This window comes from Onychomys torridus, chromosome 4 (assembly GCF_903995425.1).
Source record: "Onychomys torridus chromosome 4, mOncTor1.1, whole genome shotgun sequence".
Classification (NCBI taxonomy): Eukaryota; Metazoa; Chordata; class Mammalia; order Rodentia; family Cricetidae; genus Onychomys; species Onychomys torridus.
Window position 1 is genome coordinate 9,464,182 of NC_050446.1, and position 129,497 is coordinate 9,593,678.

General features: G+C 47.8%; 1 protein-coding gene across 1 annotated transcript; it reads right to left on the reverse strand.

Moving 5' to 3' along the window:
- Positions 1-20,283: 20,283 nt before the first annotated feature.
- LOC118582776 (mediator of RNA polymerase II transcription subunit 27) lies at positions 20,284-108,253 on the reverse strand. Its single transcript, XM_036185874.1, has 6 exons — positions 108,231-108,253; positions 77,011-77,104; positions 47,698-47,805; positions 37,279-37,320; positions 22,224-22,301; positions 20,284-20,713 (listed from the first exon to the last, which is right to left on the reverse strand). The coding sequence occupies exons 2-6, from the start codon at positions 77,068-77,070 to the stop codon at positions 20,579-20,581; spliced, it is 423 nt and encodes a 140-aa protein (XP_036041767.1). The 5' UTR covers positions 77,071-77,104; positions 108,231-108,253; the 3' UTR covers positions 20,284-20,578.
- Between the last annotated feature and the right edge of the window lie 21,244 nt (positions 108,254-129,497).

Consider the following 129,497-nt stretch of genomic DNA (forward strand, 5'->3'; position numbering starts at 1 on the left):
GTCACTCTGGACCCTGAGAAGACCCACCTTCTCTTGGATTTAGGCATCACTTACAAACCCTGTGTGACCGCACTGCTGGCCTGTTCCTTGCTTCCCTCTGCTCGGACACAAAGTGGCAGACCTGGGCTTTACAGGGGGCCGATACTGTTCCAGGGGCACCTCCCTATGTTGTCTCAGCTCTTATGTTCCTAGCTCAGATATTTTGTTCTTTGTCTGTTCTTTGACTTGGCAAGGTTCTTATTACCCAGGGGCTGGAGGGGAGGGGTAGTCCTCTGCCGGATGTCTTTCTGGGGACCCAGCACACAGCCCATGCACGGTGGCACCTCTCAGATGGCCTTCTCTCACTTTATACCTCCTCGTGGCAGAAGGACTGTTTAAACTGAGATACTTGACATGGATTCTGCTGTTTGCTGGCATTGTATAGTGAGCCAGGGCCTGTGGTGAGCTAGTTCTAGTGTAGGCCTGTTTCTCATGAGGGCCATGTTCTGAAGGCGAGAATGCAGATGAGCTGGGGGCACAGGGTTCCGATGGCCAAGGGTGGTGTATGCAGCCAGCAGTGCCACTTGGTCCTTGGGTCAGGGGACAGGAAGTGGTACCCAGAGGATGGAGGCTCTGAAGCGGCTTTGGGAAAGGTCACCATGGCCATAGGAGGCAGGTCAGGGAGCATGGAGAAGGATAGCCACATGGACCAGACAGAGATGAGGTAGACAGGCCAAGGCCTGCACTCTGGGCCTCTCGTGGTCTCCTGTGCCTTCCTTGCCCAGCTGGAGCTGAGTACTAACCTTTGAAGTAACTTGCATATCCTAGCCATCGGCCTGAGCCAAAGCTGTTACCAGAGTCCCAAGTGATCCCTGGACACCCTAGAGGTACGGTTCTCTGTCTACTCCCCAGCTGAACAGTGTCCAGGTGGGAGCAGTGCTCAGCACCGACTATGTCCCGCATGGATTGCTGCCCTCCAGAACTGTCTGAACAGCCCGTGTTGTTTTGCCCGTTGGCATTTGTCCCTGGGCAGCCTGACTTTGGGTGTCCCCCATGCAGCTGTCTCATCTGGAAGGGGAAACATGACAGTTCCAGCCTGAAGGTTTACACACGAGTTAAAGTGAGGATGGCCTCAGTGCCATCTGGGCAATCAGCAGGACCTGAGAGGTGCACAGCACTTTTCTGGTGGCCACCAGAGATGGGCTGGTCTAGTGTATCATGCGGGGTAGTACTTGCTTGGGTACCAGGTGCAAAAGGGCTGGAGGAACCCTTAGGGTGAGACAGGGGCTCCCGGAAGTCAAGCTGTCATGTTAATGACATCACTGAGCAAGCTGGCCTGGGAAGGAGAGAGGAGGGCTTGTAGAACAGCCCCATTGGCCAGGCAGACCCAGGGTTGGAACTGGCTGAGCCCACCTCAGTCCTAGCCCAGTGGGGCCTCCCTGAGGCCCAGGCCCTGTCTCCTGCTTCTTACACCTCGAGATAAAGCCTGGCCAAGAGGGAGATGTAGCCTCTCCCTGTCCGGAGCAGCTGCGGGGTGGAGGTGTTCTCTACACCTTGAAATGGAAAGCAAGCCCCCAACAGCTTCAGGAGCAGAGCTAGCTCTATGACAGCCAATTATCGATGGCTTCTCTCCCCAAAAACAAATGGTCCCTATATTCCAGAAGTGGCTCCTCTGTAGGTGTCTCTGACCCAGTTTCCTTGAACTAGGAGGTACGGCCCCATCACCCCAGAAAACAGTATCTGATTGGGCCAAAATTGAGGGCTCCCTTACTATTTCCCTTAAGGGCACCCCAGCTTCCACCCAGACAACACCTGAGGTGCTGAGCTAACAATGCTTGTGCCTCTTTTTAACCAAGAGTAAAGTATTCCACAGCTCCGAGTCGCTGAGGTGATAGCGGCGGCGGTCCCAGATAATTCTCATGTCTGCTGAACCTGCCACGCCTTCCTGGCAGCTGTCTGGCCCACACTTGTTTGCCTCTCCTGGCGGGGAGCTCATCACACTGAGAAGCTAGTGCCGTGGACACCAGATGTCCCATCTCACCCATCAGCTTGCTCAGGATCCTAGAGTGAAGTTGACAGCAGGGACAGCTGATTGTCTGAACCAGGTACACATCCCATAGGGCTGCTGAGGTTTGAGGCGGTCTGAGATAGGTTAGGAGGGAAAAGAAGAGCTGGGGTCTCTCTGGGTCCCTCAAGCTGGGACACGGCTAAAGCCATTTCTCAGCAGCTGGCTTCCTCCCTGTATCTAGTCCCTCCCATAGCAAGAACATCTCCCACCCCCCAGTGAACAGGGGTCACTGTGCAGGGGTAGAGGACTGCTTTTGGGGCAGTCCCTTGTATCCCTGTTCATGGGTCTGGCATTTTGGAGAGAGGTCTTTGCAAATCAAATGCCCTGGTGTTAACAATGTCTTTCTGGCCCAGGCCTGGCATTTACAGAGAAGACAAGTGTGTGTCTATGGCCCTAAGCACTACTGTGCCGGCTGAGATTCCCAACATCCGTTCTCTCACACCCTCTGCTCAGCCCTGCAGCCTCCCTTCCTCTTTTAGGCAACTCTCCTGTATGGTTTGAGTATATCCCCACCCTATTTATACCCTCTTCTTCTGAATCTGCAAAGAAATCCCGAGTGGGGCTGTTCTCCAGATACCTTGTTGAGCAAAGGCCGGGTCTGGCCCTCTAGTTGTCTCTGGTCTCTGGGATAATGCTGGTTTCCCCCAGGGAATGACTCCACCCTTCCATCCCAGCTTTCCAGCCTCCAGAACCACAAGCCAAATAAACTCCCACCCACGCAAATCTCCTGATGGTGGCCTTGGCACTACTACAGGTATAAATAAAACAAACAACTGCTTCAGGGGAGCCAGCAACAGGGCTTCAGTCTCCTGTTGCTCCGTACTACCCAGCAGTGCCTATCACCACACCATTATTATTTATTCAGCTCATCCTACCCACGGATCAGGCTGGAAGACCAGGAGATGAATTTGAAATGGGGGTGGGGGTGGGTGAGAAACCAGAGAAGTGTGAGATGGCCAAGTCAGGCGTCTATCCCCAGAGCTTTGCTCTAGCAGCCCCTGGGACCCATCCATCCACAGCCTGAGGCAAGACAGACAATGAGGCTGTGGATTAAAGGGGAGGTGACGTCATGGTTGCACGTGTGATTCCTGATGGTCTAACTCACTTTGGAGATATTTCCGGAGCCAGTCGCTCTGAGCTGAAATGCCAGCTTCTTGCCTGGTACTCACGTTGATGTTACCACCCATCCAAGTTCACGGGTGGCAGGGTGATGGATGCCTCACACTCTCCATATGCACACCCACACAAATTGAGGCTCGGAGGAGTCAGGATGAAAATCAGAATATCTTTGGTATTTGATGGCGGGAAGTGAGACTGGGAAAGGGAAAGGCTTGCACTAAGCACCCAGTGTCAAGGGTGAAGAATGTAAACTGAGTCACACTGGTGAGTGAGACTGGGGGATGACGCTGGAGGGATGGGGGGTGACTAGTGAGAATTGAGCCTGTGTCTCATTGGGCCCGTCCTCTCTCGCGTTCACTCGCTTGGGAGGCACGCAAGGCATCCTGCCATGCCAGGCATGGGGACAGTGGGTACTTGCTGCTCTTGTCCAGTGCCTGACCTGTGCTATGAGCTGGTTCTGTGAAGGTTCCAGCACTTGTTTGGCAGATGAAAAGAAACTGAATCCTGGTGGAGAGCCTCCTCCCTCCTGGCAGGCCAGATCCGGGGCTTCCACTGATACTGTCATGCTGTGTAGTTTAGGGGGCTATTGGCAGGAGGGGTGAGTACCTTTTGTGTGGAGAGAGAAGTGCAAACCATTTGAGGAGAAAAGGCCAACCGTGAGGACATGAAATATGTCCATTAATTGGCACGAGGGGTGGTCCTCTGCCCTCCCTTGCCCAGGGGTCAGGAGGAGGGATTCACATCTACTAGAGAGAGAAGGACATTGTGGGAGGGCAAGGTCATTGAAGGCACTAGCTTCCTGCCTGCTCTCTCTCAGTCCTCTGCCTCTGTGGGGAGGTGAAACTAAGCTCTGAGGACAGACGCTCCAGGAGCATGGAGACAGACAGTTCTCCAGTGAAGAGCCCAGGCTTCCTGCCTGTATCATGTAGGCAAGTCATCTTGCAAGGGAGCAGGCTCAGGGTAGCCTGAGTGACTGCTCTGACAAGGGGTAGTGACTTCCGGAGAGACTCAGAGGCAGACCCGGCAGCTAAGATGTCCCCACCTCCAATGGCATAAGAAGATGAGGTAAGCTAGTTAGTGGGTGTCTAGATAGAGTCTGACAGAGGACTAACGGCCAAGCCTGGGTTCACGCTGGCCCCCCAAGAACAAAGATGACAGTGGTTTGAGCAATGTGGGACTGGGGAGATGGTTCAGGCTTGCTGAGGGAGTCTGGTGACCTGAGTTGGTCCCCAGAACTCATGGAAGAAAGATGGATGCAGTAGACCTATCTGTAATGCCAGCACTTCTACAGCGAGATGGGGGAGGTGGGGATGGAGACAGGAGAACCAGCTAGAAGCTTGATTCTGTAGCACAGTGGCAGAAACAAGAGAGACCCTGCCTCAAAACATGGTAGGAGAGACCTAGCTCCTGAACCTCCTGAACTCCTGGAACCTCCAGATGAGCCCATGGCAAATGCCCCCCCTCCATATACATATAAAGATAGCCACATATACACACTACACACATATACACACAAGCACAAACAGTCACAAACCACACACATACATATAAACACATATACACACAGCCACAGCCACACACTCATGCATATGCATATACACACACAGCCACACACACATTACATACACATAGACACACATATATACACAGACAAAGACACACACACAGTCACAAACACACATATGCATGAATACAGCCACACACACACAGCCACAGACAAACACACACACACAAATACACAGACACAAAAATCAATGAATATTTCTTCAAACACGTGTTAAAGTTTTATTTACACAGAGTGGAGGGGCCTTGTGAACAAGACTTGGCTTCCCAGGTTTCTCATCCCTCTATTTCCCAGGCTCAAGCTGCACACAGGGTGGGATGTGGGAAGAGCGCCCATGGTGGCTTGGGGCTAAAAAAATGAAAGTTGTTGCCCTTGGCTTGATGGCTTAATCAGTGATCAATACTTGTTAAGGGGCAGGAGCTACAGGCATGGTGAGGCGAGATGAAAAATGGCACAGCGTGGGAGGGGGAGGCCTGAGGGGAGAAAGCCTGGCTCTGCTGTCCAGCACCAGCCCCGGCACCGACACCAAACGTCAAAGCGGAGATGGGAAGCAGTGGGCTGCCTGCTGGTGGAAGCGGGAGCTCCCCAGCCGCTCTCTCCGCGAGGCAGAACCATGCTAATTAATTGCCTTTCTTGACTAAAGATGGATGCAATAACCTTTAGCTGTGTGAAACAGCATCAGCAACCAAACTACTGTGGTCTGGACATGGGCTGGCGGATTGGAGGTGTTAGTGACCGCGGGAGCCCTGACACAAATCCAGTATCCAAGAACAGAAAGCCACGTGAGCGAGCAGACAAACCGAAACCCAAATTAGCCAGCACTCAGTTCCTCCGAGAGGTGACTTAGAGAAGCAGCAAGTGAGTGTGTAAGGTGGGGCGGTTTAAAGCTAACAGCCATTGCACATCCTGTAGGCTTAGGATCGAGTTGGCTGTGATAGGTAAGAAACCAAAAAAGACACCTCAGATCTGTCCCGAACATGGGACTTTGGCCTCAAGGTCCAGGATGGCTGCCTGAGCACACCAGTCATCACATCCACACTAGCAAAAAAGGGAGGAGGGTGTAGTGGGTAGCCATCCCAGCATTGGCCTGGAAGTTCCACTGAGGCTTCGGTAATGGTCACGCTCACAAGGCGGGGCTGAGGGAGGATGCTGAAGACCCAGGATGGAGAGGAGAGGTCTCTCTTGGTTCTGGGACCCTGGACGCTGGAGGTAGACCGAGCAGAGTTCTCCAGAGAACACCGCTGGACTGCGCCAGACCTTTGCCAGACCCTGCAACCTATCCCTTCTTTACCCCACAAAATAAACCTCCCCTTTTAACTACGTGGAGTGGCCTTAATAATTTCACCAATATCAGGGGACAGAAAAAGCCTCCCTGTTGTAACTGCCCCACTTAGGAGACCTCACAAGTCATACCTCACTCTTTCTTGCCATAAAGGAGCTGCATGAGAAGTCCTTATCCCAGGGGTTCTATGAGAAAGGAAGTGTGGAAGCATGGATCCTGGGAAAGGATGCAGCTGAGCTTGCCTAATCCTATCCTAAGGTTCAAGAACCTTCAGCCCAAAGCTGCTAGTTCAAAACTGGACCCTGGCTGTGGGTGATCCTGGGGAGGGGAGGCTGGACCAGGGAGCACAGGAGGAAATGTAATGACCCAGGATGTTTAAAAAGTGGGGATTAGTCATGTGAACTCCAACAGTTAAGTCGTGAGGCCAAGTGAGCTTCAAAAAGCCACAGAACACAACTTATCAGTGGCTCTGCTGACGTCCAATGCCTGACCCCGGCTGTGGGTTGGTGTGGGATCTTATCTAGAGCCTGGGGTCCTAGGAAGGACCAGCCCCCGGGACAGGCTAGGGTTGGCCAGGCTGTAATGCTAGATGGCACAGGGCAATGGTGCCTTAGATCACGGCTCCTTAGACCCGTGAGTCATGACCTCAGGTTGGAACTTCATGCGGAGCTGTGATAAACTTGGCAACAGGAACAGGTTTCTGAGAGAAAAGGACCAAAGATGAATAAAAAATCAAACCTGTGAGTCTGAGGTTCAGCTGACAGCATTTGCCTGTGTTGTGTCTCCACACCACAGCCTTGGTTCTGAACATGGATGAAACATGAGATCCCTCACCTCAGCTGTCCCCTCACCTCAGCTCAGATGCCAATCTCTTATATTACAAGTTGCATATTTTATTACACATGCAAAGGTTTTTGCTCTTAGAGAAACATAATAGTTTAATTACAAAAACCCAAAGACTGTAATATTTTCCTACCATCATTCCTCAGCATGTAAATACCAAATTACATTTGAATTGTATTTACTAAAGTGTTCAGATTTTAATATTGCTGTTTGAGTTCCTGACTTCAACTCCATTAAAAAAATTACTAAATCGGGGACTTGGAGAGGTGGTCCAGTTGCTGCAGAGGATGAAAGTTCGGATCTCAGCACTCACGTCAGGTAACTCCAGCTCCAGGGAATTTGACCCCTAGCCTCCTTGGGCACCTCTACTCTTGTGCACAAATCCACACACAGACCCACACTCATGCACATAATTAAGACTAAAAGATAATCCTAAAATAGTAAGTCATTAAATGAATCTTGGCTTGGGATCAAGGCAGACTTGTCAATAATTTCTGCAATGGTCCTACACAAACTCTTGCTATTTTGTACTATGTGTTTGTGTGAAGCAGAGTCCTCAGTGCTGACTGGTAGGTAAACCCTGGAGTTTACTTGTTCCCTCCTGCACTGATGGGCATGCACGCAAGTCAGAGGTCGATGCTAGGTGGCTTCCTTGGCTGCGCTCCACCTTATTCTTTGAGATAGGGGCTCTCACTAACACCAGCAAAGCTCAGTGTCTCTACCTCCCTAGTGCTGGGAATATGCACATAGCTGCACCCAGCTTTTTATGTGGGTGCAGAGGATCTGACCTCATGCCCTCACATTGGTGGGATGAACACTTCATCACCCGAGCCACCTCCTGGGTCCCTCCTTCATCTTCCCTACCAATGTCTGTGTTCTGTTTGAAAATCCCACATGGGGCTCAGAGCTTCATCCGACTGTGTCCATGTCCATACCCTTGTCTGCTTCCTGCCCCACCTCCTCCTGCTGAAGAGCACTGCTCAGGAGCTCTGCAGAAGGAGCCCCAGTATGTGTTAGTCAAACGCTTCATCCAGATTTGCCTGTGGTTATGGATTTGGGGGGAAAGAGACCTACTAAGCAAGAGGCCTCCTGGCCCTCAGCAGCAAGACTCACATCACCACTGTGATGACCTGGGCCTCTGGGTGAGGAGGCATTTGCCAGGTGTCTCCACGGTGATGTCATTTCTTCCTGTGTGTCATCATTTATGGGTCACCAAGCGTGGTCCACACTCAGAGAGTGAGGAATTGCCACCAAGCCTTGTGGTTGTAACCTTGTTCTTTGATGACTGAAGCAGGCTGAATTACTTGAAAGCAGGTGTGCTGGGACCAACATGGACCCTGGGGACGGATCCAGGGACTGGAGGGGTCTTTCAGGGGCCACTGGGGAAGGCTCAGAGAAAAGGGGCTTGCCTGTGGTGGTGGGAAGTCTGGCCACGGGGTCACCTAAGGTGGAAAGGGAGATTCACCCAGAGAGCCCCAGGCTGTCCTGAGACTCGAGGTGAAGTCTGAGGAGTCTCTGGCTGTCCACATGCAGCGGCAGGAGGAGCTCTGCCACAAAGAGAGGTCTATGCTTAGAGCCAAGCTGAGGGAGCTGTTCGTACAAAGAAGACATAACTCGCTGGGTTTGAAAACAAACCATTCCTTCCTCCATTCCCAGCCTTTCCAGATGTGCGTGTGTGTGTGTGTGTGTGTGTGTGTGTGTGTGTGTGTGTGTGCGTGTGTGTGGAAATAACTAGGAAGGAAATGACCTGTCTCTGTGTTAGGGACCAAGATGTCAGGAACCAAACATGAACCATGGAAAGTACTAGCTAAGCCAGGGAACAAGTCATAAGCCCACTGCCCTTCACCAGAGCAGTAACACCGGTTTACTAACCAGAGGCTCCCAAAGATAAGAACATTCCACAGTCAGGTGCCATGGCAACCGAATGTAAAGAGCATTCCATGGTCAGGTAGCCTAGCAACAGAACAAATGGCCCCTGACCAGTGACCTTAGCAGACTTCCTGCAGTTGCACGACCTGCACGTCTCCCATGTTCTGCACCCCTTCCATGTCCCTTCCCCTTCCCTCCTTCCTGCCCCTTCCCCTCCTATGCTATATAAGCCATGCGGAGAGAAATAAAGATTGGCGGCTTGATCAGAATCTTGTCTTGCTGTCCGTCTCTTGTGTCCCCTGTCTCTCATTCGCTCCCACAGGTGGGTCGCCCCCGTTGAGGGTTTGAAAACAAACCATTCCTTCCTCCATTCCTAGCCTTTCCAGATGTGTGCGTGTGTGTGTGTGTGTGTGTGTGTGTGTGTGTGTGTGTGTGCGCGTGTGTGTGTGCGTGTGCGTGCGTGTGTGCGTGTGCGCGTGCGCGTGTGCGTGTGCGTGTGCGCGTGTGTGTGTGCGTGTGCGTGTGTGTGTGTGTGTGTGCGTGTGCGTGTAAATAACTAGGAAGGAAATGACCTGTCTCTGGAGTTCGCAGAAGGGCTGACAGCCCTGTTCCTGGTGGTGGCTTACTGACTCCTGACGTCTGGAACTCTGTAATGTTCATGCCTGTGATCTGTGGAGAAAGGGCTTAGAGCAATCTTTATGCCAACTCAAGGCCTTACCACCTGTAGGGGACCCTAATCCCCTTTTTACACCTTGTTGAACTATACTCAGTCCCTTCCAGCCCCCTTCAAGGGCATTTGAGGGGTTTCTGTCTGCTCTGTTCCTTTTGGGGGGTCGCTGGTCCCTCCTTTAGCTGAGAGCAAGCATCTTTGTAGATGCACCCACTTTCACAGAGAGCTGACTGCCTAGAGCACCTCACTCAGACCAGACCAGTACTTTTCCTCAGAGCCACGAAGGGCTCCATGCTCGGCACTGTGCCTGGCAGAAGCATGGAGGGAACATGTGGAATTGTCCAGTGCCTGACTGGCTCCCAGTACACAGGACCAGTGGCCCACCCACAGACATACTAGCAAAGCATGGTGTGCAAACAGGAGTGTGGAAAATTTGAGGTCAGCCTGGTCTAGGTAGAAAGTTTTTGGCTGGTTAGGGCTACAGAAGGAGACCTTGTCCCAAAAAAACCCCCAAAACAAACAAACAAACAAACCAAAAAGCAAAACAATGAAAAGGATGGGGTCTCATGGATCCCAGGCTGGCCTTGAACTGGAAAAGCAATTGAGTTAGGTCTTGGGCTCCTGATCCTCCTGCTTCCAGTCCCAAGTGTTGGGTTTAAAGGCATGTCCACCCCACCCAGTTCCGTGAGGTGCTGGGGATCAAACCCAGGCTTTGTGCATGCTAGGCAGCACTCTCCCAATTGACCTCTACCTCTAGCTGCGTCCTCCATTTTAAAAGACAGGCTGTCATGTATCCCAGGCTGGCCTCAAATTTGCTGTGATCTTCCTGCCTCCACCCCTCCAACTCTCCTCTCTCTCTCTCTCTCTCTCTCTCTCTCTCTCTCTTTTTGGTTTTGGTTTTTCGAGACGGTCTCTCTATGTAGCCCGGGCTATCCTGGGACTCTCTCTGTAAACCAGGCTGTCCTTGAACTCAGATCAGTCTGCCTCTGCCTCCTGAGTGCTGAAATTAAAGGCATGTACCACCACTGCCCGGCTCTGCCTCCACCTCTTAAGTGCTGAGTTCATAGGCACATGGCACCTTGCTGGGCTTAAGAGAGCAATTGTTAGTGAGAAACAAGACTTCATGCTGTAGTTAGAGACTAGCAGCAGTTTTTAATACACGATCCTTCAGAAAGCGACAGAGCATAGAGAAAAGGCAGGGATGTCTGTGTGTTGACAGGGCACAAGGTGGTGGCTTTCAAAGTCCCTACAGTGAAAAGTTCATGTCTGGTTTTCATGTTGGCTAGGACTAAGAGAGTGCCTTAGCACCCTGTGCCTCTTTCTAGAATAGTCTCTTCCCAAACTCCATTTTATTGGTTTAGAACACAAACCTTATCTAATGAATATTCTCGGACTTGAGACTATCCCCTTTTCTGATTGTGGGCTTGGTTACATGACACACTGCCTATACTGGCCCTGCACTGAGTTCTGAGACTTGGAGAGAGGTGCCTGGTACTTCCTGCATCCTTGTGACTCTGACACACTCTAAGAGCATCTCCTCCTGAAAATGGACCTAACAATCTATTACTTCTATTGTTGATACCACCAGGAGATGTCAGGTATTAGCAAGTCTCTGGGGTTAGCAGCAAATGCTGTTTCTCTGCAAGAAGAGGCTGCAGGGTTAAGCTACAATGGTCCAGGCCAATGCCCTAGCTCTCCCTGAAATGGCCTCATAGGGGGCCAGGACAGTGTCACACGCCCACCCCCATACTCACAGGGGGCCAAGGACAATGTTACATACACACCCGACTCACAGGGCCTGAGGACAGTGTCACCCCCCCCCCACACACACACATACACACTCACAGGGGGCTGAGGACAGTGTCACATATACACCCCACTCACAGGGCCTGAGGACAGTGTCACACACACCCCCCCCCCCACATACACACTCACAGGGGGCCAAGGACAGTGTCACCCCCCCCCCCACTCTACTCAGAGGAGGCTGAGGATGGTGACACACACACTCCACTTAGGTTTTTCAGGTCATGACAATCCATGGCCAACAGTTGGCTCCATCTCCTTAGTCAACTGGCTTGTGTTGCACAACCATGTCCTGACAGTGGCTCCAGATTTTTCTAAAGCTGAGAGCGGCTGCAGCCTCCTCGTTAGGCTCCTGTGTGTTTATACTTTTATACTTGGAAGTTTTTTTGAACTTTGCTGATTTGCAAACTAATAGAAACAGGAAAAAGAGCGAATTAACTATGGCCTTTTGGCAATCATTAATTTTACCAAGTACCCTTTGGAAATGAAAGGCTGGTATAGAGTCAAATATCAAAAGGCTATGGCAAAGAAGAGCCACCTCTAATCAAGGCAGGGGGCATGGCACTCGGCTGCATGCCATGCAGGTAGGACCTGGGGGCCATGGTAGTCAGCGCTGATGAGAGCTTTGCCCCAGGGCTGAGGCTGGACCACACACAGCCTTGGGGTCCCTTCCTCTGGATCCTGTTCTCAGGATGGACAAGGAGAGGCAGTGGGCATCACAAGGCCCCCGGGGAAGCTAGGGCAGGTTCTACAAGATCCACCATGTTTCTCAGTTACATGCTTACCACAGGGAAAGGACACTGTGGCTTCACTACCTGCAGAGCCGGGGTGCATATGCCTTCTTTTCCATGATGGACAGAAACCTCAGCAATCATGACAGCAGGCTGGCCCTGAACTCTATTCTTCTGCTCTTACCTTCCAAATCCCAGACATGTGTCACCATATCTGGCCTCCTTCACCTTTTAAAGGTATTTTTATTGGTATTTTGTCAGAGCAACAGGACAATAATATAGAAAATTGCATCAGAGAAGTGAACTGTAGTTGTGCTCAGTCTGGCATGTGGTCCTTAGGCCTTCAGCACTAGCTTGCAGGGGAATGTGGGGGAGTTTGAGGCTGTGGCTAGAGCAGTCTTTTAGTGCTGTAAGCTCAATGGGACAGTACAGTGGTATTTGACCTTGGGCTCCAGGGCCCAAAGGAGGTGGTGCTTCCGGCTACTGTATGTGACCTCTTAAAAGGAGAGGGAGAAAGGTCACATGCCCCTTCTCCCTGCTCCTGCCTGAGAGGTGGATTTGCTCCTGGTCAGATCAGAGGATGGCTTCAGCTGTCTACTCCGTTCTATATTCGTGAGTGTATTTCCTCAATTTACCTTAATAGATTTCCCTAATACTTCTTTATTTGGGGGTGGGGTGGGGTAGGGTGTGTTGGGGCAAGCTGAGGATTGAACCCCCACCTTGTGCTTGCTAGGCAAGCACTCTACCACTGAGCTAAATCCCCAACCCCTCCCAATACTTCTTAAACAGACTCCCATGGATTTATTACTTAACTGGTGCCCAACATTGCAAGACCCAGGTTATTTTGAGACATCTTTTGCACTCTTGCTAGCCATACATTGCCCCCTCTGTACCCCACCTAACATATTTGTGAGCATTACATAAACCCTTTGGAATGTGCAAAAGGTCCCTAGTTTCCAGTTAACAAAGAGGTGAAGATGTTGTAACACCTGAGGCCTGAAGCAGAGGGTCCCCCCTGCCACTTAAAACCTGCCTACCTAACGTTTCTGCCACAGTATTTGGAAGGTGCCTTGATTTGTGACTCCTTGTTCTGTTATAAAATAAAAACTCCATCAAACTTTTGCCACATTGGGACATGGAATTTGAGGCAACCTAAGTCTGTGTTCCTGGGCCATCACCACTGTCTTTGGTTCATAATAAACTGTCCCTTCTCAGCCCTTTGAGGTAAGAGCTGTGATTTTGTTGTTGGCACATTCATGCCAGCTTCTTGGTTTGAATATTGTAGTCATTATGTATATAGGGTCCCCCTGTATATTTCTTTGCAATTTCCTGTGACTTATAAGTTACTACAAAATTAAATATTTTAAAAATGTCATAGGAGATTCATTACATAAATCATGGTTACTAAATGGCAGGGATCCCAAGGAAGAGTGAAGCAAATATGCAGACTCAAAGGGACAGTGTCACTGATGTCCACCCCACAGGGCAGGAGGACCCAGGGCTGCCCAGGCAGAGACTGCTTCTCCCAGAATCCCTTGCAGCTAGACATACTGTGGGACTAACTCCTGCTAAAGGATTATGAGAGGACCCTCGATGTACCAGGCTGGGCCAAGGTTTAGGTGCTAATGTTGAAATAAGATGGTAACAGACTCCAGAGAATAGTGAAAACAAACAACAACAAAACAAAACAAACAAATATACAATTTTGCAGAAAGTGATACAGCATAGTGAAAAGACAGAAGAATGGCTGCACGATGATTTGGGAAAACAGGTGGTTTTGTTTTCTTTTTTTTTCAAGACAGAGTTTATTTATATAGCTAGCCCTGGCTGTCCTGGAACTCACTTTGTAACCTAGGCTGGCCTCGAACTCACAGAGATCTGCTTGCTTCTGCCTCCTGAGTGCTGGGACTAAAGGTGTGTGCCACCACTGCCCTGCAAGATAGTAGTTTTTAAAGTTCTCAGATGTTAAGACACTCCTGTCCTCCCTCTCAAACACCCCATCTCACTGGCCTGGGCCTCAGACGGAGGCTTATCTAATGAATAACTTAGGGCCGAGACTGCCCCCCTTTTCTGATTGTGGGCTCAGTCACATGGCAGGGGCCAGTTCCAGCCAGGGGAGAGCGGGCTGAGTGCTTGCTGCTTCTCTGTGACTCTGATGAAGTCCTGCTGGAAAGGAACTGTGCCGATTGTTTCTCTACACCAGCATAAGCTCTCCAAGTGTTTCTCCCTTCTGCTGCTGAGACGGTGTCCTGACTCAGTTTCCACCATGCCCACCAGGAACTGGGTCCCAGAGGAACAGTCCAGAGTTGCCTGTCCACTGCTGTTGGGGCTTTTTAGGGAGAAGGGTGCATTATCTTGAGACTTCATATTCTGACCCTTGCTGAGAGGGACCAGCAGTTTCATAGCACACAGTGTGACCTCGCTTTCCATGGAAGCCATTCATGTCTCCAAAAGGCTTGCAGAAGTGCACCCCTGGCTCTGGTATTCCCCAGCTAGCAGAAATGCCTGCATTTCCCCTTGCTTTGTTTACTTGAATTACCTAATTCCCTCCAAGGGAACATATGGGCTCCTCTTGTGATTAAGAGCGAGCCTCTGAGACGGTTGCCACAGCCCTGAGTCAGTGTGAGTGCTTAGTGTAGGCTATGGGTGCTGCTGGGCTCACCTTTGTGGGCTGCCTCAATAGCACTGGTCTCCTACACCCTCTCCTGTCCCACTCAGCTGTGCTTGGGGTCTCCTGTGCCCAGAGAAGCAGGCCATTCATGGATGAAGCTGTGGCTGTTGAGGTGCTCCTGTCCCCAAGTGGCACATCTTGTCTCCTGGCTGGAACTCCTCTTTGGCTACTGGTCACCTCAAAGTTGTTGCAAGGAGGGACTCTGGTGTGCCTGTGAACTTGAAGGTTCTTTAAGTAGTGAGCGTGCATAAGAAATGTAATTTAAATTTTTTAAAAAGATTTCTTTATTCATTACATATACAGTGTCCTGTCTGCATCTGCACATATGCCTACATGCCAGAAGAGGGCACCAGATCTCATTATGGATGGCTGTGAGCCACCATGTGGTTACTGGGAATTGAACTCAGGACCTCGGAAAAGAGCAGCCAGTGAGCCATCTCTCCAGTCCTGTAACTTAAAATTTTTTAAACACAATTCTATTTACTTATTTGTGCACATGTAGCGTATGTGTACATGTATGTCCACGTGTGCTCATGCAGCTGTGGAACCAGAGGCTGACACTGGGTGTCTTCTGTCACTATTCTCTTCTCTCTCCATATAGACTTGTACAGTCGTTTTATGTGTTTGTGTGCACACACACTTGTATGTGTGGGCCATAGCATGGGTGCAGACATCAGAGGATAGCTGTGGGTCCTGGGGATTGAACTCAGCTGACAGGTGTCTTTACCAGCTGAGCTATCTCTCCAGTCCTCCACCTTACATTTCTTGAAACTACTTTGGTCAGGCTGGCTGGCCAGTGAGCTCCAGGGACATGCCTGTCTCTGCCATGTTGCTTTGGGGTTATAGATGTGTGTGCTGCTGTGCTGGCTTTCATGTGGGTTCTGGGGATCGAACTCAGGTCCTCATACTTGCATGGCAAGCGCTTTACCCATTGAGCCATCTCCATACCATGTTTTGGTTTTACTGAGACCAAGTCTCAAGCTGTAGTCCAGGCTGGCCTTGAACTCTGGCAATATTCCCGCCTCCCTTTCACCAGTGCTGGGATTACAGGTGTGAGCCAGCATGCCTGGCTGCAATTTAAGATTTGGTTGAGGTTCTCTTACCTTTAGTTTAGGGGCTGGGGAGGTAGGATGGTAGACTCTGGGACAGCCCTCTGAGCTAGGTACTGAGCCTAGTTAGCCACAAGCAGAGAGAGAGCAGCTGGGGTCTGGTCCTGGGGACCTGGCTGCTGTAGCAGTGGACAGGATTGGGTCAGTCTTTCCTGCCAGCATAGGTGAGGTGTGTCAGTGGAGATGTGAGGCCAGGGCACAGTGTAGAAAGGCCAGTTCTCCTTTTCTGTCTCTGACGGACCTGGATGATGCCTCCTGTCAGGTTTGCATGGGGTCCAGATCTTGTGAGGACTCTTCTGGCTGAAGATGGCCCTCCTCCGCCCAACTGGGGTGACCTTAAAAGGCTCTCAATTTAGTATCCGGCCCACTCTCTGACACTCCAAATGTAACGTTGACTTTGCGCATTAACACTGAAAGATCACCGTTTTGTGGTGTCCATGGTGTTAAGTGTGAAAACATCACTCGATACCAAAAGGCCATATCCTGATTTAGTTCAGGGGAAAAAAAACCCTGGACAACCTTCACAGGCCTGCAGCTCCATTCTGTCAGTTGCTAATGGGTGCCACAGCAACTGGCCAGCCAAAGGCTTGGGACAAAGGCCTGGCTACCTGGAGGCAGGAAATTCCAGCAGGTGGGCTGGACCCAGTGGGGAGGGAGCTCAGACATCATCCAGCCTCTCATGTCCCTCATGTGTCAGTGTGGGAGACCCTCCACTAGGTTCCTCATCTGTAAAGTGGGAACTCCACACACCTGCCTGGGATGGAGCCTGCCAACATCTACAAAACACTTGGTGGAGAAGAGATGTGGAACTAGAGGGTCACAGTACAGTTCCATAACATAAATGCCTTGCAGGTCTGGTCAGAGGTCATCCTCAGAGTCCAAATCATGTGAAGAGTCTCAGGTTGCCCAGGCTGACCTTGAACTTGCTATGTAGCTGAGGATGATCTTGAACTTCTGATCCTCCTGCCTTTACTTCTTAAGTATTGGGATTATAGGAGTGAATCAGCACACCCAGGTTTATGAGGTGCTGGGACTTCATGTATGCTAGATAGGCACTCCATCAACTGAGCCACACACAGGCCCAAATCACATGACACTCAAGGTAGCAGTCATCTGTAGCATGAATCTTAAGGAGTCTTATTAATAAAATCAAACCTGAGCCAGGTATTGGGGTGAATGATGGAAGATCAGAGAAGTAGAACAAGCCACAGCTCCCTCACTTCTCCAGTTCCTCAGCTGATCCTGTTTCCTCAGACTGGAAGCCTCTGAGTCCTCATCCAGAATGAATCTCAGCTGAACTGCTGCTCAAAAGCCTGAAAGCTTAACTAGCCAAATGCTTCTAGTTTCTGGTCTTCACACCTTATATATCTTTCTGCTTTCTGCCATCACTCCCTGGGATTAAAGGCTTACTTTCTGGGATTAAAGGCGTGTGTCACCATGCCTGGCTGTTTCTAATGTGGCCTTGAACTCAGAGATCCAGAGGGATTTCTGCCTCTGGAATGCTAGGATTAAAGGTGTGAGTGCCACCATTTTCTGGCTTCTATGTCTATCTAGTGGCTGTTCTGTTCTCTGACCCCAGATAAATTTATTAGGGTGCATAATATTTTGGGAAACACAATACCACCACAGTCATCCATCACCTTTTAGCTCTAGGACCTGGGGACTGCCCACTATCTAACTTGAGATTTTACATCAACTTCAGGTCAATGTCTCCTCTCTATTCCACAGCTGACACCCAGGCCAGGTCATTTCACACTAATCTTCAAGCACCAAACACTCCGGGATTTCCTCAAATTTTATCAAAGGCATTACCACTCAAACTTGCCTTCTCAGAACCGAAGCATGAGACTACTGGAGATGGGAGCAGCTTACAGGTCCACTCTGTAGTCTCCTCTCCTTCTTCCTTAATTAGGGAATGTCAAAAGGCAGAAAAATCAGATTCGAGATGCTTCAGCAGGTAATGGCACCTGCCGCCAAGCCAGACAATCAAATCAGAGTTTGTTCCCAGAACTCACACAGTAGGAGAGAACGGACACCAAGTTTTCTGACCTCATTTATGTAGTAGCACATGTGCACCCTACACACATGTGCACCCTATACACATGCATACCTTACACACACATGTGCACCCTACACACACATGTGTACCCTTTACACATACATACCATACACATACATGTGCCCCCGCCCACATGTGCCCTATACACATGTGCACCCTACACACATGCACACCCTATACACATATGTACACACACACACTAAATGAACAAGTGCAGAAAAAAAGGAGAAAAAGAGAAGAAAGAAAATCAGAATAGCAGCCATGGCCTGGACCTCTGCTGTCTAGGCTCCATTATGGCTGCCTCACAGTGGACATATTTCGTTGGTGAGGCTTCCTTCTTTCACACTGGATCACCAACCTTGCACTTCCAACTAGTACAGAAGCTGCCACTTATCTACTGACACAAAACTAGCAGAAGGCTGGAGCACAGGTCCTGGCCACCTGATCATGATCTGTCACCTGCTGACCCTGTTTCTTGGTCACCTGCAGCCTGTGCTATTGTTTATGGAGTGCTTCTCTTCGATGGCCACGTTTCCTTCTAAGCAAACCTTAGATGGGCTCCTATGATCCCTGGGAGCAGGAAACATTTGTCTAGAGAAGGTGTTTCTGAAGGTGACGGAGGACCTGCTTGTTCTAAGTGGGAACAACAGCCTGCCTAGGGCTGGATAGGGGCCTGCATGTGAAGTCACGGTTGGAAATAGGAAGAAGCAGGCTGGGGAGCTGGAGGATGGATGGGGATGGGGACCAGAGGGAATGGTTCAACCCAAACAGCTTTCTCGCCCTCACTGAAATCTCGGCAGTCCTCTGGGATGTTTCCACATTTGCACATCTCTGAAGGTGCTGCCTGCCAGCTTGCAGGCACGAGGCACTCATCACTCTGCACATGCCCCAACTTGGTCATAGCCAGTGTAGCGCTGCCACCATATCACGTGAGCAGTGCACACCTTGGCACAGCACCGGGTCCACGTGTCACTAAGTGTCTTTGGGAAGTTCTGTAGTCTTGAGGAAGGATCTCAGTGCTAAACCAGGGCCGTTTATTTCCTTTAAAGCAATAACAAGGGTCTTAGGAGACCAAGGAGATGAGGGCAGGGTATATCCAGGAAGCTGGCATGGCCTGTGATGGGGGTGGTCTTTAACATCTCCTACTCCAGGCTGAACAGTCAGATTAAAGGCAGAAGAAATGGCATCTTTGGTCTTGATGAACTATGGATCCCTATGGATCCCAATGGCTCCTCTGGCACACCCTGACTGACACGCACACCTCTCACACCTCCTAAATGGGCAGTAGAGGAAGCAGTGTTCCTGGAGTACAGGCCATCTGAGGCCACATCACTGTCATTGGGGTGGCCGGAGAGCAGAGCACTGCTCATCCTGGGAGCATAGCGGGTAGCAGGGGTGGCCTGAAGGTCTGCACTTCCATAAGCTCCCACCTGGCACTGCTGCTGGGTGGGGGCCCCACGTTGAATGGCACTGTGGTATGCACCCCTCACTCCATGATGGCTCAGAGGTAAGAGTATTGAACTGCTTGTCCTGAGGAGCCAGTTCAGTTCCCAGTAGCCACATGAAGTTCACAACTCTGCAATTCCCATCCCAAGATGCATGTGGTGTACAGACATACATCCAGGCAAATCACTAAATATACGGCACAAAAACATGAAAAAAAAAAATCCTCCTGTTTTGGTTCCTCCTGATCCGATGGACAGGTGGGAAAGAAGGGCTGGGTGGTCCTGGACCAATCAGGATCTGTGCCAATCTACTGTAATCCAAGTCTTAGTTTTCCGTTTGGTGCGGTGGTGCATGCCTGTGAACCTAGCGCCTGGGCCAAACTGCTTAAGTCTAAAGCCAGCCTGGGCTATCTAGCAAGACAGCTCTGCCTCAAAACAAAAACAACAGGGAAGAAAGAAAGGAGGGAGGAAGGAAGGAGGGAGGAAGGAAGGAGGGAGGAAGGGTTCCTGTAGGCTGGGCAGGGTGAGCCCTTCACAGGGAGACCTATTAACTTCCACAACGAGGGGGTGGTGGCTTTGTTAGGAATATAGGGTGCAGAGGTCCCCAGCCTGATGACCATGGCTACACTAGCAGGTGCTCTAGCTGCTACCCGGAAAGGCCCCCTCTCTAGGTACCTGTCGTGCTTGACTCCACAGAACAATCTGCAACTCCTTCCACAGAAGGGGTCCTCCATTTGCCAGGACTGGTGACTGCCACCGCGTCCCTGCCTGAAGGGAGAGGCAATGTAGACAGCCTTACAAAGAACTCTGGTTTGTTTTTTGTTTTTTCTCCCCATTTTGAGACAGGCCCAGGCTGGCCTCTAACTCACAGTGTAGGGAAGATGACTGTAAACTCCTGATCCTCCTGTCTTTACCTCCTGTGGTGCTGGAGACTGAATGAAGGCTTGTGCTTGCTAGGGAAGCAACCAACAGAACAACATGTCCAGCCCAAGGACTCTGCCTAAATACAAACTCCTCTGGCTAAATGGGATGAAAGTCAGACATTGTATATGTAGCAGGAGACGGAGCTTCCACCAGGGTACAAAAGGTTTATTGTTTACAAAAATAAGTTACAAAAACCAACCACGCACACTCCACCCCAAGAATAAAGGGCTCACCCCAGTAACAGCTCATGGAAACAGCAGACCCAGGGGCGACTCACAGGGATTCCAGCACACAGGGCAGGAATAGACCATCCTCCCATGATGGGTGACAGTTCTGCCAGCAGATAGGCCCAGGGAGAATGGCCACAGACACCTGTATGGTTAATGGATCGGGCTGGTCTGGGAAGGTGCTGGTGCTGCAGGGCTGGGTGGCTGGGCTGGGGTCACTGCCGGCAGGTGTCATGGAAGGCTTCCAGGGTTCGGAAGTCCCTCCATGTTGGGGGAAGGCCATCTTGCAGAAACTTCCCGCAGCGCTGGCATGGGGCCTGGAACAACTTTATGTAACTTCTCAACCAGGTCTGAAAAGAAGGCAGAAAGGAGAGAGAAAGGGACCAGGGGACCTCCTCAACTGCCCTCCATGTAGGCCTAGTGGTCTAAGGACAGGACTTTGGAAGGTTTTGATGCTGGAAGACATCCGTGGTTCCATAGAAAAGCTGTCTAACCCACAAGCCCATCTCCCTGTGACTCAGTTTTGATGTCTGTTCCTTCTAAGAACTCAACATAGAAATCCCTCCTTCCAGAGCTGGAATGTTCCCCAAGGCTATCTGGTGTCATTGCTGAGTTCCCTCTTTCCGCAGCTCTGAGCAGCAGGGATGGGCACAGCTGAGGAAGTGCTGTGAGATTCTGTATCAGGGCAATGTGCTCTGGGTTAATCTCATTTCAGAGGTTGTCCCTCTCTGTCATGGTAGGGCCTCACACAGCTGGGGCAGACCCAGTGTCACCAAGTAACACAATAAGTGGCAGTCACCCACCCTGGAGGTGGAGCGCTGAGGGCTCCCAGGCGTCATGCATAAGGATGAGGCTCAGGTAACTCAATTCTCCACCTCAAGGAGACTCACGGGCACAAAGGCCCAGCAAACAGACCCACCATGCCACAGGCAAGCAGTCTTGAGAGCCAGGCATGTCACAGAACTCATTTCTGAAGGTGTCTACAGGGGGACACTGCTTTTTGAAGGGGTTGATACAGGGAGCTCCCGAGGGCAGCTCTGGCCCTTCCACAGGCTGGCTGTGGGGTTTTGGACATAAAAACAGGAGGGTGATGGGTGATGGCCCATTCATTTCTGAATTTCCCACTTCAGTCAAGAGCAAAGGGAAACCCAGGGTCAGGATATGTCAGGTAAAAAGCCAATCTGTAGTCCACTGAAGACCATCACTTGCTCCCTCCTCAACATGGGGAAGGATTCTGGGCCTTTGCGGTTAAACAGCCAGCACTATCCATCCAATACCATGCAGTCAGCCCTCAAGCCAGGCTTGGTCCTGTGAGAAGTGAGCATCATTTCTGTCTAAGAAGCTGAGCTATTGAGCTCATGTGATAGTGAGCTGCCAAGCAACACCCCTCATGTCACTCCTGCTCAGACCAGCAGGCAGGAAGCCCTGCAGCCAGGGCAGTGCAGGACAGAGGAGTTCCCTGGGCAGGGTTTGTGGAGGCTGTAGCTGGCTGTGAGGAGGTTGTGTGGTGGCAGGAGATGGCCTGCTGTACACATGTAAACACTTGTTTTCATCTGTGTCCTTGGTGACTGAAGACCTAGCTTGCCATGCTGCTCTGTGCTCACTCTCACCTTGACCTCCAGCTCTGAGAATCGCATGAAGAGACATGCCTTGGGGAACTGCAAATTCATCCCAGTCACTGCTGCATGCTCAGAGCTAGCCATGAGGCTTGGTGGGTTAGGAGTGGGATGAATCACTACTTGTCAGTGCTGGAAACTTCTGGAAGGCTTGTTCAGCTCTGACAGAAGTCTCAGGGATTACCTGGGTCTGGCTCGTCAGATCTCTCCCTAGCTGGAAAGCCTGATTCCTGAAGCGACTTACCATGAAGGATCTGACCACAACATCTGGCATCTGGGGTAGCTGATAGTGGAGCAGGGCAGTGGTGGCGTGGTCTGTCACCTGGGGATGAAGGACAGTTACCATTAGCCAGAAGTTGCTAGCTTCCTCAGCAACAGTCTTGCTTTGGATCTCCTGTACCCCTCCTACCCACATCTAAAATAAAATCTCAAATAGGAAAGTTAGTGGAGTTGGGACAGGGAGGAGGCATTGTTGGCAAGAGGTCACAGGCCTGGAGACAAGAAGAGTGTGGAACATTCTGGCAACTGAAAATCTGGACAGGAAGGAGCATGGTAGAGGATGGAGCTCAAGGTCATCAGGGAGAGTGACAGGGTGTGACACTTTGTTCCAAAGTGACAGATAGCAAGGATGCAGTGATCTCATCTTGTTTCCATGCTCCTCACCCAGGCTCAGCCCCGCCGGCTCTCCCGTGGGCCTGCCTCTGGGACCAGATGGTCTGAGGTGCTTAGGAGGCCAGAGACACAGGTACTGTCTCCTGGCCTTCATCCTTGGGCATCAATATCTCATCTTCAAAACAAAGAGGCTGACTGAAGACCTCCTGCAGGTCTGAACCATCCCCAAATTAGGAGTTGACTAATTTGAGATTTGTACCGTTTATTTGGTTGTCCTCATTAAAGACTCTTTAAAAAAAGTTAAATACATTTTCTTATTTGTGTGGTGTGTGTGTGCTCATGTGTGTATGCATGTGCATGTGTGTTTAAGAGCATGTACCATAGAGTGGGGGTCAGAGGACAACCTTCAGGAAGCAGATTTTTCCTTCCGCCATATGGGTCCTGGAGATCAAACTCAGGATGTCAGGCTTGGCAGCAGGAGCCTTTACCTGCTGAGCATCTCACTGGCAGTGGAAATTCTTGTCATTACAAATATAGTTAAAAAACAAAAGAGAACATGCCAGATAAGATTATTAATTTAGAGAACAAGAATCAACACAGGCCTAACGTGCACAGACTTGTCGGTTCCAGCCTCAGTGGGACACTTGGAGACACCAGCGGCTGGCAAGCCGACAGTGAAGCAATACCCTGAAGCTGGAGCACAGGTGTGAGGGCCACTCTGCAGCCAGGCAAACTGGCCAGGTCCCCAGCTTCCAGAGGCCAGTTTATGCCCAGATGGGTTTTAACCTGGTGGAGGAGGTGGAGGCATCATGCTTCATATGGCAGGGGAGAGGACAGGCCAATCAAGTTCTTCTCTACCAGGGATCCCCTTAGTTCCCTCTCCTGCTCAACACTCAGCAGCCTCCCTGCTCTTGGCCTCCTGCCCTCCCGCCCCCTCCCCCGCTCAAGGTGCTCCCTGCCCTTGTTCTATCCCTATGGCTTTCCTACAGGATCACTCTTGGTTCATGCTGTGTCCCCAGGCCTAGTACCACAAGGCCTACAGCAGGTGCCCAATGCATATTTTAATTACAGAGAGAAACTTGGAAATGCCTGCTCCTGGGGACAGGGCATTGCTCTCCCACAGAGAAACCCATGGCGCCTTGTGCTGCACAAGCCTGCGCCATTCTTTCCCGGGTGACTTTCAAGATAAACGTACTTTACCCTGGTGCCAGGCCTGCTTTTATTTTAAGCATCTTGACAGACAGCTTTCTAAAATGAGCAGTGCTTTTTCCCAAGCAGTAGTAATAACTGTGACATGACTGTGGTGACTGCTGGGGAGACAAACGGGCTGTCTTTTTTCTTAAAATGCCCACCGAACCAAAAAAAAAAAAAAAAAAAAAAAAAGCAGTGGGAGGCAGAAGCAGGTGGATATCTGTGAGTTCGAGGCCATCCTGGTCTACAGAGCAAGATCCAGGACAGGCTCCAAAGCTACAGAAAAACCCTGTCTCGAAAAACAACAACAAAGCCCACTGAAGCCCCGCTGTCCTACAGTTCCAGGGATGACTACTTCCCTGAGATGGGTGCTGTCCACAGCACTGACCCTAGGAAGCCCCTGGGAGGGATCAGACCCATCTGTTCAGCTGCTGGAGCTAGCCTGACTTGATGCTGCCTCGAACTGGTGACCCAGAGCAACATCCAAGGCAGAATTGCTTTGCTTGGATGTGCAGTTTTTGTTTTCTCTCTTCTCAGTTACTACAAATGACCACCATCTGAAATTCCGGAAGCCTCAGGAGCTGTAGGGGCATCCTCACAGGTAACAAGTTTGTGCAGAGAGGGTCTGCACAACCTTCATTCCTAATCTCCACAAGCGTGTAAGCACTCCTCATCCCCCGCCCCCCAGCCCTGTGGCTACCATCAGTAGGGGCACAGACAGGTGTTTCTGGATGGGCATGACCCTGCAGCTAGCCTGCATGCCCCATGGTTCCATACTACCTGCTTCACTAATGGGACTGCGGGGCTCCTGTAGCCTTCGGAATTTGTCAGACAAATCTGACAAGACTGTCCCCACAAACGCCCCATGCCTTGAATCCAGCCCTGCATCCCCATGGCTTCCCAAGCTTTACTTGAGTTCCTGTGCCTGGCCTGACAGAGGTCCAGGTGAGGGTCTGAGGGCTTGCAAGTGAGGTGCAGGAGAGGCCGGCATACATAGCTGAGGTGTACAGGCTGGCTAAGAGGATGGGCCAAGTTAGTGAGAAATGATCTTCTTCAGCTATGGGGAAGCTGGGCACTCTCTGACTTGGCATCTGACTCACAGGCAGGGTACCTAATTAGTCTGCCTGTTCCTGGCCTGCCATCTGGCCAGCTTCTGCCTTCTTTTCAAAGGGTCCCATGTAAAGTCCTCCCTTTAACTGCCAAGTGGTGGCAGTTTTTGCTCTGGCACTGATGTGATCATTTAGGCTCTCTATATCCCACCAATTTCAGCAGCATTTTAACAGAAGGGAACAAAACCAGCTGACTTCTGATTCTCCCCACTTCCTCCCCAGCCCCATTCCCAGTTTTCTCATTTCCATGGCCGAACCCCCAGCCCAGGCAAAGATGGATGCGGGACACTGGCAAGCCCCACCCTCATGCTCTTCCTAATCCTCAAAGCATTATTCCACCTTCAATGAAGTTTTTGTTTTGTTTTGTACTTCCAACAACGAAGTTGTATTTTGTTCAGCATTGAAGACGTGGAAAAAAACATGTCAGAGCAACAAAAGATTCTATTAACTAATTGGTGAGGGCCAGGGTCGGACCCATTGTGCTGTAAGCTAATGATGTTCCTCGGAGATAAAAGCAGCCCCCTTGGCGAAGGAGGCCAGGGAAGAGCACTAATGCTCCTGGGAGGGGAGGCCAAGGAGGATGCGCTGCCTGCAGGTTGAGTGCTGGGCTGAAACAAAGCTTGTAAAAAGATCAAAGAACCTAGGGAAAGGAGGGAGGGAGGAGAGGATAGGAAGTGACTACCAGACACATAGGGACTAGGTGGGGTACCACGCATGGAGGACAGGGTACCAGAAGGAAGGGGAGAGGACTCATACCAGGCTTGAGATCCAGAGGCCTCGATTCTCCTCACTGCAGGGAACCACAGAGGCCTGGCCTGGCTCAGGGTGGGTCCCCAACTGGAGAGCCAAGGCAGCAGGGTGGGTTGACTGACGTTTCCTTTGCCTCAGCTCAAGGCTGTGAAAGTCTTTGTGCACCCAGATGGAGGAGAACTGAGCGGAGGGAGGGAGGGAGGAGGGACTCTTTCACGAGACCTTGAAACAGCTGCCAGTCAACACTGGAGAGGGATGCCAGTCAAAGCAGTCTCCCCAAGTTCCTCTGCCATGCTGTGGTGCAGAGTGCCCTAAGTCTCCCTTCCACGCTGGAGCTGTTTTAGCCACAAAGAAAGAACGGGGTGCTGTGGCAGGAGCCGTGCCTGTGCGGTGGCCCTCGCTGGGCTGCAGGCTCACTGCTCTATACCTGGGTCCTGCCTTTCCTAGGAGTGGGGTGACCTTGGGCACAGTCTCCATGGGTCAGAAGAAAGGGAGCATCTGACTTCACTCAACCCCCCCAAAAATGGTGGTAGAGGAACTGTTCCAAGTACCACTTGCAAGTCAGGGAACCAAGTTATTGGGAGCTCAAGGGATGTGCTCAGGTTACCTGCCCTACTGGGCAGGGCTTGTCCAGACCACGCTAAGCTGAACTGAGAGTCAGGCTCTGACCTACTCCCATTAGGCTCCCACTGAAGGACTTCTGGGATGGACAAGTGTTCCGAAGGGTGCCAAATCCCAGACCCTCTCCTCTCTGGAGGGAAAGGAGACATCACTCCTAGGGAGGGTCTGAGACAGGCACCCCAATCCCTAGAGGCTCCTTCCATCCTTGCTAGAGCCTTTGTCTACTTTGCTGTTAGGGGAGATGCTTGCTTTCCCTCTGCCCTGGTCTGAGGGCCAGCTGAACTCAGCTCCTATCTGTGCTACAAGGGGGGCAGGGTGAGTAGAGCTGCAGTACCAGTGACTCAGTAGGCTCCTGCGGTGGTGATGCAGAGGCCAACTGTTCAGCTGTCCAGTGATGAATCTGGGACATCCCCTTCCCCCTAGTCCAGGTGTCACAGTGAGTGACCAGAACATACGAAGGCCACAGTGGTGATCAAGGAACGATTCAGAAAAGAGGAGAGGGGAAGCTTTTAGACTATCAACGGCCAGCAAGTTCCCCCGAAAGAGAAGGGTCTAGAAGGTGAGAGGGTGATGGCAATAAGCATGACATGACTTGCATTGCGTCTTCTCAGCTGAAGCATGGCTGTGTACTTTCCACCACACCGACCTCATTTCTACACAGCTTTAACTTGGGGTGGTTGTTTTCTTCTAAAACAAAAGGCCCTGGTATGCCTGTGACCTAGGGATTAGCCCCAGGGGCTCAGTGACCCTCTCAGGTGGAAGGTGTCACTTGCCAGGAACCAGCCCCAGCTTCTAGCAGGTGAGTTGAGGAGTGCTGCTTAAGAGTTCAGGAGGTTAGGGAACCCAGGCCACCGGGGGCAGGATAACGGCCCAAAGTGAGCTGGCCTGAGCCTCCAGCAACCCCCCCTAAATAAAGCAAGGATCACCAAACAGCTTCATTTATCCACAGAGCCAAATGACCAAGGCTTGTCGCAGCCAAGCTAGGGAGCTGGGGCTGCTATTAAAAGTACTCCCCTGTAAGGTGAGTAAACAGGGAAAGTTAATCACTAGTAACCAGCTGCAAACTGTTTAGTTAAGAGAAGCTGGAGCTGGGCGGTGGTGGCGCACGCCTTTAATCCCAGCACTCGGGAGGCGGAGCCAGGCGGATCTCAGTGAGTTTGAGGCTAGCCTGGGCTACAGAGTGAGTTCCAGGAAAGGTGCAAAGCTACACAGAGAAACCCTGTCTCGAAAAACGAGAGAGAGAGAGAGAGAGAGAGAGAGAGAGAGAGAGAGAGAGAGAGAGAGAGAGAGAGAGAGAGAAGCTGGTGGGGACTAGACTCTGGCTTCCTTCCAAGCAGCTGTAAAGGTGTATGTGACTTGGCTAGAGGTGGGGAATCTGGAAAGACCTGGTCGCATCACCCACTTGCTGGACCTCGGTTAGAAAGCATGAGCCTGGGTCAGGGCCAATGGCCTGGTCCTGCAGGTCCTGCGGCTAGGTTTCCAGGCACTCACCATCAGCAGCACTCACACTCCCTGCCCTGAAGAGAACCAGAAGTTCCACCTCTGGCCCTTCCAGGGGTGACTTCAAAGCCTTTTCTTTTTAGAGAGAGTCTTACTATGTAGCTCTGGCTGGCCTGGAACTTACTATGTACACTATACTAGCCTCAAACTTACAGGGATCTACCTGCCTCTGCCTCTTGAGTCCTGGGACTAATGTGTGCACCACTATGTCAGCCACCATGGATTTTTTTTCTTTTTGTAAAGACAGCAGATGCCAGATGGCAAGAGGTGCTAGGTTTCTGCCTCACTCCATGTGCCTACCTGATGTTCTGATGTGATGCCATCTTCACAAGGCCCTGGTTTGCTAACCTGTCCCTAGCTCTAGGTTTTACCTGAGTTGGTCTGGAAGCACCGTTGAGTTGGCAGCAAGCTGAACATGTGTTGCCAATGTGCTCATGCCAATTCCCCCAGTCCGGAGAAGTAAAACTGACCCTTAGGAGGGCCAAGATTCTTTAACATTGTGAATGAGCCAACCAGGTACCTGGGCTCCCCAACAATCCTAACAGCAGTAACCCACCCTTGTGAAGAGGAGCTCCAAGCAATGCTCAGGAGTAAATGATTTGTGGGCTCTGGAGCCAGACATATGGGAGCTTGGCATGTTAAGGGCCTAAAGAAATAGCAGCCCCTGCTAGCAACCTGCACCAGCTTTAGGATGAATCCTGAAGGCAGTGTTAGAAGTCTTCATTCTATGAAAAGAGAAGTCACCATTATCTCAAAATTGGATTGCTCTGAAGTCCTGAAAGTGGTGTTGGGGGCCATGGGAATGCTGCAGACAGAAGCTTCTAAAACACGGCCGGGGGAAGCAGGGGATTTGCCACTTACTATGCAGCCCTAGCCTCTAATCAGAGACAGGATTTGTGTGCCATGGGCTCAGCAGGCCTGGGGCCTGAAGAGGAAGCACAGAGGCCCACAGGGACGGGGATTACTCTGGTGAGATCGATACTCTGTGCTTTGTGTGATGAAGAGGGCCATCTGCATGGCTCTGCAGAGCTTATCACTGTCACTGGGGCCAGGTCATGCTGGTCTGGACAAGATCAGCAGGCTTGCTGGGTCAGAAAGGAGAGGTGGAGACGGACCCAGCAGCCCCTCAGCCCTCAGATGCAATGTGCTTTATACAGTTTCTGGCAGGCACAGACTGGGGTTTCTAAAAATGAGCATCTGGTTAGGGAGGGATGCACTACCCTTTAGAGTTTCCAGACACGATACCACTAACGTCTGGAAGAACCCTCAGCTCCCTGGACCCAGGCACAGACTGGCAGTTGATGGCCTCCATGGTCAGCTGTGTGCTTAAACACCCTAGCATAGAATGCAGGGTCCTGGTCCCAGCCTTGCCTCCTTTTAGCCCACAGCTGACACTGCAGCAGCCATGAGCCTGCCTAACCCACCATGGCTATCTGACCCTGTCTGGAATAATCTTCTCTCACCAAGTCCTTTCAGTATTGACACGCAGCCTGGTAGCTACCTGTCCTGACTGGTCCTGGTGCTGAGGCATAAGCTCCCTTGTGTGTGGGCACTGTCCACGCCTGAGACCCGATGTCCCTGTCTCTAGGCTGCACTCTCTGAGAATGAGGCCACCTGGGCTGCATTTTTGTCCCTGGGCCAGCTTTGGACACTGGAAAACAGCAGGTCTCTGCACTGGGCACCACTGACATAGTAGGACCTGGACTAAAAGAGATTAAGTGGGAAGGCCCCAGGCAGCTGAAGAGGAGGGGAGGAGAGGGGAGGGGAGGGGAGGGGAAGTAGTCTATGGGATGGGAGGAGAGCTGAAGTGCCTGGGAGAACAGGGACACCTCACTCCTCTTGGAGACAAGGAACTCTCCAGGCCCCTGACCACTGTACACTTTCACACAGCAGGGCTGATGTGTTCTTGACATTTTTTAAGGGTTAAGGAATTGAGGCTCTTCATTAGATGAAAAAAGCTGAATGCTTTCCAGATGGTAAAATGCCAGACTGTCAGTGGCTCCGGAAAAGTCTTGGCCTAGAGGCACCTGAGTTGTTCCTCCCTCACTTGGTGCCACGTTATTTCTGCAGTTGACACACAGTCATGCCTACTTCTTCATCATATTTGCAGCAATGAGACAGTGGCCCTTGTGAACTCAGGACTAGTGCATCTACTGCAGGCCACGAAAGTGTGGAGATACTGGTGGCAGGCCCTCTCAGGACAGTAGACATTGTCCCAGGTCCTATCGAGCTCCTCAATGGGTAGAGCTGGGGCTGTAACTCTTGAGTATTTTCATACTGGAGCTGCTCTCTCTTTGGCCAGAAGAAGAGGTAACAGACCCAGAGAAACAGGAAGATGGAGGAAGCTTTGGTGGGAGTGGATGGGGTTGCCATGGTGGCTGGATCTTCAGTTCAGTTTACAAAAATATCTCCCTTAAAATGGAGCCATGCACATAGATAGCTACAGATTCCAGGTTCTGTGGTTCTTAGCCCCTGTGATAGCAGCAGCAGCAGCAGCAGGAGCACATGCCACACACTTGCTAGGAAACTTTAGTGCCATGCACCTCACCACTGGTGATCTTCATAACACATACCCCACAAAGGAGGAATGATCTTTTTTGCCTTTTTGCAGAGGAGCTGAACTTACAGAGGACAAATTCTTGGCCTGAGGTTGCACAGCCCATGCTTTAAACTACAGGGTCTGCTGTGAGGAGGAGCCAGGAGCCCTGAGCAAGGGAAACTGACCAACTGGGAACAGAGGGGATAGAGGGGCCTTTCCTTAGGAGGAAAAGGCCATTGGCAGAGCAGTAGGGACCACATGTACACGGAAGTTACTTTAAATGTCCTTCCTACGACATCTGTTCACCTCACATCATACTTTCTCCAAAACAGATGATGAAAATGGGGAGGCATGGCTAGGATCTGAGCACCTGCACATGGCTCTTGTTGGAACAGTCACCACAGAAAGCATGATGGGAAGTAGCTAGGCTTGGAGTGTATGGACCAGAAGTGCTGTGGACCAGTGGTGCTAGCAGCTTGAGCTGTGGATGGTGACATCTAGGAGTGGGAGGAACCAGTCTTCCCAGAAGTAGCTGTCAGCTCTGATGGCCTGTCCTGTGTCCCTTCCCTGCAGGAAGAAGGGAGCTATCAAGATGATGAATGGCTGTCCTGTGACCCCTCTAATGGCAGAAAACCATACGTTGCTCCTGGGGTATGTTCAAGCCACTCAGTATGTCAAAGAGGCCAGGGAGGCTGGCCAGGCTTTCCTGGGTCTATTTGCTGTACATAGCTGGGTGCATGTGAATACTTGAGCTGTGACTACACTGTGCCCACCAGGGAGCCTGAAGGAAAGGGACTTGGGGCTACAAGAGGAAACCTGTTCTGGGAACAGACACTTGCAGGTATGGACTAATCCTTCAGGGAAGTTGGTGTAGTGGGGGCTCTCTGGCAGCCAGGTCAGCCTAAACACTTCTTCCTCTTTGCCTTGGCTCCCAGGCCTGGGTGAAGTTCCTGTTTAGCTAGCTAGCCCAATCGGTTTAGTGGCTGAGGGCATGGCACCCTCTAGGATGACCATGAGACCACCTGCTTCTCTCTCCCCCAACTCAACAGCCTACTCCTACGCACACACCTTTCTTCTGTTTGGGAGGGGTAACCTACCTGCCTACGCGAAGCTGTTCATCTGTCCTGGTACTTGTGAAAGCTCTCTCTTTCACAATGGACAGACTCAGCTCTGTCCATGTGGGACACACTTGTGAGGATGTAGCAGCAGGGCGCACAGACACAGAAGCAAAGCAGTGCTACATTGTGCTCCTCATTGTGTTGGCTGAGGGTCCCTCCAAGTGTGACAGCCTCACTGGTCCAAGGGCTGGGTAGGGTATGGCCTCAGAGTCTCACTTCAACCTCTACTTCTGCAGGCCTTCAGGTGTGGTGTCCTGACCACGGGGTCTTGGTTATTTATTTATTTTTTCCAAGGAGAAATGTGGAGGAGATTGGCAGTGGGTAGCTCAGACTACTTAGCGAGCCTCCTGGGTGATGTGAGATGCCATAGCAGGGCCAGTGTTCAGGTCACATCTAGTCCGGCCTTACCGGGGGAAGGAGTCCTTCAGAGGACTTGGAGCTAGCATGGACTGGGTATGAGGGTCACTATGGGAAGGTGCAGAGTCATGCAAGGCGCTCAGTGGACACAGCCTCCTGTCTGTCAGAGTCTCCTGAGCTGACTCAGCCCATCCTCCTGTAAAGTGCCTGATGGATGCCCAGTGGCATTTCTGGACAGAATGCCCCCAGGAAAGGCCCTGTCTTTCACATCAAAGAATGGCTGAGTGAAGAGACAGGGGATGAGGGCGATGGCACCCTGCAGGGCAACCCACCTGTCTATGTGGTGTGGGAATTGATAGGCTATGCACCTTCTGCTGACCGTGGAACAATGGCAGTGGCTAAGAGTCTTCTGTGGCCACGTGGCTATGTTTTGTTCCCTACTGCAGGTGACCTTGAGGAGCAGGGTCTGGCCCCTCAGAGACTATCTTTTTCTATCCCCCACCCCTGCCTGCCTGGAGCCTCATGTGCTCTCCACCTTTCTCTAGCCCCTGCAAGGACTTAATGCAGTGAACGGCTGCAGACTGGCCCTCACTCCTCCCAAGCTGCTGGAGGAAAATGCACACTGTTTTGAAATGAGGGGGTTAAAGATCAAAACAGTGAGTGCCCCTGCAGAGTTTAAATGCCAGATAATATGAGCTTGCTTGAAGCCTTGCTGGCTCTGTGATTCTGGCCTTTCAGAGGGTCCCTATTTCTAAGTCTCATTCTCTGAATCCACACTGCTGGAAACTGGCTGGCTATAAAAAGCCGTTTCGCCCTAGGATGAAGTGCAAGGAGCCTCTGGGGTAGTGCAGTAAATGACAGGCACCTGTTGGTAGCCATAGCCTCACAGCAAGCTGTCCCCAAGCAACTACTGCCTTGCACTTGGGTACAGTCTAATGAGTAAGATAGAAAAAGGCTTGCTGACGGTCAGTGTCCACAGACAAAAGGCAGGACACATTTTACTCCTCATGACTGGTGTGTTGATGAGCAGTGCCTGAACCAATACAACCATGCCAGGAAAGGGAGTCCTCGGGTGCCACCAGAGCGTGAGGGGAAGAGAGGCTGGGGGAGGAGCTGCAAGTTGCTTGCAGTGGCCAGGAAATCTCAGCTCAGAAGTGGGTCAACTGATGCAGTATACCCTGAAGTCCAGCTTTTTGGGAAGTGGGTGACTCTCCTGGAGAAGTCCCCTCACTTAAGGCACAGAACCTCCTTGCCACAGTAAGCTGTTCTCCTGACACATGGGACACCATTGCACTGGGCTGGGCTTTTCTCGATAATCTGCCATTGAATGCCGTGTTGGCTGGTCTACTGGAGAGGTATAAGCAGGCTGATGAGGGACAGAAGAGTCATCTCCATGCTCTCAGCTAGCATCCACTACTAGCAGCATCATTAAGCACACCCCACATTTAAGTGGGTGCAGGAAAACGGAAGTGAGAAAGAGTGGATCCTAAAAAGCAGAGTTTAGAAGGCTGCCTGTTCTCTGGTGCTGACCCTTGACACTAGCCATCACTCTGAAGGCTGTGCCAGACAGAACTGGCCTTGCATAAAGTGGCCCCAGATCTGCCTTCAATGTGGGGCCTGGCTGTGGGAAGGGAATGGAAGCGGGACAGATACCAGGTCCATCTTCTTCATGCCACCAGCCTTCTGCAAGCTTAGAGCACAGGCTCCCTGCTGTCACACCATGCCACACTCGTTCCATGGGACCTGACTAGTTGGAGCTTTCCTGAGAGGATTAAGCTGGATTCTGTAGTACATTATTTTCTCAGCTATCCCTGCATCTGACAGTACAGGTGATCTCTGGCAGGCTCTTATTTGCCCTGAGAGGAGAGAGACCTCACCATTACCTGTCTTTACTTCTAACAAGAACAATGCCACCTGCACAGTGCCAGTCTTTAACCCAGGGCAGGTCAACATTGGAGGTTAATCATTTAGACACAACAGCGCAAGGGAGAGAGGACAAAGAAACCCACAGGGTCTGGGCACGTGGACATGTACCACTCTATTTGGGTAAAACACCACCACTTGGGATCAGTCCATTCTCACTACTTCAAACATGCCATGTAAAGTACATGGGGAGACTGGCAAGTGCCCATAAATCTCTCCAACTGCCCTAACAGTCCATTTTAGACAAAGACTGGCAGGTTGTTTCCAGGGAGGGATGGGTAAAAACATAGTAGTACAGTCTAAATCTGTGCTTCAGAAAATCCCCATTTCACACCCTGCCTGAGTTCCTGATAAGCTTCCTATGCATTCAAAAATCAACTCACTCAGGACAGAATAGCCTTTAAGGAAGCAGGGCAAGGGGGCCCCACTCGAAGAGAGGATCACTACCAAAGACCAGGTTCTGGGCTGCAGGCTGCCAGGCTCCAAGGCTTGAGAAGTCCTGAGGGTCATTGTGGAAGAAAAGAAGAAGAAATTCATTGCTATGCCACAGAGGGCACAAAGGTAAGAACCAGGTTAAAAGACAAACCCAGTTTTAATAGTGCTGACTTTTCTGGCAAAACAAGACTACAATCATGAGTGGTTTCCTTTCTTCTCTTTGAAGTCAACAAGGAAGGAAAACTGTCAAGAACAGCACAGAAAATACCAGGGTTTACATTTGAGATGGTGTTTGTGCCACCCATGCCAGCCACACCAACCCTCCTAGCTTGGCAACGTAGCAAGAGTGCAGAGTCTGTCCAGGTCCTCGGCACTGAAGGCTGGCTGGGTATGGCAATCACAGTGCCTGCTGGACTGGGGAGCAAGGCCAGATCTGGTTCTATTTCTAGGGACACTGGGCTGAAGAAATGCCAGCAGGCCAGAACAACGATGTTCTCAGTTAAGTCATGTCCCAGTTCTTGAGCTGTCTTGAGCTCTATACTAGAACTGGAAAGGCAGCCCAGACAGACCTACAGGGACGACCATGGCCTGTTGTACTTTTCCCAGCACTGTGACCAAGAACCCAACAAAGTGGAGAAAGTTCCATAGAGGGCAAGGCATGGCAGCAGGGGGCTCCCTGGCTGCAGGAGTATACAGCTGGGACTCCACACCCCTTCTCATCACCCAGAACGGAATGGAAGCATAAACCCCAAGGTCTGCCTCCCAGCAGCCCACTTCCTCCAGTTAGGCCTGACCTCCCAAGTTTCACAAGTTCCTGAAATGGTGCCACCAGCTGGGGAACATATAACCATATAACATATAACCCTGTGGGGGACAGTTTACATTCAAACTATACTAATTAGTGATCTTACTGAAGCCACCATATTGGGGTACATATTTTGTCAGGTCATCTAATTCTACCTCAAATGCCAACTGCTCCTTTAGACCACTGTTGACAACTTCCAAAGCCCTGGTACCTGTGATGCCTCATCTCTGTCAACTGGATTTAGAGTTACGAGGGAAACACAGCTATGTGGGGGTCTGAGGGTTTTTCCAGAAAGGTTGAACTAAAAAAGGAAGGGTCCGCCCTGGATGTGGACAGTGCCATTCCATCTACTGGGTCCTGTACAGAATAAAAGGAGGAAGAGAGCTGAGCACCAGCATCCATCCCTCTGCTTCCTGAATTCTGTCTCCCAGCTGGATACTGACTGTGACAGCCTTGGCTCTGGTTTAGGCTCTCAGCTTGCCCACGGTAGCCTCCTTGTTTCAGGGAACACACTTCACTCAGGCATGACAAGGTCATGAGACTTCCTAAGATGTGCCGTTCAGCCTCAAGCTGTGCTTATGACCGCAAACTGGACTGTAGTCAGGGTGATGAGAAGGTACCCACCATGCCTTCTGTTGGCTGCATCCTGGGCAGGGGTCATCCCTCATAGAGGTGACATATTAATGAACTAAACAGAGGAGGCTACTGAACATGTGAAGGCACCAAACTCCAAGGAACTGTTTACTTTAAAAGGGCAAATTCCACATTAAGAAAATTAAAAAAAAAAAAAAAAAAAGGCCTATGCCTCCTGGCACACCTTGGGCACAACCTACTCATGGAAAGAATGTGCGAAGGGTCCCAGCTTTGAGTGGTTCCTCAAGTGTTCCTTCCTTCCTCCCTCCCTCCCTCCCTCCCTCCCTCCCTTCCTTTTTTTTGTATGTGGAGCTGAGGATTGAACCCAGGGCCTTGTGCTTGCTAGGCAAGTGCTCTACCACTGAGCTAAATCCCCAACCCCCTCAAGTGTTTCTTACCAGAGAACAGTATCCAAATTCTGTCCCCATCCCCGAGACAGACATTTGCCTACTGGGGCTCTTTGCTTAAGATTCCCCATGAACTCTTCCTGGCCACTCTAGTCTGAAGGCCGCTCCTCCTCTGGTCCTCTGCACAACCCCGACAGCCTGTCTTCTTGTGTTATTTCCCTGGTATTTGGGACCTAGCACAGTGCATGGCAACATGAAAGGGTACCAGAGAGAACCAGTCCTTGTCAAGGGAACAAATGAAATGGCGGCTGTTGGGCCACAGCTGAACTAGAGGCCAGTGCACAGCACAAGGGACAGGACTGCTGCCTGTGGGGAGCTGGGCCAAGTGCTTTAGAGGTGTGCAGTGAACCCACACACCACGGGGACAGGCCACGCCAGGGCCTTTCCCCTCTTGGAGCCGAGGAGCTGAATTTTCACGTCATTTCTCACTTTACTTTTTACGTGTGTGAGTGTTTTGCCTGCGCCATGTACGCGCAGTGCTCCCTGCCCTCAGAGGCCAGAAGAGGATGCCTGATCCCCTGGAGCTGGAGGTACAGACAGGTGTGAGCTGCTATATGGGTGCTGGGAATTGAACCCAGGTCCTCTGGACAAGCAGCAAGCACTCTTTTACCACTGAGCCACCTCTCATTTTTCTCAACAGTTCTTTCTGCATGTTTTAGGAAAAATCCAAACAAGCAGTCGTGAGGGCAGGTGGCCGGTAGAGTGGACTGGTTCTTTGCTGCCTGTTTCTCTCAGCACCTCCATGCACTTGGGCAAGACCACAGGCTCGGAGAAACTGCATTTCATCACTGGGTGGAGCTTGGAACCACCTGGAAGTTTCTGCCTTAATACAGTCTGCATTACACACAGTAAGTCACCCCTGTGAGGAGACAGTCCTCTGGGCTGATACTACATTCACCATTACTATCTCAGAAACAAAGTATGGCCACCACTCCAACCTGCTCTCTGGTATCCCTTTGAGGCTATTCTCCTGCTCTACCAACCTAACTACTTACCCATGTCATGTAAATGGAGCCGTACAGTGGGAAGCTTTGTATGTCAGTTTTTCCCACTCATGTAGCTCAGATAGTAGCCTGTGCAGTAGAGGATAATCCTGACTCCTGATCCTCCTGATTTTGCCTCCTGAGTCCCCAGGACTTTGTGCCTTCTAGGCAAGCCCTCTTCCTAGGCTGAGCCACAGCCCCAACCTTTCATTTTCCCTCTCTTGTTTAAAAGGCCTCTGAGTTGAGAAAGTTTATACCCCAAAGCATTCCTGGCTTCCCTGTGCCTCCTGAGTAAGATACAGAGAGGAAAACTTACCTTCTGGAATACTTGATAGTTGGATTTGGACCATATGTCAAGCTATTGGGAGAGAGAGAACCAACATCAGTTTCAGACAACAAAAGGAAATAAATGTGACAGAGTGGGACCCAAGGGGCAGAGGCCTGCCTCGGCCTGCCTAAGTTTCTTCTTCACCAAGCTTCAGGTGACTTAAGAAATGAAATAAGGAGAGGCTGCGGAGCAAGGGGAACACTCCTCCACTGTTGGTGGGAGTGCCACTTATATAGCCACTGTGGAAATCAGTATGGCGGTTTCTCAGAAAATTGGCAATCAATCTTCTTCAAGACTCAGCCATACCACTCTTGGGCATTTACCCAAGGAGTGCTCACTCATACCACAAAGATACATGCTCAACTATGTTCACAGCAGCACTATTCGTAACAGCCAGAACCTGGAAACAACCTAGATGCCCGTCAACTGAAGAATGGATTAAGAAAATGTGGTTCATATACACAATGGAGTACTACTCAGCAGAGAAAAACAGTGACAGCATGAAATTTGCAGGCAAATGGATGGAACTAGAAAATATCCTGAGTGAGGTAACCCAAACCCAGAAGAACAAACATGGTATTTATCCACTCATAAGTGGATACTAGAAGTAAAGCAAAGGATAACCAGACAACAACCCACAATTCCAAAGAAGCTAGCTAACAAGGATCACCCTGGGAAAGGGAAATAGATGAGATCTCCATGAGTAAACTGGGGATGAGAGGTGGGCAGTGGAGGTTAGGGGATGGGGGATGAGAATATAAGGGAATGGGACGATTAAGCTGGAACAGGGATGGAGTGGGAAAACAAGGAAAGAGATACCATGGTAGAGGGAGACATCATGGGGATAGAGAGAAACCCAGTGCTAGTGAAGCTGCCAGGAATCCCCAAGGATGACCCAGCTTGGACTACTAGAAATAGTGGAGAGGGTGCCTGAACTGAACTGGCTTATCCCACTGATCAGATCGGTAAATACCCTAACTGTCATCACAGAGCTTTTCTCCAGTGACTGGTGGAAGCAGATGCAGAGATCCACAACCAAACACCAGGCCAAGATCCAGGAGTCCAGTCAAAGAGAGAGAGGAGGGATTCTATGAGCAAGTGCATCAGGATCATGATGGGGAAACCTGCAGAGACAACCAAGCCAAACTAGTGGGAACTCATGAAAGTTGGATCAATGGCTGTGGAGCCTGCGTGAGACTGACTAGGCCCTCTGCATGGTGAGACAGCCGTGTAGCTTGAGCTGCTTGGGGGGCCCCCTGGCGGTGGGATTAGAATCCATCCCTGGTGCATGAGGGGGCTTTTTGGAGTCTACTACCTATGATGGGACACCTCGTGCAGCCTAGAGCAGGGGCAAGGGCTTGGACTTGTCTCTACTGTATGGGCCTGGGGAAAGTGGGAGGTTGGTTGGGGGGTGGAGTGGGAGGAGGGATCTTTGATTGGTGTGTAAAATGAATGAAAAAAATTTCCTTAATTAAAAAAAAAATGAAATGAAATACAAGGCTATGGGGTCATCAATCTCCAGGCTCCATGGCCTGAGCTTCCTGCTCACTTTAGAAACTGATTCTTAGCTAGGCGGTGGTGGCGGCACACACCTTTAATCCCAGCACTTGGGAGGCGGAGCCAGGCGGATCTCTGTGAGTTCAAGGCCAGCCTGATCTACAGAGTGAGTTCCAGGACAGGCACCAAAACTACACAGAGAAACCCTGTCTTGAGAAGCAAAAAAACAAAAAACAAAAACAAAAAACAACAAAAACAAAAAAAGAAAGAAAGAAAGAAAGAAAGAAAGAAAGAAAGAAAGAAAAACCGATTCTTCCTGTCACCCTATGCTCTTCGCCTGGATTGTCCTTCCCACAAGCTTGCACATGGCTCCTCTTGGACTTCCTTCAAAGCTCAGTGTCACTATAATCAGAAAGGCTTTCCCAAGTTACTTATCAAAATATTATTCCCAACACCTATTTTCTTTACTCTTTGAAAAATTAAAGTTTTTCTAACACCAAAGACACGATCTGAATTGCTGTTATTTCTGTTGGCTCCTGATTTGGCCCCCACAAAATGTGAGCTCAGTGGGCAGAGGTACTGGGGCCTGGCACGTCACAGGCATCAGTAGGCCTCTGCTGAGTAAAGAAGAACTGGCACCACACCAGACCCTCCAGACATGCTTTCATTTAATCTCCAGAATGGGTTTGGCTTTCCAGATGAGGAGGAAGTTCAGAGCCACCCCTCACCAAGGTCATCTGGAGAGCCTCTCACAGATGGCAGGATGGCATCACCGGGCTGCTCAAATCTGCTGGCATCGGCAGCCCCCGGGAGGGTTGTTTTTCTAATTTGTTCTTCTCTCGTACATTATATCCCTACCGCAGTTTCCCCTCCTTCCACTTGGCCCAGTTCCCTACTCCCGCCTCCTCTCTCCCTCAGATCCACTCCTCCTCTATTTCCCTTCAGGAAAGGGCAGTCCTCTCAGGGATATCAACCAAACATTGCATAACAAGTTACAGTAAGACCAGGCACAAACCCTCATATCAGGCAGGATGAGGCAACCCAGTAGGAGGAAAAGGGTCCCAAGAGCAGGCAAGAGTCACATACCCCCAACTTCACTACCAGGGAGTTTTGTTTTTTCACTTACAAATACCTTGCTCTCCCCTCTGGAGTGGCTGAGTTTAGAGGGCTAGAGCCAGCACCTTGTTGTTTTCTAGCAGCACTCCTGCTGGGCTCTGGTACCGACTTGGTTAGGAGGCCCTGATCTAAGGAGACTCCATTGCACAAACAAGGAAGCACCAGGTCCCAGATGCGATGTAGGCAGAGCTCATGGAAACCAGCCCAGTCCCCCACATACTGGGGTCTCACGTACAGTACTTCAAGGCTTATTCTAACTGAAACTATTTTGGTTTCCCCAGCTTGCACGGTGACCCATGCCTTCTCACTGTTTCAAGACTTCAGAACAAATGATGAATAGCAAACCCAGAATTACCCCAAGACAGAGACTGCAGGAGCTAGGCTGCCACTCATGGCTAATGATAAGTGAGGAAGCCTCTGTGTGTCCCAGAGGTACTAGACAGGTGACTTTAATATAATGAGGTCAGGAGCTGAGCAAATCCAAATGGCCAGTGAATGGTCTCCTGGACCTGCCTCTGGGGTTGACTGCTGGTCACAGCCGAAGTCTGACCCGGGATAGCTCAGGCCTGTGTGCTCTTGCATTGATTTGCAGCACTAAGGCACACAAGAAGTAGCTGCATGGGAACATGCCTCTGAGCCACAGGAAGTGAGTGCTGTACTTGATTGAGCCAGGTACTCCAGAGTCCTTTTTGTTCTGAGGAACTGCACAATGTGGCTTTCTTAAGAGTCCTTGGAAATTAGAAGCTGGGTTGTACCCAGGCACACATTCCTTTCTCCTAGCTCCTTCCCACTGGTTTCTTGTTAAGTCTTGGGTGCTGAAGGGCAAGAGGTGGCCAGCCTAGCTTCAGAGTTGGTACACAAAGTGGATCTTTGGTCACCCATGTATGCATGTCACTGGGAAAATGTACTCCATCACCTAAATCAAATCCCTCCTGGTTCCCCATAACTTCCTCCTAATAGCACATCCCCAATGTCAAATTGCACCCCCCCCCCACCTGCCCCAGAGAGGCAACATCAAATTCTAGTCTCTGTCCCCTTTAAACCAATAGATGGGAAGGATACTTCGAAACATCTCCAGGCATTAGAGATTGACAGTGTATAGGGCAAAGTGACAAGAGTAACTGCCAGAAACCTCAGCTACAAAGGGCTGGTAAGTTGGCTATGGAAAAAGGCACCTGCTGTTAAGCCTGATGACCTGAGTTCAATCCTCAGCACCCACAAAATGGAAGGACAGAACTGACTCCTGCAAGTTGTCCTCTGACCTCTGAATGTGTACTCACATGTATACATACAAAATAAATAAATACAAAAAGAATACACACTGGTAATTCCCCACCCTGTCCGCTGTGTTGGGAGAAGTCAGGTCAGGTGACTTCAGTGCAGTTCAGCCCAGGGTTTAACAGATGCGGCATTTAAAGACTTCCTGGGAACACAGGGCAAACGAGAATGACTTTGCATTTTAGTTCTACCAAACCACAGCGCCAGACTTTCAATCAGTGTTTTAGGAAGAGCAGCACTGGGGTTGGAACTTGGAAGAGACTTCTTTCTCTTTGCCAGCCGGCAGTTCTCACTGTTGACGCCTCCTGCCCGTTCACACCACACACAGCACACTGAGACAAGGATACCAGTCACAAAGACAGAGGTGGAAGTTGCACACACTCAAAGTTGTAGACTTAAACAACTATCTTAGGAGACCTTCAGTATCTACAAAATCTTTAGATTAAAAAAAAAAAAAAACCTTGAGAGAACAGATCAGGCGCTTAATTAAGATGGACTCCGAAGTCTAATTGTGGATTTCCAAAACATGCCTTGCCTATTCACCACACCTCCTTTTAGAAAGGTTTAAATATGCCATTCAGAACACCAGGGGATGATTCCACCATCTGGGACAGCAAGGCCTTGGACAATAAAGTCCATTTACCTGGTGCACATGGCTGAGAAAGGGACCCAGTAACAATGGGCTCTCCTTTTGCTGGGAACCTGAGGCAGGCGGCTTATACTTGATCTTCTGCTAGGTTTATGCCAGAGAAAGCTGTTTAAATGAGCGTTCTGGAGCCGATGCTCTGTCTCTCCTTAGGGCCAGGGAGAGCTCAGAAATTCATTTCAGGAAGCCAAGGCTGAGCCCAGTGAATATTTATTAGCTCTCCCTTATTTGCTGCAAAGGCAGGCATTGTTAACATTTTTTTTTTTGGGGGGGGTGCTAGTTGCAATATTAAAAAAGGGAACATTATGGAAGCTGCAAACCTTCAGCTCAGTGAACAAGACATTATTCTGAATTGGGGTGTCAGGAAGAGAGTGAAACTCCCCTTGGAATACTGGGCAATACTTGAAGGATCTGAAAGGGCCAAGTCAGTCTCATGGAGCCTGGTGGATGAAGCTGTACTCCTGGGGGTAGTCTGGGGATCTGGTACTGAAGTTCAGGTGGGAGCAGGGTCTATTTTCAGGGGAGTGAAATACAACCCTGTAGATGAGTGGGGTGCTCATGTCTGCTCTCAGGATAAACACCAAGATGTCAAAGAACCGCTGGAAGCAAGATCAGATGCCAAAGGCAAGGTCACTCTGTCCTTGCTCATCTCTTACCTCCTCCGCAGTTGGCAGGGGCTCCCCTTCCACTACTGACACATAGGAATCTCTTCCAACTCACAGATGAGGAAGCTGAGGCTCAGACAACATCACAGCTAAGTAGAGGCCCAGGGATTACCCTGGGAGGAGACTGCCTCTCAGCTTGACTTCAGATGGGACATTACTCAGGGGCCCCTCTACCATGTCACTGGCCCAACTCTGGGGGTGCTCCTGTAGAATCAGCCTCACAAATCCATGCCAGGCCTGCTGCTGTGCCAATCATCGCTGCTAACATTCATTTAGCAGTATGTGAAAGCGCTGGCAGCTTATCAGAAAGTTATCAATTCTTTATTTCATTTCAAAAGGCAGCACACACAGAGAATTTTAAATGATCTAAAATGGACACTTCCAAATGAAGCTCCTAAGCCGCAGCGGGGCCTCAACCTTAAAAGAAAACCTTTAAAGGGATGTCTGTCTTCAAGGCCAATGGGTGACAGATGTGTCAGTCTGGGTGAAGGATACAACCAGGCACCAGAGAAGGATTTCTCGGCAGTTGGACAAGTTTTCAGAGTCATGGAAACTTGTGTGTGGTCATCTTCTTAAGTCTGCCCACCTTCCCAGTCGAAGAGAGGAAACAACTCTCACCAGGAACACAATGCTACGGCTCTATTCTTCAACTTTTCACTTTTAATCAGGACATGCATTTGTTACTAAGAAATTGCTCAAAGCACAACTTCGGGGCACCCTCTGCACAGGAACCCAGCTGGATTCATTCCCCTTTCCCGGTGCTCACCCTTCTCCCCAGAAGTAACAAGAGGCCATTTTTCTGAAGGTCGTCTGAACAATTTCAAAGGCTATAACAAATCAAAATGTTCCCTGCATCTAATATCAAACGGGGCTGATGCCAACACTTATTAGAGAAATCAGATTCAAGCTTCCCCCAACCCCCTCGACCCAAACACACACACACATCCAACTTTGAAGTGGGAAGAATGCGGGATCAGAAATTACCCTGGAGACAGCTCTGGCTGTCTTTGAAGGCTCCCTTTGATAACGCCATTTCTTCTCCTCTCTTACACTCCGAGGCTAAAAGCTGCCTTTTTTATTGATATGGGGTAATTAATGAAGCTATAGCATTAACATAACCTAAATCCCCTAATAAGATAAATTCAACCGAGACACTTCTATTTTTTTCCATCCGTTAAGTCTGACTGATATAAAATCAGGACAATGGCCAAGAGTTCCACACCCTGCCTGTTAGCATGCTGAGTCACGGCCCTCACTCCCTGATTACAGTGAATAGTGGTTGGTAAGTCTGAACAGCAGTTTCATTCTTAGAGGAATGTGCCTATTGGTGCTTGGTATCAAAAATATGCATCACAGGGCATCAAGAGACAGGGCATCAAGACACAGGGCATCAAGGAGTGGCTGTTACAGCAAGGGCAAGGTGACAGTGTGCTGGGATGGATGTTGATGGGAAAGGCTGGCTGGGTCTGGAAGCTGGGTGTGTTCCCAGGGAACGCCTGACCACTACCACAGCATTAACAAGAACGTGCTGGACAAGCACGCAGGACGGGAGGGAAGGCCACAAGAGGCTTTCTGAGCCCATCCAGCAGCGTACCTCAGGCTGAGCTCAGTTCAGCAAATGCAGGGATGCATCTTCCCCACAGCAAAGCTGCAAGGGACACTGTGTCCTTGCAGACCAGGCCTTGAGGTCTGTGGTGTTTTCCCAATCTTATGCTTTGTTAAGGAGTGTGACACAAGTGTGTGCACACCAGACTCAGCCCTTAACTGATGCCTGCAGTGTCTTCTCCTCTGTAAAGTGCTTGCAGAACCTGGGACTAACCAGGCGGTGAGGAGCAGTGTCGGGAGAGCAGGCCAGAGGAGGGCTTCTCTACCAACTGAGGCCTGGCCCTGGCAGCCTTGCTTGGTCTCATTTTGAGGTCTCTACCTGCTACATGGGCCCATGTACACAGGTGCAAATGGGATCAAGAAGTTCCCGTCCCACCACACTCTGAGGCTAGCCATCCTCAAGTCCAAATTCCCTCAAAATGCTCACTTTCTGCTGTATAGTGGAGAAACAGCAATCTTTCATGAGCAGGGTGTGATTGTGGGCTCATGTGTACCCCTTTAGTCTGATCATTTATGATTCCAATGCCCACTGCTTCTTGATTCTTCATTTTTCCATTCTGGCTAAGTCTTTTCACCTCAGGAGGGCTATCCCACCAGCCTCTCTCCCATACATAGCAGTGCTTCCAGGCTGTTCCAGGCACTAGGGTCTACCCTTAGCATACAGTCACAGTACTGGTCTGCATAAGCAATTCCCACCCTAAGCTCCAGCTTCCCTCTCTGTAACAAGAGTCTGATAGCAGTGTCTACAGCAAAGCATGGCCAGGAGGACAGGCTGAGAACTGGAAGTACAGGAGTTACACCCACTAGGCCAGCTATGTTGGCAGATGGGGGTTGGCCGGAGGGAGGGAGGGAAGGATGGGGAGTGGGGTGAGAGCTATTGAAGGAGGCATGCCCTGGGGGAAATCTGTAAAGCATTTTTAAAGGTAAAAGTCTGTCAGGTGGACTAGAGGGCAAGCACTGAGGGAAAGGAAGAATGGGCAAATGTGTGTAAGAGCTTGACTGTTCTGGGGGTCACAGTGGGCACCAAGGCGGGGGGTGGGGTGGGCTGGACACATGCAGAGAATGGGGGCAGGTAGGGTCAGACCTTGCAAAGATGTCTGGATCCTGTCTTGTAAGCCAGATCTCAGAAGCATGTTGTACCAACTGCTGATACACATGCTCTGAGGACAAAGTTAGGACCACAAAAGAACTTGGTGACCTCGGGAGAAAAATATGCATCTTTTAGACACTCATAAGGCACATGTATAAACCAACGGGTCTAAGAATGTCTAAAGACACTTAAGTTCTTGGCTGGGATAGAGGTGAGTGGGGGATGGCTCAGAGCTGGAGGGAGCATTTGCCTAACTGTGAGAGGTTCTATCCTTGTGACTGCAAAATAAAGATAGAGGGGGACCTATTTGTAACCCAGGGTTTCTTAAACTTGGGCGCATGGGCTGTCCTGTACCTAACACCCATTAACTTCTACCTCCTACTCTGGGAAGGTTGCTCCGAGTGGTACTGGGATGGTGGGAAGCGTGGGTGTCTATGGGGAGGCTAATCTGCAGGCCAAGGGCAGGACAGACTGTGGGAGGGAAGGAAGACTACAGCCTCGATGGGAGTTGGCAAGAGCAGGTATCAGATAGCAACACTGAGAATGAGGAAAAGACAGTGGGCCTGGGGAGTGAGATCTAAGAGAGGTGACAGCCAGCACCTGCTGACAGCCCAGTCCTCAGCAACGGCAGGCAGGCAGGCAGGCAGGTTAGGCATTTGAGTGGTGGAATGGCCAACTAAAGACAAGGGACAGCAGGAAATCTGAGGTAAGGAGATGAAGAGTTGAGACCCCGACAGGAAGAGTGATTGATCCCTGTGCAGGTAACATGGCTGAGAACAGCTAAGGGGAGTGGGCAGAGGGAGGAGAGAACCCTGGGGAAGCAGGAGTCAGGGAAGGGATGGGCAAGAAGAAAGTGTGGCAGTGTCTGCTGCAGCAGGCCACCAGAGAGGGTGTCAAGAGCGACACAGTAGAGACTACAGCCCAATTTCCTGTTTTGAGTGCAGTATAAAGTACTAACTATTACTTTCTGAGTGTTCCCCAGGGGCAGAGTGCAGGTGTCCCTGTTTGTGACTGTGGACAATCTGGGTTTGGTCAGCAGAACATCACAAGCAGCTCACCAGCAGCACCAACAGCTGGCGGAATCTCCACTCCTGGTCTGAGTTGGGAGGGTTGCTCATTTGTATCCTGACTTGGTAACTGTGCAAGCATGGTGCTAGTTACAGCCCTTCTTTGTTCTCAATCTCCAATCCATGTATGTGTAAGGGAGCAACAGCAGTTTCATACCAGCTGTGACTACTGCATCTTCCAAGCGAAACTTGGAAAGACTCAAGAGATGACCTTCTACGTGCCCACTGTTGGCCAGTCTTCCTGGGAGGCACGCACCAGGCCTGCCTGGTTTCTGCAGCAGACCAGCAATCAGGAACCCTGGCTGCTTGACCCAGCACAATTTTGAATCCCACGCAGGCCATGCCCACCAGACTGTGACCCTCACTCTTCACTCTTGCTCCAAGGACAGTTTGATTTTTCCAGAAAGAAAAGGAAATCTCTCCACAAATGATTTGAAATCAACCAGGAGACCTATATAAACCAGGCAGAGAACTTGGAAGAACAATCACTTTTCTGGTAGCCATGGTCTGTGGCCCGTGCGAATGCTGGGTACTTTCCTCAAATGTAAACCTGAGCACCAGTACACCTGTCACATGCTAAGCCACATCTGCCACCTGCTTTTCAAGAACTGTCTATTCTCATTATCATGTGGCCATTGAGTGTCGATTGCTATTACCAAACACATTTAAATGTTAACATTTAAAATGAGGAAAAGGAAAGGTCCCAAGAGAGGGAGGGGGTTGTCTCAGGCTGGAGAGTGACAGGGGGACCTGGGTGGATCTGTGGGGCAGCTGCTCATCACGCTCGGGAGCAGACACAAATGAAGGCTGTCAGCTCTCATTAGTGTCCTCCACTGCTTCCCACAGAGCCAGATGGAGAGTTCACGCTCAAGAAAGTACAGGTCCATTCGAGTGAAGGCTGCAGGAAACCCATCACCTGGGGAAGCACCTGCCTTCTCATGGGGCCCTCAGCATGTCTGGCTGTGGAGAGGAAGCGTTCTGGGAGACAAATCACCTGTAGGAAGAAGTGGTCTTCCTGCTGAGGTGTTCAGCATGCAGCTGAGATGGGACTTCCCAAGGGCCACGGTGAGCATCAAGGAAAGAGTGTCATTGGGTTGTGGCAAACTAACTTGAGTCTTTCTCATGGCACTTGGAAAAGCAGAATTGCTGAACCCTGGGCTATTGATGTGCTGGTTGACTTGGGAAAAAAAATCTATTTCCTCTGAAGACATGTCTAATGAGGCAACTGGGGTCTAAGGTGATCAATCAGAAATTCAAGTGAGGGCATCGGGCTTGAACTGGCAAGTGGGGGAATGAAACAGTTCTTGTCAAGGGTTCGTCCTCACGCTGACTAGTCTGTTTGTGGATCGCTTCAGTGCTGATTTGCTGGTTTTTTATTATCACTCACTTGGAACTCCATTCTGGGACAGAGAAGACCCCTGCCCAAGACTCCAGGATGCTCACCTTACCATCCTCTGTGTAGACGTTTTCATTATACCCCTTCACAATTGTGCGGTCAATGAACAGGCTCCTCATGACGACAATCACTTTCAAAACCTTTCCCAAGGTCACCTGTCAAAACAGGAGCACATGCATGTGAGGGCTCACACACAACATGCAAACCATACAGAGCCAGGCAGATGGTAGAAACAGAAACCATCCTAATTCTGAGCGAGGCAGTCGAGGACATGGAGGGAAGGCTCAGTGTTTAACGTACTTGACAGATCCAGCCATGGCAAACTCTTCTGTAATATCTATAATGATAGCCTCGCTCACCCCATTGCCACCACAGCTTTGCCTTCTAATCTCTCATCATGTGCTGGATAGAGTACCTGCTCCACCACTTTCCAAGGCCAGGGTCCTCTGATTGGAATACATGGAATACAGTGCAGAGAGCAGAAACAGGTACCCAGCACCCCTTGGTGGAGCTGCCTATTAATGCCTGGTGAAAAGTGGAGAAACAATGTCAAAGGGAAAGGAAAGTGGCCACATGTTATCCGGAAGGGAAACACAGCCCTGACATGCAGGAAGTGCTTTACTCTCTCAGAACCTAAGCACACACCATGGATTAAGACAAGACCTAAAAAGCTGTGTGTGTGTGGCGCACGCCTTTAATCCCAGCTCTTGGGAGGCAGATGCAGGTGGATCTCTGAGTTCGAGGCCAGCCTAGTCTACACAGTGAGTTATAAGATAGCTAGAACTCATATAGTGAGAGCCTGTCTCAATACCCCACCCCCTACCTCCACACACCCACAAAAAAAAAACCCCCAAACAAAAACAAACAAACAAACAAACAAACCTAAAAAGGCTCCCACAATGCCAAGGAAGTGTCAGGCCCTTCAGAGTCATAGCAGTAATGCTGCCTTTCTTTCTGGACTTAGGCAGACCTGGTCCAGAGCCCACCAGAGGCCTATGGTCTTGGATGTTCTGATGGGACCAGAGATCTCAGATTTGCTGGAAGGAAACCCTGCTGGTCTAAGAGAGTCTCAGCCCACACAGCAAGCCTATCCTTCCAGGCCAATTGCTGAGAGTGTCCAGAGACTACTTTCAGGCATCCTTTTCTTGTTTCCCAAAGCTTTCTGCCTGTCTCTGATGACTACTTTCATATTTCCTTGAGCAGTCCTGAGTGCTGGTGAGCATCCTGACACCTAGCTCCCTTTACAGGTGCTGGGATGATGTTTCCTTCCATTTTGGGTACCTTACCTGTACAGAACATAAGCACAGCAAGAAAGAGCTAAGACACACTTGTTTACATTTAAGGATGCTAACAAACACATCTTACTGTGTGCTTTTAATAAGTGACATTCTTTGTGTACCCAAGAATCACTACTTAAGGATGCCAATGGATTACAAATGCAGGATCAGCAGGGGCCTCCTGAAAAGGAAGGAGGGTAGGGCAGAACCCAGGCTACAAGGAATACAGACCTGAAGACCAAGGGCCAGTCCCCCACCACACAGAAGGCCAGCTTAGAAGCTTTAGAAACTGAGAACTGACTTCTAAAAACACCTAAATATAGATGGTTTTAACTAACTGATAAACTGTCTCAGGAATTTGAGTTTCTGGAGACAGATCCTAGAGATGCACACTAAGGGTATCACAAGGAAGACAATGGCTCAAACTTTCCACCTAAAGATGATTACCATTCATGGTTTTGGGAACACTTAAATATTTGTTACATGACTTTCATATTCCTGACATGTACAAATATATGGAACTGCAAACCAAATTCTGACATAATTAATTATGTCATATTACCACGCAGTCTTCAGAAACAGTACCAAGGGCTACCTGGTCTACCTAGGGGCTACCTTCTCTCCTGCTGCCACATGTTTAAGGTGTTTCCAAGTTTCCCTAATATAAACATGGCTACAGTAGTTACTTCTGGTACTGCCACTGCATGTGGGGTCATCATTATTATTTTAAATTAAATTTATTTACTTATGGTGTGCATCGATGTGTGTGGATGCATGTGTGCTACAGTGTGTGTCTACAGGTCAGAGGTAACTTATGGGAGTCTCCTAGCATATGAGATCCAGGGGCTGAACTCAGGTTATTAGGTTTGGAGGCAAGCACCTTTACCTGCTAAGCCCCCTCGTCATCCTAAGGGATGGTAACTGTGCAAGCACGGTGCTAGTTACAGCCCTTCTTTGTTCTCAATCTCCAATCCATGTGCAAGGGAGCAACAGCAGTTTCATACCAGGTGCTTTTGCATCTCCAGTGCTTGGATGACAGATGTGAATCTCCATGCCTGACCTCCAAGTTGTTGTTGTTTTTCAGATTGATTTGTATTTTAAAAAATATGTGTATGTGTGTGGGTTTGTGAGTAGGTGGGGGTCTGTACACATTTGTGCTGGTGCTCTCAGAGGCCAGAGTCAGATGTCCTGAAGCTGGAGTACCAGCAATTTTGTGCTGTCCAACATGAGTGCTGGGAACCAGACCTCAGGTCCTCTTCAAAAGGCATTCTCAGCTGCCGAGCCATCTCTCCAGTCCCACCCCCAACTTGGTTAAATAACAACAAAACATTTAGTGTAGTAAGTAGGGTGTGATAGTGCATGCTCCTCCCCCCCCCCCCCCCAACCAGGGTTTCCCTGTGTAGCTTTGCGCCTTTTTCTGGAACTCACTTGGTAGCCCAGGCTGGCCTTGAACTCACAAAGATCCACCTGGCTCTGCCTCCCGAGTGCTGGGATTAAAGGCGTGTGCCACCACTGCCTGGCATGCATGGTTTTAATCCCAGCACTTGGAGTTGAAGCAGGTGGATCTCTGGTCTATAGAGTTTCAAACTAGCCAAGGCTACCTGGGGAGACTCTATCTAAAACTCAAATCAAAACCAAAACCCCCATGAGCCCAACTCCTGGCCACCTAGTGCCCCCTCTACCCCCTTTCCTCTCCACCGTGAACCAAATAACAAAAATGGCATCAGTTCTCTGTAAAAACTTTAGCACACATCTTTAAGAGACAAGGGCTTTGCAAACAAAAAAGCCAAACTGTGACTGACCTCATGTCTAGAAAACAGCAACTATCTAACACTAGCAAACATCTGGTGTACTAGTTATCAGATCTCCAACAGTCCTCTAAATGCTACTTTGAAAAGATTAAGAACTTGCTCACACCATGATCCAAGTGTGGACCATAAATGATGCTGATGCACTCCACCAGCCAGAGCTGGCCCTTTCTCTCCTGCTTTGCTGGCCGAAGAGGTGGAAACAGTTACTGTCCACGAGGCGCTTCCCCAGGGAGCATGGCTGTGTTTCACCCTGCACTTTCCACAGGCAGCCAGATGAGGCTGGGGTTTAAGCTTTTGGCAAGAGCCCACTGTACTCATATGTGAGGGCTGGCTGGTACTGAGCAGGCTTGTACTAGTTTATTTTACTATCTTCCCATCTCCACAAGGCTCTATGAAGTCTGTGAGAGAGGACTCTGGAGTCCATCTAAGCTGGAGAGGCAGAGTTAGGTAGGACCTTTTGAATTTCAGCTTGCTCTTGGTGACACTGTACCCAAACCGAGTTGGGTCTTAATTCTGCTGTTGGGAGGCTTGGACTCCTTGCACCTCTGAATGAAGCACCTCTGTTGCAGGACTGGGAGGAGCCCAGCAGGTGACGCCGGATGCATGGTACTGTAGAGGCTGGTGTGGGGGAAGGGTTCAGTAGTAGCTATGGCTCCTCAGCCTGAAGCCGTGTTGGGAGTTTGGGAGGTGCAATGGCTTGAGGCCAGTTTGCGGCAAAGATGGAACCAGAACCACTGCCCAGGTCAGTAGACCAGCACTTGGGCTCATCCTCCCTCCTGCTACCACACTCAAGGCTGGAGGGAAGCTGTGGACCGTGATGCCAAACCTCTAGGATGTACAGCATGGTGCATCTCATGAACTGAATTCTAGGCAGAAAGCACCTGCCAGCCTGCAAGTCAGGGAAGATGAAAGCTGCCACAAGGCTGATCAGCCAGATCTCACTGACCCCAGTGATGGCCATTTGCTGTACAGAACAAGGTCAAGGTGCCACATACAGGAAGTATGACATAGGACAAGTCAGTCTCTCACGCCCATCTGCTTAGAAGTGGAATGAAATGGGGAGGAGCTGGCTGAGGAAATTAAAAAAAAAAAAAAAAAAAAAAGAAGGGATGCAGGTTCTAATGCTCCTCACAGGGTGAAGTGCACCACAAAGCATCCTTCCAAGTGTGACATGGTGGAGTGGACCACACTAGCCATCAGTATGGAGCTGGGTGCACATTCCACAACGTGCTCTCTAGCCCTACTGTCACCCAGGGAGCCAGATGCTCCCATGTGGCATGTGGAGTGTACAAGTTTCTAGCATATCTGGATGCACCAGGTTGTAGTGACCTTGGGCTTCTGACGGATGGACACAGTACATTGCAGATAGGCTGTGGACATCTTTTTACATAAAGCCAAGGCTGCCATAGTCAGAAGCAAGATGCTCACTGACAGGGGCTATGGGTTGGTTCTTGGCAAAGGCTATGGGGTGTCACAGATAAAAGCTAATGCCATCTGGTAATGAAGCAGGCTTGCTGTTGCCAAGGTAACACTTTTCTATACTGAACAACACAGCTCTTGAGAGCTCACTCACCACTTTGTGGCAGTTGGTCCAGTGAGTGTAAGTAGCACACTTAAAGACAGTCAAGGAAGCAATGCTTCCTGAGTAGGGACCAGAGGTCACTTGGAAAGGTACCAGGAGGCTTCCCTGCTGGCCGCCTGTTCCCAAGGACAATGTCTGGAAGTGCTGGCACTGCCAGTCTCCAGTGGGTTAGCCATGATCTGGGTGGATGTTGGGTCACTGGCAGCTACCTGTCAAGCTGCATTCTCCTGAGAGGATCCTAGCTCACTGTGGTCAAGGATGTCACAGACAGAAGAGGAAGTGTGAGGAAAGTGGAGAAGGGAAGAGATACTTGCTTCAGCTCTGTCACTGACAAAAACCCAACAGCCTTGGTGGTTGAAGTGTCAGCCTACTGGTGACTACCTCTTGGCAGTGGAGATCTCCAAACACTTATTCCTGCAGTCTGTGCAGTCAAAGCAGTTTGAGATGAGCAGTATCTATGTGTAGCATTTGGGGGAGGTATGCTGACTACATGCTGAGGAACCCAGGCCAGATGGCCCCTGACTCAGCACAGTGCATGTGTGCTGGAGGTAAAGGGGACAACACAGGATTTGCTATTCTGACAGCTGCTGTATTTCTGAGTGAGCCCTGCTTTGGAGAGAGGGTGTCTTATTTTTAAAAAGCCAACCGTTCCTATAAAGCCACCCATGAATGCTTTTTCCATATAAACAAGGTCCAAGTAATCTAAAAAATGCTTTGGGGTATAGAGACAGAAAGGCAGGCACACACACACAACTCTAGGAGTTTAGGAGTAATTTTTTTCCCCCTCTCTACTACAATCCTAAGGAACATCCTCTGCACTAATTCTGAAGGACTAGAACAAAGCAAAGAACATGCACTGGAGTTTATTTATCGTCTGAGATGTGCCCTGCTGGCATCAGACACTGGTGCAGAGAATCAAGTAACTGCAGAGGTTTTATGCCCGACCTTTATCACCACTGGTAAAGATTTATTTTTATTTATGTGTATATGTACCTGTGTGTTTGTATGCCACCTATGTGTGGATGCCTGTGAAGGCCAGAAGAGGGCATCTTTTCCCCTAGAGCTGGAATTATAGGTGGTTGTGAGCTGCCTGATGTGGGTGCTGAGCCAAACTTGGGTCAAGTGCTCTTAACTAAAGAGTCACCTCTCCAAACCCCACCTCTCTCATTGTTAAAGGGATAAACCTGTACAGAACTGGAGGACACCCAGTGAAATCCACACAGAGCACTAGGTGTACGTGCAGAGTATTGAGGGAGGATGGGGCTCTATCACAGAGCCCTATGACACAATTAGAAAGGGTGGAGGGGAGCTGCCTAGGGGTAGTCCCCAGGGGTGTTCCAAGGACAGCTCTCCAAGGTAGTTTCTTAGATGTGGAATGGAAAAAGAGCACCATGACACCCAGGCTTTACACAGCTTCTTGGGGCCTTCTCTTTGAATAACATACTCACCTCTTTCCCTAAGAATGGGGCATGCTTGCAAGGCTGCAGTGTACTCCTCTAAGAACCCAGGAGGCAGCCCAACCAGCTGTCTTATTTCCATTTTTAACAGAAGAAAGCTGGAGATTTGAGTCCAAGGTCGCTGTTTCTCTGTGCAAGGCCAGGAGCTACCTCTTGCTGTTTCCCTGTATCTTGCCTGGCCCAGGAATCCAAATGCCAGCAACAGTGACCATAGAGCCAGGAGTCACCTGACCCTCCAGCCTCCCAGCAATCTTCTCTGGCACTGTGCTAAGTAGCTCTAAATCCCACTCCCTAGGACTCCGGCTTCCCTCACCTATGGCTTTGTGCACACTCCCAACCTGTGATAAGACGCTAATAATGTACCCGCTTCGTCTAATTTTAGTGCATTTTAAAAAGCCAGCCTTCTGGATTCCACACAGCTGCTGGGTATGTGCAGCCCCGCTAGAGTCATGCTGGGCAGAACTGTCCTCCAAACAGCAGCCTCAGAAGCTGCAGCAGTGAGGGGTGTGAGGACGCAGAGTTCTGGTGGCTGCTTCTTTCTAGGAAACAGTGGGGCTGCCTGGAGACACAAACATCTGAGCCAGGCTGACTCTGAGGCCTGCCAAGGATAGGGTCAAGAGCATGGACTGTCTGCTATACTTTGCAAGACGGGTGTGTGGAATCTCTGAGGACAGGGCAGCAAGCTCATCTCCAAGGGAATATGGGGCTATGATTAGGGAACCACCAGGGCACACTGAGGACCAGCACAGAAAAGAACCAGGTCTCTTTATATTCAGGGTATGTGCAAGAGAAAGCCTCAGGTGTGCCTCTGATGGTACAGCACCATGTCATACAGGAAGGGCAACTAAGAAAGGAAAACTCAAACTGGGAGGAGAGTCCCACCCGGAAACTAGGTTTGAGATACAAAGTCAAACAGCTGCAAGGGGTGGTGGTGGTTTCTAGTTCTCCTGTCGACAAGGACCACAAAAACTCGGCAGGTAAAATGAGTCTGCCTAACAAGACAGGGTGGTGTTCCCTTAGACTCTTGTGCAGACCCTGGCTCTGCCCCACTGGCAGCGTGGTTAGGCAAGTTACCCTCCTTGGAAAGTGCCCCAATTCTTTAGCCGGTTGACAGGAGGAGGAACAAGGTGGCTAGGACTGCTAAGCATAAGGCAAGCAGTCAGCTAGACTTTTGTAGGGTCATCCCTGCCAGCCTAAGGCACAGGGTAAAGACACAGGAGCTATGCAGTTCAGATTCTGTTCTGCCACCCACAGAATGGTATGGCCTGGGAGAAGCCACCTGGTGAACCCTGGCCTCCACTTCAAGGTGGGGCCTCTGTGAGAATGCACAGTTGGTGCTACTGTCCCCCAGAGCCACATCCTTAGCTCACTACATGGTGGCAGTTGTGATATTACTGTTGCCATTATTTTGAATAATTACTAAACACCCCACCTAATAAAGTTTATTTCTCACTAGGTGGCTTAGTCCATTGATAGGTAAACTGGAGTCATTTGCTAAGGAACCATCAACATTAGCAGTTTGAGCATTCTAAACTTTCCTTAACTCTTGTCTCTCTAGAAAATCCAAAGCTGCACTGATTGCAGGGAGATTTTATCACAGGAGACCTAGCTTCTTGGCAAATTTCACAGAAAGGCTCATAACAGAGAGTTACAAAATCACTTTCTACTTTGTATTACAGACATAAAATTCCTCACAACCCAATATGTCTTCCTCTCAATGACAGAAATCTAAACAAAGAAGAGGGTGGACCATGTTTCCCATGGGCTCATTCCCCTTCAGGCTTCCTTTGTGCTGTTAGGGGTCATCAAAATCAAATCCAGCCGACTTTAAGTTTTAGATATATACATGTATAGAGAGAGCCCTTTCAGAAGGAGTGAGGATGGACAAGGGCTAGCTGATGAAGAATCTGCCAATGATTGCTAACCATACTAAAAACAATGGGCGCTGCGGACAGCCTTGAAAGCAACCTTCCATGGAACATGCCTGTACCTGAAGCTAGCATAGAGCATGAGGCCCTTTCCCAAGGTACTCTGTGTGGAGAACCTGACTGACTAGATGCAGCAGTGGGATCAAGGGAACACAGTGGCCTGGCAGGGAAGGCTGGGCTGGAGCACATCCTGGTTAGGCCTGATAATTTGCCTCTTTGCAGCAGAAGACAGGAAAACACGGAGTTGAAGGGAGAAAGAACAATACTATGAGGATTGAAAGAGAGGAGAGAGGGATGGATGGGGAAAGGAGGCTGGAGAGACAGGCAGGCAGATGACACAGCCCAGAACTACCTTGGAATGCAAATGTCTTGCCCTTTGCGTTCCTTCCTCCATCTACGTGTTAATATGTATTATGTGAAGGCTAGGCATTAGCACCTAGAGAGGTAAATGAAACAGACAGTTCATGGAGCTAGTGGTCTAGTAGCAGGTGACAGGCAGGGAAGAGATGAAGAGCCACTGCTGTCTTGAAGGAAATGAACAAAACAGCGACAGCTTAAAGGGCATGTTCAGGAAAAGATGACGTGTGGAAAATGACATGCGTGAGATGGTGACGTATTAGCAGCCTGCACTGTACACTCATGTACACCCATGTACACTCATGTACACCCACGTAAACGTGCCAAGATGGAAGGTGAGCAAGAGATGCCTACTCCTATGCTTGGACGTTCCTGGAGGGTGGGGGAGGGTGGGGAAATTCTCTGTTAGAAGACAGGAAGGCTAGGGGAAAGGGTGGGCATCCTAAGACCAAGACAGCCCTCGCCAAGTATGGGGCAGAGCAAGAGGGGAGCAGGTGCAAATATTTGGGGGTGGGGGGCAGCCTGGGTCAGACAGGGTCTTTGAGGCTCTGAAGGGGAACCTGCCTGCCCTCCCCTCCCCCCCCCCCCCCCCCCCCGACCCAGACAGGGTTTTTCTGTGTTAACAGCCCTGGCTGTCCTGGAACTTGCTTTTTAGACCAGGCTGGCCTTGAATTCACAGAGATCTGCCTGCCTAAAGGAGTTGACTTCTGAGTGACAAGGGATGCCTTGCAGGGCTAGGCAAAGGAGTGACATGTTTGATGTGTACTGTTACACAATATCTGCTTCATGGAGGGATCATGGAAGCAAACGAAGAGACCATGAACAGGGAAGAGGGCAGCTTCAAGTAGCACCAATGTAGGGATGGGGCGATGTCATTGACTGACATGATTTGGGGACAGGGCAATGGCTCAGTGGGTAGAGTGCTTGCCATGCAAACACGGGGACTGCAGTCTGGATCTCCAGCACTCACATAAGTGCCAACCTGTAATCCCAGCACAAGAGAGGGGACCCTTGAAACAAGCTGTCTAGTGAGACTAGCTGAATTGAGGAGCTCTGGAGAGACATAAAACACCCTGTTTCAAGATATAAGGCAGAAAGTGTACAAGAAAGACATCTGATGCCAACATTTAACCTCCACATGTATGTATGAAGGCACACACACCCCACCAAATAACTGACATACTTTGCCATTAGACTGAATATGGGGGAAAAAAGAGGAATGTGGGGTTTTCCAAGTCTCCAGGTTGAGCCCCAGACAATTGAATGGTCTTGGGCATTTACTGAGATGGAAAAAACAGGGAAAGGATCACTTCCCTGTACAATGTTTTAGCTACTTTTGAAATGGCAAAGAGAAGCATGTTGAGGGGCAGTTCTGAGATTGGACTCATGACAAAGGGCTAGGGGTACTCCCACACTGCTTAAAAGATCCCAACAGGCCCTCTTTCCCTGGGGGCCTTCCATGGAGCTGAAGGCTCATCTTTTTTTTTTTTTTGAGCTGAGGATTGAACCCAGGGCCTTGTGCTTGCTAGGCAAGCACTCTACCACTGAGCTAAATCCCCAACCCTTGAAGGCTCATCTTAAAGCCATCTGGGTAACAAGGATGCTCTTTCCTTGGTGGTTGTCTCCATGTAGACCTGCCCGTCCACTTAGTATGTTAGTGCCCTCTGGGGTAGACCTGGCTTTGTTAAATTTCCATTTTTTTTCTGTCAATACTGTGTTAGGCAGCACTTGGTGTTTTAATATTTTGTCTGTAGGATGTATGCCAACTTGACCTTGATGTAGAAAATTTTAATTCAAATCAATACATGGACAAGGTCACTTTAAAATCCAATTAATATGAATGTAAAAAATGCTCCACAGTTGTGTGAGCTGAAAATGGGAACAGTTGTAAGTTAACAACTACAAAAGAGACATGGCCACAGCCCAACCTGGGCCCTTTTGGGTTGTATAATGCAGTTATCTGTGCCCTTAAATATATGTGGTAGTTTGAATAAAAACATTTTACTTCTGTTTAGGGTAGCCTAAAATTAAGCTGAGTTTGTTTAAAGATAAACATAAAATGTACCGAAAACTGTGAGTTCTTATAACCCGATTTAAAATAAATTAAACCTTGGACTTCAACTCACCCAGGACTCCCTGGAGAAATCTAAGCTCCACTCTAGTTTCGACACTAACACTTTGCATTTATATAGAACATAGTTCCAGAACTGTGTGCACTAAGCTGGACATGGGGAAACTGAGGCATTGCATTTTAGTTTTTTGTGTATTCCTATAAACATTATGCTACCAGGGATGTCTTTGAGCTGCCATTTCTGTACTGGATTTCGCACATGCTAGGCAAGTATTCTGGAATGAGCAACATTCCCAGTCCTGGAGCCTGAATAATGGGAGATATTTACTTTTTTCTGGTGCAGAGGTTTAAAGCCAGGTCCTAACATGTACCCCACTACTGAGTTATACCCCAAGTCTCAGAATAAAATGGATACCAAGAATTAGAGATGTGATGTAGCTGGTGGATCATCACTGGACTCTGTTGTTCACATCTGTTTCTCTCTTTTCCATTTGGAACCTCACTTTTCTACACTTACGTCAGGTGGAGGTGGGACACGAGTGACTAAGCATCCACCTAAGGGAGACGGAGCCGAGTCTGCCTCCAAGAACAACTAAGTTATGTAAGACTAAGATGTGATATTAGAGGTGCCAAGAAAACACCAGAAGCTTATTTCTCACTTTACTGCACGTCTGAATTTTCTGAAAGGCTGCTAAAGGGCCCAGAGCTGTGTAATGTGAGGAAAGCCCCACACCTTGCTTGGCTTTTCCAGCCCCCAGGTACCTCTGTGCTTGAAGGGCAGATGTCCCACAGTGAAGGCCCAAGGCTGTGTGTGTGTGTGTGTGTGTGTGTGTGTGTGTGTGTGTGTGTGTGTGTGGACAGGGATGCTTCCACCTGGCATGGCTGGCTAAGGTGCAGACGACTGTGTGAGGTGTCTGTTTCCCTCTACAGATTACACTGCTGTAACAAATTAAAAGCAGCCAGCCCGCTGCAGCGAAGGACAAGCTACTGCCTTGCACAATGCCTGCTCTGTCCTCCCCTCCCTGGCCAGCATCACTCTGCATTCTCCTTCATTTGAAAATCATACCCACCAGCAGACTTCCCTCCCCCCACCCCACAATCTGCCGCTAGTATTAATGCTCTTCACACACTCATTACTCTTTAATGATGCCTGTTTGTAAATAGCAAGACGGATGCAATTAAAGCACGAGAGGCTAAATAAACACACACTCTAATTAGGATCTTTACAAGAGATTTTTTTTTTTCACGTATAGACTGGAATTTACCTTTCATTAATCTAACTTAATTGCAATAGTGCACCAATAAAGAGTCAGCCCAAATTAAGTGCTCTAAATGATTTCCCCGTAGTAAGGGTTAGCCAGGGATCCTTCCTTTGGGTAACAAGCCTCAGTTTGTGGGAAGAGGGATTAACTGGGGAATATAGGCACGGTGCACTGGAAGGAGGATTTCAGTAAGAAGATACAGACCTCCTGCAACTACCAGAACTTGCTACTTCAGATGCCTGATGCTAATGAGGTCAAGGACACAGGTTCTAAGGCACCAAGTGGCTTTGCTCACTTCTGTGCAGCCAACCCCACTCCTAACACCTGTCAACTTTCTAAGACATAGAGAGTAAGGGTTTAGAGCCACTGGTTCAAATCCTTTCCTGCTCTTCAACACTAACTCCTAGAACTATTTGCTTTGCAAATAGGGCAGCAGATAGCCATGCATGAGAAGGACATGCAGGGAAAAGAAACATCTCATGTTTAAACCTTGATTCTAGGAGTGAGAGGCTGTATACACTGGGCGGCTGACGAGAATCCCATGGTACACAGGGTTAGAATTGTCCAGCAAAGACCTCAGAGCATCAACAGTTGAATGCAGCAAATGCCAGCTGTACTCTCCTAGGCACAGGCACTGTGGTAGGGGCAGGGAAGTACCACAGGGAAAATGTTAACCACTCTAGAAGGCGTATCTTCCTTTCCATATTTTTCTGCTCCTTCCCTAACCCTGGCCAGTCACTCACTATCTCCCTGACTTTGTCATACAGAGGAGGCATGAAAAGGCTTAGTCCTAGCTTTTCTCCCTAACAGGCAGTTAGAAAACCAAACCAAACCAAACCAAAACCAAAATCAAAACACCCAAACAAAACCAATCAAACAAAAAAATAGTCCAGGGGTTGGGGATTTAGCTCAGTGGTAGAGCGCTTGCCTAGCAAGCACAAGGCCCTGGGTTCGGTCCTCAGCTCCAGAAAAAAAAAAAGTCCAGAAAAACAAGGTGTGTGTGTGTGTGTGTGTGTGTGTGTGTGTGTGTGTGTGTGTGTGTGTGTGTGTGTCTGTGTGTGTGTGTCTGTGCGTGCGCACGCGCGCACAAGTTCTAAGCCATGCACTTTTAGTAATTTTCTGATCCAGGACAATAAAATGCTCTAGTTACTAATGTTAAAGTGAGCAGAGGAGTTCTTCAAGACCACAACGCCCAGAGTATACTCCATAAAGAGGGTCTGTAGTGAGACTGGCCCAGGCAGAGCCCCTGCTGTAAGTCTGGCCTAGGGCAAGTGTCTGCTCTGTAGCTTGAAGTGGTATACAAAACATTCTTCTTATGAAGAGTCCATGTGTGCAGGCCAGTTCTGAAAAGAACTGCAGCTAAGCAAACCGTTGAGCTGTTTAGCTGGTGAGTGCCTCAGGGTACAGTACTGTACACACTGGCTTCCTTAGAGAATGGGCTGAGACCCACTGTGGGCATCACCACTACACTAGTATCAGAAGTAACTTGCCTGTTAAGTGATTTGCCAGTTGCCGGGGTCCCACCAGACCCCATGCAGGTAGAACTGGGCAGTGCGCCCCCATGCTTACTCCAGGGTCAGGGACCCATAACCTTGGCCTCTGAGTACCTGACTAATGGAGGCTCCAAGGACAGAAGACAGCTTCCTAACAGACTGTGGATAAAAACCTATCAACTCTCAGATGTCTAATCGCTCCTGGTTCAAGAACTTTCAGAGCCTCGCTCTTAAATTCATTTCTATGATAGGGTGCATCCCAAGCCTCTGAGCAGCCAGCTTTCTACCAGCACCAGCAGTAGCTCTCCCCAATCACTCTGGTAGATCGGATATAAAAACAAAACAGGGCTTAAAGAAAAAAAAGCCCTCCATGTTAGCAAGCAGATGTCGAGCCCATTTGCAATTAATACGACCCACTTCCATACAATCAGACTGCTTAAAATTCCTGGAACTAGATGTAAAAGCTAAGATGCAAATGTTCTGATTTTAATGAGAATGAATGGAAACTATAAAATCCTCTTTCCCTTTGAGGGTAGGTACAGTCTATATGTAAGTCCCAACTGAACACTAAATTTATCAACAAAACAATCATTTGATAAAGCCTGTGTGCATGGAGAAAATAGAACTGGGAACATCTCAAGTATTTTCAGAAAGCATTTTCTACCAAAATTAAATTTTATCAAAACTATCATTCTTTTAAAGAGCTTTAAAAAACTGAACTCACTTCAACACATTTCCCCTAGTAACCCACACGTTTTAGGAGCTTTTTGTATGTTTTTGAATGCATGTAACCCCCCCCCCCCCCCCCCCCCCCCTCGGGCTGAGCACTGAACCCAGGGCCTTGTGCTTGCTAGGCAAGTGCTCTACCACTGAGCTAAATCCCCAACCCCGAATGTAACTTTTTACAGATAATGTCAGAGGGTAACAGAGGAGCCCAGGGCTCTGACCTTTCAAGGAGCTCACTGCAAGTTTGGTCTGTACCGGACATGACCTTGCATCTGCTGTGGAACTTCTTCACTTGCAGTTTCTCATTTATAAAACGGCGCTGATATCTTCTGTTGAGGGGCTGCTGTTAAAGGGCCAGACGGACTACAGGCTTGTAGTCGGTAGGAACCATCAGAGGATACTCAGGGTAGGACAGTGAGCTCAGTTTGCCCTCCTGTTTGCCCTCCTGTTTCTGCTCCCATGGTCTGTCTACTTACCTCTTCTCAGATGAGCTGGCTATGAGGTGTCTGAGGATCTGTGCTCACTACAGAGCAGTGGGGTGCTTATCCCAGTAGTTCTGGGGTGAAGTTGATACTTTTGACCAGTGGGGGAGTACTTGCCTAGAGTGCCTGAGGTCAGGCTCTATCCTTACACTGCAGAAACTAAAGAAAACACCAAAGTCAAGCCAAGCAGCAACTCAAGGCAATCTGAAGATCTGTGGATGGAGAGTGTGAGGGAGTCAGCCCTGAGTTCCGTCTCTGGGACTACCAAGGACCAAGTAGGGTTCTGTGAATGGGCATGGTGCCCCCATCAGCTGCTGCTGAACTGCACAGTGGCTCGGCTTTATCCCTGGAGCACTGCCTTCCTTTGTCCATTTGGAGACTCTCACTAGCAGCTCCTTCCCAAGCACGCACAGTTCTGAACTTGTAAACACATCGAGAACAAGACAGAACTGGGTGGAAGGGGTGATGAACAGGATCAATGCACACCACACATATGCCTGAAATGTCAGAATAAAATGCATTCCCTTCTACAATTAGTATAGGATAATACAACTGAAAGTAAAAAAGAATTCTCTTCTTGGGGTAGGCTTCCAACTGGGGGTGTTGTGGGAAGCTATACTCAAGGATGGGAGTAGAAAGGCAGACAAAATGCTGGCTCTCCTTGGTCTTTTGTGACCACCATGTGCCCCATGGGAACCGACCACTCAGAGCTATGACAGTGAAGAACAGAACAATATGGTAACACTTCAAAGACGGAGATCCTCGGCTCCTGTCTCAGGAGCATCACAAAGATGAGCACCACATGGCACAGCGGACAGCACACGCTGGCAGTCAGAGTGGCCTAAGCTTGTGTTCTGGGAGGGGCTGAAAGGTGGGAAGTGCACACCTGAGGTCTGGTGTGGGATCCACTGTAAAAGAGCACATTCTTTCACTTCAGATACGCTTGGAGGGTACCCTGCAGGGACAATGGAACCATTGCTACCCTCTCAGACGTCGCATTCAAGTGAGCAGATACTGACAATATGCTGAGGAACTGGCAACATGGGGAGGGACAAATCAGGTGGGTTTGGAAGGAGAGCCTTCCTCCCTACACAGCAGGAAGTCAGTGGTGTCTCTGGACAGAAAAACAACAGTTCACAAGTAGCACTCCATGGGCAGTGCAGAGGACCAACAAGGCAGAGGCGAGAATCCAGAGGGATGAGACTGCAAATGCCAGGGAAGAAAAAAAAAAATGGCAGCTGTCACTGGGCTGCTGTTGGAAGATGAACACGTCCATGCAGCATCTGGGAAGGTGTGCTGTTTACAAAGGAAGTGTCTCTGAATTGTGTGTGGGATCACAGCGATATGGTAAATATGCTCAGAAATGAGAAATATGGAATGCCAAGATCTTCAGTAGGTACCTAGCAGACTCCTGTCACCCCATGCCTATTGCTTCCCACAGCTGGCTCATGTTCTGGGCACACTAGCCTCAATCTCACAGAAGCACTAATGGGAATACTACTGTGGGATGTCTTTCTGTATGCTATGAATATGTGTTGCTCTGATTGGTTGATAAAGCTGTTTGGCCTATGGCAAGGTAGTTTAGAGGCAGGAGGGAAATCTAGGAGAGAGACAGGAAGAAGAAAGGCAGAGGTGGAAGAGTTGCCATCCTGCTGTCCAGGAAGTAGCATGTAATGGCACACAGGTAAAGCCACGGAACATGTGGCGACATACAGATGAATAGAAATGGGCTGAGTTTAGTTATAAGAACTAGCTAGCAAGAAAACTGAGCCATTGGCCATGGCCATGCAATTCATAATTGATACAAGCCTCTGTGTGTAGGGTTGGGGATTTAGCTCAGTGGTAGAGCACTTGCCTAGCAAGCGCAAGGCCCTGGGTTCGATCCTCAGTTCCAAAAAAAAAAAAGCCTCTGTGTGTTTACTTGGATCTGAGCAGCTGTAGGACTGGGTGGGACACAGGAAAACTTCTACTACAGAATACAGTCAGCAAGTAGTCACCAGTGCATGCCTAGAGAGGACCAAGCAAGCACCCAAACCCAGGTGGAGTGGTTTTCCAGAGCTTGTGTGTCCTACAGTTCCCACCATCAGGGCTGTGGGTAGGACTGCTTCTGACTAGACAGCACAATTAGTGCGACTAATTCTAATTAAAGTCCCACATAATACAGTAACAAGGCCACAGGCCATCCTGGTACAGATTCATGCTCATCCTTTAATCCAGCTGTCAACAGCTGGACTATGCACAGCACTAGGGTTGAAACTGAGCAAATGCTATCTCGTTCTGTGGATCCAATGAGATTAATGGGAGGAAAAGCCATATGTGTTGACTGGGATTAAGGAATAAAGTAAACTGCCAAGATGCACTGCTTCAAAATGGGCTGAAGATTTAATACAACCCTGGAAGGTCTCAATTGTTTACATGCTTGGTCTACGCAGTGTGAATTTGGGCTAATGAGATTCAATCGCTGTGTATAAATCTGAATCAAAACAACCCGATCATCTAAAGAACAGTCTGGACTCCCATGCTAACAGCTCTTCCAACAAAGTTGTGTCTCTGGAGGCATGAGGCATTCTTGCAGTGTATTATAGACACAGTGGATGTTGAATGACAAGGCTCCATTGGGCCAAGTACAAATTCTGAGGGTCCAGACTACCTACCGCTCAATACTGCCATTTTCTAACAAGACCAACAACAATAGTTCAGGTTGTTTCTTTGTGCTGTGGAAGGATGTCCCTTGAGAATCCTTCTTTGTAAAGGTCCTGGGATCAGTAGCAAGGGCTATTATGGAAGGCTAACTACAGATAAGGAACACAACAGATGCTCACAGGCAGATCTCAGCCCTTCCTCTGTAGGGTTATCATAAAGGATGTGCACAGTGGTACCTCAGATTGCAGATACTGTCAAATGGTGCTTTAAAGCAGGACAACTCTTTAAGACCAGTTTGTGCCTCTTCTGCACACAGTACATTCTATCAATGCAGGTGTATGAAGGGCTAGAGGAGCACAGAGGAGGGAGGGACTATCCAAGCAAAAGGTAAATGTAAGGTGGTAGATAGCACAGCCCCATCTTAAAGAACACGGAGTGGCTCTGCCAGGGGGCAGGTGGGCAAGGAGGCCACAGGCAGAGGAAACAGCAGGCACAGAGCACAGAAGCAGGCAGGTACGGAGTTCCCAAGCTGCCAGGAGAAGAAGGAATACTGCTTGTTGCAATAAATGCAGGGAGCTCTTGGCATTCAGCAGGTTGGAGTGAAGGATGCTGAATGTCCTGCAAGACACTGGCCGGCTTCAATTCAGGAAGGATTGCTGCATTCAAGATGGCAATGAGCAACATTGGAGAGCTCTGAGCATGGCCAGACAGGAGGGAGAAGGGGAGGAGACGAGCTTGGAAAGGTAAACTGAGGCCAATCTATCCTAACCATACCAGCATCTCTAATGAGGAGGCTTTCTCTTGTATACAACTGGGGCCAGGAGGACAGAGACTGTGGAGTAATCACGAAGATGGAGAGCAGTGTCTAGAGAAAAGGAGACCAGGAGACTAAGGAAAAGCAGAGGCAAGCGTCTGGGGACAGAGGCAAGCAGAGTCAAGGCCGGCAGAATGCTGAGGAGGTGCCTGAGGAGGGGCAGGCAGCCGGTGCAGGTGGTGCCTGGCTGGTATGACTGTGCTGCAGGAGAGGAGGGGCCAGACTGCCTTTCAGAGGCTGATCAATAAACATTTGTTACAGGACAAGTGGACACTCTGGAACAGATAAGGCCAAATTGGGGGCAGAGTGTAAGATAAGTTATCTGGCTTGAAAACCGGCCCAACATTTACTACAGAATAAATCAAACTAGACAGCCTGAGACAAACACACACAGTTAAGGTTGGGAGGGCACTTTTCTGAATGGTGAACACACAGCTTCACCTTGCCTCAAAAAGGCCAACGCTAGCTGTTTCTACCACACATCAATTTCACATAATATACACAAATACTTAGAGAGTAACATCCACCACTATTCCCTTGGTATTGGAATTGCCTTCTCCAACATTTAAATTCACTGCTACACCTTAGTGCATGAGCTGGCTGTTTGGAACCTTGGGCTTACACAGGGACACTTTGCTCAGCTTGGAGGAGATGGGAATGGAGGGGAGGGGATGGGGGGAAGGTGGGGCTAGGGGCGGGAGGGGGGGAGGACAGGGGAATCCATGGCTGATGTGTAAAATTAAAACACAAATATAATAATAATAATAATAATAATAATAATAATAATAATAATAATAAAAGGCAAAAAAATAAAGTAAAAAAAAAATTCACTGCTACAGATGCCAGCCTAGGGAGGCAGACCTGTTGGGGAGATGGAATCAGAGTCCCAGTTCCTCGGGACACAGCAACTGAAACACATAGATGGAGCTGTGGGGTTTAAAGGGCATGACTGGGAACGCTAAGGCTGTTGACTGCTGGCAAAAAGGTCAGTCTTTGGGGCAAAGGAGACAACCCAGGCTGCTTAACTCAGCTGTCATCAATTCAGAGTCAGTATTTTGAGGGGGTTTTAGGATGAACTCAGTTACTGCTAATCTGTAAAAGGTTACAGGTACATACCTTGTCTGTGGAGGGTTGTCCTGTAACTAATTAAAGAAGCTAGAAATACAATGGCTACTTACTGAACAGTTTTTGGGGAACTAAGAAAAAGTATAAAGTACTCAAAGAAATTAGAAAACCAAACCAAACCCAAACAATTTGATCCCTGCCAGAATTTGACTTGGTGTCAGAGCCAGGAGCTCCGATATTCACGATGCTTTCTTTATGCTGTCAACCAGTGATGAGACAGTTGACAGCCTCCACAGTCTTGCCCTCTCCTCCAGAAAGACTCACAGGACATCATCTCACAGTGAAGCTGAGTCCTCAGCCCTTAGGAGCTCATAGCTCAAGGGAGAACTCTGAGGCCAGAATGGCCACTGCAGAGCAGGAGAGGGTAATGCCCATGAAACACCTGCACAGAGCACTGTCATCTCCACAGAGCCCAACGTCACCAGCCTTGAAAACAGTTCACTATGGTGTGAGTGCATATCCCCACAGAAGCATGGAACAGATTTTAGCTCAAAGACTTCAGAAATTACAGGCACCCACAAAGCTTCCTGGGGTCATGGTTCCTTTTTAAGTCCCATTTTCAAAAATTTGCTCGGTCCTCAGTTCCTCTCTGGCTAAAAGCAGTGGAATAGGCAAGGAGCCTTCGCTCAGCAATGACAGATGTCTGAAGACTTACTAAGATGGTAGCCCAACTTCCCATTTAAGCTCTCTTTCCCACCGCTACTGTGAAGTTGCACTGATGCCTCTCAATACTTTATCCATCAGGTAGATTCACAGATGAGGACTGTACTCTGTGGGTTATGATGAATGATGTCATTATTTTGGCAGCCTGCAGTCCCAGGTGTGGCTAGTGAGGGACTCTTCAAAATGATATGTATGGGGTTGGGGATTTAGCTCAGTGGTAGAGCGCTTGCCTAGCAAGTGCAAGGCCCTGGGTTCAACCCTCAGCTCAAAAAAAAAAAAAAAAAGAAAGAAAGAAAATGATATGTATGTCCAGTGACACTCTATGTCCCATCATTCTCTGGGCATTTCCCCTACTTTTTGGTATAGCGAGGCCCCAGGCTCATCTTATACTGTCTTCAGCTGCTTACTCAAGGGATTGCTGCTAGCAAGACCGGCGTTTAGAGACCAAGATGTGGATGAGGGAGGTGGTCATTGTCTTTGGGCTCTCATTTAGACCTTAGCAGGCAGGGTTGGGGCACACCTGCATGCATGCATACATGGACACACCAGCATTTCTGCTCATACTAACATTCCCAGTTGCCATGAGACACCAAACATTTATTGTGGCTTTCTTTCCACATTGGCAGCTTCCCTTCTACAGGAGCTTGGCTCCTATGGTCTCCTGTCTCTGTATGTGCTCCATTCTGCATACACAGAGCTCTACACATACCAACCCCAACTTCTATAAAGCTGTCCACCAACTACACTGTACAATTTAGTTCACAGCTATTATGGCACTCAATGGAAGGCTGGGTCAAAACCCCAAGTTCAAAGGTTCTAAAGTTCCTTCTCTACTTTCTTTTCTGCCCTTCAAAAAGTAAACACATTATTTGACTGAAATATCCTTAGCTTTCTTTAATCCTGTTTTCATTCTTTTTAGTTAAAAACAAAAATAAAAAAGATAAACAGCCTAGTCCGGACTTAATCCCAGAAGCTCCTGAGTCACTCTGCCCAACTCATTGTGTATCTGTCGCACCCATTTCCAGCCCTCATACTTAACACACCTCTCAACTGCCTCCTAAACAGACTGCTCTGTTTCAGGTCTAACTCTCTGTGTGTCTTCCCCTTAAAAATGGATAGGTAATGGATGTCTCCTCTCTGTTACAAAAAAGGGCCGTATTGAAAAAAGCATTTGCTTTTCTCTTTAAATAGCAGTATGCTCTGGAAGTCACTTCACATAGGTCACAGGTCTTTCTCTCATCTTTCAAAGATGAAAACAGAAGTACCGTAGCTCTATTGTGTGGCTGTTTCACAATCTCCTCAGTCGTCCTCCTCTGAGTGTGCGGGTTATCCTAAGATTCTGCAGTCACAAACAAGCCGTAATGAACAGTTGCGTACACATGCTTCCATATTGCTGAAAGGGGTCTTCAGGGCCATCTCCTAGTGTAAGTACTGCTGGTCAAGCAAACACACACAGTTTTGCAGACACTGTAGACACTGGGAAGGTTCATTCTATAGGTGGCCCATGTCACCATCAGCAGTGACAAGAGGCCCGTTCCCTCACCTTTGCAGCAGACCATAGGGTGGCTTTTTCAGTTCTGCTCATCTGGCAGGTAGGAGACAGTCCTCAATGTAGTTTTAATCTGCATCCAGGGATGAGGTTGGACATCTTCTCATCTATTTAAATACCGAGTGTGCTAATGGTTTCTTCATTTCAGATCCCCTTTCTAATACTTTCCACTTGGTTTTTAAAATCAGATCTCAGAGAAATCTCTCTGCACCCAAGGACACTCACCACATATATCCCCAGCTTTCCAGTAGTCTTGGTTTGCTAGGATCTTTTGTTTGTTTGTTTATCTGAAGCTACTTCTCCTTCTGTGACAGTGGCCCACTGACTAGAGCTGTCACATGACCATTGGCTTGGTGTCAATCAGTTCTGTTCCATTTCAGTCTTCCAGTCTGGCTGCCTATCTTCAAACCTAGAGACTTCTAGATGTGTTTTAAGGAACATGGGCCTTACTCTCCAAGCATCTCCCTTCGGAACTGTTCCAATTCTTTGATGCGTACTTCTTTCCCCCTGAGCTTTAGTGGCACCTTTGGAAAAGCCTGTTAGCAAGTGTATTATTAATTCACATTTATTGATATGACTGATACATGTGTTCTCAATTGACTCCGTAGTTAATATATTATGTGTTTAGTGTTTCTGGGTATTCCCTCCCAATTTCCCCTTTTTCTCTCCTTTATTTCTCTCTGTGTATAGATGCTTTGAGACAATGTCTTACAGATAGCTCAGACTGACCTCAAATTTGCAGTCCCCGCCTCATCCTGCAGCTAGGATTGTATGTATGTACCATGCCTACTTTTTTTTTCTTTGATGCCGGTGATGGAACCCAGGACTTCATTCATGCTAGGCAAATGCTCTACCACTAAGCTATACCCCTTTATTTTCTTTAGGTCTACAGTTCTCATGCTTACCTTTGTATCTCTATATGCAAAGCCTTCAGACCCCATTTTCTTATGCATCCCTTTAGCCTTTTCCTCCTTTTCCTCCTATTATTGAAAATAGACTTTTTTCTCACATAATATATCTTGATTATGGTTTCCCCTCCCTCTGTTCCTTCCAGTCCTTGCCCACCTCCCCTCCCATCCAGATCTACTCCCTTTCTATCTCCCATTAGAAAACAAGCAGGCTTCTAAGGGATTATGATATGATAAAACAAAATTATCACATCAAAGTTGGACAAAACAAACAATGTGAGAAAAAGAGTCCAAGAGAAGGTATAAGAAACAGAGGCCCATTCTTTTGCACACACAGGAATCTCATAAAAACACTAAACTGGAAAGCCATAATTTGCTTTTTGTTTCTTAGTATCTAATAGTATCCTTGATTCTCACTGATGGCATACACAAAAATCAGCACTTACTTCATCTGCATCCCTCATCTGTGATTGAACACAATGCTTATAGATTCTCTCTCTACCCTCATGGCTACCTTGCTTGGGACTTGCTCAGTATGCCCTGGGGCTGATCAGCCCACTTTCTCTTGGCTGGGAAAGCTCAACTTCCCACAGATGCTCCAGATAGGCTCACAGGTGCACAATCCTGAAGTGGTCGAATGCTCTCTCTCTATGGCCTTGATGCTTGAGAGGACATACACGTGTCTTTGACTCTTCTTTGAAAATTGTTGTCTTTTTTTTTTTTAATTTTAATGTATGAATGTTTATCTGCACATTTGTATGTGCACCACATGCATACTACAGGGAAGGCCAGAAGACAGCGCTGGAACTGGAACTGGAGTTATGTGTGGTTGTAAGCTGTTTAACATGGGTTCTCAGAACTGAACTCGAGGCCTCTACAAGAGCAGTAAACATTCTTAACTGATGCATCATCCTTTGTTGTTGTTTTTTACAGCTTTTTATTACTTTTGAATTATGTGCATGTGAACCTGCATGAGTACACATATGTGTGTGTGAGCATGCATACATGAGGGCGTGTGTATATGTGTGTGTGCAGGTGCTGCAAAGATTAGAGATGTCAGATCCCCTATAAGAGTAGAAAATGCTCTAACTGCTGAGCTACCTCTCCAGCCATTTGCCGTTTGAGCAGTGTAATGCCAGTCTGTTTTTGGGCTTTTAAGTTATTTGCGTTATTGCTTTGGAAGTTCTGAGATATTGTTTTATCTTTGAAGAAGCATGACGACTCTTAGACTGGAGAGATGGCTCTTAACCTCAGAGGTTAAAAGCACCGACTGCTCTTCCAAAGGTCCCGAGTTCAATTCCCAGCAACCACATGGTGGCTCACAACCATCTATAATGAAATCTGGCAACCTCTTCTGTATACATAATAAATAAATAGATAGCTAAATAAATAAATAAATAAATCTTTTGAAAAAAAAAGCACAGAAGGGAGGGCATTCTGGCTATATCTGTGGTATGGCTTTGTGGCTTTATATGTTCATGGTTTCTATACTGTGTGGAGGATATGCGAAGAGACTTGGGTGTGCATAGTCACCTATAATATTTTTAAGAGCAAAAGAAGAGAGAGTAGGAAAAAATTGATTGTGATTTTGTTCTTTACCCATCTTTCCTTCCTTTTTGGTGGCTGGTGAGGGATATTAAAACAAACTTCATATATCATGACATTTCTGATGTACATATTTCAGAATCTCCTTCTAAAAAATAATCTGGCTCCTTTGTTTCATAGCAATGAGGCCCTGACCCCAGCCAGCCAACCACCAACATTTGAGATGCTGTTTTATCCCTAGGTTTGTGTGTCTCAGTCCAAAAGACAAGGTTGTCCTTTGCCCAGTGCTGTCAGTCCCTAGGCATCCGGCTTTCTCTACTCATCCCTTGACTACAGAATCAACTGGTTGAAGAGACAGGTAACCACCTGGTGGGATGTCCCAAGCTCTTGTGTTTTTATTTTACATCAAGGGTTTTAGTCACTGATAAATTTCCAATCATGAGTACCATTATAACAAACATTTTAGAATGTCTTTTTTAAATTGGTCTGGTACATCATTTGATACTCTTGTCGTTGAAGAAGGCTCTTCTTTTTTTTTCTTATTCTTCCTCCTCCTCTTTAGGTCTTTGTGGTCTTGCCATGTTCTACAGGCTGATCTCAAATTCCTGGGCTCAAGTGATCCTCTGGTTGCAGGCTCCTTAGTAGCACACATACCACAGTACTCAGCGGTTCTGATATTTGTAATACATTTCTTCTCAAAGCATTTTGGTTCTCATCATTTGGGTCTCAGGACCTCTTTCTATTGAAAATGGCTGAGGATATCTAGGAGCTGCTGCATCTATGGGTCAGAGCTATTGGTACTTACTGCAACAGAAATGAGAATGAGTAGAGGCGCGTCTGAAGCACCAGAACGCAGGGCCCGGAGAGCTCAGCATGTCAATGTCCCCCAGCATCAAAGAGCTCGAAGTGAGAATCAGTGAGAAGTGAAAAAGAGAGAGAGAGGCCTCCCATCTGCCTTAAAAGCAGTTTCACCTCACAGGCCCTGGGGAAGATCTCTGCAGCTTCTTGCCCTCAGATCACACTTTGGGAACTGCTGCCTTAAAAGAACAGAGTTGACAAAACTGTCATTTTGTAAAGTGGAAAAACAAGGACTGGGGAGATGGTATACTGTGTACAGCGCTTGCTGTGCAGCCATAAAGACCCTAGTTCAGACCCCAACACCTGTATAGGTGTATCTGCATCTACCATCCCAGCACTGGGAGGTGGGAACAGCTGGATACTGAGGGCTTGTTGGCCAGGAAGTCTAGCTCCAGATTCATTCAGAGAACCGTTTTTGTTTTGTTTTGTTTTTGTTTTTGAAGACAGGGTTTCTCTGTGTAGCTTTGTGCCTTTCCTGGAACTCACTTGGTAGCCCAGGCTGGCCTCGAACTCACAGAGATCCGCCTGGCTCTGCCTCCCAAGTGCTGGGATTAAAGGCGTGAGCCACCACCACCCGGCCTGGTTTTTAAAAAGAAGATAGAAGCTGGGCACAGTACTGTGCACCTTTAATTCCAATCCCCAGGAGGCAGAGGGAGGCAGATCTCTGTGAGCTAGAGGCTAGCCAGGGGTGCATAGTACAATCCTGTCTCAAATAAAGTAGAGAATTGAGAAAAACACTCAGTGTCACCTCTGGTTTCTACAAGTGCACACACGTGCACTTCCCACACATTCCAAATACAGACACACGAGTGGAGAAATGCAAAGACCATTTCCTCTTATAAGGCTTGTAAAATGGGATCTTAGTGATAAAAGCATTAACAAAGAATTTCCATAATATTAAATACGGCATGGGTGGCCTTCAGGAATGTCTGATGGACAGTTAAAGTTAAGGCCTCAGTTTTTAGCGGTCTGGGGAAAATGTGGTATTCAGAGTTGCTGGTGGGTATAAATTAGTGCAACTGTCTGGAAAATACATCAGCAATATGGAAAGGTGAACACCTGTGTGCCTGAGCCAGGCTTCCCAACCTCCACCTTGCAGTTTGGTGGGCTGCGGCTTGCTCACTGCAGGAGAGCCCATGTAGCAGAATCTCTGGTCTCCACCCACTCAGATGCCAGCATAATGAAAGTGCACACCACTCTTTCCCACATTGCCAACCCGCTTCTGCCCGCAACCGTGTCTTTCTAATAGAGGTGAGTCAACAGTGGCTGCTCTCTGCTCCTACTTTCTGCACTGCAGTGTAGAAGCAACCCTGGAAGTGTGGGGACTCCAACATTCAGGTCTGTCCCCTTCTTGCCTGGTGCTTTAGCAAGAATTCACTGAAAGGTAGGATGAGCTTCTCCAGCACAGCTCATGTATCAATCAGCCTGACGCCAGGGCAGGGAAACGCCAAAGGGCTGGGCTTCCAGGGAACTCTGATGGTTGTCTGATTTGTTTCTGGTTTTTTTTTGTTTGTTTGTTTGTTTTTGTTTTTTTCTTTTGAGCTGAGGATTGAACCCAGGGCCTTGCACTTGCTAGGCAAGCGCTCTACCACTGAGCTAAATCTCCAACCCTTGTTTCTGTTTTTTTTTAATCACAGACAATCCTGGACAAGTTTCTCTTTGACCCACTTGTAGGGCAGAACTGCTGAGTGCGGGGCAGTGGTTCTCAAGGTGTATGTGGGCAGGTTGTCATCTCATCAGGAGTTTAACATTTTTCTCAAAATGTACTCAGTGCTTCTTGGTGTACATGGATATGGAGATCGAGGGCTCTGCCTAGAGCTACCAACTCAGGATTTCTGAGTTGAGTGCAAGGAATGTGCATTTGTGAAACTACCCAGTGATTCTGAGGACCACTGAGGTATGAGAGCAAGTGAACTCAGTGAAAAAATCCAAGTGTCCCAAGGCCTCAAACAACTAGGGCAGAGTGAGATGGGACCATGCGTCCAATGGCTTAAGGAAGGCTGTATTATCGAGGCAGGAGGGCTAGACGTGTAGTTTAGAGATGTGGACACAAACCAAAGGTTTTTGTAAATCCAATTAACATCTAAATGAAGATTATAAACTACTAGGGTATATTTCAAACATCACAGTGAAAGCTCCATTTTCTTATACCTAGTTGATCAGTCAAAAACTGGAGATGATAATGTTTTAAGTGATGCAATAAGCCAGCAGCTTGCTCCAGTCTGACTCAGTTAAGTTCTTACAATATTTTGACTGTTGGAGGAAAATTAATAATGGGATGTTAGGCGGTAGATTAGCTGAAACTAAATATCAACACAGCTAGATTTATTTTTGGATGACTGAGCTCATCCCTTCAGAGAACAGAAACAGCCCTCATTATACCACAAGCCACTAATTCACACAGCAGCAGGACAACTCCCAGTGAGCAGAGTGCTGTGTGCTGCACACAGAGGCTGAGAATTTAGCTGGCACATTAGCTATGGTTTAGAATGTACAAGCTGTAGGTGATGACCTAAGGCTCACAGAGACACCAGAGGAGACTTCACCAGCAACTGGCTGGCTGGTCAGGAACAAGCCAGTTCAGTCCCCAAAGAACAGTGGTAGAAGTACAGGGCAAAGCTCCACTCTAGCCAGTAAACCAAGGCACACCACTGAGGTCAACCAAGCTCTCCTATCCTTCCTGTTTCAGCTAGTATTTACTAGGCACTTACTTGCCCTAGCCGTATCCTAGCTTGCACACATGTGCTACCCAGCTTACTACGCACATGGTGAAGAGGGTCCCACTGTGTTTCCCAGGTCAAACGTCCTGGATGGATGGTTATGGCTCCTGTTTCTGAGGTGCCTGAAGCAATGGTGCTTCCAGACAAACAGTGAAGAGCTGCTTTGGCTTTGGATGAGCCAAATAGACCTAACTACCTAAGACAGAAGCCTCACAGTGTCAACTTGCCCTGTTCCTCCCCCTCCCCATTCTGCATAGTGGAGAGGCTGCCATCTAAAGCTGTGGGATCCCAAATTTTGAACAGCCTGGCAGTGATCACCCAGAGAGTGAGAACACAAAAGGGTTCACCCAAACCTGCCTTTTGTCAATCGACTGACTGGGTCAGCAACTCTGTTTCCTATGCAGATGCACAGCCAGCCAAGAACTTTCTCTCTACTCACATGGCAGAAACTGGAGGTTTCAACATCAGTGGAATTGGTGGAACCAGGATTTAGACTGGGGATTAAGACTCATTTTCTTTCTCTCTCTCTCTCTCTCTCTCTCTCTCTCTCTCTCTCTCTCTCTCTCTCCCCCTCCCTCCCTCTCGTTCTCTTGCTCTTGCTCTCTCGCTCTCTATGTATGTGTTATATAAAATACAAAGATGGGAATAATCCCAGCATGTCTCAGAAAACTGCTCAAATGGACTTCAGAAATTATACTTTACAATACACATTACATTTACAAGTGAAATATTATTGCAAACTTATCAAGCTCACATCCTTCCCATTCACTGAGCAAAAATAAGCATGTACACACACCATCAGCTTTTCCAAGATGAAGGGGCTGGGTGAGGAATGGCTCATCTGGGTGGCTGGTGATCTATTAGGTTAGGCACAAGAAAATGCCATAGCAGGGTGAGTTCACACGGGACCCAAGGCAGCAAGATTACGTGCAGAGCCTTGCCTCCCCAGTGCCCACCAAAGCCCATCCTTTGCACAACAAACATACTGCCAAAACCATGTGTCCCAGGATGAATCTATCACACAGACACCAGAAACCTTCTCATGGACACCACAACACAGCCTAGCCCACTGGTCTTCAAAGCACACCATCTTTGGTCAATTTATGAAAATACAAATGTCAGTGGACTGTGAGGTCAGAATGCTCAGTGTAAACCCATAAGAAACAATAGAATCAGAAATCGTTGGTGACAAAGGTCCAGATGTTTTTTCCTAAACTGTGAGGGTGGTAAATGACTTTCATAGTCTATGAAGTCCTGAGGCAACATAATGTTCGTTCTTTTTCACAGGATACCATAGCTGAGAACTGCTCATTCTAATCTCTTAGGGAAAACATAAAATTTACCCCAACACTGATGGGGAGTTTTTCACATGCCCTGACTCAAGATCAAATAGTTTATGGTGCCTTCCCTCTCTTGGTAACTCTCACCCGGGGCTGCAATGTCCTCAAAAGCAAGGTTTCAGAGTGCAGAGTTGTTTATCCTAAAGCGGTGGTTCTCAATCTATGGGTGGGGACCTCTTTAGGGGTCTAATGACTATTTCACAGGGGTCACCGAAGACCACCAGAAAACACAGAATTTACATTATGATTCATAACAAGTAGCAATGAAAATAATTTTATGGTTGGAGTCACCACAACATGAGGAACTGTGTTAAAGGGTTGCAGCATTAGGAAGGTTGAGAACCACTGCTCTAAAGGATGCCAAGAAAGAAAGCATTCTCCTCGCTCCTGAACTGGGATTTCATCTCCAGTGTCTAGAGCTTCTATAACAAAGAATCGTGTACGTGTGTGTGTGTGTGTGTGTGTGTGTGTGTGTGTGTGTGTGTGTGTGTCCCTGTCCATCCATGTGCATTCATGTGTGGAGGTCAGAGCTGGGTGTCAGGGGTCACTGGCCACCTTAGTTTTTTCAGACAAGGTCTGTCAAGGGCTCCGGCCCTCCGGCCTGTGTCCTCCAGCACTAGGCTACGGCATGTCACTGTACCCAGCTCTGGCACCTTCACTCTGAGTCATCTCCTCAGCCTCCACAGGGCACTGGGCTTCCAGACAGGTTCTCCTCCACATGTCCCCACACATAGGCAAGCACATCTTACCAGAAGCATGGCTGAAGTCCCATTGGGTCTGGACAAATGAATGGACATTTCTGGAAACATCCTGTCAATGCGGCTGATCACATCGTCGACGTACCTGGGAGTGGAAGAGGTACATAAGTATGAACTGGAGTCCTGTTGGAGGCTGGGAATCCACAGGCATGAAGACTTCATTTCATACTTAATACCCAACTTCTAGGTGTTGTGATACCTTTTGAAGAAGACAAGATTACAAGGCCTCTATGAAAACATGTCTTTTTTCCTCCCATGACCCTTTGCAAAGGGGCTCTGTTTTAAGGGATTATATTCATATTTGAAATAGAGTGCCCTGAACGCACCTTGACTTTCCACTGGGATATGTATGTCCCTCTACAGGACTCCACTGTGAGCACAGCCCTGTGCTTCAGCCACGTCTTCTCTAGTTGGACCTGATAGCTGTGCCTTCTGTTTTCTTGGATTGCGGTTTGGCTTTTATTTGCCCCGCTTTCTATGTCCCTATTACCACTTTCTTCCTAAACTCCCCGACTCTTAGTAACAGTCAAATATATCAGGCGAGCTAGAAGCTCCATTTTCACCTCTCGGCTGGCCGGCATCTCCCAGGGTTTAATACTCACTGAGACCACTGGTATTAAGCAATTGGCATGGTGCCGGGCACTTATTAAGGACTCACAGATGACAAGTGTGCTGGCAGGTGGTCCCAAGAGTCCTCCTGCCCTGCAGTGGAGGCTCACTGGGAACATGCTGGCCCACAGCACACACAGAGCTGGCTCTGCTCCCTACACAGAAAACCATGCAGCTCACTATCTAGTCACACTGACACAAAGGATGTGTAAATTCACCAGCCAAGACCCAAAACTTCCCATTTAAGGGGTTTTGGGATGGGTTTCACATCCACTGGATGTAGCAAATTAAGTAAATGTAGCCCATTACATCAAGGATACGTTAAGGTATACTTTCAGGGGGGAAGCAGAGCTAAGCTCCTTGGTCACATGACACAAAATTTAGGTTAGAAACCTGGGCTCATGAGAGACAGCACACAGAAGAATGGCATCTGTTAAAGTGCACACCAACATTTCTGCTAATGCAGTCAGGGTTTCACGTGGGAGGCGGACAGGAGAGCTAGTGGGCAGGTGGGAGCAGAGACAACCGAGAAGAGGTGGTGCTGTCTGGGGTGCTCCTGGAGAAGGTGGCAGCAGGGCTTCTAATAATCCTCAAGTAGCTCACAGATTCTGTGGTGCCACACCAGCAGCGACCTTCCCCTCTCAAGAGGATCATCACGTGAGGCTTGCCATTCCAAGCTGAACTTGTTCCAGACATTTCCTGAAGGTGAGGCCCCACCCTACTGAGATGTAGCAGCTTTGAAAATGTCATTCCTGAGTGAGTAAGAGCACTTCTGCGATCCCCTGGACTCACAGCCTCACACAGTACATCCTGAGATCTAAGCACAAGTGCTATTGCAGAGGTGACCAGAAGAGAGGAAGGCATCAGCGTGGCACTGCTCATGTCTACTGGACAAGCAGAAGATGCATGACAAAACCATGCCAACTCGGGTGCTGGCAATGCTCGTCTTCAGATACTTTTCCTAATCTATATGGGTGGTTTCAACCCATTTCTTCAGACTCAGCGGAAGCAAACTGCCTCTGTCCTATGTGAATGGAGGTCACTGCTAAGTATATGCTAATGTGAGGGGCAGGCAGTGTCTTCTACATAGTCCTCAATCAATAGCCATCATAGCTCTGGAAGGGAACTCAATGAATATGCACAAGTTCAGCACAAAGACACATCATAACCTGTTCTGCCCTGTATCTTTCACCTTGAAACCATCAACATACCACTTGGAAAATCAGATTCCTTAGCGGGCTGGCAAGCCTGGAGAGTGGGTTAGGTGATGATCCTGGGCCACACACTAAGTTGGAGCCAACCTCATCTTGCATTTTCCTGGAATTCTAAACCAGCTACCTGGTCCAGATTTCTTTTGTAGCATCCAGAGTTACAGGGATGCAGAGTAAGCATCCCGGGCCATTCTGGACCCTACTGATAATGGGGACCTTTCTTGGAAGGGAAGATGGTGACAGAAGAGAGTTCCTAGGTACAGGAAAGTTAAGCAGCATAGGGTGGGGTTTTCTGTGGTTTCCTTCTGCCCACCCACCTGCCTGTGATCTTAGATAAGGCTCAGCAGACCCATTTGAAAATTCCATTGAGCAGAAATGAATTCTGAGGAGACTGCTTTTCTTCGCAGGCCTAACATAAAGGAGATGCCAATTCTTTTGTTACAGGTGACATTATGCATTTGCCAAAAAGAGACCAAAGAAAGTCAGTTGCACCTTTAGCTGAGGAAAACAGTGTCTAGATTTTAGATGCAGAAATCAAAACACATCATTTTTAAATAGACCCAGCCTTAGAGATACAAATGAGCCACTAGTAACTTGACAGAAGCCAGGGAGGCTTGCCACACCAGATTAAAAGTCTGGAGGCAAAGTGGCTTCCTTCCTGCCGAGGATGGGGCTGGTGTGTGGGGGGCTGGTGTGTGTGGGGGCTGGCGTGGGGGGGCTGGCGTGGGGAGGCTGGTGTATGTGGAGCTGTTGTGGGGGGCTGGTATATGGGGGTGGTATGTGTGTGGGCTGGAATGTGGGGGGTCTTTGGCAGTGCCTCTAGGATGCTGCCTCCCAAGCTGCCGGGAGCTACTTGAGCCTGCATGGAGCTTGCGAGTGTGTCGGCTTCTAGAGCAGGCTAAGGACAGGTAGGAGCGCCTTGCTCTCTTCCCACACTGCCACCATATGCCACACTCCGCTTTGTGGCAGATCAAATTACTTTAATTTTTACCTTTCGAGTGCAGGCAAACAAGCAGCCACACTGCAGTGGTGACGAGTCCACACTTGAGCAGATGAGGCCCGCATGGAAAGACATTAATTTGGAGCCAAATTGAGCAGTGAGTCACAATTTGCACATATCTGTCAACCTGTTAACAGGGTAATAACTTGGAAGGATTGCTGTTCCTATTTACATTACAGCAGCCTTTCAAAAATGGAGAAGCTGCTGGGCTCTCCTTTACTCTAACACTCAGCCAGAAGGCCTAAGAACTTGCCTGGAAACACAAAATTCTAGAAACCATAGGTTCAGAGCAAGGTGTGGATCTTAATTTCAGTATTTTCAGGCAGAAAGTTAACTTTTTTTTTTTTTAGACAGGGTTTCTCTGTAGCTTTGGAGGCTGTCCTGGACTAGCTCTGTAGAGCAGGCTGGCCTGGAACTCACAGAGGTCCGCCTGCCTCTGCCTCCCGAGTGCTGGGATTACAGGTGTGCGCCACCACTGCCCAGCTTTTTTTTTTTTAGACAGGAAAGTTAACTTTTAAGCAACTCGTGTGTCCTGTTTCTCTGCCCTAACGAAGGCCAGGCACTCAGTAGTTTCTGAGCTGAGCTTGTACAGAGCAAAGAGCAACTCCTCCCAAGGATCCCGATGGCTTCCTGAGACTGGATGGCAGACTGCTCAGTGTCTCTAGACAGCAGAGAGCACCCTCTCTACTGCCGACTCCACACTTGCACCTTGGCCCTACGCCTTGTTTTCTTGTTTTTTAAATGGCCTTCACAGGAGAACTAAAGAACACTGGAGCCCCAGAAGTCCTCTCACCCAGCGACCCACTGATTGTATCTCCAAGAGGCAGTCCTGCAGATAATACCACTTCATAAGGCAGTTTAAACGTCCTGTGGGACGCCAGCATCTTCATGGAGCCACACCGCATCAGCTTGGTAGACTGCTACTCAGATACTTCCTCCAAAAGCTAAAGGCCTTTTGTGGATATGTTGGGACTTTCAAATTCCTTCATCATCATTTTTTAGTCTTTTCTTGGGTCACAGATCCCTAGGAGAAGGTACTGAAAACTAAAACTGATGTCTACATGGCATTTTACATACAACTCTCTGCAGTTTACAGTTCTTAGAGTCTATTTGTGGACCCTGATTGAAGTATCCCTGTCTAGACCCATCCAGAATTAAGGCTCTGGTTTCTTTGTTACCTTCTGAATGGGATTTTTTTTTTTTTTTTAAAGGAAAGGGTATTTTCATGGAGCGGGCATTCTGCCTGCCTGTATGTATCATTCATTGTGTCAGTCGCTCACATGACTGAGAAAGAGGCACCGTTTGGAGTGTGTATAACATCACACTTGTGTGGCTCTTAGAGGCACACTTCTGGAATAGAACTGTTAGGTGTGGTAAGTGTCTTTATTTTTTAATTGACAAATTAAATATTGCACATATTTACCCTGTGTGTGTGTTCTGAAATAAGCACACATTATGGAATGGCTAATATCAAGCTAATGAACACATGCTTTACCTCACATACCACTTTTTCTGTCAGCAAAATTTTAAGAATGTGATAAACTATCACTAACTCTAGCTGCTATGCTCTATGATGGATTTTTTGAATTTATTCCTGAGATTGTACCCTTTAGAAAACATCTCTCCTAGTTGCTCTCCCATTCTAAGCCCTTAGTAACCACCATTTTACTGTCTTCTTAAACTCTTTCAGATTTGACAAATGAGTGACACTTTGTAATATTTCATCTGTCTGTGCCTGGCTTATTTCATTTAACATAACAACTTCCATGTTCCTTCAGATTGACAGGGGTTCCTTCTTGTTAAAGTATCCATTGTGCCCACACCATGTTCTTTTTTTTTTTTTTTTTTCTTCGAGACAGGGTTTCTCTGTGTAGCTTTGTGCCTTTCCTGGAACTCACTTGGTAGACCAGGCTGGCCTCGAACTTACAGAGATCCGCCTGGCTCTGCCTCCCGAGTGATGGGACTAAAGGCTTGCGCCACCACCGCCCGGCCCACACCATGTTTTCTTTATCCGTTAATCTGCTGGTAGACTGTCTGATGATCCCAGATCTTGACTACTGTGACTAACACTGCAGTGAGCATGCCAGTGCAGATGCCTGTCAATGTTCTGATCTTACAGTCTGTGAACAGACACCCAGAAGTGGACTGCTAAGTCACATGCGATTCTATTTTTAACCTTCTGAGGCACTTCCATGCTATTTCCTGGCACTCACTTACATTCCCTCCATCAGGATGCAAGCATCTCTTTCCCCATATCCTTTCAGCACCCATCTCTTGTAACAACTCTCTCTGCAAAAAGGGCATGAATCTACTTACAGGACCTCAGAGGTGATCTGACTATGGGTGACCAGCTTTGCAGGGCAAAGCCATACCACCCATGCCTTATAGATGGAAGTATACCCTGCTTTCTGAACTACTTCTAAGGAAAGGCTCAAGAGGGACTTAAGTCTTAAGTCCTTAGAGGCCAAGGAGATCCTTCAAGGCAGCTGTTGTTACCTTCTAGCCTCAGCTGCCACCATCTTCCCCGAACTGAGCAGTTCTCCTGGAACACTCTTTGCTCAGATGAGCCCAACACAAAGCCCTGGTCACTCTTCCTTAGGCTAACTTCCTCAGGAAAGCCTTCCCTGGCCCTGTCCTTGTTTCCATCCATCAATCAATACACCCTACCTCATACAGTACTTTCAAATTCTGTCACCTCTCCACATTTGTAATTACATAATTCCCAAGTCATTATTTCTTTAAAGACTCACTTCCCTACAGGATTCTCTAGAATGACATGACTGCTCTCTTCCTTGCACTATCCCAGCACCTTGCCACATTGCCTGGTTCCTTAAATACTCGTTGAATGGGTAGACAGTACATTAGAGATTGCCACATGGACCCAGGCTAGGTCATTATGCAATGAGATGTACAGTTCTCTACTGCAGATGAAGAGGCGAGGCGTGGCAGAGGTCACTACATTAGCCACAGAAAGTCATGCTCAACGGCAGCCAGAGCTCATTGCAAAACATACCTCAAAGAAAGCAGCAGAGACCCTTTCAAGTCTTGAGGTTTAATGACTGCCCATAGAACCCCTGCATCTGTTCTTGCAGAAACCTAACGCCTTTTAGGAGCAAGAGCCTTCTAAAGAAGCACACTGTACCGACACACCCGTTTTAAATGCCACTTTTAATGAACTAATTAATTCTGCAAAACAGTAGTACAAAGATGTGCACCATCAAATTGAGGCAACAACACCAAAATGATAACAACAGGGAATGGGGAAGACGTTTCTAAAGATAACACTTCTGCAAAATATTCATTTTCTACTCTACATGGTAAGACACATTGCAAATGATCTGTTATTAAAGACTTAACATATTAAACTGGACAGATGGCTTAGCGCTCTAAGTCTGACCCCTCCTTAAAAGGGGGAAAACACAATAAAGAAACCCCAACCCATAAACACAACAAACCTGGCCCCCAGCCAATGATCTCATGTTAGTGTTATGCTTAGCTGCTCCATCCGGATTTAAATAGCATTTATCCCACACAGTGTGTAAGATCCATGCTGTTCATTTTCTCCACCCATACACACCCTCAGAGTTATGGATGCATGTATTAATAATAAACTATTTTTCCAGAGAGGGTAAAGCTAGGAGTGACCATGAACAGAGACATTTGTAAGATCTGGAAGTGAGTGAAGATTTTCCTCCATACCTGTCCATACCCATGAGTCTGTGTGGCCTCTGACAGTGGGCGGAACAGATGGGGGCTTGTCTGACTTCATGGGATCGAGCTGGCTGAAACAACCACTACCCATTACTGCTGAAGGAGGAGACTGGAGGTGCAGGTCAATCTTGCTCACATCCACATTTGTAAAAAATAAAAATAAAAATGTCAGCACTGAGGCTTGCAAGATGTCTGGTTGTTCTCTCAAGAAATGAAAAGTAATTTCTAAACTGTTTGCTGGAGGCAAGAATAGGTATACTGAAGACAGAAACAGGAAGCTTGCTCAGGTCTCTCCATTTCTGAACACTCTCTTCCCATCCCAATAGGAATAGCTACTAGCTGACCCTTCCAAGGAAAGATGCTCACAAGCTTAAAGTCTCCTTGTGAAATTCCACACCTATGTGGGAGCATCTGTAAGTCTGGGGAGAGCGGCTTCCTAGGAATGACAGTGGCCAGGGGAGAGTGACCCTGCTCTCTACTTGGTAGCTCATGAGTGTGTGCACATGTTCCCTGAAGGTGAACACCCAGGCAAGCAAAGAACTCACTACTCCATCTCCAGAAGTTAACCAGTACAGAGTCCCAGCACACACCGAAGCCAAACCTGGCTGCTGTCTGTCCAGTAGCCTTGCAGGTTCCTGGGCATCTTATAAACTAAACCAGGCAAACAGCATTCGGAAAGGAGACCTTTAACAGACTGTGCTGGCTAGTTTTATGTCAACTTGACACAAGCTAGAGTCATCTGGCAAGAGAAACCTCATTGAGCAAATGCCTACTTAAGACTGGCCTACAGGTAAGTCTGTAGGGCATGTTCTTGATTAATGACTAATGTGGGAGGACCCAGCCACTGTGGGTGGTGCTACTCCTAGGCAGGAGGTCCTAAGTTGTATAAGAAAGCAGGCTAAGCAAGCCACAAGGAATGGGACAGTATGCAGTGTTCCTCCATGGCCTCTGCTTCAGTTCCTGATGACATCCCTCAGTGATGGAGTGTGACCTGAGGGTTATAAGATGAAATAAACCCTTTCTTCCTCAAGGTGCTTCTTAACCACAGAAGGAACCTCTAATTTAGACATACACTTCTTGGAGTGACTTAGATGGGGATAGTTTACAGAGTCCCTTCCTTCTCTATCTCTGCATTAACAGTACTTATAGAAGGCCTACAGTTGTCCATATGAACGTGTTCCTGGAGTGATGCTGCACACGGAGGGTGGGAAGCCACCCCGAAGGCTTTGAGGGGACTAGACAACTCAACTGGCTCTTGTAGGTGTCCAAGAACAGCCTGATTCTGCTTTCAAAGTACTCTCTTGTCTTTCACAAACTCACCCTTCCCCAGCTCTGGGAAATAAGCAGGGCAAGGGCAAACTCCCGCTTTACAAGGGAGAAAAAACCAAATTCAGTGGCTTGCCCAAGGTGAGCATGAGGTTAAGGGGTGAGCTGAACCCAGAGTCCATGAGCAGAGATTTCTTACGCACTATTGCCTGTCCCTTAGGTCCGTGAGGACCCTGTGTTTGTAAACCAAGTGAGGAAGTTTTCATATGCATAGTAACAAAATGCGATCACCTGAGAAGTCCACCCTTTTTGTTCCTTCAATAAATGTCCATCCAGTGCCCAGTAAGGGCAGAACTTGACAGTGGCCATGCCAGGAAAGTGGGTTAACAGTGATTTCAACGCCTTCTCTAGAAACCCTTGAATGCTTAGGAGAGGGGGGAAGGCCATTTATACAACAAAACCATGCAGGCTCCACTTCCCCAAACACTAACTAACAGCAGCTACCATGCCACTTGTCACTCACCTCCTCGGGCTCTGGTTAAAAACCACACGGTTCAAATGGGCTCAGCATGGTGAATGGATGTGAGACAAGGGAAGGATGCTCCTGGCAGACCACAAACACCTTCTCAATTCTAGGAGTGTCCCTTCACATCCCCTGTCACAGCTGAAGACTGCTCACATGTACCCACTACCTGCTCATCGCCGGCTCGTTTTTGGCAGTACTGAGAATGGTGACTAGCTGTGGTAGGTTAGTTTGCTGCCTGCATACAGAATAAGACTTCATTCTTGTGGGGATTCTACTGCCCAGAGAATGGAGAGGGTAGTGTTCACAGTGATCACCATCCCTGGTCACACACCTGGTCCTGTCAGAACAAAACCTTAAGCAAATGTGTACTGGCTGTCCCAGTGGGTCAGCACACTCCAGGAAACCACAAAAACAATCCAGGGCACTCGTGCTTCTGTGTGACAGTTGTCTTGTTATGTTTCTTCTCATCAAACAACTCCTTGACGAGAGAGTCCAAAGCTCCATCTCCAGCCCCTGGGATGTCACTACACAAAACACGCTCAATAACCACTTGGTTTTATTTAAACTGGAGAGAATTAATCAGACTGGATCAAAGCAAGAGAGAGAGAGAGAGAGAGAGAGAGAGAGAGAGAGAGAGAGAGAGAGAGATCACAAGAGTGAATCAAACTGTCTCCATGCAACTGTTTCTTCTACAAGTCAAAGCTCTAAAGCAGAAAGTGTCACCCAACAGTGAGTGCGGCCCAGTGAAGCTGGCCCTTCCTGACAGCAGTGACACAGGTAAATGGGTTAGAAGGAGGCAGAAGTGGGATGGAGGTGGGCAGAACTCCCAACTGCTCCTCCTGAGCCAAACTCCACAAGTCTTTGCTGAGTGGAACTTTCTCTGGGTCCCCCCTTCACATCACTTAACACAACCTGTCCCAACAGAACAGAACACACCACCAAGGGCCGCGGCCATCCTGCTGCCGCCTCTGCTATGGTCTCTTCAGGTGCTGACAAGTGGCCCTAGACACCTGACACACAAAAGCTCTGGGAATGAAAGGGGCCCAGGTGCTCAGTCTTCTTCTGCCCTCATCTCTGTCCTCTCTAGCCTTGGCTTTGTAGCTCACAAATAAGAACACCATCTACTTCATCCAGTTGCCAGGACTATGGGAAGAATGTAACATGTAAGCTTTCAGCTTGGAATACGCAGTTAATGACAGCTGCTCCATTTACACAAAAAGTACTGTCTTCCACCCGGACAAAAGGTGAGACCTTGTTTGTGCCTGAGTAGCATGGAATGCAAAGCCTCAGTGAGTGCACTGCAGCCTGAAGACCCCACCCTCAGAGCAGCCTGAGAGCAGGCTTGGGTGCTTCCTCACATCTCACTGCAATCCTTTTAGAAAGGAGACCTCCCCCCAGCATGGTGCTTAGGAGAGAAGGCAGGATGCTTGCTTAGGTAAGATCCTGAAATATGAGTTAGTACGAGGTAGGCTAGAATAAGCAGGCCAGAATTGTGCCAGACATCTTCATTTGACTCCCTCTGTACTGCACTGTGCTGAGGAAGCTGGCCCACACAGACAGAGCATCAACTAGACTATGGTCAACAGCAATTGCTGGCTGGAGAGCACTGAGGTCTGGCTAAAAGGCTGCAGACATACAGGGTTCAGTGTTTGCTAAATCCTACCATCCAGCAGAGGCAAGGTGTTACGTTTTAAACCCCAGACAAAAGGCTGAGGTGCCTATTTAAGCTGAGGTGCCTATTTAACATATCAAAGTGGACCTAGCCACCAGGTTCTCTCAGCATCCTTCAGTCCCTACCTGTTACAGGAATACCTTGCCCTCTACCCTGAACTCTCCAGCTCAGGGGCTGGGCTGCCCTTCCCCCAGAGGCTCTTTCCTATACAATCCAGACATTTTGGTTACCTTCTTTTTTGTACCTTTGGCCTCCTGACTGTGGTACCTAGGCTACCCTTTCTCCCCTCTTCTTTCCCTTCCTTCCCCTCTCCCACGTGGCCCAGCTCAGCCTGGTCATGTCCCCTGTGTATTGTCCCAGATGTCCCTGCATCTACCTGTGCTCTCCCCTTTATCCTCCTCCTCCTCCACAAAACCTAGGAGCAGCCATGCTCTTTCCTTCCTTTTTATTTCTTTTGTTCATTCACAAGGCAGCATGGCAAGGGCACATGGACCGGGTGGCTTTGTCTTCATGGCAGAAAGGTGGCAGGAGTCCTGTTCACTTTCTTGACAACCCCCACCCACCCATCCTCTTCAGCTTACACACAAAGCCCTGGGTGGAGGTTTCCTCTGGAGGCTGGACCCTGCCTGGCAGGCTATGCTATGTGGACTACACCCACAGGCTTCTCTGCTCTCCATCTTCTGTTTGTGTCTGGCCAAAGAGAGGCATCCTAGTTATTATAATTATAGCTTTTTCTTTTCTTTTTCTTAGTCAACTTGACACAAGCTAGAGTCATCTGGGAACAGGGAACCTCAGCTGAGAAAATGCCTCCATCAGATTACCCTGTAGGCAAATCTGTAGGGTATTTCTCTATTAATGGCTGATATGTGTGGGCCCAGTGAACAAAGCAAGCCAAGGGGAGCAAGCCAGTAAGCAGTGTTCCTCCTCGGCCTCTGCTTCAGCTCCTGCCTTGAATACCTGCCCTGAGTTTTCCCAGTGATGGAGTGCGAGAGTTATAATTTGAAATAAACTATTTTCTCTCCAACTTGCCTTTGGTCATAGTGAACTCTACTAAGACAGAGGCCTGAACAGGACACAGGCGGTGGGAAATGCAGTCAGCAGTAGTACTACCTGCCTGTGACGTCACCAGCAACCCATTGCACTGGGCCATCGAAGCCTTCTTCACATAGTGTTCTGACTTCCCATTCTATCTGTCTCCCCCAGCACCTAGGCCCTCCTCTCACACTCAAGGACAGCATTGTCTCTGCCCATTGAAGGCAGCACATGAACTGCCCAGGCCCTGGAGGTCAACCATTACCCCAAGCTGCTACTAACTTCTTCATTAGTTGAGACACTCTCCTCCTCACATCTCCTTCCAGAACAAGAAAAGTTCTTCTATGTAGTGGGTGGGCATCCCAGCCTTGGCCTGGAAGTTCCAACCCCCACTGAGGCTTTGGTAACATCACGCCTACAAGGTGGGACTGAGAGAGGACACTGAAGACCCAGGATCCAAATGCAAGGGATCTCTTGGTTCTGGGACCCTGGACGCTGGAGGTGGACCGAGCAGAGTTCTCCAGAGAACACCGCCAGACTGCGCTATACCTTTACCAGACCCTGCAATCTACCTATCCCTTCATTTGTAAGTTACCCCACAAAATAAACCTCCCTTTTAACTATGTAAAGTGGCCTTAATAATTTCACCAATACTTCTAAGTCAAACACAACACCAAAGCAACACTGAAATTCCACATGCTAGAGTACGAAATACAGTGAACTGGATATTGAAGTTAATTGAAGGTAACAGCAACGTGCATGTTCTTGACTAATAATGAAATAGAACTTTACATATTCTGTTCCATAATTAAACAGCATTCTATTAGCAGAATTTCCCTAGACTGTTTAGTTGCGGATGTGGCTTTGTTCAGAAATCTATGTCACTCAAACAGAACCAGCAGGTGAGAAACACCAGGTCTGGCTCTTCACCTTTACTCTCCCTCACTCTCTCCACCATGCTGGGATGGAACCAAGGGCCATGTGCTGGCTAAGTACATGCCCTACCACTGAGCCCCACCCTCGACTTTATCCTTTCTTCTTATGTGTCCCGGACAGCTTCCTTCTAAGTTCACTGTCAAATTCACACAACCTCCAAAATCCACAAGCATATTCACACAGTGGCACGTGACACAAGGATGAACATCGTTCATGTCAACATCTACATAGAGAGAAACACATAACCAGCAAATAAAAACCAGTGACTTCATAAATACCACTTTGATCAGCCATGCAGCTAGAGGCTTAATTTAAAAAGTGAATTTACTTAAGAAAGCTATGCAGACAATGGACTAGCTGAAGGAAGTTATGACAAAAATCTTACATGCAACTAAGCTTAGAAACACCCACCAAAGCAGATAATTCAACAACAGCTTGGTTGCTAAAGAGTTTGCCTATTTGTAAATTATTGTGTTTCTTTCTCTAGTCTAGATAATTCTTCCCTTCCATACCTTCCAAAAGGCATTTCCATGCCTCCACTTGGAGGTGTTGAAGCGGGGAAATGGACAGGCATTCCAGGAGAGGCAGCAAGACCAGGAAGCAAGGGCTGTGATGACTGATGACAGGAAAGATAACCGTGCTGGACCATGTGTCTGAGAATGTAGTGTAGTAGCCATGAGACATGCTCAGTGAGAGGAAGGAAAGTGGTTCCCACACTGGGCATGTGCACAGCCATTCTACCATATTCGGCGTAGTTAGACACTGTCAGAACACTGCTCTCAGTGGAGCCACACCCAGGATTATTGGTGAAATTATTAAGGCCACTCCACGTAGTTAAAAGGGAGGTTTATTTTGTGGGGTAACTTACAAATGAAGGGGTAGGTTGCAGGGTCTGGCAAAGGTATGGCGCAGTCCGGTGGTGTTCTCTGGAGAACTCTGCTCGGTCTACCTCCAGTGTCCAGGGTCTCAGAACCCAGAGAGAGACCTCCTTTTGATCCTTGGTCTTCCGCTCCCTCCTCTGCCCCGCCTTGTGGGCGTGATCATTACCGAAGCCTCAATGGGGTTGGAACTTCCAGGCCAATGCTGGGATGGCTATCCACTACACAGGATTTTCCCATACAAGTACTAACCAGGACAGACCTTGCTTAGCTTCCAAGATCAGAGGAGACTGGGTGTGTTCAGGGTGGTATGGCTGTAGACAAAACCTTGGATTCCACTTGAGAATGGTGGTTTACAGTACCTGAAACAAACTGTGACAGGCTGGGCATGGTGGCACACGCCTTTGATCCCAGCACTCGGGAGGCAGAAGCAAGCAGATCTCTGTGAGTTTGAGGCCAGCCTGGTCTACAAAGAGAGTTCCAGGACAGCTACACAGAGAAACTGTATCTCAAAAAACAAAACAAAACAAAACAAAACAAAACAAAACAAAACAAAACAAAACAAAACAAAACGAGGAACGTAGCCAGGTGGTGGCGGCGCCAATCCAGCATTTGGGAGGCAGAGGCAGATAGATCTCTGAGTTCCTGAGTTTGAGGCCAGTCTGGTTTACAGAATGAGTTCTAGGATAGCCAGACCTATATAGAGAAACCCTGTCTCGAAAAACAAAACAAACAAAAGGAAAAAAGAAAAAAAAAATCAGTGGCAATCTTAAAGATCTTTTTACTGTATGTCAGAAGATAATTAAGGTCAATCACTTGACCACCTGCTAACCATGTCTCATGCCCCCTAAGCCCTACCTATTTGTCCCCACATTTCTACAGCAATCCATTCCAAACAAAAAGGGAGGGCCATCATTTATAAGCAATGGAAGCCTTAATATTTATTTTAAAAAAAGAAGAAAGAAAGAAAAAAGAATAAAGCAATCTAGAACCCAACTTATTTTTCAAAGATTTACTTTTAAATATGTATAGGTAGGTAGTGAGACTATGCACATGAGTGAAGATGGCCTCAGAGGTCAGACACTGGGTTCCCCTGGAGTTAGAGTTACAGGTGGCTGAGAACTGGCCAACATAGGTGCTGGAAACTGAACGTTTTCTTTTTCTTTCTTTTCTTTCTTTCTTTCTTTCTTTCTTTCTTTCTTTCTTTCTTTCTTTCTTCCTTCCTTCCTTCCTTCCTTCTTTCTTTCTTTCTTTTTTTTTTTTTTTTTTTGTCCGAGACAGGGTTTCTCTGTGTAGCTTTGGCGCCTTTCCTGGAACTCACTCTGTAGCCCAGGTTGGCCTCGAACTCACAGAGATCCACCTGCCTCTGCCTCCCAAGTGCTGGGATTAAAGGAGTGTGCCACCACTTCTTGGCCGGCTGGCCAGGCCGGGAACTGAACTCTTAACAGGTGAGGCATTTCTCTAGTCCCAGAACCCAACTTCTTAAATTGTGGGGCTGCAACCCATTGGCAACTATAAGAGGTTTCTGAATACACAACAACCAAAAATGGATTCAAGATTAAATATATCACGAATCTGGCAGCACTTGCCCACAGCACCTCACGTGACTTCACTTAGCCTTGGTTCTGAACATACAAGGCACCTCACCCTGTGTATGCCCTTGCACCACACAAAAACAACAAATTGCCTGAAATACTGTGGCTCAGAACAAAGACTTTGCATGTTATAACCTTGCCTGTAGTTTTCTGCTCCTATAGAAACAAGGGTTTTACTATGACAGACGAAGACAGTGTTCCTCTGCCATTAGTCCTCAGCATGTATCCACACACTGTACACCTTTGGATTGCTGTGAGTCAGAACAAAATTTGCTACTTAGTTGCTGGTTTGACTTCTTAAAGAAAAAAAAAAAAGCATTAAAATGAATTCTGGTGTAGGATTATGATGGAATTCCTAACAATTTCTGAAATGGCCCTAAAGATACTTCTGCCATTCTGTACTATGTGTTGATAAGAAGGCCATCTCAGCATTGATGACAAAACCAAAATCAGTGATCAACTCTGAAAAATGCTGAAGATGCTGTACACCTGTAGTGTCTCATCCTCAGCCAAGATGGAATCTTTATGTAAAATAAACAAACACACCCAGTGAACTGGCATGCAAATTTTCTCTCATCTGTAGTAAACAGTAAAATTATATGTACACCAAAGAATTGTTTTAAAATAAACATAGCAAATGTTTGATGGGCATGCCTATATTATATCATAAAAACTTCTCAAGTGAAAAGGAGTCACAGGCTTAAAAGTGGGAACACTTTAAGAAGCCCTGATCTAGGAGCCAAGCAAACCCTAAGTGAAGGCTCCTAGGAACAAGGTGCAGCCCTCTTAGTGATGGGAAAGGTTCAGCCAGCAGAGCAGCAGGAATGTGCAGCCTGGAGTTGAGTGACCTGCAAGGATACACAGTCTCCACAAGTGTACAAGGAACACCAGAAGGTAGCCGGCTTGAGACTAGTCTCAGATTCTTGCAGAATCCATTCTCCGACCAAAACTGGGTTTAAAAACTACTGGCAAAAATTCATCAGGAATTCCTTCCCAGGTTATTTGAAAATTAAACAGTTGACTTCTAGAAATCTCAGAAGACAGAGGAAATCACAAGGGAAATTAGAAAATAATCTTGAACTAAATGATAATAAAATAAATAAAAAATACATAGAATGCAGGTAAAGCTATGCTTAGAGAAAAATTTATAGCTTTCAAATACTTATATAAACACCAACTAGCTAAACTTCCATTTAAGAGTCAGAAAATTTGAAGCAAATCAATTCTAGAGAAGCAGAAGAAAATTACAATGAACATAAATGAGCACATTACCAACCAGGTGAAACAGAGAACAGCCATGACCTACAGACACCACTGGCAAGACCCACTGAGGAAGGAAGCAAGAGACTCGGAATTTACCAGGCACAGGAACAAACTGGGGACATTGTTCAGATTCCAGAGTCGTGACAAGCAGAATTAAGGATGTTATGAAATACTCTGTGTCGATGCCGTTGACAGCTGAGATGAGAGGGCCACCTTCAGAAGGTATAAGTTATATGACAGACATGAGAAGAAAGATAATAATCTTATGCCTGGGGTGGGCTGGGGTGGGCTGGGGTGGGGTGTCTTTTAAAAAGCTCCCTTCAGGAGGGCAGTCCACTTAGGCAGCAGAGTTGCTGAACAAGACAAGAAAGCAGTGTTGAGAGTGGGAGCTCAAAGTGTCCAACCACCCTCCATAGACAAAGGTGGTTCCTCATTTGTCCACAGGCTGTTCTGCAGCAATGGCTTAAAAGTAAATTTGCTATTTAACAAGAAAAAAGAAGACAAAACACAAAAAACCAACTCCCTCCTACACACACACACACACACACACACACACACACACACACACACACACTCACTCACTCACTCACTCACTCACGTCTTCCCACAGAAAAGAACGCAGTCCAGGCTGCAGCCAGTGCTGCCTTCCTGAGCCATGCACAGCCTGGGAAGACCAGTGGACTCCCATGCAAGCACTGTCCACAGCAGTTTTCTGCCTCACACCACAAATCCAGTTTCACCTCTATGCTCATGGACTACCAAGAGTGTCACACACATCTGAACACAGGCAATGGTTCTGACACATTTAATCCTGTACATTATAACTGAAGCAAGATATGGTCCTCAGAACAGCACAACAAAAATCCTTTCACACTAACAAAGCAGGAAGGTGGCTTATAGGGCATGGAGTTGGGTGTGTAGCCGCTGGGCCCGAGTTTCAGCCCTAGCACTGAGGCACGGAGGTAGCTACTGGGCTTCAACCTTCATGGGATGAGAACATTAGCATAACAGATTCTTTGTCCATAGGGTGGTTCTAAAGACCACATGAAATAACAAGCCAAAGCCTAGAATTCTGGGCACACGTGTACACTCCTCGACACACACCCATGGAATAAGCAACTAACTACCTGGAACTAAGCACCAACGTCATTCTACCCTGTATTCTCTTCCAGGTCATCTTAGCCGAAACATACAGGGCAGTGCACTCACTGAGACAAGTCCAGATAAGGGAAGACGTCCTGGCTCTCCACACCCACTGTCCCATCAGGCAAGTCATTTGCTCCTCCTGTGTCAGTTTCCTAGTGTTTGAACCAGATGGTTTCTGTGGTTCATTCTAGCCCTAGCCAATTCAACATGTATTTCCTACAAGGTTACTGAATGCACAAAGAAGGAATTCCACAGCTTTCAAGACCCACCCATCTCTGAATGCTAATTTCGGTAGAGAATTCAGGTATTGGAACACTACATTCCCCAACCTTTGATGGGCTTTAGTATAGACTACCAGTATTTCTAACACAGGATTATCCTAAGGCTAGCTTTAATGTATACACATTGCTTTCATTGATCCCAGGTCCATTTCTTGAAACTTCTTTAGGACCTGTGGCAGGAGGGAACCAGCAGCTCCATCTGTGGGCTGAGGAGGGGTGTCTAAGAACCCCAGGAAGCAGTTTTTCAAAAAGGAATTTGGAGGAGGCACCCGCCCATCAGAGCTCACAGACCAGTACCCACTGGAGCTGAGCGGGCTGCCCTAAGGTAGTCGAGTAGGATGTGCAGAGTGCACAGGTAATCAAAATCTTATCCTTTACCAGACGCCCTCAGAATAGGAGGGAGAAAACAACTATTCCATTAAATGGCAACAGCTTTAGAAACAGAAGCCAAGAGAACAAGCACCTGGTCCTTTCCTTCCGAGATCTCAGATGCTCACACATCCATAACCAGAAGCCCTGCTCTGTTCCACTGAGGTATATCCATCTCCCAATACCATCACCGGCACATGAGGTGAGGCACAGGGTGCGCACATGCAGGGTCACATGGGACTCTCCAATGGGCAGAGCAGACTGCTCCAGAGCCAGGTCTATGACTCTCTCTCAGGTCCCTGGGTCTTGTCTGATGAGGACAGCAGTGACTCATACTGCATTCATGTTGACTACTTGGAATTGTGTTAACATGGACAATTACATGTATGGGAGAGATTCCCAGAGGAAAACAGCAGCAGTAGTGATGTGACTGATGAGGGGTGACAAGTGGGGATGAGGAAGACTCAACCAGCCACGCCTTGGGAACAAGGTATGCAAAGCTTCCCTTCCCAGCCAGGCAGGAGAGGCGACTCACAACAGGGAGATCACAGGATACAGGCACCTTAAGCATGCCAACAGGAGGCTCTGAGTAAGGACACACTGAGCTTAGACATCGGGCAACACTTCACTGCTCTAAGTGTGGAAAGGTTGCTAGGAGAGGATGTGGGGGTTCAAACTCACAGCCAGCTAAGCACACAGTTACTCCTACAAGGTCTGAGGGGACTGGGGCAGGAAATGTGCCCTAGAAAAGCGCCTTTCCATCTAAATGAATACCACAGCAAGGAGATTAAACTCTTGTTAACAACACTGCTTGCCTATCAGCTCAAGGGAGGCTTTGCCCACCAGGCCAGGCTTAACCCCAAAACATGCCAGGCAGACGGCTGGCAGGGGAAGGCAGGCTCAGGTTGGTACAATGGGGAACTTGAGAGAAGGGGGCGGGGGAACGGCCTGGGCGGTGGCTCTGAACAACACAGCATTTCTGTCCAGCTTGAAATGCTCTAGTAGTTTCCAGCCCTAATTCAAAGGGTTCTTTCTTTGTGGTTTTCAAAGCGGCTGGCAGATTACTTGCCGTTAAACAATGTAAAGCATTTGCTTATGATTAGAGTGGCGGACTTTTAATCATTTCCATGAAGGTTCTAAGACCTGCTGACAGCTCTGGGAAATGGCTTTTTCCAGATTTTCCAGTAAATAATGATTGGGCGCTGGCCTCTGTGTGTCAGGCCTAATGAAGGCAGCAGGGCACACGGCAGAATTGAGCCCTCACTAACCAGCTGCCACTGCACTGGGGAAGCTCTGCACGCTACAGTTCCTTAACACTGGGGACAGCAGGCCAGCCTGAGTCCACTAGGACCCACACACGCTGGAAAGGTGACAACACAGGGCCCACCACCTCTAGCAATTCTTTCTCTTTGAGGAAGGTAGCAGGACTTGAGTGAACCAAGTTTGGAAACATACTCCAGGAGTTTGACAGATTTCACATTATGATAATAGGCCCCGGAAGACTCCGGAGTCTGGAGCTGGAAGGCAGCAGCAGCAGTAGCAGCAGTGGCAGCGGCAGCAGCAGCAGCAGCAGCAGCAGCAGCGCTTTCTACCTCCAACCATTCCTTCTGGAGAAGCTGTGCTGGCTGCTCTTCACTATCAGCCTGATTGCGTTTGGAATTCTCTAGGGGACACACCTTTCTTTGGCCATGTCTAAAAGGGCATTTCCAGAGTGGAGGGAAGAGTTACCTTGAATGTGGTGACACCATCCCAGGGACTAGGATCCTGGACTGAATTAAGAGAAGAGAGAGCTGAATTCAATCCTATTTCCCCCGATTGCATTTACAACGTGACGGGCTGCCTCACACTGCTACCAGGCCTTTCCCACAGTGATGGACTGTCCCTTCCTCCCTGAAGTTGCTTCTGTCACATTTGGTCACAGAACATGTACCTGGATACAAAATATTGAAGGTAACGTGGGACTATAACTCTGACCTTTCTGAGGGAATTTCTCCTTCTAGAACTTTAAAATGTGACCACTGAGAAGCTCACGGAGTAGCACTCTCCCAAGAGGCAGGGTCCAGAGCCTCTCTCAGTGCACCTGGACCAGTGTGCCATGGTGCCTCCTCCAGCAGCAGCATGCTCTTACCTGCTTTGCTTTCTTAGCAGTCAACTCTGGCCACTGTTTAAATGTCCCTGAAACCATGCAAAAGAGGATTTGCAAAATGTCAGACTATTTTCTTGCACGTACTTTGGGATAATAATAAGTGTGTTTAAAGTATGTGCTTAGACACACTCAGATGAACCCAAGTAAGGGGCTAGCCCATGCTCAGTTAATGTCTGCTTTGAAATGCTTCTGACAAACTTTTGGAATAAAACAGTAATTATGTTCAATGTCCTTTCCTTCTGTGTGAGGGGAGAGCTGGGTCAAGTCCATATCAAGGCAACTCCATCTCACTGGGATCTCAGATAACTAACACTATTCATGCTGTAGATATCAGTTTTAGCATGGATACAAACACACTTGATTCATCTACTTTGTTTTATAAGAAAAAAAATCCCAAATAAAACCACAAAAAGCCAAATGTATATTTCTGAAACCTGAGGCACAATGACCAGTTAAATATCAAGGCATAATGTCCACTCAGCCATTTCCAAGCCCTGTGTGATTCCTGTTTGGTCCAACCCAACTGTTTCGAAGTTCATTTCTACAGTGTCCAGGGCTAATAGCAACCGTATCATTCACAGGAACCATGGCCGGTCCATTTCTACAGAAAGTAAATGGAATTTTCCAAATAGATTAAATTTTAGTGTAGAGAACAAAGACCCCCTGGGGTTAGTATTTCTGAAACAAAATGGATAGGAATTAAGTCCACATAATTCCAAGGGTTATTTTTCAAGTGTGACTGGCTTAAAATGGGAGGCTCCTTATCTTAAACATGAAATTGTTTAAAGCCCGCAGAAGCAGTAAATAGAAACAGAAGATGGGACCCATCGAGATTCCTGCATCACAGTAAAAAAATATTTACTCCAAGATGGTTTTGGGCAGTGCTCAATTATAGCTGCCTCCCTTCAGCTGTCCACCTCTGCTGGAGGATGGGGCTTCTCATTAGCTAAGGGCTCAGACACTCCTGCCTCGATCTTTCGGTGATGACACTTACTACACTCTCCAACCACGAATGGGTCTTTTTTTTTTTTTAAAAAAAACAAAGACTTCCGTTTACTCCTAACAAGAAAACAATTTAATTTTTGTTATGAACATCAACCCAAGTTCTGTGCTTTATATAGCACCCCCCTCCCCAATCTTGCTCTTGTTCTATAAGCACAGGCGCCTGGCTGTTGTATGTATGCTACATGTTTCCAACCACGTTACCCTGACAACCTGGAGAAAACAGGCTTTGTGAGAGTGGATTTGACAGACTGAAAATCTGACATCAGGGATGGCGGCTAGGCCTGTTAACCTTCTTCGCAGATCATTGCTGTGTTCCACTTTGTTGTGGGGTTAAAAAAGGATCGTGACTAATGAGTGTACCCTTGCATGGTATGGACTATCTATGCAGGCCGAGTGAGGATGGCCAAGAAGTTGCCATGTGGATGATGGAAGGGTTAAGGACATCAGCTTAGAGATCTCAGATAAGTACTCCAGTCTCTGTTTCTCATCTATCAGTGAAGGCTATTGCTGCACCCAGTTCAGGGCACAGCCAGGATTCAAATGGGTGGATCAGTGTTAAGTGCTGACAGTAATGCTAGACAGGGTAGCTACTCATAAACACCAGCCGCTGTCAGTGCTGGTGTGTGGACCACCAGGCATCACTCAGGATCCTTGTGCCTGTGTTAACTCCTTCAATACCAAGATGGCTGATGAGATTCCACCCATGAGGGCAAATCACCATGGCCACATGTCAGACAGTGCCACAAAAACAAAACTGTGAGGCTTCAATGGCCTAGAATGGGGGTGGGGAGCTTTCAATGCTGTGATATAGATACCTGCACCATCACCAAACTCTTCTTAAACCTTGAAGCAAGGACGTACCATTTTTACAAGATGGTGGTCTATTTAGAAAGTAGAAAGCATAATGTTTAAGCACAAGGGATCACACTGATCTGCTTTGATAAAGTCCTTTTAGACACAAGGACGTATTACCCGCACTTCAAGTTTTCCCACGGCACTATGCTAATGTATGTTCAATGTTACATCTAAAATCCTACACCCCTTCCAGCAATTCCATACCCAGCTCTTATTTTAAACTCTTGTTTACATGCCCACACCTTTCTCCACACAGTTTAAAGAATGCAGTGTATAGGCTTGTGCACATCTTGTCTGCATTCTGACGTCTACTGGTCTGCGTCCTAGCATTTGGTGGTATTTATTTCCACTCTAGTCAGAAGGCTTGGAAGGTGAATAAGTTCAGATCCCTCAATATTTTCTTTCAGAAATAAATTATTCATGAAGCTCTCTCCTATGTTCCCAAATGGGTAGGTTTAAACAATTGCTTGAAGTGCTGTTTTTAAATGAAGAACACATTATTCAAAAGCCTCTGGCCCAGGAAACACTTACTTGCTAACTGGTCATTTTCATCTGATCAATGGCCTCACCACGCTGAAACACATCATAGTGGTATGTGCGTCCAGCACAGGGCCAGTGGCATTAAGTGCTTGTCTCTCTCATAAACAAAGCAAGTTGGTTAATGGTCACTTTACAGTCCACATATCACCATGAAAATCTACTACAGTTTGCATCAGTAAATCTCATCTGAAATGCTCTAGGGTACTAAGCGCAAAGGAAACCTTCCTGTAACAGGTTAACGGATCAATTTATTTATTTCAAATTTGTTCTTTTCAAGTTGAAAAACCACTAAAGACTTTCTAAGCAATCAGCTCAATAACCACAGGGCAGGCAGCCATGCTGGGCCCTCTGCTGATGCCCTGGCCTCTCTCTGTCAATGATGGCTCCTAAGATATGGCTGGTGGCTTGCTAGTCTAGGTACCTTTGTCTAGGTATCTACAGACTGACCCAAGTCTTGGGCTAGTGTATGTTCAAAGGCATTGCTTCACTCTTCCTAGAAACAAACCTGAAGATAGGAAACAGTTCAAACAACCAAAAACAAAGGACCCCGTTAAAAAGACCACTCTCTGTTAGCAGGGTTACTTCAAAACCTTCATGAAGACATACCACTAAGGGGTCTGGAGGATGGCTCAGCAGTTAAGAGCGTGTGGGACTCTTGTAGAGGACTCTTGCTCACGACCTCTTGTAACTCCAGCTCCAGAGGACCCTACCTACCCTCCTGGACTCCACAGGCACCTGCACTCACATATGTGCGCGCGCGCACAAACACACACACACACACACACACACACACACACACACACACACATAACTAAAAATAAAACAAATCTTTTAAGAACGTATCACCACAGCCCCCTGGTTCTCTTTTTGCATTAGTGCTTTTACAGTACACATTTTTCTAAACATGATAGCACCAATGCATAGTTCCTATGCAGGTGGGATAGCAGGTGACCAGCATGGAGTTGGGAATCTCTAACCATGGTCATCCTAGAGAGGACATTCCCTTTGCAATATGCTTCTGACACCTGTAACTGAGAGTGTGTTTCTTTCTGCAAGTGACCCCAAAACTCAGGGTTTTAGAGGTGGGTCATGAGAGTCAGGTCACATGCAGCATGGCTAAAGAACTCAATATGCTCCTTAGTGCACAGAACCAGCTTCAAGTCCTTCACTTAGGGCCCTTTCCACACCTAACACATGCAGAAATGGCCAAGAGGGCTTCAGCTACTTTGCGACACTAGATCACAGTGTCCAGCAGATAGAACCTAGGCTGCAGGCATTTCTCAAGCTCATGTTCTTTGAGGAGAGGATCTGAATTAGTCTTGTGACTAGGGCTGAGCAATGTACTATCTCTGTGCCCAGTCTCCTTATCGACAGAATGACTTAACAGATGCAAAGTACTCAGAGCAGATCCAGTGCCAGAAGAATATCTGAGCATTAGTTTATTGTGGTCATGGCTACCTTTGCTCTGCACTAGCTGCCTGGCACTGGTTAACTTTCTTACACACCTCAGCTTTTACCTATTAAGTGAGAATAATGATCGCAGCATCCACCATTCGTGAGGTGCTCTGGCACATGACAGGGGCTCAATGAGGTTGCCATTGTCATTAGCTCAGTCCTTCCTCACAGGCCTTCACTCTGTGTAAGAACCACTGTGTCTGAATAAATACTACACCGTAAGCTTATTCAAAACACAAACCCCAGGCCATACCAATCTGTGGGTGTTAATTCAAAATTTCCAGGAATGCCTGCTCTATTTTCAGAACTGTATTGCTCCAAGAAATCTCTCTCTCAAACGCGTCCCCCATGACACCACCACTGTGAATCAACAACGAGAAATATTCAGTGGCTACTTGCAAATGGGTAATTGCAAAATTAAACTGAAGTATTCAGGCTTTTGGTGTGCTTCTGCTCACAGCACTCTATTTACAGCAGAGATACCATTCAGAAAATAAGACTCTTGTGCTTGGAGGTCAGAAGCTGTCTTCAGCTAACAGCAACTCAGGCTTACAAGAATCCTAGGGCTCAGAGCCAAGAAGGACCCAAGCTCCTTGATTTATGAATGGGACAAAGATTAATGTCACTAAGGGGTAGGCCCAAGCTCATATGGTACCAGACAGAGTGAGGAGGAGCCTGGCTTTGTTTCTGTCTTCCCATTTTATAATAGGGCTCACTAATGTGAGTGTCATGCTTGGGAATGACTCTAGAGACCACCTCATCTCAGATACCACTCACTACCGTCTTTAATCATAGTGTGGGACAGATATACACACGCATGCACTCACTCACAACAGACTATCACAGAAAAATACCTCTCCTCTTTGACAGGAGAAGGTAAGCCAGGACTTTTATGTCTGGAAGATGCTCACTTTAGTGTATATTTCATTATTAATTCAGTATCTTTAAATGGAGTTGTTTTTTCCTTGTATTTTGTAATTTAAGTACCTTTGGAGGAGGATTTTCTTTTGGTTTCTGGATACTACAATCATAGTAAAAAGAGGTTTAGAGCTCTTGGAGAAAGTCTTACAATCCCTGTAGTGGCGAGGAAGAAAGAACCCAGTGGTGCTGCACACTAGGCTGGTGCTCAGCCCAAGGGATATTCGAGAAGGAGCACGATGGTCCTGACACATGACCAGAGAAGTCCTGGGTGAAGACAAAGGGGCCATGTATACCACACAGAGCTGAAAGGAGGTGATGGCACACAAGAGGAGGCTATCTTTAATTTAATGGAGCATAATTCTGGAATTTTCCTAAGTTTCTCCTGGAAACCAAACTAAGCAAGTAAAGCACCGAGAGATGTTGAAAACTCCAGGAAAACTAGACAAGTCCCTGATAACACGGGAGACAGGATCATAGATGTCCAGCAGACCCGAAAACACAGGAAATGCTTCCAAAACAGCAAGGTCCTTAACTAAGGGAGAGAACTGAAAGGTGGATATAGGAAAAACTGGTCCCAAAGAGAGGTCCTGGTGGGATGTGTGTACAGTTAGGCCCAGACCCTCCAGCAAATGCTGCAAGTGCAAGGCAGTCCTCCTCTGCAGACACGCTGGGAGCAGGGCAGAGTCAGCTACTTAGATCAAGTCAGGGCAGCAAACAGCTTCCGATGGCTCAATAGCCATGGAGTCAGACCAATGCCTGGGCACTTCAGTGTATGGGAAGGCTGCCCCAGGGGACATGCTAGAGGTCAAGCCCCCACACAAGGACAAGGCTGAATCCTGATTCTACTTCACCCAATACAAGAAGACAAAAATCAAGCAGGACAGTGGTCCACACCAGGATCCACTGGCCAATAAAAACTGGAACCAATGACTTCAAACTGGGCTAAAAAAAAAAAATAAGGAACAATTAACCAATGCATCAAACAAACCAAAACCAACCAACCAAACAAAAAACCAAAACCAAGGGCATAGAGCAGAAGTCCTCAGAGGTGAGATGGCTGTACAGAAGCACAGGCAACAAGGGCTAAGACCCAAGGATAGTAAGGGAAATCAGGAAGAGGAAACAGAGGAAAAAAAAAAAAAATAGAGCCAAGAATCAGAGAAGCCCAGCTGGAGAAACTGGGACGGAGGACCCAATCAGAGACCACAGCCACCAAAACAGCTACGTGGAGTCTGTCTGGACCACAGACCCCAAGCAAAGGCATTCATTTCCAGGAGAGTCAAATGTGAGCAGGACTGGGGAGACAAGCTAGGGAGTTAGCCTTATGTCTGTCAACCGAGCTAATGGGAATAAGTTACAAAAGCAAGCTTTCCTGTTTTGTAGAAGCAAGTATTCAGAAGTGAGACACAAGACATCAGGGATTTGTTTTACAATACTACGGCGCCATCAACAAAAAAGCAAACACTAAAAAGAAACAAAGGGCTGGGAAAAAACCATGGCCAAACGGTGCTAATCTGAGACTCAGGCGCTGTCCCTGTGGGCTCTAGTCTACTTCTATGTCTGCCTAAAGTCGAATGATAGAGGGAGTGAGGTGGGGCAGCACTTGCCACGTGGAAACAGCATGCCTGCGGAAGGCCACACAGCACCTGACCCAACGAAGGACAGGCAGAGAGCTCCAGGAGCAGACCGAACGCTGGTGGCTGGGGCAAGTTAGGGGAGGGTGGGCTGGATGGAGGGTCTGGGTGGTTAGAACATGATGAGAAGCATCTGGATGGATGTTAGTCACCAGGGACATGAGGAGGACTTGGTGCTCTGACTGATGTGGATGAGGAAGAGGAAGCTGAGCCGAGGAGACCGGCAGGCAGGCTGCAGGGGGACAGGAAGGTAATTAAGCTGACAGCTCAGCGGAGACAGGGAGCACCCTGGGCTCCCAAAGGTAAGGCTGCACTGAGGGCCGGTGTAGAGAGGAGACACATTTACTTGGTCATGTCTCAACTTAAGCCCCTTTTCCCAGAATTACGAGGGAAACTGGCCGCTCGGTGTACTTTTGGTTCTCCAAAAGGGTACTTCAAAAGCTTCCTAAGATTTACACCAGGGTCAGAATCAGGTGACTGAGCCACATCCCACACAGACAACAAAGCCAGAAGAAAGTTTATTCAACTACTCTGTCACTTAAAACAGGCAGCACATTGACAATGTCTTCTATTTGCCTCTCAAATACCCTAATTCTAGAACAGGCGTCAGCTAGCTAGTTCAGTGGTTCTCAAATTGTGGCTCACAACCTCTTTGGGGGTCAAATGACCCTTTCACAGGGGTTGCGTATCAGATATTCTGCATATCAGATATTTATATTATGATTCATAACAGTAGCAAAATTATAGTTATGAAGTAGCAAAGAAAATAATTTTATGGTTGGGGTCACCACAGCATGGGGAGCTGTAAGTATTAAAGGGTTACAGCTGGAGCTGGAGAGATGGCTCAGTGATTAGGACACTGACTGCTCTTCCAGAGGTCCTGAGTTCAATTCCCAGCAACCACATGGTGGCTCACAACCATCTGTAATGAGATCTGGTGCCCTCTTCTGGCTTGCAAGGACACATACAGGGAGAACACTGTATATGTAATAAATAAATATTTTTTTAAAAAAGGGTCACAGCATTAGAAGATTGAGAACCATTGTGCTAGCTGGATCTGTTCCCTCACAAACATGCAGGCTTCAGGCAGCACATGTTTGAACCAAGGAGTATTTCAGATTCTTTAGGAAGAATGCATACTAAAATCACCCACCCTGTCTCTCCATATGGAAAGTGAGGTCACTATTGTATTCCACTATAGGAGTGGCTCGGCTTACTTTGGACAGTTAGCTCTCTGTGACTAGAGCATGTGGGAGCATGCACATGTGTGGAGTATGTACATGTTCGTGTGTGTGTGTGTGTGTGTGTGTGTGTGTGTGTGTGTGTGTGTTTGCGCGTGTGCATGTGTAGGAGGTGCATTTGGAGGACAGAGGCCCAAGAGTGTCTTCGTTGATTGCTCTCCACTTAATTTCTTGAGACAGAGTCTCTCACTGAGTCTGGGACTCATCTTCAGTAAGGCTGGCTGGCCAGCTTCCCCAACCCCAGCTTCCATGCCTGTCTTTTGCATGGGTGCTGGAGATCTTCCCAGCTGAGCCATCTGCCCAGCCCCACTCTTTCTACTGATCCACCCCCCAGCTCATCACCACATTCACTAGTGGGAAGAAGCCAGGAGTGGTACTGTTGTCCTCGCAAACCTGGTAAAGAAGTGACGGAAAGGAGACACGTGCTACAGGGACAGTACGATGAACTTCCCAATGCTAAATAAACAAGTTCCATAAAGTCTGGGGAAATGTCAGTTCCCTGGCTTTCAGCCTCCTTGCTTTACACCAAAGGGTGGGGTGGGGTGCAGCAGTGCACAATGTGATGAAGGGCTGGGTGAGCAAAGCCCATCAGGACACAGCCCTGGTCTTCAAATGCTCACTCACCACAAGGAGAGAATTCTACTCATTCAACTCCTCCTAATTAAAAAGAGGGAATGGGGAGGCAAACACCCAAGTCAGGTGAACTGGAATGCCCTGGGCTTTGTTTCACTGCATCCAGGGACCTAAGCACACACTGGTTCTAAATGCCACAATGTTAGGCTGTGTTCTCTCCATATCCTCATCATCTGACAGTAAGGTGTGCTCTAAAGAGTGAGGGTCAAGAAATGAGGAACCTGGCCTCTAGGACATTAGGTTATCTTGTTCTGAGTTGTGGTTAACTCCCAGGCTCCTGAGCACTAATCTTGTAATTAGATGTGAAGAAACAATAAGCCAAGCCTGCTAGAAAGACAGGGGACTCAGAGAAGTTAGCAAAGAAATGTCTCCAAACCTCTGTGCTTTCTTGAGAAGCTAGACTTTTGACCAATTTGTTTCATTATTTGCTTTAAAAAAAAAAATCTGTAAATATCAACTGTTTGTAGTGATTATGGAAAGAGCTACCAAAAGAGCCCGACCAGGTAACAAGCTAACACAGCAATGAACCTCACTAGCTCCATCTCTAACCTACAGTTCCAGTATCTAATCAGGGAAGCCCCCAAGCCACATCATTATGCCTTAAGAACACTGCAATTAGGAAAGGGCCCTTCCTCCTTTCTGCTCTCCCAAGCCCAAGCAAAACAGCCTTGCAAGACTCAGTGCACAGGAGCCCATTTAAACAAGAGAAGCACTAATTGGGCGGCTAGTCACAGCTGTACCACTTTGATGTCAGTTCCAAGGACGAACTCGACTAGATTATTTATTTATTTATTTATTTATTTATTTATTTATTTATTTATTTATTTATTTATTTAGGCCCTGCCATTCAGCCTGGCCCCAAGGTTAACCCTTCACTACTGGTCATCCCAGGATCCAAGGCTTCACTGCTGGTCATCCCAGGCCCAAGGTTAACTCTTCACTGCTGGTTATTCCAGGCCCCAAGGTTAACTCTTCACTGCTGGTTATTCCAGGCCCCAAGGTTAACTCTTCACTGCTGGTCATCCCAGGCCCAAGGTTAACTCTTCACTGCTGGTCATCCCAGGCCCCAAGGTTAACTCTTCACTTCTGGTCATCCCAGGCCCCAAGGTTAAGCCTTCACTGCTGGTCATCCCAGGCCCCAAGGTTAACTCTTCACTTCTGGTCATCCCAGGCCCCAAGGTTAAGCCTTCACTGCTGGTCATCCCAGGCCCCAAGGTTAACCCTTTACTGCTGGTCATCCCAGGCTCCAAGGTTAACCCTTGTTCAAGAGTTTCTTCTCCTGAAACATTCTCCATGGGACAAATTCCCTGACCATCTCAGGGCCATCCAGGACAGCCAGTCAAGCCAACTATAGAGAGGAAGCTGGAGCTCCAAGTGCAACATGGTCATATTGTCTTACTGCCAAGAGAGCCGTCCTTCAAGGCACAGTATTCAGGTGTCAGCTGCTATGTGTCACTACGATGTGGCCTCAGACCTCCTCTGGGCCCACTTTCCTCCTCTGGACAAGGAAGCCAGTCTGGATGCTTAGCCACGCAGGGCTTCTTGAAAACAAGGATAAAAGTGGTCAGACTAATCACCCAGCTGTGGTCCCCACCAGCTCTTAGAGCATTTGGGCCACTCTTATTAGCTGCTGGTCCCAGATGTCAGATATTGGGGTTTTGAAAGGCAGTAAACACAGCTCCCCACAGAAATCAGTGTTTCCACCCAGGTAAGAATCACCTTTATAACAAACCAGGGGGAAAGCATACTAGTCACCATTGAAAGGTGCTGGAGAATCAACTCTACTTTGAAAACTGGGACCCAAAAGGCAGCATCAAGCATCTGTTCTGCTGTCCTATGTGGATGACAACTCGGGGTGCCCACACAGCTGACAAGGGGAAGCCTCCCTTCACAGGATCTGGGCCATAGTGTCACTATGCCACCTCTCTGCATCCAGCCCCCAGCTGCTGCCACCAGCAAAAAGTCAAATAGCCAGTAATCTTGTGCTTCCTCACAGGGCACAATGCCATTGGAAATGACCCTGAGAAAACATACAAGCATATCACTGCGACTCTAGAGGAAGGTCTGGATCTAGCCAATGGCACCATGGGGACAGAGCTAGCAAAATCCAGACAATAGAAAACAAGTTGGTCCTTAGACAACAAAATTTCACAAAAAGAGAAGGGGGCAGGAATTGAGGAGAGAGATAGAAGACTACAAGCTAATCATAGATGTGGATTATATTTGGATTTGATTCAAACTATTAAAAAAACCACTGATGACACCTAGGAGACAATTGAAAATTTGAGACTGACAGGCAGTTTTTGTGGGATTATTAGTTTTGATTTCCAGCAGAATGACTGCATTATGGTTATGGTTCCTTAAGAGGCTTTCACCTGGGCCAAGAGGTGGTGGCACACACCTCTAATCCCAGCACTCTGAGTTCGAGGCCAGCCTGGTGTACAGAGTGAGTTCCAGGACAGACAGGGCTTAAAAAAAAAAAGAACAAACAAATAAAAGAGTTTTTGCACATTACATATCTTTGTATCCATGGGCTCCATGGATAAGGGATTAATGACCATGATGTCTTAGGTCTGCTTCAAATCACAGAAGAGGCTGCTGGCAGCTGGGGTGCATAAGTCCATTACAGTATTTGTCTACTTCTGTGTACAATCAAAGTTTGCCTTTAAGAAGGTTTTACAAAATAAGTAAGGTGATTGCCTTAGGCCTGGGTAATCAAGAGGTGACTTTACCTAGACAGAAGACTCTGTGCCATTCTGTACAGGTCTGAGCAGAATGAGACACACTTTACTCTTCAGACAAGCACAGATGCAGGCAGCCATCTCAGGGGCCACTGTTCAGAAATGCACATTCCGAATATGAGGAGCATTTAGGATAGGAGTTTTCTTGGCACCTAGATCAGCTCTACAGCCCTTGTCCTTCCTCTCTACTACAGAATGGCACACAGAAAGCCCTTGTAACTCAGGGTACAGAATCGCCAACCAAACAAACCTCACATGCATGGAACAGTGGAGCACAGCTGTCTGGTGACGCTTTGGGGCACAAGCTTGTAGCACAGGGATGGGGTTTGGGGGGTTACTTTCATCCTTGCCTGTTTACTTTTCCTCAGCCTCCCTTGGGGCTCAGGCACTCTGTGGACATTGTCTGGCCCTCCTGATACACAGGGCTGGAAGCGCTGGACACCCAATCTAGAACTAATACAAGATCTGACACCCTCTTCTTTGCTTCATTTTAAAAAACAACACCAGACCAACAAATGCATTAAAACACACAGGAGCCAGGGTACCTGTGAGATCCGTGACTTCATTGTAAGCAGATCTGATCATTCAAGTCATACTCTGGCATCTTCCTTTCTACATCAGAAATACATGAAAAATACCATTATTATATTTATTCAACTGAGCTCCATTACTAACTTGCCACAGAACATTAAAAGCCCTTCTTTAAGAGCATCTGAGTGTTTCCACTGAAGACAGACAACACAGGGGATCCTGGTCACATTGTATCTGCTGTCACCTTTGCATAGTGCCTGGAACATGACAGGTACTCAGGGAAGCACCTGCTGAATGAAGAAATGAAGGGGACTCTTCAATGAAGAACTTCTCTGCTTTGAAGTGGAAGGCTCATGGACTACCCCTATGGAGATATCTGCTCAGATGCAAAGCCACCCATTCTGGAAGATTCCTTTCCTGGAATGGGCTCTTCCTACAACTAGAGTAGAACCCGGCATGAGAAATGGATGGATGGAACAGAAGGATGGAATCCACCTTTAGGAATCTACAGGCCCTCTTTGTTTCTAAGAGAGAATGTGCTTTGCCAAAATTATCGTTTTGCTTTTATTTAAAACAGTGTAACTGTCCAAATTACTATGAACTACAGCCTCAAACATTAACCGTTTCTTTAACTGACTTTTGGCCTGTGAGTTTTCAGAAGCACAAACACATCCCTAACAAGAACACAGCTCACACTGTGCAAGTGGCTTTTAGGAAGGGAGGTGGGTGTGGGGAGAGGAGAAAATGAAGGCTAGTTGGCCAGAGCACCAGCTCTAAGCATGGTGCTGGCTCTGGAAAGAAGTCAGCCTCCCAGTTCATTAGGTATCAAATGCTGGGGCAGGCAAAACTGCTCCTCTCATTGAGAGCACACCTGATTCTGACCCTAAACGGTGGACTCCTACAATCAGCAGAAGGCTTCCCGATGAAGAGACTCCATTGCTGAAAGGAGACTGGCAGGTACCCACACATCACCGCGGTGAGCCATTTCATGTGCCTGCCCTTCCTCTTTTGTGAAACAAATGGTACCTCAGGGCAAAAAGGTAAGGGGCACGGAAGATCATATCACTTGTCACTTGGTGGGAGGAACCCGCCAGGTGCAGGGACGCATTCCAATTAGTTCTTAAAAGTAAGCACAGGCAGTCAATCATGTGTGAACCGAGTTCTCACGGAAAACGTCCTCAAATGCATTTTTAACTGCTTCTCGGAGGAAAGGGGCTGAAAGACGCTTGCTTGGTCCCATTCTAAAAAGGCACTTTACCCACTTCGCTGTTGCCCAGTGTGGCGGCAGCCGGAGTGCCTTCTGACAGGGCTGGCAGCAGGCAGCCAGTGCTGTCTATGTCCTTGTTAGTGCAAGAGATGGCTCAATGGAGCAGATTAGAAAATGAAACCCTGGGGGAAGAGTTCCAGTCACCCACAGTTTCTGACAGAATTTGCACATTTTGAAAGCAAAGATTAGAACCATTTTTTTTTTTTAAATGAGAAATCAGCATAACTTTCTTTATCCCAACTCAATCTGTATGAGGGTATGGTGTCTCCAAGCAGCAGGGCTCCTAATTGCAACAAAGAATGCCACTGAAATTGTTACCCAAAATATAAAGGCTGCTGGCTGGGACTCACATTTGTGACTGCATGAAACTTAACTCACACCTTGTATAAACACTTGCTCATTCACAGCACTGTTGTAAGTTTTAAGGGAAACCATTATTTGTCTTGGCTAAATTACAATCACTCTCATTCTCTGATGCTTGCCCTGAGTGATGGCTAAAGATGTTCTTCTTCAAAACAGGCACAAGCTATTTGGACAGCTGCAATCTGGGCCCCTGTGCCAAAATGGAACTAAATACAACTTCTGATAGTGAAGAAGTCAAACACACGTGATGCACAGATGATCTGATCCCTCTCTCTGGGTTTATTTTAAAACGCAGCCATTTGTGAGCACCAATCCTAACTGGTGCCACCACATTCCCAGGAGTGGGAGATGCTCATTAGAGAGTTTACTGAGCATCAGAAGGGCTCAGGATTTATAGTGTGTGTGTGTGTGTGTGTGTGTGTGTGTGTGTGTGTGTGTGTGTGTGTATACGTGCACGTGCACACTCTCCTACACACTGAGGCTCATTTGCACACACAATGGCAGGAGGATGATTTACCACACTAATACAATGATAGGGCAAAGCAGGATGTGAGGAAGGAAGGCAACATGAGGAAAAATGGCACCTTACGGCTAGCTCTGCAGGCCCCAAGTCACCATACTACTGCTGAAGACAGCAAGAGATGTGGAAAGAAGGGCATAGTGCCAGCTAAGGGACTGGCACACTTTCTAAGAAAAGCCAGGCCTCAGATTTTCAACCAAATTTAACAAGTGACCCCATTTTCTTCTCACACTATTTTGAAGTGTTAGAGAAAGAGGATTCCAATCAGGAGGAAATCACCCAGGGAAAGGCTCACTCCCAAATTCAGAGTATCCACACAAATAGCAAACACCAAATCTTGCAGACTTTGTGTACTCTTCCATGTGTGGCAGTCTACCAACTGATGGATCCCAGCAGGATGTATGTGCTGGTGTCACCTCTTTCCCCTGGGGCTGATATGGTCTTGTGATGCTCTCAGAAATAAAGTATGGTGGCACCAACTATCACTTCCAGACCTGAGCACCAGGAAGGCTCAGCAGCTTTTGCTTCTGCACTCCCGTAAACCCCAGAACACCAAGCTCTTCTGCTTATGACAGTGGTGAGGCCACACTGAGCAGGAAGGGAAGGAAGGGAGCTGAGGCCACAGGGAGAAAGAGCTAAGGTACACAGGTAAGTGGCGAGTCCAGAGGTAAGCTGCAGCTGGGCCAGTCCAGACAGAGAATCACTAATAAGTAAGACAGCTTGTTATAAAGGACACAGTAAGTGAGTCATCCTTTGCTCTCCCAAGGATATCACAATCAGTGCTACACCATTATGTAACTCAGAAGAGAGGGGATGTGGACTTGAACTCAGGACACAGGACCTCTAAGTCAAGTACCAACAGACCTTTTCTTAAAGGTCTAGAGAGCAAATACTTTTAGCTTTGTGATCACATGATCTCTGGCAATAACTGACCTCTGAGCAGTCTCTTTGGATTTAAGAAATGAATGAATGTGGCTAGGCACAAAGCTGTATTGAAGGAGCATGGCCAGTGAGTGTTGGCTTGCTTGCTAATTACTGCACTAAGTGGATGTTTTTCTACTTTCAACCTGTGTGTGTATGTATGATTTGTGTGCTCATGTGAGTGTAGGCCCACATATGCCAAGGCGCACATGTGAAGGTCAGAGGACCTCAGGGGTCAGTCCTTGCCTTTTACCCTGAGACTGGGTCTCTTGTTTTCCATTTCATGAGCGTGGCTGGCTGGCCTGCATGCTTCTGAGAATGCTTCTATCTCCCATCTTGCCAAAGGAGCATGGGAGTTACAGATGTGCACGACTTTACATCTGGCCTTACATGGGTTCTGGGGATTGAACCGAGGTTCTCACATCTGCAAGACAAGCTCTTCATTTGCTGAGCCACCCTCTCAGCCTTCTGTCTCCATTTTAATCACCTGATGGCTTTGTTACCATGCAGTCTCATGGACGTGGTGCAGTGATCAGAGGCTTGGGCTAAGTTCCCAGGAGACCTTGCTGCAGGACTACCGACAGCATGAGGCCTGTCACTCTGCTCTCTCACTTCAGATTTTACAACCCTATAATGCAAGTTCCACTCACCACCACTTGACAGAGGCAGAAAAGGAAGAAGTCAGCCAGGCCACGCCAGACCTTCCCAGAAAGAAAGGCCCATGCCTGCTTCCTTCCTTGCCTCATGGGTCCATGACTTTGATGCAACTCATTGAGTCTCCTCATGGCATCTCCAGAAATTTTACAGCACAGATAGCAGCAGCCCACCTTCCAGGCCAACTTTCCCATTGTGCTCAGCCATTCTACCAATGCTCCTCTTGGAAGAGGTGAGGTAACTACGTGGGAAAAGCCCCTCTTATTCCAGCAGTAGTTCTTATTTCAAAGACTGCCCAGGAGACTTTATAGAAGTGGCTTTAACTCTGATGTGAGACAAATATGAAATAGTTTATTACTGCATTAAACCTCCCCCGCCCCCGTCATTAACTATGAATATTTTTAGCATCTAAAAATGTGAACCTCAGACAGATAAGTAAATATTTAGCACCATCCTTTCAAGACTGTTAAGCTTTCATTTTCAATCATGCAGAGGTATGTGAATGTCTTCATTAATAGTCTAATTATATCATATATTTTCATCTTGTACAATATTTTGCTTCTATATTTGAAATAATTGAATTCATTTGTGCTAATAAATGTTCCAAATGGACTTTTTAATAATTGAGATTAGCACATATTGTTCACCTCAGAAACAATGTATAAAAAACAAGAACTCTTGTTTGCATCATGCCACGGCAGATCAGTAGTGGCTCAAGGTCATTTCAGCCCAAATTCCTCGTCTTCAACTGATGCAGACAAGTCAGTGTCAGAGCAGGGCCAATGTCAGGCCTACAGTCTCAAGACAAAGTCCACACTTGGTATGCAAGGCTCCAACCTACCTTATTAATACCTCTTGTCCTTGGCATGCCTGTCTGAAACACCTTCTCCCAGAGGGCTACATGGCTAGCACCCCATCTGCTCCTCCATCATCACCTCAAGGCATTTTCTCTGGCCCAGGCTTCAGGGCCATTTCTGCCAGCTCTACTCTCCCTGAGGCACTCCCCTCCTCTCAGCATGCTACATGCTACTTACTGATTATGTGCTCACTCTGCTAGAAGGCCTGGAGCAGGGGTCTGTGCTTGGATTGCCATTGCATTCAAGAGTTCCCACAATAGCTGGCATAGAGCAGGAACCCTGCAGGTGTTTCTTAAGCCAGCAGTGTTTTGGAAGGCATGTTCCAGGCTCTGGGGGTTCCCGCAGTGAAAAAAAGGTACCTCTTTTAAAGAGAACTTTGCCATCTGACAGAACATGGGATAATGAGCTAGTAGGAGCAGAGAAGATAACAGGTCTGCAGAGGGGCTGGAGAAACTTCTTCTGACCCATAGGGATGATATCTCTGCAGGATGGCAGCTCACTAATGATGGGGACAAGGAGACTTTAGTAGATCATGTGCAAACTTGTTGAAGTCTCTGTCACCCTGATCTGTCAGGGCTACTAAAGTGAGCCTTGTTCTCCTCTGTCCCTCACATAGCTGGTAATCTGGTCCATTAGGCCTTCCTGTGGATGTCACTCTGTTGCTGGAAGTCCCCTTTGTTGACCACCAACATTGTGTGTCCCGAACTTAATGGGGTCTCTCACAGGTCTGCATCAGGAGCACAGGATCTGCCTCTATGCCTATTTCTGGCATGGGATGAATAGCAGAGTCTCACTGGGGACATCTGCCGCTTTTCCCTTTGGTGGGAATTTTTCCCACTGTTGTCAACTATAGCCAGTCTTACATCTCACCTGGTGCTCCTTTGTCCTCTTTTGTTGTCTGGGGGGTAGGGGTCACATTGTGTCATCTTTCTTCTTACCATTTTGAGGGTTTCCCCCCTAGTTTTATACAATATGCTAAAACCTTGATTTCTTTGTATGTGTGTGTGTGTACATGTGTGTATCCACATGTGTAAAGACTGAAGGTTGACACCAGGCCTCAACCTTGATAGCTCTGTACCTTATCTTTTCAGTAAACCTGGAGCTCACCAATTCAGCTAGGCTGGCTGACCAGCAAGCCTGGCATAGGAACTGTAAGTGTGCACCACTGAACCTGACATTTTACATGGGTGCCAGGGATCTGACTCACGTGCTTATGCTTGCATACTGAGCCACCCCCAGACCCCCAAACCATGACTTCTTGTTAGACATAATTGCTTACTCCTAAATAACATGAGAAAGCTCACTAACCCCGAGTTCTGGCTGGATGTGAAGTGAAGATTTTAACATCCTTTGATAACGTGACCTCAGACCAGTATTTGGCTTTGGTTGTGCATTTAACCTAGACATATGGCCTTGCTATTCCCCATCAGAACCAGCAGCTAGAGCACTGTTACACTCCCAATGCCTCCTGTAGGAATCCACTCACCACAGGCGGCCACTAAACACCTGTTCAGTTTGTGGAGCAGCTCAGATGATCCCTCCACACTGCAGACGGTCACTAAATACCTGTTCAGTTGTGGAGCAGCTCAGGTGATCCCTCCACACTGCAGGTGGTCACTAAACACCTGTTCAGCTGTGGTGCAGCTTGGATGATCTCTCCACTCATGGTACTTTGTGACTTAGTAGTCTTTTCAAGGAAGACTCATGACTTTTCCAGAGGTCATGTCTTTAAAACACACACACACACACACACACACACACACACACACACACACACACACACAGAGCCGGGTGGTGGCGGCGGTGCATGCTTGTAATCCCAGCACTTGGGAGGCAGAGGCAGAGGCAGAGGCAGAGGCAGAGGCAGAGGCAGAGGCAGAGGCAGAGGCAGAGGCAGAGGCAGAGGCAGAGGCAGAGGCAGGTGGATCTCTGAGTTCGAGGCTAGCCTGCTCTACAGAGCTAGTCCAGGACAGGCTCCAAAGCTACAGAGAAACCTTGTCTCGAAAAACAAACAAACAAACAAAATACATAATACAATTGAGCCAAGACTAAAACTCTTGGGTTGAACTTTCCCCTAAATACTGTACTGCTGCTGGCCTGAATGGATGTCATGGACAGGTCTCAGGTGACAATTCTACAATCTTCTGTACCACCCATCCTGACTGCCAGCCCCTCCTTGACTGACTGATGTGGGTACATAATGGGTTTGGGCTTTTTATTGTTTAACTGGGTGTGCACACAGGGAGAATCTAAGGCCTCCAGTGTCTGTGTGTTCAAAAGCTCCTTGGGGCAAGATTATTACATGTCAGTAGTGAGGACTGGATGCTGGGGCAAACCCAACATTTTAATGAGGTTTTTCTGAACTAGGGCAATGAGTTAAAGGACAGGGAGAGTATGTGCAGAAATCAGTGGGGGTGTACCACAATCAGAAGTCTCTGGGGTGAACAGGTGAGGCATCTGCTCAGTGAGGAAGCATAGACAGGCAGGATCCAGCTCGCCATAAGGCAGCTCCAGGTTCAGGAACTTCATCCTAAGCAGGTCCTGTCTAGGCAAATCACAGCCTCCCCAAATACCATGCCCCAAAGTGCCAGAGAGCAAGTATCTTTCTGATTCTAGGGAGTCAGCCTTTTAGGTATTTCAAAGGCAATCTTATTTTCTTGTGGAGTTACTCAATTTTCTACTTCCTCTTGCTTTCCATTTATATTGTCCCAACTGTCAGGAGGACAATATTTTGACACAATAGCAAACAATTAAAATGCTCTGAGCAGTCATGACGAATTATGCATGAAATTGGGTCTCTCCCTGCTGGACTGGGTGTAAGGAAACCTCATTAATCCGGATCCCACAGAGGCAGTGAAAAGCAGTCCAGTGGGAACTGGGATGCTGGGGGTTATATTATGCCTGGTTACCAGACACCATGTAGGTGACAGTTCTCCTGCCAGATCTCAGAGTTCTCAGTTACACAAGAACACACTGGAGGGGCCTGAAGCCAAAAGCTAAGAAGGTCAGAGGCCATGCCCATGAAGACCTGGAAGGAGCTTGGGATTTGGCGGTGCAAGTTTTAAAGCTAAGTTAGGAGGAGTAAGCATGGTCTCTCACACCTATAAACCAGAACTCAAGAGGGTAAAGCAGGAAGACTGCCCTGGGTTTGAGTTTAGCCTGGGCTACAAGTGAGACTCTGCCTCAAAAAACCAAAACAACAACAAAAAAAAATGAGCTAGGAAAATTATTTTTGTAAAGACAACAATCAAAAGGTAAAATAAAATCACATTAAGAATGTTAAATAATGTTGGGCATAGTGGCATATGCCCATAATCCCAATACACAGGAGACTAAGGTGGGAGAGTTCAAGGCCAACCTGGGCTACACAGGGAGATCTTATCTCCAAAAAGAGGGTAGGAAAAACAAGTCAAATTACAAGCCTCTTTTGTATTTCTTTTAAAATTCTTTAACATTGTGACTATCCCTTTTAATTTTAGAATATAATGTAAGTATAGGAAAACCATCTTTGCCAGTTACTTTTCCACCTAAGAATAAATGACACATCAAGGACACCTATATACTAAAGCAGCCATTCACTCCCTATGCTCTGAATGAATGTACTCAGAGGTATGTTAGGAAAATAGCCATCATCTCATTGAAAGTTTACAATGCTCTCCACTGTGTGGGTGATGGTGCCAGGTATAAGAGCTATACAACCAAGGCTGATGAAGGTTGAAAATGCAGATATACAGGGAATGCTGAGTTTGCATATGGAGACTGAGTTTGCTCTTAGAATGAATGCCTCAAGGCAAAGGAAGGGGTCTGGGTCACCACTGTACCTGGAACCTCCCTCTCAGGAACGCAGCAGGCCCTGTTGCTGGCCAACTGGATATTATTGCTCTATACACATAACATGGAATTTACCATTTAACCATCTTTTTAAAATGCTTTAAAACGCCCACATAGAACCATGACCATTTTTAAAATGTGCGGTTCCATGGCGCTAGGTCCACTCACACTGCTGTGAGCCTTGCTGTGTTTTTAGTCCTCTGCTATGGCAATGCCCAAACACTCCCACAGGAAGGAGAAGTCATAACCGACTGCTGTCAGGAGTGCTGGCAAGCGCACACCCATCTTGACATCCTGCTTCATTGCTCCTTCCCGCTGCATAGATGCTCTTTAACTAAACTGCAAAGAACAACACAAATCCCAGACACTGTGACCATGCCTCCATTACCTATTTCTGTAAGACCCAGTGGTCCTCATAGCTGTCAACAGTAACTATGTTAACAGGGCCTTGCATAGACAATGTGCAACTGCCTGAAGAGCTTGCCACCAAGAAATCCTGAATTCAGCCACCTTCACACACTGGTCTGCTTGCCATCTTTCCAACCTACAGGGAACAAGCCCTACCTCTGATCTTCCTCAGTTGTCCCTCCCAGCTGCTCCCCCCTACTTCCTCCCCACACCCCTTTTACAGGGAGTCTGCTTCCTCTGAAGTCCACTCTTGTCTGAGAGGGGTCAGAGCTCTTAACAAAGTTTGCTCTGCCTATGTGGAGCCCAGAGACTCCACAATAAAACACCCCCAGAACATCTCCAGCTATGCAGTAATGCTCAGAAACGAACGCTGATGGGACCCTCCTGCAGCTGCTTTGCATGGAAGGCTCTACCTGGATTTATTTCTTTTTTGATCTTCCCTGAGAGTTTTGGCCTGGGCTCCTGAGAGTGTGTGTGTTGCTTATGTGACCTCCATAACAGCAGGGAGGTCTCTTGCTAGGTGCCATCACTTCACAGCACACAGCAGGCTCACAAGTTTGCTGAGCATCCTCTAAGTTTTCTCAAGAGAGACAGAGGTCAAAACTGCCACCTGTCCTTTCAGATCTATGCCTGTATCCTATAGTACACTTGGCCATCAATTTCCATGTCACCTATAAGAGGCCAGCATCTTCATCCTTGACTCCATGCACTTTGGCCTGAAAGCCTGCCTTGCCTAGGAAATGCAAGTACTGTCCAGGTCTAGGGTTTCTATTAATGCAGCAGAGCTGGCCGCCGACCATCTCCCAGGACCTCAGCTCACAATACTCTCATGACAGACAGTCTATACAAATCACCAGGAATTGATATTCTCTTACCTGCATCTGAAAACAATCTCGTCCTTCAATTGGATTATAAGTTCTTCATAGTCAAGGGCACATAACTCTGTGTACTAATCAGACATGGGTGGGAAATCCATAAACAGTTGTGGTCAATTCATTAATCAGTGTAATTGGCATTACAGCCGCAGGGTACAATGGGAAACCTGAGTGTGTGCTAAATCACAGAGCAAAGCCTTACCTAGCTTTCCAGTCATAGCCCAGAACACAGCAAAAGGAGCCTGTTTTCCATTCCAAGACAACTTTTGACAGTTTCTCCTAACTGCTGCTTGTACCCAAATATCTTGGAGGCAGCCATACAAAACAACAGACGCTTGCTAAGTTGAAGTACAGCTGTGTTCCAAAAATGCAGGTGGCACCAGAGACCCAAGCCTGCACCTGTTGAGGGAGACTTACCCTCAGCCACCACCAGATTCAGAAGTGACATTTTACAGCAGAGCTGTTCCTTCCATATCCCCGGACCCAGCAGGAACTCTTCAGAGTCTGGGCAGAAGCATGCCAATTGCACTGGCTGCTGCGGAGATTCAAAAGGGACTTATTTCCAACTGACTGTCAGAAACAAGAAACACATCTCTAGACAGGCTTCCTACCACACTGCGGGAAGACTCGAGTTAAACTCCAGGATAACAGGTGAATCTTCACTTGACTCTGAGCTGTCCTTAAAACAGCTATCTCACAAGGCATTACACATAACACAGGAATCAATAATTTTCAAAAAGTAAGACATAATAACATGCACTTTGAATAAAACTATATAAAGTAGGATTTAATTTTCCTCTGAAGGCTCAGGAAGGAGCACATAGAGTTCTCAGTGATGTGATTCATTAGTTATAAGCAACCACGGCATTTACTCCAACTATCTGTTAGGAGAGCTTTTAGTGACTACTGTAACGACATTGCTCTTAATTGCATTATTTGGGAGGAAAACTGTGTATTCTGCATACACTGAGTAAACACCCATGTAGGGAGAAGACATAGCTTGAACCGAGTATACATGGAGGAGACAAAACAGTCTTGTTACTGTCCATACTGGCAGGTGTCTTTCTACAGGTTGTAGATGTGGAAAGTACGTGTATATAGATAAGGACTGAAGTTCTGAAAAATTCTAATGAACATTTCAACCCACAGCATATCTCTTTGCACTATTAATACTAAAGAAAGCCGCTAAAGCCTGGCTCTACCAGGGATCCTTCCTCCCAGCTCCCTGCTGAAATCCTGAGACATAGTACCTACAAAACTCATCTGGGATACCCTACTGCCACCATATGTAATAGCTGCATGACATGAATAGCTAACATGTAGTGACTGCCATTTGGAACATGATATGAGCTATGCTTCCATTACTGTTAGCCTGCTTGACAAAGGAAAAGACTAAGGTAAGCAATTTCAAAGAGGTGGGGGAACACGGCACGTAGATAAATGGGAACCCCAGGTTCCGACTCACAGTCTATCCAGAAGCCATGCAGTTTGGGCCTATCCTTCTTCATTTTCATCTAGCACATATCCTAAGTCCTAAGAACAAGGCTTCTCTCTATTCTTAGAGTCTGACCTAAATCCACTGATAAACAGCAGTTTCCTGAGTTGCTTTTTGGGGCCAAGGTTCTTTCTGTTACAAATTCAGTCTGCCATGTTGAAGATAGAGACAAGCAAAGCACAAATCCTAGTCCTAGGGACTGAGGGGAATGAATCCCTGTGCTCCAGCATTGGAGTTGGGGCTCCTGGAGGGGGACTGGAGATTATCATAAGCCCACAGGTGGATGGCCTCTCTGTACACTATGTCTGATGAGGAGGCATCTTTGGGAATATCACCACTAAAGTCAGACAAAGTCATTTCAGAGTGAATGTATTTTTTTTTTTCCTTATCCCAATCAAAAATAGAATCAAGCCCAGTCCACAGTCCACAGAATAGACAAAGCTTAGATTTTCTTCTTTGGGAGTGCTCTCCTGCCCTCTGCCACAATATAAAGCCCATCATGGCTATGCCTGCTCCCTCTCAAGGTTCACACTTATGGCTGAGCATAGGAATCCCACATGACCAACAGAAAGAGAAAGAAAGGCCCAAGTCTGGTCTACAGATGGGCCATTTTGGTAAGTGAGCACCAGCCAAAAACACATCAGCTGGCTTTCAGACATAGCAAGGAGGGGAAAGTTGTCTAGTGAGTGGCACTTCAGTACAGCAAAGCCCTACTTCCCACAGAAGGTTAGATGATACATGATCTCACGGGCAGAGGTGGCTGGCCCACTTGGACTGGGAGTCAGGACAAGGACAGAAGTGGACACATGCGTAGGTACATGGGGAATGGAAAAAGTGGAAGGCTCCACATGTCATCACTACCCACCCCCTAAACAAAAGGCACTGAGCAACCAACTAGGAAGACAAAATGCCAGCCCACTGTCTACCTACTGCATACACCCAAGGGTGGCCATGGTGGCAGAAATGGGCTGAACAGCATGAACATACCCTTCTTGAAGTTACTGATGCCAATAAACAACATGTGTCAGCAAGAGAGACGGATACTCAGTGGTCAAGACAGATTATTTATTCCTCAAGGAGGCATGCTTGGTGAAGCTGATGATCTGATATCTTCTATCCTAGAGGGTTAGCAGTTTGCTCCTGCAGGAACGATGTCTATAATGCCAGGATATCAGTATGCAAAAATGGGGTACCATCTCCTAAGACACAGTATAGCATTGAATCAAGGAGCTCTGCAGAATGCTGTGTCTCTGGGAGAATACATGGGTCTGGGAGTCAAGAGAAATGTCCTCTAAACTCATAAGAGATTCTGACCTCTGTGATGAGAACTCTCTGCCCCTAAAAGGAGCACACATCTTAACTAGGGGATACAGTGGGAGTTCCACTGTATTATGGCATGGCTCCTCCTGGGTACTCTGCAATCCTAGCCTGAGAACTCTCTGCCCCTAAAAGGAGCACACATCTTAACCAGGGGATACAGTGGGAGTTCCACTGTATTATGGCATGGCTCCTCCTGGGTACTCTGCAATCCTAGCCTAAGAACCAATGGGAGCATAGGTGTGTAATCTTGCCTCAATACTGGCTCTGAGAATAAAGTGGAATAAAGAGGAATCCAGGTGGCATCTAGGCCACCTGCATGGTGTCCCTAGTATACTCACTCATTGTGACTCTGGGTGCCTGGTCTTAGAAGGGCTTGGTGATTGGGGGCTCAGGTGTGACAGGAATGCAGCTCTGCACCTCCCTTGGCTAGTACTGCAGCTAAGAGTGAACAGAACCCAGAATGAATATTAAAGGAGATGGTAACTACCAAGTACAGATCCAAAAACAACTATAGTGTGGGGTCTTCAGTGACCCCACTAAGCTTCCAAATCCTGCTCAGGAGGAGAAGCTCACCAAGAGGAAGAGATCTCTAAATGCACATGGGGAAGTAGAGCAGGACCCTGCAGGTAGACTGAGGCATGCACTGCACCCACATGATAGCTGACACTCAGCTGAGCATCAGTGAGAGCAACAGCATGGCTATTGGTGTTGGGAGGTTGTACAAGCATGCCACTCCTGGGGGACGGGGAATCAGTGCCCAGTATTCCGAAACACTACTACATGGTAACAGTATTGAAGCTGAGAAAGACCTGGTTGGCGGGATTCAGCCACAGAGTCCTCTTCTAGGAAACTTCTGTGGCCAGCTTTGAGGGCAGTCCGCTTCCAGAAGTCAGCTCCTTCAGAGCCTGCCCCGGCGGCAAGCTGGAGCCTCACTGCAGAATAACCCTTCCTAGAGCACCTGAGTCTACTGACAGAGTGAGGCTTGATACAGAGGGGCACCTCCTGCTGAGCATCAGGCAGCACTGGCTCCAGACATTGCTCAGGGGGCCAAGGCCCTACTGGATACAGGTAAACTGTTCTCTCCTGGCCTTGGCCTGTTCCTCCCCTTCCTTTCCTAGGCACTAACCCCTAATAAAACACACCACACTCCAGCAGCCATGCTTTGTACAGCTAACAAGTGGGGCTGCTGGAATCTTCACATCCAGGTCTGCATCTAGGGACTGTGGACAAAGTGTGAGCTCCAGTGTCAACATATGTACAGCTAAGGACAGTGACAGCGCCTCCCAGAATGACTCAGGTGCTCTATGCGGTCACGTTCATTTTTCCCTCTATGGCTGACTGGCTTTGGCCAGTGAGCTGTCATCTCATTCCTTGGGCTCTAAGGTTATAAATCTAGACTCATTTGTAGCACAGAAGTATCTGTCCATCCTGGCCGATAAAGCACTGCTTTTGCCAAAAAGCAGTGTGCACCAGGCAAAAGCTCCACGACCACCATGCACACTGAAGCGTAGAGTTGAGCAACTGGGGGAACCACACCCTTCCACCCACAAAGATACAATGGGAAGCCATGGCTTGGGGCTAGGTTCACAGGCAGGTCTCCAGCAGTGAGGATATTACCTCCAGAACAGCAAAGCAAAGCAGAGGAAGGTTCAGAGACCACGCAAACTCCCAAGGAAAGACAGATGTAAATGTGTTCTACAGCCTAGCTTTTTGTCTGCCTTTGCTGTGTCCTTCCCAAGAGAAGAAGGGGTGTGATGAAGTATCAGCAGTGCTACTCTGATAAAACTCAGGAAAGTTCTCTGTGGTCCAGGGTTCCCCTAACACAGGATGAGGGGGGAAGAGATGCCTCCTGGCTCTTCCAGTCTGGCTTCATGGTGCCCCAAATATGCTTCCTCGACAATACAGAAGTTCCTTTAGGGTGAGGACAGCTCTGTGTAGTGTCTGCATGTCTGCTGAACAAACTGCATTGAATTAATTGGTCATAGGGGACCTCTAAATTCTAAGTGCTCCTTTGTTAAAAATAAAAATCTGCTAAAAACCTAGTTATTTTGTGAAAACTCATTTCAGCCCACATGTGATGTAGAAAAGTCGGGTTTGTGCACAGCCATAGGGGTGGGGTGGGGTTAGATCCACTTTAACCAACAGAAGAGGGAGGACGGAGGAGGAAAAACTTGGTAACTTCGGTTTATTTAATGTATTACATAATTTCATTGTTATATCTTTTTCCCAGCATGCCCAAGTCTAACTCCCTTCTCTGCTCCAAATCAACTCTTTTGTTATGTGCCAAATGGGGAGAAGAGCTTTCTAGTGCCACGGTGTTTGGAAACCATGCTCACAGTATTGCTAAGAATGAAGTAATGTCTGTAAGCCTGTGAGAGAATTAGGGTTATTTTCTTCAGAGCACCATGATACCCTGCCATTCTCTCTGATGACAAGAAGTCCTCAGATCCACCCACGGGGGTGGGGGGCTAGAAAAACTGCAATGGAGAAAGTTCCTAGAGCCAGGAGTCACAGCCCTTCACAGCACCTGAACACTCTGGGAAAGAGACCTGGGGACATGCATGTCACTCAAGGAGTCTCTTTGCAGACTGGGGACAAAGGAAAATCTGGGGGCAGCCTGTACTATGACAATGTATCCTCCATAGTTCAAGATTAAGCTGTTTTTTATTTGATCTGAGTCCCAAGTCTAGTTCCAGAAGGTTAAGGATGAGGTCACTGGGCAACAAGATGAGAGACAAATGAGCAGGGGAGTATCTGCATAGCTGGCCTTCCTCTGGATTACAGGGATGTTTACTCGCCCCCTACAGCTTCCAGCATGATCATAGACATCGGGTTTGATTTTCTGAATCATAAAAGTGAACGCAAAGTAGAGCTTAGTGCAAATAAGTAAGAATAATGTAACTTTAAACCAGGCATAGTGGCCCTCATAATTCCAGTGCTCAGGAGGCAGAGGCAGGAGGTTCATCACAAACCTGAGGCCAGCTTGATCTATATAGTGAGTTCTAGACCAGCAAGGGCTACACAGCAAGACTCAATAAACAAATAAAATTAAAGCAAACCAAAGGAATGGCAAGAATAGCATGAAATGAAGACATCAGTGGTTCAAAGATTAATAGGTACACACACACACACACACACACACACACACACACAACCAAACCAAACTTGCTAGAAGTCTGTCGCCACCAACAGTCACTCTAGACCACAGTTATCACACCGATACAGAAAGATGTCAAGAGCCCAAAGCTAAGGAACAGAAAACACACAGGCAAACTCGTGCGTTTAGAGCCCTGCACATTTTGGTCTCCATCTGTTTCCTCTGAAATTCCCACGACAGCTGAGGGGATGATGAACACACAGTAGGCCCTCAGCAGATAAACAACCAGAAAACTTCAATTAATAGTGCTTATGGCAGCAGCCCTGTGTTAAAACCTCTTTGAAACCGTCAAAGGAAATAAATGCTGGCCTGCCTTTAGACCAACCCTAACAAAAGGACTGACCCTTGCCTGCACTTCACCAAGGAAGATAGATAGATACCTGGGTGTTCAGTCAGCATCACTAGCCGTCAAGGAAATGCCTGTTCGAGCCACAGGGAGACCCCACTGCCCACCTACTCACACATCTGTTGCTATCAGCCACATGGAGCACAGGTCAGGGTGTGGAGCACCACACTCTCAAACCCTGCTGCTGGGGATGTGAAGCCGTACAACTTTGGAAAACAGTTCATCGATTTCCTTACATCTACCATGTGACCGAGATACTGTAATTCAAAGTCCTCATCCAGGAAAAATGGAAGCACACGTCTACAAAGACATGTTGCAGCCAAGCAACCCAAATGTCATCATAGACACAGGGACAAATTGTGGAATATTCAGTGGAATACTATACAGCAGCAAAAAGAAATAACCTATACATGTAACAATAAGGCTGAATCTCAATGGTAATGCCAAGTAATAAAGACAGATTTTTAAAAAGAGGGTGTATGTTATAGGACTTCATCCACATAAAGTTCTAGAAAATATAAACTAATTTAAAGAAAAAAATGATAAAGGGGCATGGGACAATATTTGAGGTGGGAAACAATGTTCACTTTCTTAGTTATTGCAAGATGGTACTTATACATGTTTGTACATATTTCACAATTTAAATACCTATGATTTAATCATAAGATAAAGCTATTAAATAGTGGCTGTAAAGAAAAAATACACATCAGATCTAAAATTAACTAAATTGTCACATGTATACAAATACACACACACACATATATGTATATACACACAAAATATTTTAAAAACCTTAATTGTGTACTTGTAGTTTTCATAAATACATTAATTCTCAAGCACCCATAGGGCAATGCAGCATGCCTGGATACATAGACATGAACATCATAGAAAATGGCATCGTGAAGAATGAAAATGGAGTCTCCAGCCTTTCTGTAGTCATAAGCTAAAGTGAAAGAAGCAGGTGATCAGTGTTGATGCTGCAAGTAGACTATATGGTGATGCGTGGCTCCATGTTCCCCTAAGTGGAACCCAGCAGGTCCCATCCATTGCCTCAGTGAACTCTGCAAACTTTTCCTCACAGTGAATAGAGGCTCTGACAGTGTTTCCAGGGGTACCATTGGTGGAGAACTCCTTACATCTCAGTGGAGTTGGCTCTCTGAATCTCAGGTATCAGTAGGAATTGTGAGAGCTGTTAACACTGGGATGTCTGGGTCTCTCTCCCAAGCATCCCATGTGGGTCCAATGGGCAGCTGTGGCTATCTCTGGCTGGCTGGACCCCTTTGTTTGGGAGCCTGTTTTGCACCAATCCAGTTGTCTGAGTGCCCACTCCCTCTGCTTCTATATTCAACAACACATTTCCACTGCCTTCCCATGCCCCCAGATTAAAGGGAAATAACCAATTCTTGCCACACTAGACACATTTGGAGAGATTTCTGCCCCAGCAAGCTAGAAGTCAATATGACACGGGTAGCAAAGAGTGCTTCCTGGTTTTACTGCTGAGAAGTCCTGTGTGTCCCTCTACCGGCAGTGAGTGCTGGGCTGACCGGTGGGTACCACGAGCGACGAAGCGACTTCCAGCCAAGGCACAGCCACTTCCTCCTCAGACCCAGGCTCACAGCAGCCTCTGTCTTGTGAGCTTCTGGACTCTTCAGCAGAGGTGGACAGGAAACCTGGCTCACTACTTCTTCATCACCTATATGCTATGTGGAGACTTTCAGGACCGAAGCCTATGACTTACTAATGGCCACTGTACCTGAGAGAAACACCAGGAGATCACAGGAATTACTTTGCAGCTCAGGCAGAACAGAAGGATTTCAAAGAGTCTCACTTGCACCCAGCTTTAGTTGGGAACCCTATGGTGTGAAAAGCTAATAATCCCAGGCTCCAGCTCTTCTTTATGCAAAAGAATTAAACAAATACTCTTTACTTTCAATTACTTTATCATATCTGCTGTTTGGAAGGCTGTACTACGCAAAATCCAACATATAATGAAGCCATCGCTTTGTTTACTGTGATCCAAACTTGATGCGATGCTTTAAAATAAATGTTTTTAGAAATTAAAATAAAAAAGAAGGACCAGCACCTATCTGATGAGCCTTGGGGAACCACCCATTCTTTTCTTCCTTTGCCCTGTAATGGCCAGTGATGTAATAGCCACAGCAGACAGCTGTCTTCCTGGATAAAATCACCTTGTAAGGAGAAATGCAATTAGAGGACACAATGAAATATCATTTTAAACTGATTCTGCAGGCTGCCACATTCCACTCAGGGCTTAATGGCTAGGTTCTTTATTACTGTTTTCTAGTCTATCTGACTGCTCCATGATTCAGTATCTACAGAAGACACTAAGTCTCTCAGTTCTCTGTGCCACATGTGGTCTGAGACAAATACATGACAGGGCAGCTGAGAGAAGGGCCGGGACCAGAGCCAGTCAGTCACTGAGGGCTGCAGGTGTCTATGGGGTTGACAGGGCAGGACGTGACAGACTGTCACCATAACTCTGGTCTCCCTTGTCATCCCTTGCTTGGCTTGTGCAGTCTCTAGATTTTGCCTAACACTGCACTGCTGGCAGCCACAGTTCTGCTTCTCCAGACATGGTTTTGTTGTTGTTGTGGACACAACATTTTATCATACCATTTTCAGATACAGTATCCCCCATTAGCCATGACTTTGCTGTCTGCTCTTTTAGGGACCAGCACTCAACCACAGTCTGAACCATCAGAGACCATTTAGCATCCCAGAACTTGCATTCCAAGAACCCTTATTCAACTCAAGCCAGCAGCCTGGAGGACTTGCCAAAGAAGCTGGAAAGGGTTCCCTGTCAGTGAAAAAGCAAAGTTTAAAACTTGATTTTCAAAAATAAAAATAAAAAGATGCCAAGAATCCTAAGATCCGTGGTAACAAGATCCTCTGTCTGTAAAACTGAGGAGAGAACGCACTGCTCCCCTGCTGTGGAGATCATGTGGATTAGGCTTCATCACACGTGGGCTCTTATGGAAAACGTCCTTGTCCTCATGAGATTCAGTACTAGGGAGTTTCCATTACCTGTGAACACGTTCTGTAGATAAGGCATGAATGTACATATAAATGCAGCTAAGAGTGAAGTGGACCTGATGGCCCCACAGCACCATCCACAGCAGGATGGGCTCATGACCCCACTCCAACAGTGGCAGCATGCCGACCACAATACTTGGCAACAGGATGCTAGTGTATTTAAAGTAAATGTGGCCCATCCATCACTCTGCCCGAGATTTGTGAGCACCTACTGCTGCACATGCCTTGAGAGGAATGCTTCATCTCTCCCTCTGTTTACAAGAAGTCCTTTCCGTGCCATGATGTTCCTGGCCTAGCTGTCCACACACCTAACCTGCTCTGAGTGAAAAGGACACATGAGTGCATGGAAAATGGGAGGCCGGAGTGGGGATCAAAGGTCCAGATGGAGGCTGGATGGGAATGGGGTTGGGGACATCAGGCACCCTGTCACAGGGAGTACCTCTGAGTACGGGAGACCAGAACCCCCCTGGGCTGAAACAGAGAACAAAGTTCTGCCATATGTCTCAAGTATTACAGTCCCGACAAGCTACAGATTTTGGTCTGTGGCTATTAGCTGAACAGAACACAGTTCTCTCAAGGGAAGAGAAGAGGCTTTTACAACATATATGCTAATGAATCGCAACGATATAGAGCATTTAAAACAAAATGTCCCTATATTTATTCTCCATGGACAGATTTTTGCATTAATATTTATGAGGGATTCCTCGTTTATTTCTCCCAGAGACTTTTCTCCTGCCCAAAGAGAGGGGATAAGAGATAAGTAACATGAACCAATTATCTTTTAAACAGCTACAAAGGACTAGCTTATTCATCTGCAACCTGCCACTTGATTCATCTTCCTAATATAGCACTTTCCACACACTGGGCCCTGCTCACCAGCCCTGGGGTCCTGCTCTTCCACAGTGTGCTAAGGCTGGCTTTTGGGCCCTGTCCTCTGTGAAAGTCTCCAAGCCCACCTCTGTACCTGCCCCCCACTATCCCCTTCTGTCTAAGTAGCACTTGGTTCTTGGCCACTTAAACATCCAGTACTTAAAGGTACAGTTCACTATGAGTCCCGGGTACTGTGAACACATCTATAATGTGTCTGGAGGTGTTCTCGGGAAGCTAGAAGATAACTCAGTGGTTCAAGCAGCTACCACATAAGCATGAGGACCGGAGTTTGGTCTATAGTGCCTATAAAAAGCTAGGCATGGTATTGCATATTTATAATCACACCACTGGGGAGAAAGAGACAGGAGAATGCCAAGAGCTAACTGACCAGCCACCCTAGAAGAATCATGAACACTCAGGTCCTTGTAAAAGACCCCGACTCAAAAAAAACAAAAACAAAAAAACACAAAAAAACAAGGCGGACACTAGGTGGACAGCTCCTGAGGAACAATACCAGAGGTTGAACTCTGCTCTCCACCCGTATACACACACACACACACACACACACACACACACACACACACACAGGGGGATGGGGGTGGAGGTGGGGGTAGGGGTGGGGAGGGGTCTCAGCCTTATCAGCCAGGAAAACCACATGTCAGTGCTTGAGATACTCTGGTACCTGGATGACGTGCTATGGAGAAGTCTGGGCTTGAAGCCTTACTGAGTGAGAAGTACGGGCGTATTCCTTCTACACAGGAACCACATCACACTTTTTCCCCATTAGACTCGGACTCTTCCTTCCTCTAACTGCCAATAACATGAACCCATAAGCATAACAAGGATTATGGGCTGTCTCTTCTCAGAGACACTAAAGAGCAGTGAGGACAGAGTCAGAAGGAAGTCTATTCCACACCCTTGGCTTCAAAATGTTGTCCAAGTCTATTTCAAAACCAGTGGGAAACAAGCAGGTACAAACAGCAGCAAAAACAGGGAGCGAAATGATGTCTATGATGTTAGGCTTTCACAAGCCAGTGAGCAAGGCTGGGTGGGGAAAGGCTCAAGGCTTGCCCTAGCCCCTGCCTGGGAGGCTGAGTGTCTAGACTGGCCTCAAGAAACTCTGGAGACGGCTCCGCAGGAGATTCCTTTCTGGCTTGGGTTGAGGTGGCCCTTCAGCTACAGTCATAAACATAGCTGGCTACAGCAGAGTTCCTACCAATATCCTCACTTTCGTGTGTGCACTGGCTAAAAGGAATAGACTGGACTCTACTGTGGCCGCAAGAGAGGGCAGCAGTGGGCTACAGGGTTTGAGGTTCCTGTAAAAAGCAACTCGGGCTGCCTCA

Bases quoted from the DNA above. Each gene is read 5' to 3' on its own strand.
- LOC118582776 (XM_036185874.1), bottom strand. From the start codon at position 77,070: ATGTTTCCAGAAATGTCCATTCATTTGTCCAGACCCAATGGGACTTCA. The intron at 47,806-77,010 runs GTAAGATGTGCT...CTGTTTTGACAG, and splicing joins GGACTTCAGCCATGCTTCTG to GTGACCTTGGGAAAGGTTTT. The intron at 20,714-22,223 runs GTAAGTCGCTTC...CCTTCTTTTCAG, and splicing joins TTGTGGTCAGATCCTTCATG to ACCTGGTTGAGAAGTTACAT.